Here is a 142,967-nt window from a genome sequence, read left to right as displayed (position 1 = left end):
AAAAATTTCGTATCTTTTAGTCAAAATCACAAATTGTGTGAATATTAAATAGTAGATTCTTTTTTTATTTACAGTCAAATGTATGTCAGTGGTACCTTATAGATGGTCACAAAGACCAGTGGCACCCAGCATTGCAGTATCAGAGAGTGTCATATATGGACTAAAAACTGCATTTCCTACCCCAAAATATTTGTAGTCTAATTTGAACTGTGCACAATGTGTATGGAGTACTAGGCAGTCATAGGTAATCGAGAAAGGATTACTTATTTCTAAGAACAGATACTTATAGATGAATATTCTAAAATATTAAATAAAGAAGCACAGATAATATTCTAGTGGCCTACAGCTATCCTGACTGCTCCTCACAAGTGCTTCATATTTTCATTTGATCTGGGTTAGCTGATCAGCACCAGACTATCTGACCCCTGCAATTTACCAAATCTTTAAGCTTTCTGGTGTGAAAGAAAACATGTTCACATTTTAAATTCTGCTGCCACCTGTGCAGGCAGATTTGAAATTCTTTGCCTCAGAACATCATGTCACTAAAATTCAACTGCTGGAATGTTTGCATGGCAAACACAAGTGGGGAGTCAAGGTTTTTCTTAGAAAGACTGCATATACACAGAAGTGAACTTTTGGCACTGTTTTTTCCATTCTGCTAAGAGAGCACTGAGACATGAATCTGTATTTTGGATAGCTGAGCATGCATTAAAGGATCCTGTTCTTGGGTTTTTCTGCTTGCCTCAAGCCTCAATTTTTGATGGGGCAGACAGTTGCAATGAGAACAACTTGCATGCCACCATGACTTGACTGCAGAACTGAGTGAGAGGAAGAATAAATGGACATGTGAAAGGCAAGAAAACCCCACCCCTTGTTTCAGAGGTGCTGAAATGCACTTGCAAAGTGTGGGGAAGTCATCGTTGTGATGAGCTGTAAGGTCTTTCCTCATCACACCAGCAGGTACTGCTGATAGGAAAATGATGACAGCAGCAAACCTACTCATTTTGCCATAGCCAGAATTCAAGGTCCCACCACATTCAAAAACACGAGACGAAAATCCCAAGTGAAATATCTGTATTTTCCTTAGATGAATTGAGCTGGAGGTAAGACAGCCTCCTGCAGCTAGCTTTGTTAAAAATAAAACTGAGTAAAGCTCTTCTGAGAAATAAGCAGAAAGCTAAAGCTGGCAAAGTCAAGAGGAGAAATAGTTATTTCTATGCTGCAATGCCATTGTAAATTGCACAAGCGATGATAGCAGTTGGAAGGTCATGGACACATAGGCAGATTGACCCATACTGAGTAAACTCAGCCCAAGTTTAAACAGCTGTAAAAGGACACTGAGACTTTTCTCAGTTTGTATGTGCAAACATATGCAACACAGCTCCAGCACAAGAGTAGCAAGGGATACCTGGCTGGCTTATCACTTGTAACTACAGTACATTTTAAAATGGATGCAGTTCAGTACACATCTGAAAGATTTACATTTTTAATGGGTGCACTTCACTGCACACATAAAAATTTTCCTGTGTGTAGCCTTCTTTTCTATGTAGCTATGATTGATGCCTTGGTTCATTCACTCCAAGTTACAGCTCAAGTTTGACTCTCCTTTTGTGCATAGTCTAGGATATCAATGATACACAAAATTACAGTGATACAACCCATTCAGCTGCATAAAAATACATTTTTTTTGTAGAATCAATAATTATAATGATAAGTCTCAACATCTTCCTACCTGTTGCATGGCACTAATATAAAAAAGAGTGCCTTAGAAATAATTCTAGAAAATTCTGGTAAGTGAATGAATTTGTAAAACAAAGGGAAAACACTGTCTACTTGGATTTGTTTTAAAATTGAACCTAATTTCAGGAAGGAGTTTTAAAGTTTTGTTGTGATATTTCTGAAGGTATCTGAAGATTAAAACATTAATAATGGCAAATTTGTTTTCAAAAACTTAATCTCAGAACTGCTGATCCTACAGATAGTGGAAGTTCTTCCTGACTTTGGTGAGAACAGGATCAAATTATAAATCCCATCTCCTGCACTGCCTAAAAGTAAAAGGAACATTTATTTTTCTCACCAGAAGAAGCCTTATTTGGGCTGATTTTCAGGAATGAAAATGAACACCTTCTGCTCTTACTGGTGTCAGACAGAACAGTGAGAGCTATGCAGATCTGAAAAGCAGTTTCACAGCAAGAGAGGTAAAGCATCTCTTGTCCATCTCTCTGTAAGAAGTGCTTCCCATGAGGAAGGACTGCAGGTCTCACTCAGTGCTGGCTCCCAGAGGGTTTGAGAAAATTCAGAACTGGGCTCTACACTCTTCATGCAATGGAAGTTTGAATGCAGACTTGCCTGCCTGGTCACAGCACATGTACAGTATCACCAGGCCCTCAAAGGTTACTTTGGCATAGGACAAAAGTAACCTGAGCCCTTCTCCCACACCCAGCTGCAGGAAAAGTCTTCCACTGGGCAGCTTGCTCCTTACCCTGGGACAGAGAGGCTAAAACCTGAGCATTGACGACATACATACAGTGAAAGGCAACCTCATAAGACCACCAAAATAATACAACACAAACCTGAGGCCCTCCAATAACAAAACGTCCGCTGGGCTGAAGGTGATAGACAGTTTTGTCATCCAAGTATTTGGCAGGGACGACGACCTGGATGACGCGTTCCTTGAGGGTCCTGCGCATGTTCTCCAGGGAAATGCCCTCGTCGTGCTGCACCGAGATCACGATGGTGTGAACGCGCACAGGGATCACTGCCCCGTTCTTCTGGATGTACTGGACTGTCACCTGGGGGACACAGGCACAGAGGGAACCAACAGCAGAGCTGCTGTAAATGTGATAGTGGCACCCGTCAAATGTCACCCAGGCTATCCCAAAGACTGTAGCAAAATGTCAGTGCTGATGTTAGAGTGATCACTGCTCACAGTGATGCCAAGGTATAAAAAATGAAGATTACATCCTATTTCCTCACTGAATTTTTGCTATGCTAAAGAAAAAAAAAAATAAAAGGAAAAAAAATAGAAAAAAATCCAACTCAATAAGAACCCATTGATTCTCTATGAAATCATCCAAAATATGTCTTTCAGGTGTGGTTTCCTTCAAAACTCTCAAGCCTCAGAAATTTATGTTCTTAGTGCATCTTCATGTCAGCCTGAACCCCTAAATTCAAATAAATCCTTTGTATGTCCCTTTTCCAACAAGCAAAAACCACTTTAGTTCTGAAGGGTTAAATGTCCCTTCAGTGGCAGGACATTGGTGGAGTGCTCTGAGACAAGTTAACCATTTTCCAACCGCCAAGAGTCAATGTCACAAGCAGTGGAAAAGCTTTATCTGCTCTTTGTACTAATCCTGATAGGCTGAAACACATCACCTGCTGTTTTCAAAGAACCTTCAGTATTTCTGGAAAGAAAGGGTGCTGGTTTCCAACGTTGTGGACAATCCTCTGCAGTGTTTACCTGTGTCTTAGAGTCGGGCCTCAGCCAAGGGAGCTCCCCACTGCGCCTCAGCTCTGCTAACCTGGCGTTCAGCTTGTGAGCAAGAATAATTGTCAGGGGCATGCATTCCTCTGTCTCATCTGTTGCATAGCCAAACATCAAACCCTGCAGGAGGAGAGAACATAATTCAATCACTGCTAAAGGCACCACAATCAAAGGCAATGAGATTTCATCTGAAGCAAAGAGTCAGCAGCATCCTCCAGGTTTACTTTCTGCTGTTTTACATCACGGCGCAAGAAGCCAAAACTCAGATCAGGCTCCAACATGTTACAGTGTAATGAGAAGCTCCCATGTTCCTAGAATTTTTCACTAGCCTGAAGGCTTACATGTTGAGCTAGAAGCCTCAACAAAAATGAAGACATATCTGCAAAAAAACCAATAGGTTCTTTCACAGAAAAAAAAAATCCACTGTAGAAAATATTTTAGGACTATTCTGTCATGGGGAAGATGTTTTCAGTACCCTGGAAATGTTCCAGAGACTTTTATGTATGAATACAGACACACTTATACTTACTACAGCTCACATCTGAAATTTCAGTGGAATGGGGTGTGAGCGCTCCATGAAGGACATACCCTTCAAACAGTTTAAGGCACCTGCCTCAGATTTTTCAATGCCACATGCTTAGAGTCACAGCTTCTACTGTTATATATTATATTCATACTGTTATATATTAATTTTATTATTCTGTCATGTTCCCTGCATCAGATTATTGTTTGCTAAATAGAATTAGCAGCATTTTCTTTTTCCTCATGCAGTGTATGTTGTGGGGGGGAAAAAGGGGAAAAAAAGACAGGAAGGCACTTGGATGAAATGGAAAGTGAGGCCATCAAAGTGTCAAAGAAAGTCAAATCTCTTCATATTATGTAGTATTATGTTCCCATGACCGCAGAAAATAATTTTAATTTAGTCCTCAAGGGACTTTTTAACAATATTACCTTGGCTCCTGAACTCTGATACTTGCACTTACAGATCTCAACAGCACTCATATAAACTAGATATTACTTCTAATGATAACTAGTAAATGTTGAATTAACTCATATGGCATCAGTCACATTGTGCAGTTTTTATGCTAGTATCTCTGTCTTGAGAACACACCATAAATGCCTACATGCATTCTTTAGCTCAGAGAAACTCAGTTTGGACAGCCTTAATTACATGGAGCACCTATTACAAGAGCTGCCTCTGGGAATAAGTGAGAATTAAATGTACTCTGGTTTTTATTGTACTAATGCCAAGGGCAGGTGAAACATCACCTAATGTTTTGCTGCTCAACAGCTCCTTGAATGTGAAAAGATCCTTTGTTTATTCCATATTATATGGCGAGTCTGACTGCAAGATGAATGGTCTGATGAGCCTAAAACTATACAATAAAAACATTAAATACAGCAAAAAACCTTTGCTGAGTTCTAAAGAGAACCTCCTTAGCTACTACAAACTGCCAGGGCTCTACTGATTTGCCTGGAGTGCTAAAATAACACCAGACAAAAGTCTGCCCTCAAGGAACCTCCAACTGTTTTAGTAAAATTATGGGTTTATTCTGGGGTAAAGGAAAGTGTGGCAATACTTTGACATGGCTTTTGGCATAAAAAAGAGGGCATTAATATGGAGTACACTTTTTCCATTGAAACAGCTTTGATGTTTTAGATGTGATGCTATGTGTACCTGATCTCCAGCACCAACATCCTCTTCATTCCTGTGTAGATGAACACCTTGGGCAATATCAGGTGACTGCTGTTCCAGTGCCACTAAAACATTACAAGTCTTGTAGTCAAAGCCTATTAGGAAAAAATAATAGCAGTGAATTAACTTTTTCTGTCACAATTAAGGAAAGCAATCTGGACCCAGAGGACAAAATTTTTATTCTGAAGGATACCATATTCAGAACTCAAAACCAAACTGCTATTCTTTTGTAAAATTTTTGTCAATACCACACTTGAAACATTTTCTGGATGGGGTGGATCATACAGGGCTGCCTTTCTTGCTTGTTACTTGTGATTTTTTCTTGCACTGACTCCCTGTGCCAAGCCAATTCAGATTATGAGCCTCTCCCAAATGAATACTAATGAAGTCCTGTACATGAATTCCCTGAAGCTGAATTTTTCAGTGAGTGAAGACTCTGCTCTCTCCACATTATTTGTAATACATACAAAGCAGTGTCCATACTTAAATCTCTCATGGGACTTTGCATGAACCACAAACAGAAAAACACCAGATTCAGGTCTCACAACAAATCTGGAAATGGGAACTTATATGGCTTTCGAACCCCAAAAGTAAGGTTTTAAAAAGAAATTGAAAGACTTACAGAAGATTGTGACAAAATTTCCCACCTGTTCCTAGGTATATTAATAGTAACTTGCTTCTCTCCAAATCCAACATTTTCTAGTACAGTAGCTACTGACAGCTGCTGACCAAACTCATGTTCAGCCAGTACAACATATATACATGTCCATATGCATATGATCCACTTGAATGCTCCTCACCCTCTTTTCAGGAGGCTATGTAGAGAAGAAAATTATATTTCTGTACATAATTGCTTGGTTTAGGGCTCTTTTTTAGTTCTAGAAATTGTTTTTTACTGGGTTGCCAAATCTGCCCTCATCACTGTTGGCAGTTTGGGTTAAAAGGAGATTTATGATTTCCTAGATTTGCCTCTGTGTTGTGGAAGCATTGCTATTGTTTGACAGTGCAGGCAACCTGCAGCTGAGCTGCTGTAATATTCTCCCATCACAACCTCCTGCAAATTTGATTGCAATCAAAGGAGTGCAGTAAACAACTTGTAAACCAAAAGCTCTTAAAAGATACACTTCACTGTAACAGAATACTTGGAATATTTCTACTGTATAAACAGATACATGCAAATCAGAAAGTGAAATGTGTCTGGTGCACAGAACATTTTGTCTTTTGTATCATTTTAATATCTCACTATCTAGGTATGGACCACACACTGCTCAGTGTAAAAGGAGATATTCAGAGCAGACAAAACACCCTGCAGTGACAACCACCTTTACATCTGGAAATTCTAAATGCTCCTGCAGTACAAAACTACAAAAGTTCAATGAAATGAACTAAGTTTCTTCTCTCTCTTTCGCACCAAGGTGCAACAACCAGCTTGCCAAATGAAAACCAAGAGTCAAGTTCTTGCAAGTTTGGAGGAGTGCTATGTTCTATGGTTCAAGTTGCAGTTAACTATTGTGGCCAAATACCACAGTTCAAAGTATAGTCTGCCTACTCCAAATTCAGTTTTAACTAACAGAAGGTTTTTATTTACTGAGGTAAAGCCAGAAAATGTATCATGTAGCACCATGTAAGCAGCTTTCCCACAGCATACTCATTTTGTGTCAGGTTTGTTAAAGCCCCTGTATGGAAGTGGTGACAGACCTGCTCTGCAGCTGCCTATTGCTTGCTCTTCCACAATTTCATGAGTTTTTCCACCAACCTTTAGCTGAATCATCATAGCCAATATGTCTAATTGCATCTCGGACAACTCGCTGGTAATCCACAATAGCACGAGAAGTGATCTCCCCACAGAGCAGCACCATTCCTGTCTTGCATACTGTCTCTGAAAAGAGAGATGAGAGCAGAGTAGCAGAACAAGCCAGCCACTAAGACAAAGAACTGTGTTTGTGATGATGTTGATTTTGAGAGATCTATTGGATGTATACAGTATAAATCCTTTCTGTCCATATTTTTAGCATTGTGACTCCATCTATAAAAAATTCTTTTCATATTCACCATCTGTCCAAAAGCAAGGAAAAAACTAATATGTCCAATTTACAAATGGGAAAATCGTAACACTGGGCATGATTCAGTGATATGCAAACTTGTTCCTTCCAGGACAATTCAGTCCACACACAAAATCAATGGCGCTCCTCTTCTACAGCCTGCTTGCTCTTCAATCTTTACAATAACTTTTACTGTTTCTTCTCATCTCTCCTTTTGAAAACTGAAATTCTTATGTCATTTTTTGAGGGTGAAACGAGCTAGGTCTTTGCAAACATCCTAAAAAAAGAACGTGATTGTGTGACGACTTAAAGCAAAGCAGCAAACAACTCACCACAAGCAACCTTGGCATTCGGGTCCTGTTTGAGGTGGGCGTCTAGCACAGCATCGCTGATCTGATCACAGATTTTATCTGCAAGACATCAAAGCTGTGATTCAAAACCACAGCACTCCATACAGAACACGGACTGTTTGCATCACTTTCAGAAAGGAATTCTTTTATTGCTTATTACTGGCATATGTAAGGTAGCTAAAAAGAAAGACACGTTAAACATCCTTTCAGCAAACTCAGTAGACACAGTGGGGCATTTACCTACCGGTGTAAACTAACTAGAACTTCATCTGTAGTTTTCTGCACTTAGATGTGAAACAAGTGTTTAATGCACAGAATAACCTGAGAGGTTAAGAGGTTTTACTTGCAGCTTTCACCTTCTCCAGGACCACCAGCTCTGCAAAGCAGTGGTGCTCTAATGGAATGGGGATGTTCCACCACAACTTCCATCATCTCAACAGAAAGGTGCAATGTACCTGACCTACTCTGGTGGTAAAGCCTGAGAAAGTGTCTAGAGTAATAGAGATAATGCACAGCTCAGTGGAGGGCTGGGTTTTGGGCTGCTTTTTATCATTGCTTCCTACCATCTGGCAATGTCACCTCCTAAGAATCCCTGCAACCCACCTAAGGCAGCACAGGGAATACACACACAGCAGCAAAGAAGGGGTTACCAGATGGAGTTTGTCTGAGGTAAACTTTTAGTCACATACCAAGTACAGAGGTTTCAGCTGAAGCTTTTCATAATAATATTTTATCTTTTTCTTTGTTTCTTTTCTAATCTTTAAAACCAATATTGAATCTTAATCAAATAATCTAGCTAATCTAATGGACACAGAAGGGCAGCACCCATAGCAAGGTTTTCCATGTGAAAATGGTAAATATTCTTATATAATTTAATTTTATTGTTCTTTAAAAAAAGGTCTAGTATTGCTTTTAGATTTTCACTTAACAAGCTGTGTGGCAAAATAAATTAATCTCCTGCCTTGCGGTGTGCAACACAATCTGTTGGAAAGCAATGTTTTGTGGAGAATCTGTCATTAGAGGCTTTTAATACACTTAAGCTCAAGTCAAAATAAATTCTCACTTATTTTCGTGAAGAAGGTGTACATTTAGCTAAGAGGGACAAATCAAGGACTGGAGAACTAATGTGATTCTGACACTCTTATCTCCCATATTCACTCCCATCTCACCACTTCAACACAAAAAGAATGAACACAAAAGACAATTAGCAAATGTAGACTGCGTTAGAACTTTCAGCCTGGCAAGAATTGTACATGGATTACTAAATTTGGGACAATTATTACCAAACAGGAATCAGACTTGCAATTTAATTAGATGTCCAACTGAACCTTGTTTAGCAAACCTGGGTACAAAGGTGGCAGGAGTGATTAAAATGTATCTTTGCTTGCTCTCTTCAAAGTTTTAATCTTATAAGGAAATATATCCACATTTTCAAGCATAAAAGCAAGAAATATTGACAACAATATGCAATTTATTGCATATTGCAATATGTAATTATGTAATCATTATGGGTGAGACAACAGAGCAATTGGGGTTAGAATGGTCCAATACCCAGTAGCAAACTGTAGTGACTGGGACTGCTTTGTAGTCATTTTTTCAGCTCCCAGAGTTTCAGTGAAGAACCTTTATTGCTGCCCTTGCTCCACATGAAGCATGTCTCACCTGCATTAGATGCTTCTGTCCCACATGCCTAAGTTCCCTGCATGGCACTCATTGTGATGTTATATACATTCTTGCCAAAACACTCAAAAGAAGCTGTGGGAAGGTTTAGGACAGAATGAGAAAAATGCCCTAAATCAGAAAAGTCTGTCTTACAGGATGAAATCAATCAAGAGACAGATAAAGATTCAAAAAGGAGAATCTGAAAAGACTGAGAACCAGCGAAACCATCTAGAGGCATGTAGGATTCCCTATCCTTCAAATGTCTACATGAAAATAGAATTATCTTTTTAAAAGGTATGAATGAATTTCAACTACCATTTACTAGCTTGTTTGAAGAGCTCTTGCATGAAATATTATTATCTGTGTATGAAGGTCAGATCAGATTACATTTTAGAGATCTCTTCTGATCTTTGACATCTATGTGAGACACTAATAAATTAAAATAACAGACTAGAATAATTTAGAGCATACCTTTACATTAAAATAGTCTGAGACAAATCAGTTTGATAATACATGTCATATCTGATTGTTGGTGCAACAACCAGCAGTTCTAGTGCAACTAGATCCAAATCCAGACACAGATATGTCTGTCAAGACAGGAAAGAGAACTCCAGCTGGATGATTGGCTGATTAATGCATTAAAGTAAAGGCATGTCTATTAGTAAAGGTCTCTGGTGTAAAATAAAACCAGGCATTCTATTTTTAGCAAAGCTTAGCAGGCTTTGTGCACCCTCCATTATGTTATTTAAATTTCTCATCTCAGCTGGCCCATTTCTCTTATTATCTGCTAAGTGTGAGAGGTTTGTCTATTAATTTTTTTTCTTTTTATTTTCCCTTCTTTTTTAGAAACAGAGAAAGCATAAGGAAACACCTCTGGTGAGACACTATAATCTTTAAAAAACCCTTTAATAGGTCAGAATTCAGTCCATGCTTACTTTCCTGTAATGAATTACCATCCAGTAAAATTAATATTCAAAAGAGGTATCAAAAATGACTGAGCAGGAAAATATTAGACAGCCATGACTCTTTTCGTGAAATCCAGTCATCCCACAGGCCCAGCCTTATGGCAGAAATGCCAACAAGCCATGGAACAGCTCTTGCTAACAATAAAACGAGTCTGGGGAGGCTGATGATAAAGCCTACTCAAAATCCCAGTTGTAATACCAGGAAGTAAAGGAGGTGTTCAACAACAAAGGTGATCTCTGAAAATCAGAAGAAAATTCACAGTTTTCCAGATAGTTAGACATAAGTTTGTTACATTTCTGGTAAAAAAAAAAAAAAAATGGAAAAAATGCAGATACTTATAATAAGCATTTCATCAAAAAATCAGTTTTCCTACAAAAGACTTTCACTAGAAAGACTTCAAATGCAGGCATTGTGCTGTACATTTTTCCTATCTAAAAGAACCCTTGAGGAGTGCTAGTTGATAAGTACTGCAATATTAGCAGTGTCCAAATATCATGTACAGCTGCTCTCCTTATTCAGTGCAGTTTACTGAAGGATCATGCATATCATTAAGTATATATAATCTTAGATATAAGACATGTTAGACAGATCTGCATTTTCTGGGGGTTTTTTCCTTCATGATTTTTTTTTCCCTGTGAACATCAACAAGATAAACACATGCTTTTAACATGATTGAAAACCTGAGGGTACTTTTAGAAGATGTTTGGTCTTATATTTTTAAAGAGATTCCTTAGTACTTTCTGGAAAACTGAATGGCAGCCAGTTTGCAGGCAGTTCCACCTGAAGCCACTCCAGCTGGGGGAGGGAATTACTCCTTGGTGGTTTGTCATCTGTTGGACATTATGGGGCACAGAAACACACAATGCTTTTCAAAGCACCACGAAACCTGTGCAGCATGACAGACACTACAGGACGCAGGAAAATGGAGCAGTGACAAAATAGAGACAAAAAAACCAAAAAGTTATTTTTTTCATGCCTCTGTGTGCTTTTATTATTATATTGAAAGGAGGAAGTCGTGTAAGTCTTCAGAAAGTTTGGAATTTACACCACTAAATGATTAAAGATCTGAAAGGAATTCCCAAATGTTATGCCCAGGGGATTTTGAAGGATCTGGAGGGAGAAGATGGCATAAACAGTCTTCTGTGATGTCTTTGGGGAGCACAGGTGATACCTGTAGGTTAATTATTGACAGCTATTACTTGCTTCTGTGGAATCTGGACTTCTCAGTGACACCCAGCTCTAGGCATTGCACAGATACAAGGCAGCTCTCTGTACACTCAAATAAATAAGCATGTTATTTCTCCTGCTTTGTGCATTAAGAAGGTCTCCATTAAAGCAGTCAATACTCAGCTAATACAATCAGAACAATTCAAATTTCCACCAGACAAAGATCTGATTCAGGATCTTTTTTGCACATAATGCCCTCTAGCAAAATTATACTATCACATACGGAAGCGAAATAATCAAGAACACGCAAATTATCCATTTTGTATAAACAGAGGAAATCAAAACTCACAATAAAATTCTATTGCCACAGATAACATCAGAAGCCCAACTGCAGCCTCAGGCACTGGGCCTCATTTTAAGAAATAGCCAAGATTTTCCTGGGTGATAAAATCCTAATGGCATGTCTACACTTCTTGTGCAAAACCACAGAGGGGAAAGGGGGCCTTCGCCAGATGCAAGGGTGATCAGTTTGCTGTCAGGAGCCAGAGCTGTCACTGAGATGATTAAGATCCAATGCTGATGCTCAGGAAAAAGAATTTGCAAGACAACCCAGAGTTACTGCCAGCCTGTCCTCCTTTGATCTGGAAAATCTCTACCTTCCCTTTGCCATAGGCACGGGGGTTTTCAGTACTCTAAGTGAAGAAGTAGGCTGTTAAGGAAAGCATCACAGCCTTGAAAACGCCCAGGTAAATTTCAGTTTCCACTCACTCTAAAATAAACATCCCAGGTTGGTACTTTGTATCTCCTAGCACCCAGAGACCCAGCAAGTTCTGCAAGGCGAGGGAAGCTGCCGGGATATCCAAGTGGTAACTGTGTTTCTCAAGGGCCTGCCTTGTACTTCAGCACAGGAGAAAAATTATATTCATGGGGCTTAAACCCAATAGAGGGTTTGGAAATAAAGGAGGGAATGTGAATAAGAACTAAAAAGTTGGCCAAATGCTAAAACAAGAAACGAGATAAAGAGAGGACTGGTAAAGGAAAGAAGCTAAGGGACTCAGTTGAATCTGGGGACTCAGTTGAACTCTCTCTGCTCTGAGACTTGCCTATTTATGCCCCAAGATGATTAAAAAGTAATGATTAGAGTAGCATAAATCGTGACCAGTTGTCTTTGGAAATAATATCATCCATGTAAAATGACCACACTGTATTATGTGATTTTTCCCATGAAACTCCATAGCACTTCAGACGCTGGATGAAAGTATACATAAATTTGACATGGGACATAGGTTCCAAGGACAAATGTGGCTGTTATTTTCTGACTGTGTTACATCAGAAAGAACTCCAACTGGTTTAACCTGATGTAGTTGCCTTCACATTGATGGAGAGGTACTCAATTGCATCAGCCATGGACTTGATCTGCAGTAATAAGTTAATCTAGAAGAGTATCAAAATATAGACATAAAGTTCTCATTGCTGACCTTTTTATCCTGTGCTATAAAATCATCCTACCCATCTATGATTCACTCACATACATTAATACAGACCTGAAAAGCCTTATTACAGCAAAAAGCACAGGCCACCAAATCAGCTTCTAAAACAAATACACTTTTCAGGACCTCAAATAGCCCATTGTCCCCTGGCCTCACTTGAGGGAACAGTTGTTGTTGACATAAGGTGTATGTTTATGGTGGATGAATATTTGTTTTCAATAAAATTGAACTAATCTCTGCTGACCATACATAAAGTTTAGCAAATAACTGTCCACTATTTGCTTAAGCAATTCCATATATTGCATCAGATGATGGAAAGGGGTGAGAGGCGGGGGGCAAATTGGTGGCTTTGCCATGTACAGCTGCTGGGACCACTAAAAAAAGGCTCCAATATAGGCTGCTTAGGGATATTCCTGTCATGGGTGAGAGTCTTAGACCACTCCATACGTGCAGGACAGTTTCACAGGGCCCATAAAGATATGGAACTCGAGAAGCAAGCTATGCATTCTTACCCATATGTGAAACTTGAGCCTGTCAGAGATACAGTAGTGTCTCCACAGGAATACTGAAAGAAAGTTAGATGAAAAGGAAGGAACAGCACCCATAAACCTTACTGCCTGCCTCAGCTGAACACACACCCTGCAAAAAGCACATGAACTCCTCTTGGAAGCACTCTAGTTATAGCAGTTCTACAGTCTGTATGGACAAAGTCCAGTAGAAATAAAGTAGAAAAAGCACACTGTTACAAATAACTTCTCTAGTAAGACTAACACCAGGTGAATTCTTCTTTAGGCTTTTAAAACACCTCAAATGAAAATATTACACTTTTCAGACTTTTAGCAGAGCTGGCTTCTTACCTGGATGTCCTTCTCCCACGGACTCCGATGTGAACATGAAAGCCCCCTCATCATCAAGCGTGTAATCACATAAACCATCCACCGGCCCATTCATGGCTCTGATGCTGCTCCTGATGGGCTGCTGCAAACGGGGCTTGGAGAGCTCAACCTTCAGTGCCTTCTGTTCAAGAAGGCTCTAACAGCAGGACTATTGCTGTCTTCACTTATTACCTCTTGGGCTAACCTGAATTTCAGTGTGTGAAAGCAGCATGTGCTTGCATCCGTGCCTGCATGCAAGGAGTATGCATGTGCCTGAAGTCTGTATCCCTACCTAGCCTGATCTGTCAGTCCCTGGGCTGCTCCTATATACGGAAAAGTGAAAGTGCCCAGATAATCATGTGAGGAAAATGGAAGAGCCCATTTCTTGGCAGGGGAGTTAGTTAACTTTAGGATACTTCACTAATTAACTCAGTTCTTGGAAACACTCTGGATTCAACCTGTGCAAGATTGGTTATCTTAGCAGCTCCACTGAGCATGAAGCAAGGCAGGAGTGCTAGTGACAGTTCAGGTCAGCTGCTTTTCTCTTTGGCTCTCCCCTGATTCTGGGATCTATGGTGTACTTCCAGCTCTGTGTTGTGGTTCTGCAGGGATATATACAAAATGTGTAAACTCATATCTTTCCTAATGAAGGACTAGAAGAAGATTGCTTTGCATCATATAATCATACTTTCCTTTTACTTTTTCATCTCTAGAAAACTAGAATTCTCTCATGAACTGTTTTTTTAATTTTCATTCATTTTTCGTGCACATTTGAGACAAAACATCTGATAAGATCTAGCACCACGCTGCTTCACAGTCTGCTACACAGAGCTTACCCTTCAGCCTTTGCTTTTCTTTTCCCCTGCCCTTTCTTCTATTGATACGGGTCAATTTTAATTATATTTTTGTATCATATTCCCATACTATATCCATAACCCTTATAATTACAATAACTGCTGAATCTCAGAGCTCAGTGATGGGTTCTGCTGCAGAGAATTTCTTCTAGTCAAATGGCTCATGTCTGGAATATGCTGAAGGTATGTCGGGTATGAAGGCAGAGGGCATTTTGTGGGTATTCGTGTCTTTAAGTAAGTATATAAAAAACAAGTAAACATATCCATGGGACATATTCACAAAATGCCCACCACTACTGCACCATTATAAGTAAGTGTACTTTTCCTTATTTCCTTTACAGAAACCACTATATTCTCAATCTCTGACCAAAGCACTGGTCTATTAAAAAAATTAATTCCTTACCACTCTTCAGTTTAAAAACTTAGTTTACTTCAAACCCTCAGCCATTATTATTACTATTATTATTAATATCATTATTAGAAAATCCCCAAGATGATTCCTTAGATTCAGATTTCTCACTGCTACATATTTATGTAAGAACTCACTAGAATTTTCACTTTCTGCCTACATTCCTGAAAACAATAACCAATGCCTGTGAATGTTCATCAGGAATCTGCTGCAGCATTGGCCCCTCTCCAATAATCATCGACATGGAATCGTTCGTTTCAAACACTCTTCCTTGGTTTTCTATTGTACAGAATTCATTTCATGGAATGATGAGCACTGGTTGCACTTAAATCCCACAAATTGACACATCAGATACACATTATGAGGCACAGATTTCTCTGGAGTAAACTGTGGTCACCCCACTGATGTGAAGATACTATCCCAGCCTGAATAAATTATACATTAACACCATGCAGAAAAATAGAATTCGTAAAAAAAACCCAACAAATAAGACCAAAGAGTAACTAACCATATTAAACCTAGTTAATCTGTAACATTCAAAAATTATATTAACTTTTAAAGTAAAATAGCATCATTGGTAAGCAATCATTCTTAAATGCAAATATTTTCTTCTTCCTTATGGAGGCACCAAAAGACAAAATGGGAATGGATGAAACAGAAAATGATTTTGTGGGTATTAAAGAGTTTTCTTTCTGATTCTACAATCATCCAACAAAAGCAGACAGGACTGATTATCATTAGCCTGTGAATTCTACTATCTCTTGCTTCTGGTTTTGCTTTTCCTTGGTTTTCAATGCCGCTTAAGGAGAGAAAGTGTAGTTTGGGAATCAGCATTCATGGGTTTAAGGCAACACTTCAGGAGAACGCAGGACTCACACAATTCTCTTACCACATGTAAAAATAAAAAACCCACAAGCTCTAAAAATGCTGAAGAGCACAAGTATTGACATACATGAGGAATGAGTTTGCAGGACCATTGTATACTTTGCTTTCTTATATATATACTTTATACAGTTCTTTATATATATACTTTATACAGTTCTTTTTGCACTTGCTGCTGTGTAGTTAAATGCATTGGTCCTTGTGACCTTTGGAGGGTCACCCTTCATTTAAAAGTCTCTCTGGTACTAGTACTCCAGAAATGTTGCCAACCTGCATTTCACATTAACTTGTGTAACACCTCCAATGTGAGTTTCTTCCAGCTGTACTTTTACTATCAAGAGCAGGACATTTGCTTTATGGTCATGAGGCACCTCAGCATGTTCTCTTCTAGGACATCTATGACCAATGCTAATGCATTGTAGGATTATGTAATGTTTAATTTGGCTTCTCCTCCCAGACAATTTGACTTTTTAAATATTTGAAAAAAGGTAAGATAGTGTTTTATCATCATGTCTTTTTGGCATAGCACTCCTGTCTATGAAAATAAAGAAAAAGGATGACACTAAGAGAATGATTGACATCAGCATTTTTCCTTATTCCATTTTATTGATAATGACTCAGCACTCAACGTAACAGGATTCCAAATTTTCTATTAACTTTATTGCCATACTCACCTGCACTGAACCCTAATAAAGTTTCTCTGGAAATCTCTTTATAATTCATGTATTGCCCATCATTGTATTACTAGTATCAGTTATAGGGAAATCATTTCTTAAGCTGTGAAATTTCTTTCTCTTATCACAGCTTTCGAATGTTTAAGGTAATGACTTGATATGTAGAGATCACACACTTTTACTACAGTAACTTAAAATTACAATTCCACTACATTAAAGAACCAAAACATGTTCAAGTGTAGCAATATACAGGAATACTTCATGGATACAAATAACATGTAGGAAAGTGTTTTCCTAAATACTTCTGTTTTGTTCTCTCACTTTATCTTCAGATTTGATTTTTACCAAGTTAACTGTTTAACAGGCTTAAATTTCTTACTTGGCCATTTTATTCTCACTTCATGCAAGGAATTTACTCCTAATTAATGCCCGTGGAAACAATTTTTCAGGTGTTTACAAAAACTACTTTAATACTAGATTCATTTTTGCTGTTTACTATTACTAGTTTCTATTATACAAATAATGTGCTTTCAAGGAGTTACTGCAGTCCATCTTTTTTTTTTTCCAATTGGAAACGAGCAATAAATTTTGCAAGCCTCATGGGAATATCTTCTAGGGCTTCTTGGTTGGTTGGTGAAAAGCCTTGACTTAGCCATTTTGGTTAGGGGAAGGTAACTGTTTTGGTTTATTTTTAGAGTTAACATAAGGAAGATTGGTTAAAATGTGTTTATTTCCTTTGCATGAAGAATGACAAACCTGATCAAAGCAATAGAGTTTGAACATGGGGAATTCAAAATTTGCTTCCCACCTGCTTCAAAACTCTTGCCTCTATCTAGTATTATCTGAAAATGAGAGTGGCTCAAGGCCTCCCAAACATGCAGGTGTAGATTTCACTGGCCCATAAACATTCAGGGTAAAATAAATACTGCAGAGCAGAAAAAAAAAAGGTTGTGGTTGTAGCAGGAAAGAAAGTAGTGTGCCCTGAGATGGGTGTCTATCACCCAGCATTCATTCTTCCATCTCACCTTTCACCTTCTTCAGACTGGACAATGGGACCTCCTGCACATGACCATGAGCGATTCACCCCTTTCATTCTGGAGGGCTTTTATGACTTTTTGAGTAAACACCAATTACAGTCAGAGCAATTTCTTGGTGTGCACTCTATCTAACTCCACAGTAACTTCAGCTTCAGAGGGGTCCTCTGTTGCATCTCCCAGCTCCCATCCCTGCCATTTCCTAATAAGTGTTTCCAGGTTTTTCTAGCGCCAATACCAGAGAAAATAATTAATTTTGCTTCTCTCCCCTGTGCTTGTCCTTTTTGCATCTATTTGACCTCAAACTCTCTATTCCAATGCCTCACTGAATCACAATGTTTAAAGCTGGACAGTCTCTACTCCAACCTTCTGCACAAAGCAGGACCAACTTGAACAGGTAGTTCATGGCCATTTTATAAAGTAATATGTGCCAGGCCTTTATACATGAAGTGGCAACTTTAAGTTTCTTAGGAAATAATTAAATCTACATTGGGGTTAAATTGGGCTTTTGTTAAAATATATCTTGGTGTTAATTACACTGGGAGCATTATTTCTTTAAAATTAGCAGAAATTAATACAAATTATTTTTTTATTTATTCACCTAATAAAAGTACTAGCAATTCATGTCTCAACCCCAAGATGACAATAAATTAAAGTCTTTTTTTGTAATCATTTTTCATAAATAACCCTTGTCATACAAAAATGGTGCAAAAATAGCTAGATTAGTTAAAGTTTAAAGTTTTCCATTTGCTGATTGGTTACTATTGCTTCATTTAAACAGCATTAAACCACACTGGCATATAATCAGTTCTGCCTTTAGTCTTCAGCAGTTTTTCTGTTTAAGTTATAAGCTCTGTAGAGCAATGCACAAGCTTTTGTTTGTGTTACATACTTATGTGAAGGCCTATTACAACAGAATCACAAGTTCTTTGTATCCTTCACAAATTATGAGAGGGTAGAAAGGAAAAAATAGAGCCATGTTCCACACTCACCTCACACAATTAAAAGTTTCAGTTTGCAAATGTAGCAGTGTACAACATACATATTTAGCATTTTAATCATAAGCCACCATAGTAAATGTAGTAAATTTACCCATTCATAATTAAAATGATGCCTTAGAAGGTATGGAAGAGTCTTCAATTAGAAATCATCTCCCTTAAACCTTACAAAAAACCATCTATATATTTTACTGGATGTTTTTTCCAACTGCTATGGTCAGTTTTTTGGCTAGGGAAAGACTGTCATCTGACATGTAACAAAGCACAAGCCCTAATTTCAATTGCACGGGGTGTGATCACACATGAGATCCACAGCAGCCACAGTTTCTTTCTGTGGGAGTAGTTAGGGCTCTTAGCTGTGAATGACAGCTCTGCTCACCTGCCCAGACTAAACCCCATTACAGCCATAGATCTTTATCTCAGCTTGGTTGGGGAACTCAGCTGGCTTCCAGCAGCTTGGGCTCCGGATGATCTTCTGCTTTCCTGTGTCTTGTGACATTATCAGTGCAAACCATTAGGATTTCCTCAGTACCTTAGGAAAGAGGCTGATGCATTTATCTATTACCCAAGAGTTTCTGCTGCAGTGTTTCATAGATGTTTACAGTACAGGTGGTCTTTGGACTTTGAAACAAATATTGACTTTAGTGCATGAAGTCAGATTTCAGAAACCTATCTGCAAGAACAGTTGTGGAATTCATTAATTCTGGCTTCCTGACAAGGAACATTAGGTTAAATTCAGACACATTTGACTTTTTCTTGAAACAATGCTGGAACATACTTTTCCTTCATCCGGTATAAAACTGTGGCTACTTCTCTGGACCAAAACCCTTTATAAGTATTCTGTTTCACATACACTACACATAGGGAAGTAGTGTATGTTTCCTACCCTACTAGTGTATGTTTTCCTACTCTTCTATGCTTGCAATGAAAATATTTACATACTTGAACTGCTTGATACAGGCAAAGACCTATTCAAACACTCAATACTAATCTAGTAAATAATGCATAGCATAATTTTACATGCATTTTGCATTATTGAAAATAACTACACAATGTTGTGATCTCAAGAATTAGACTTTTATGGCTATCAGGAGAAAAAGATACTGCACACATCCAACATCCATTTTAGCCATGGTTCCTCTCTGTGGTTATTCAGAGTCTTTTCAGAAATTCTCTCACTGTCACTGCTACAGAGCTCAAATGCTCTACTGGTGCTATGAGGTCTGCAGGACACTCTAAACTAAATCAACTGACTGGTGACATCTTTCAGAAATCCTCCAACCTGACCTTGCTACTACAGCTGATCCAGACTGGGAAGGTTGCCACTTAGGTAGCAATTTCACATATTTCACCTGGGCAAATATAATACAACCAGCAAAGATTATTATCTTTTATCTATGTCTGACAGATTTCACTGCAGTTAGTCATTTAGCAGTTTCAGATAAGCAGGTCTGAACTAAAACAAAGCCAAAACTACTCTTTGATATCTGTCTAAACATCCATTAAGTAATGGAAGAAGGGTATGCAGGATCACCTAACACAAGTATATAAACAGTACTATACAAAAATCCACACAGCAATCACAACACATCAATGTTTCTAGATTCCAGTTAATAGAATACGGAATGGGAAATGGATCTCACCAAAAGATCTTTATGCTTATAGACATAGTTGCCTTCTCAGAGTGTCATTACGACACTTTTCTTCAAGTCCTTTACCCTGAAACAAACTAAAAAGCTCAAGAATTATAATGTGTTACAATCTTGCTTTGATCCTTAGCAACAAGAACACTTGTAGCAATGAGAAATATCAGTACCTGGAATGTTATGTCTTACTTGTTGTACTAAAACATGAAAAATTATTCAAATGAACAAAAAAAGCCCCCCAAAAACCTCCTGAATATGATTAGTGTTTGCAATGTGAATTAAGACTATAAACTTCAAAATTTTATTCTTAAGGTTTAAGATCAACAGCTTTTTCATTTTTGCAATGGAGAGTATTCAAGTTATGCACAAATCTCAGAACTCCAGAAAATAATCCAGCCACACTAGATCATCTCAAGGAAGAAGACAGTTTTAGTGCTTTAAGTGGAAACTGAAGCCTGCAGCTCTACTAGGCAGGGAAAGAGAAGGACAAACCTAATCCCTTTACCATCTTAAACCCTACCCTACATAGGTGTATAGACTCCCCACAGGTAGCAGCTCATAGCTAAACACGTGAAAGAGTTGATCTTAGGGTATATCTCTATCTTTCTTCTCCAATATTTTCTTACCCATCGATTCTTCTTTTTTCCCTCTTCCAGGTTTTCCTATTAATAAATTTAAGGAGCACCTAAATTTCCTACATTCACATCAATTACTTGATTTCTATGCAGAGGATTCTTTCCTGTTTCCTCACAGGAGGTTGACAGCTTATAGGTTTCCTGCTGCTGCTTCTTTTTTACGTCCATAATCTGTGTTGCTTGTAATTAAACACCAGTGTTGCCTTTGGCCTCTCAACAGTTTGGTAAATCAGCCAGAAAACAGAGATCAGAGCAGACCTGCTACAATCAAAACCTATCAACTACTCCTATTGACCCTGAGAAGAAAAAACATTTGACTCATACATATTAGAAGGTTTAGCCAGTGAAGTGAAGCATCTCATTTTCTGCTTTTGAAAATTGGTATTGAAATCAGCACCTGGCATAAGCCAACTCCTCCAAGGTATCTTTTCGGTGTTTTCAGAAATCTTGGCTAAAAAGAAAACTAATGGCAAGTTTATACTCCAGCTTAATTGTTAAATTCTTCCCAATTGCTACCAATGGCTTAGAATCCCAAGAGCACCAGTCAGAGGTTGTGGGTAATCAGCTCTTGTTTGTTCCCTCTCCCCCTGTGCAGTACCATAAAACACATCACTGGGATTCTGCAAGTCTTTAGAGGCAAGGTCAGCCAGGTCATTTCAATGTGTAATTATTTTTAAGACACATACAGATATTCCCACGCAGTTGGCATGAGTGTTTTACTAGGACTCAGGTTGGATTCCTGCCAGCAAATTCAGTAAGCACAGACCTGATCTCCTTAGAAACTAAAATATGAAATTAATTTACAGATTTTTGAGTGCACAAATATGCAAACCTATTCAAATCTGTGGGTTTCATTTTTATGGTGTTTATAACAACGAAATACTGTAAGCAATTTTTTTTAAACTTAAATTAGGAATTTACTTGTCCTACCAAACAAAGAAAAGTTGAGAGAATTCAGTGGACCTTTCTCTAAAGCTTAGATGGTCCTTTGATTTAAAGAATATGGAAAAGAATATTGGTATATGGGTGCCAGCTGCATGAGCTCACCACACACAAAAGTGGTGACTTTCTTGTAGTCACAAAATAATGAAAGAGTTGTAGCTGCTGGAGAGACTTTTGAAGAAACTGCACCAAAATAAAGAAGCCTGACTTTACTCTGTCAAGACACAAGCCAAATGTATAGAAATAGAAATACATAGGTCTGACTGTATTTACTGACTTTTTGTGCCATGCAAAGCCTGAGCAAATTCATAGACAGATTCACACACTGTAACTATGCTGAGAATTTAAATGATAGCTAAAAAAAAAAACAACCTAGAGAAGTCACATAAGGAGGGTAAGGGGAAAACATGCTACACTTAACAGCAACCTACATGTGAGCAGTGGCAAAACCATTTATCCTAAAGATACTAAGAGGCAGGTGCCTATAAACACAAACTTTTGAGATAAGAGAATAGTCAGTGTTTCAGTATAGTCCTTTAGTATATCATCAGTGGTAGTTTTTATAGGGTTCATGATTCTTACCAATAAATCTGACTCTATAGTTTTAAAATACAAGCAAATACAAAAACATTTAACCCAAGTTCAAGTGAAAAACAAAATACTGGTGCATTTTTGCTATAGGCTCCACTTAGACACATATGCCCACAGAAAAAATGTTGAGGAACAGCTGCCTCAGAACTGCACCCCAGTCCCAGCCCTAGAAATCTTCAGCTGTCAGGGCCTAAGGGTAACTTTTCAGTGCAGCCTGGCTTACAATCAAACAAACAGATCCTGTTTCCCAGGTTACAATTATCAGCTAAATAAACAGAATTTTTTTCACTTATCTACTAAACACATCAGTGGCAAAACCGCAATTGCTTACGATAATGAAGCAAATACAGGTGGGTCTGTGTGCAGCCAGTCATTTCTGCAAGAAAGGACATCCAAGAGGTGGAGCAGAAATTGGGCAGTGTGATTGGAGAAGCCTAACACACTCCCAGGAATGTGACTAGAAACACAGCAAAAGAGAGCTGCAGTGCCCCTCTGCTGAAATGGAAATGATTTATTATCTGAATGTTTCCTCTTTCCAACCCTCCCCACAATTAAGCTCTTTTTATTTCTGTGCTGCCTTGCAGATACAGTTTGAGGCAATCATTTCTCTCTTGTTTTAATATTAAGTGCATTAAAAATTTAATAACTAGGAGATGGTTTCTCAGGAGTAGAAGTCTGTGTTAGTTGAGAGTTCAATCCTCTTATGTTTCAACCACAACTTTTTCAGCAACTTCAATGAGACCAAGACTGAGATCCCTGGAATGCATCTTCAGTACACCAAAAAAGGGTTTGCCTCAATTTTTTTGAAACCAAATAACGACAATCAGCTCTATAATGGAGCTGAAAATATGACTCAGTTCATTAAGAAAAACAGACTAACCAAAATACTGATCAAGTTCAAACATACATCCACCTCCTCCACAAGGAAAAGCCAATTTCTTTATCTGGCATCTACTAGACAACATCTAAACTATGAAGGAACCGCTGAACAAACTAATTCGCTGAACTTAAACACCAATTGGTTCTTGCATCAAACTAAAGTCACATTTTCCACAAGTACTTTCCCAAGATTTTTGGAAGAAAACCCCAAAATTTTTATTACATCAACTTCTATTGAGATCCATGAGTGACTACATGGAGAAAATGGCAGAATTCCCTTGGGGAGTTAATTAAAAAATTCTTAAATCTTTTACATACCCTTAGAGAAGCTAAAATTATTCAGATAGCTTTGGTGCAATATGCCTAAATATCAATTTTTATTTTTAAGTCAAATCCAATCTTCACATCATCATTTAAAGTACACTGAATTTTTAAATTGTGATGGATGAAAGTAATGGGGGAAAATCTGGAATTTTTAGTGAAGCATATATTTCTGTAGCAGTACAGAAATGTCAATACAGCCTTTGAAATATATAACTCAAGAAAGATTAATCAACAAGGACCAAATGGCAAACTTCTCTGCTCATTCCATTACCTGACAGTATGAATGTGCATTTACTTTCAGGTGCTAAAACAAACATGCCCAGTATAAATGTATTAATAGGGTTTGAATTTTTGGGCATTGATTTTGGATGACCTATCTCAGACAGGATCTCATAAATGTAATTTTTCATGATATGGTATCTTCTAATGTATTTAAATAAAAAACAGTGTAGATTACAAAAATTCTGATCTAAATTAAACACTAATTTTGGTTAATGATAATGATTCTATGATGTAACTGGGAAGACCCACAGTACTGAAGTTGCATACATGTCTGAGAACTCTCCAATTCTGAGAATGAGTCTTCTGCTTAACTTGTTAAAAATCTCCTACACTGTGCCAGCTCAAAAAAAAGGCACCTTCCTCTACCTGGCCTTTCTTCCATTACTATTAGCCCAATGCCTGTACAAATGCTTGCAATAGTATAACTTCTTGCACTGTATGAATTGTAACAAATACTCAAGTGTAAAACACAATGACTGCATGAAGGTCTATAATGGCAGCACCAGAAAACAAACAAAAGTAATAAAACCAAACTCCCCCACAAGGAAACCCAAACAGAAACTCCAAAAAAGCAACAACTCAAAAACAAAACGGTAAAAGCAAACAAATACACTGGCAAGATGTTTTAAAAAGTACATCAGTCCTTATCAGCAAATAACAGGCTTAGACTCTCATTTCTAGCTGTAGTCAATAGACAACACTGCTCTTTTTCTATCCTAAGTACAGGAAATTCTTCAAAGAAGTAAAGCAATTAATAGCTGACTTCAAATATGAGTAAGCTGTATTAGCAAAGTTCAGAGAAATTCAATTTAACATTTAATCCACACTAATTCCCATTATCATTAGCAAATTACTGTATAAAACTTTAGCTTACAAAAAGATAAGTTAGTTCCTTTAGACTATGAAGGAAAATCATTCATCATAAAAGGGACTGCAAACTGAATAAAACCTATTCCATTAAAAGATAACTTTAAAATAAATGTGTTTTCTGCAACATGCATTTCTCCATGCAGGAGAAGGTTCTCACACTGCAGAGCTGTTTTCACCTCTGTGAGCAGAGTGACAGTTAATCTGGATCATTTTGTCCTATTCTGGGCTTCATATCTGTTTTCATCCTTGTGCTTCAGTATTGCAGGAATGAGAACAGCTGTGAATGGGCATGTTACTATCAGCATGTTCTCTGAAGGATCTGCACATGGCCTGCTCACCCTAAACAAGACTGCTCTTACTCTGAAGAAAGGAAAAATGACAATTTCATACATTTTCTGTCAGTATTTAGAACCTTATTTTCAGTGACAGTTTGCATCATCTGTCTATGAATTTTATCCTTCTTTCCTAAATTTCACAAAAATTTATTCAAAGGGAGTGTAAGCTGCAGATGAAGCTACCTTATGTAATTGCTTATTTTTTTTTCTTTCCAATGTACAATTTTACATTTTATGCAGTGGTTAAATTGTGCTAACACTTCTGAAATCACATCATGTGCAGTAATTGAAAGAGTAATCCATCCTCCTCCAGGCTCTAGCTTGCTAAATTCCAAAGAAGGTGAAAGTTCAGAAAGAGAAGGCAAAAATTATTTTAAGCTTCCTTAATTTCCCTCCAGGTTTAGACACCCAAGGAGAAGTCATCTTTGTTGTGAACTACATTTTCAAGTGACCTACAGGCAGGTTTGCACCTCAAGAAAGCATGGAGCCAAGAACTGTTTACCTCTTGTCACATATCCAAGATAAGAATTCCTATAAAGCTGTAATGCACCAGGTCTGTGCACATCAGATCCTGAAAAAAGTGGGAATTCCTATAAATAACATTTTAACAAGAAAAGTTTTCTGTACCTAACAATAAAGAAACGGGTAAATTGGAATCTACCATTTTGTTTTGACCCTTGCTTAGTAATTTTCTGATAAAAGTTTCCATCCAAAACTTCCTTCCTTGAAATAAAGTGAGGAATATGAACTGCAGCATCACAAAGAAAAAGTCACAGTTAAAAATAAGCTGAAACAGAATGACAAACAGAAGTTGCAGTTTTCATAGGCTGTAATTGACAGAGCTTCCAGTGTGCTTATTTAGGATGCACTCTAGTGGACACACATATAACAAAATCAAACAAAGATACAAACAGATTAAAGGATAAAAAAATGAAAGCAACATGTCATCAGAATTAATTTCTAGCATGTTTTAAAATAGTATCTTACTTTCTGAAGGCTGTATGAAGGTTGAAATTTTCATGGTCAACATGGCTGGACATTAAGTGTTGAAAACGAACATCAGTTACCAATTTTTGGAAGTGTTAATCTAAATATTATGAATCAGTTATAGATGTTGTTTAAAAAACAAATTCCATCTGTTTATCTATTTACTCCATCCCTTTGAGATTGGCACAAGAGGCTGCTGTGTATTCAGTGTTAACAGGTGTAATTAAAACTGTGGTATCACAGTGTGTCCTTGAATGATTCTATTGTAACTGTTTGTAACAAATATAATTGTAAACTGTGTCAAAATCTGGAACATCAACCACAAGGGTGTATTCATGTCACTGGAAAAGTTTTGACTATCACAGAAACTGCAAACCAATCAGAATTATTGTAGATAGCAAAGCCTGACCACTTAGACACAAGAAATAGTTCTACTTTTCATGACTCCAAAAGTTTCAGAAACATTTCTAAGTATTTATACCCAGTAAATGACTTTAAGGATGCTCATATAAGACATGGTTGTTAGCAGCATTCAAAAAGCAGTGTAGCAATAGGATGGGCACAGGATTTTTTTTAATAGAGATACTTTAAGGGAAAAAATAATATATTAATATATAGAAATATCAATAGTGCTCATGTTTTTAAAATTTTGTAGGATTATTCTTAGTCTGATCTACATGATCAAGCCAAGTTTTTCAGAGCAGGAAAACATTTATTATGTGATTGACCCTTGTCTCTTGGGTGTACAGATATTTTTAACAGTTTGCCAAAGACAGCAAACCACTTAGACTCAGCAATACTATTAAAAAAATTGAAGTGAAATTATCAGAAAAATCTCTTTCATCCCAAGACTGAAGAATGCAGTGAATGCATTAACTATGCGCTGATTTTCTAATGAAAGCTATTTTCATTACACAATATTGGCCACGACCATCTAAGCTGTAGTAGAAGGCATAGATGCAAAGGCACATTTTATAGAAGAACAGCAGGATTTCTTGATGCTGAAGTTTTTCCATTTATAACAAAGAGACATAGAACATTCTTGACAACCTATACCAAGATTACAAACATCTGTTCTTTTAAAAATGCAATCTTTAAGTATTATTTAACTTATTTTTATAGATAACCATGGATCAAATGAAATATTCTTCAAAATTTTTAGAAGTAAAGTTTAGAAATAATGATGGTATTTGGTAGAGAACATATTTAATTTCTTGATTTACAAATTCAAGAAAAATGCAGTAAAGTCTTAAAAACTTGATTAATCAAGACTAACATGCAGACACTTGCAGCTTACCTAGTACCACACAATACCCAAAAAAGGTTCTAATAATAAATATAATAATAAATATATCTTCCAATGATAAAGACCTAGATGCCCTCATGACTTCTAGGAGACAAGATCTTCTAGTATCTACTGAGTCAGAGTTAAATTTACCTCTTTCAAACACATTTGGGAATTCTGATTGGATTTTTGCACCAAGTTTGAAGTCCAGAATACTCTCTCCATCTTTTAATCTGCAGAGCATTCCCTTTTTCTGTCAGAAACCATTCAAATTCTTGAAAATAATTTTCAGTAATATTTTATTCTTTTAACATTGATTCAAATTATCATATTGTAGCATCCATCCTCAAATCATATTGACACTTTAGCTATATTGTTATTTATTATGGTTACTTCAATATGCAACAAGTAGAAAATATATTTGTTGCTTTCACTTCAGCTGCAATTTTCTTCCTATAAGTCAGCCATGCTAGTTAGAATGCTTTAAGAACAAAAAGGAAGAATAGGTATCAGAAATAACAGACTTTATACAAAGACCTTGAAAACACACACCAGAGAAACAGTTACATAAATCAGTTATATTTATAAAATACATAAATCAAGATACTACACTTCAGGATAGCAAGTAATGAGTAGAAAATATATTTACTGCTCTCAGGTCAGTTCTAATTTTCTTCTTCTTCTTCTCCTTCTTCTTCCTCTTCTTCTTCTTCTTCTATTACTGTTGGGAGGTCTGTTTGACCCTGGAAAACAACAACAAAAATATTCTACCACTTACCAGCATTCACTGAGCTTTGTAAAAAGGAAAATAGAAAAACCTGCCCATGGCAGACAAGTTGGTATTTATCAGTATAATCATGTATTCTTCCATTCAATAGAATGAATACAATTAATATCATAATTTTATTATAAAATCCAGCAAATTTGGATGATGCATTGTGATTTTGAGGGCAGAATCAATAGTACAAGCATATATGCCTTATTTTATCAATCTGTTTGTAATTTGTAGCAAACATGTCACTGTAAAACCTGAAATAACATCCCCAAAACCCAATGGAATCTAACACCTTTAGGCATGAAAACTTGGCACATGTAGAAAGTAGCAGGCACTTAAGACTCATTTTCTCTTCTGGTTTTACAATTTTCTTATTAAAGAACCCATAAAATATGCCCAAAGCCTCAAGAATATTTTAAAATATGTAATTATCAGAAAATGATAAAAACTGGGACTATATGGGATCTTGCATACACACCTGATTTACCTCAGTGGAAAAAACACCTGTGAAAAGCTGACCCTAAGAACAGTTATGTTAAACTTTCATAAATCTATTGTCAGCACAGAAAAGCAAATTTTTAAGAATCAATAATTTATAATCTGTTTCTAAACACTTACAGGTTCACTCTCATCTGGCTCCTCAGGTTCATCTGTAACTTCAGCTATTGCCTGTTCATTTTCATGTGGTAAAGAAAACCAGTTTTCAGCTCATGTCAAATGTCCCATGTCATGAAATCACATTTCAGGTGTGTTAAAATGACATTATGTATCAATGTAAAGAGAACACTTTAGATAAGTGCTATACAAGTTTAGTAGTATGGGAATATGTCTTGGTATGCTTAGCCCTATTTTTAAATTGATTTTTTAAATTAACAGCGATTTAAAGTTTTTATAGATTATTTTTTGTCACTTTCATATGTTCATCTTCTTACAATTATGTTTTGTCAGTATTTTAGCAGAGTTTTCTAAAAACTTAGTTATTTCTAAAATACTCTGTGCCCCACAGAGTTTTAAAAGCTTTAGGGAGATAAGCATGCCAATGATCCCTGTATGTTTTTACTGAAGCAGCATTAAAAGACCATAAACATGGATATCTGTATAGACACTGTTCTGTTAGTGTAAATTCCCATGCACCACTAAGATAGCAGAATCCAGATGCACTGCAATTCCAAACCACAGCTCTTTTTCCAGGTACAGTAAATGGATTTTGTGCTAACCCCCTGTAAAATATTACTATATTGGTACTTCAATTAGACATGCTTATTTTATAAAACTTTCTAATAAATACCATCAAGAAATGTGGAAGCATCAGGTAAGCTGACCTTATGCTGGATTTTTGGAGTAAATTTATGTTCTGCTCTGACCAAAATTCAAATATAAAACCCAGACTGCAGAAGCCATGTGTTAAACATTCCCCCCTATCTCCACTCCTGTTTCTTTAATTATGTGTTAGTTCAACACTTCTGCTTTGTGTTTTGTAATTGATGCCTGCATCTGGAAAAAATGGCTGATAAATGGTATTTTCAAACCACCAACTAAGCATTGGCTTAAACCTCTTGATCTACCTGCTGCAACTGCCTTTCAGCTTCCTTTTTCTGTGCTTCCAACTCTGCAAGTTCTTTCTCCAACTCAGCCTGAAATCAGTACAAGAAAGGACAAATTAGAAAGAAAAAAACCCCCACATGTATCTTTTCCACCACATTGTTTACAATGTATTTTATATTGAAATAATAAATAAAAAGTAAGCATAAAACATAATTTCTATGTTATGCTCATAACAAGATCCTTTCATTATCATCATTTTCAAAGGTTTGAGAAAGGTATTTGATAAAGAAGCTTTACTACCAAGAGGAAGAAAAAACAGTTAACTGAAGTTAGTACACACTTCAGATACTGTCTCATTACACAAGCTCTTTCCCAGTTTGTATTAGTTATCTCCTGGATTAAGTTCTTTGATGCTTTGTGTAGTACCTAGAATACAATCAAACCTATAGAAAAATTTGGCAGGCAATGTCATTAACATTAATCATGTCCATCAGCAACCTTCAGCATTTACAACTGGAAATATCTAACAGGAAGTGTTTATTAATTGGGAACACAAGTCTTATTATATCAAAACTTCAGAAACTGCATAATCTATTTATATTCAACAACCTTAGAGAATACTGTTTGCTCTTGCATTTTGTGAGCAGTTACAAACATGGTCATAATTTTCTATTTCTTTTTGGTAGATAAATGCAAAACTTACCTCAGTATTTGACTACAAAACTGAGGTTAAAAAAATGCATCTAATGTGAGTATTGTTCAACATTTTCCTGTAGCTCAGGTAAAATGATTTATTTAATTCTCAGTGAATTATCTCTAGACACAATCTCTTTATTTTCATTTACTATTTTACATCACTCATGAAACCCTTAAGCACATTACTTTTGGTTTGCAAATTACTAAACTCCAAATTTTAAAACTGCAAGTGAAATAAAATGAATGCATCTTACACTAGAGCTGGGCTTAATGTGATCAGCATAAATTTAAAATTAAGCTTCTTAAAATAAGCTTAAATTAAAATTTAACTTATTAAAATAAGTTAAAATTTGATTTTAACATCATGGAAGTCATCCATACAAAAAAAATCCAGTCAGGTCACATCAACATCACCATGGCAACCCTGGGTTCACATGAATCCTTTACAAAAAATGGCTAGAAACACAGATGTTATATTAATTTCATATTATAAGCCCAAACAGTACTTTCAGTTACTTCTCACATAACTCCTAAACTGGCTGACTTTTAACTTAACAGCCATCACTTTTTAATAACATTTTACTGCATAATATGTAACTTTTCCTACCCATGTACTGACTAATAACTTCAGTTAATCAGAAAAGGGAAATTAAAATGCGTGCTTTATGTCACTTTTATCAAAATCATTATACAGCTATTAGAAGTATACATAGAGCTCCAAGATGCCACAGCACACTATGCTGCTTGGAATGATCTATTATTAAGTATTAATAACCTGCCGTTGCTCTTCCAGTTTCCGCTGCTCTTCCTCGATTTTTAACCTTTCAAGTTCTGCTTGGGCTGCCACCCGTTCTTCTTCCAGCTCAGCTCTCTCCAGTATTCTCTATTTCAGAGGTAACACAGAATCAATTAAATATAAAAATGGAGGATATATTAAATAGCATCAATTATATTATAGTAATCTTTTTCTTTTTTTTTTTTGCCTAAGTTGGATCCACCTTTTCTTCTTCATCTAAGTTTCTTCTGTATTTGTAAATCCAGTGTGCAAGATACTCTATTGGATCTGCTGGCCGATGCTCTACAACCTCTGCCAGTCCTTTCTTCAAGCAATCTCCCAGGCATTGCTTCAGATACTGAGACTCCATCCAAATCTACTGACAATGAACAGACAGATATTAGACATCAATGTCAGAATTGAGTTAGGGGCTTTAAGAATTTGTACTTAAAGTGCAGTGACACATAGTCAGTGTCACTGACTATGACATTACCTTTTACTAAGCTTGCAATTCATACAAGTTGCTTGGCAGTGGTTTAGTGCTTAAAAGCTCCAGTGGACAGGTCAGTTATAACAATCACTGCAGGAAAAAAAAGTGTTTAAACTCCACCTTACTGTTTGGACATGTATAATTCATAAACCACTTAAAACATGCTGCCAATTCTAGGTCTGTATGATAACAATAAAAAAAAAACAAACCCTGAAAACCACAACACGACGTAGAAAACTTCTACACAGATACTCAAAGAACAGGCAAGTAGTTCTGAGGACAATTTAGGGGTGATTTTTGTTTGATCTATCAGAGCTATCTTTTACACGTGTATGCGAGGCAAGGGGCTGAAGCAGTCACTCCACAGTTAGGAAAGGCACAGAAAATCTCTGGGTACACGCTTTACCAGCCCAGTAAACACAAGCTTTTAAGTAAACACGAGCCTTTCTTTGCTGTCAAGGGGGCTGAATCCATGCCGGGGCAGAGAGCCCGGACACTTAGCACAACAGCAAATCCATTCCCATTATCCGCTGTCATAGCGGCCCCAGGTGACCCTAATGAGGCCGCCCACGTCCCCTGCTCCGGGCTCCCTTTAAGCCCAGGCTGGCCCCTCCCTTTCCCCTAGGCTGCAGGCAGGGCGGGCCCGCTCCCCATCCCTACGCCGGCTGTTGCGGCTCCTGGGAGGGCCTGGCCCGCTACCCCGCCTCGCCTCACGCTCCGAGAGAGTCCTCGGCAGCCCGTAGTGTCTGCCCTGCTTCTGGTGCCGCGGGATGCGCTGTGGCCGCTCGCCTTCCCTCGGAGAGCAGCCCCGCTCCGGCTCCTTGCCGGCAGCAGCTCCCAGAGCCCCGGGACGGCAGCCCCGGGCCCGCCCCGCTCCTGCCGCCCGGCCCGGCCCGGCCCCGAAGGCGCGGGGTTGCTCCGCAACAGCGCCGGCCGCCGGAGCTGACGGAGGCGTGAAGGGCCTGCTCGGAGAGGTGACCGATGGCACAAAACGGGCAGGAGCGGCCGAGACCTCAGAGGGTTTTGTCGCCCTTGAGAGAGACCTCGACAGGCTGGAGGAATGGCAGAGAAAAGCCTGAAATTCAGGGTCCTGCAGCTGGGGAGGAATAGCCCCACCACCGGGGCGAGCTGGGTAGATCTGCCGGAGAGCAGCTCTGTGGAGAAGGACCTGGGGGGCTGAAGGACAGCAAGGTTTTGCAGCAGTGCGCTTGTGGCCGAGAAGGCCAATGGTATCCCGGGGTGCCTTAGGAAGAGCATTGCCAGCAGGAAGTGATCCTGCCCCTCTGCTCAGCCCCGCTGAGGCTCTGCTTGGAGCGCTGTGCCCAGGTCTGGGCTCCCCAGTGACAGAGACAGGGAGATCCTGGAGCGGGTACAGCATGGGGATATGAAGATGATTAAGGGATCAGGCATCTCTCTTACAAGGAAAAGCTGAGACAGGTGAGCCTGTTCAGCCTTGAGAAGAGATGATTGATAGGGAGCCTCATTAATATGTATAAATACCTAAAGGGGAGGTGCCAGGCTCTGCTATGTGGTGCCAACCACTAGGATACCACTGAATGGGCAGAAACTGATGCATAGGAAGCTCCATTTAAATAGGAGGCAGAACTTTGTGCGGGTGACCCCATACTGGAACAGATTGCCCAGGGAGGTTGTGGAATCCCTTCATCTAGAGATATTGGAAGCTGTCTGGATGCAGTTCTGTGCAATGTGCTCTAGGACAGGGAGGATGGACCAGCTGACCCACTGTGATGCTTTCCGACTGTTTTAATGCTATCTCTCTGTGAGCAGTTTCCCTTCACAACAGATGCGATTTTTTCTGCTCCCTGCAAAACTCATCGGCTGTCTTTCACCTCAGATTTGACCAGCTCTGTGTTTTACTGTCAGCTTCTAATCGGGTATTAAAAAAAACCTTACAAACAACTGCAGCTGGAAGAATTGCCTCTGTATGTTGTTAATTCCAACGCCTAAGTGCACTCACATTCTCTTGGCCGCTCCCCGGCAGAAATGGAAGGCGGGCTGCCTCCCTGACGGACCGGCCGCTGCCGGAGGTGCCGCGAGGGGCGAGGAGCCGCTGCAGCAGCTCGGGGATCGAGCGGGCCCGGCTGTGGCGGTCCGGGCCGTTCCGGCCGGGAGGTGTCGCTGGCGCCCCGCGAACGCCGCGCGCAGGCCGCAGGCGCAGCCGCCCGCCCCGGCCTGAGGGGCCGTGCACCATGGCGGCCACGGCGGCGGAGCGCGGCACGGCGGCCGAGGCCCTCGTGGGGCAGGTGGTGCTGCCCGGGGACCTGCTGCTGCTCCCCGCGCACTACGACGAGGACGCGGAGGGCGAGCGGCTGCGGCTGAGCGCGGGCACCGCGCCGCAGGGGCGGCTGCTGTGCGGGCCGGGGCTGCGGCGCAGCGGGGCCGGGCTGCTGGTGACCAAGTGCGGGCTGCTGCGGCACCGGCCCGGGGGCGGCGGCGCCTACTGGGTGGACTCGCAGCAGAAGCGGGTAGGGGCGCGGCGGTGTCCGTATGTGTGTGTGTGTGTGTTTGTGTGTTAGCACCCGTCTGCCCGCGCTCCCCTGACCTTCTCTCCGCCTCTCCCGCTGCAGTACGTGCCGGTGAAGGGTGACCACGTCATAGGGATCGTGACGGCCAAGGCGGGGGACGTGTTCAGGCTGGACGTGGGCGGCAGCGAGCCGGCCTCCCTGTCCTACCTGGCCTTCGAAGGCGCCACGAAGAGGAACAGGCCGAACGTGCAGGTGGGTGCCCTGTTAGCCGGCGGTGGCGCTTCAGCTGCGTCCTTTGGTGGCGCCTGTGTTGCATTTCAGTAGCTTTTCTTAGGGGAAGTGTTTTCATAACCCTGTGTTAGAGGAGATGGGCAGCTCTGGTTGTGATGGTTTCGCCTTGGTCCTCCTCGGATTTTGCACCTTTAGGCCGCCGCCTTTCTGGGGTTTCTTAGGAGGACTGTAACTGGCGTGCTCTGCGCTCTCTCAGCTGGCTGGGTGCTTCACTCTTCGTTTGCTCATAGTGCTGCCAGGAGCAGATGCAGCTCATGAGTAAGGTGCATCTGAAAGGGCACTCTGATGTTAAAGTTTTAAAATCTGTGATGCTGGTAGAAACTGTTAGTTGTGTCTTCTTTTAACAACACTGTTATGAATGGTTGGGTAGCACATGCATGCTGCAGTTTCTGCACACAGATGAAGTGCCATTATCAGAATGTAAAAGGAGCTGTAAAGAAAAAACAAACAGGCCTGTGTGATGTTTTTTATTGTTGTCCTACTGAATGATTATAAGAGATTATACTTTTGTTCTTTGATGCTGTTTTGTTTAGGTGGGAGATCTCATTTATGGTCAGTTCGTTGTAGCAAATAAAGACATGGAACCAGAGATGGTCTGTATAGACAGCAGTGGAAAGTCAAGTGGCATGGGAATAATTGGACAAGATGGCTTCCTCTTTAAAGTTTCCTTAGGTCTAATAAGAAAGTAAGTACTAAAAAATGTAAGTAGCCACTCTCACGTGTAAGATTCCCACAGCTGTTTCTTCTGAGTGGTGTGGGCAGTTTGGTAAATCAGCCTGTGTGATTCTTGTAGTGCATTGAAACCAGATTTACTGAATAGAGTATGGCTTGATCTAGAAGGAAAGTTTATTTTTCCTCTTAAGAGACTTAGAAGCTCTTTTGTATGCAACAGGTGTTGCATCACCTGTTTAAAATAAGCGATGTGGTTGCCGAGGCAGTATGGAAAATAAAAGTAGTGACCTGGGGAAGTCAAACATTCAGGGTAGTGTTTCAAGTATGTACATATTGCCTTGGAGTTTAAAACTTGGCAATGCGTGTTGTCCTTTTTGTGTGTCATGGGGTAGTAGAGGTGTATGTTTGCTGACTGCTTTCCCTGACAAAAGGGATCTTTGCACATCAGTACACATTATTTTCCAACTTCCAAAGAAAAATAAATAACACTGAAATAAATATACAGGTTTAAAAAATGTAGGATCTTTAGTTTAAAACTGACATATTAGTCCAGGAACTGTTTCATAAGCTTTTAAATGTATCATGAACTTTGGAGTTGCTTATGCTGATGTAGATACAGAATTTTTTTGTGACTGTCAAAGAATACCAGGTTATGTGGACGAACAATAGTCAAACTTTGTTGTTGCTTTTTGGGTGGAGCTCTTTGTTTGTTTTATCATTCTTTGGATAAGCAATCTGGCATTGCAGAGCAGCTTTTTCATTCCTGTCATTGTCTGATTTATAGATCCAATCAGAAGTCAGTGTGAACTGATGCAAAAGCTTTTTGCAGCCATTCTGTTTTCCAAATTTTCAATGTATGCAAGTAAAAAAATAACAGCATATTACAAGTAAACTGCTAAATCCTGATATGATTTTAGCTTTTGTGAATACTTGTTCAGTCTTGATTTAATCCTAGACACGTTACAGTATTTAGTATGCTGTCATCTAATAAAAATGAAGTAGTCTGTTTATTGCTCTTAATACTGTTTCCTGAAGTAGAAGTCCTGTTTTGAAAGACACTTCTGGGGTGTCAAATAAATAGCATTTCAAAAATGTCATTTGGTCAAACAGTGTACTTTTAGAATTTATTAACTCAGAATGGTTGTAAAAGTATCAATTCACTTTAAATTAATCAGGGGCTGCTTCTGAATCTAATGAGAAAAAAACTAAAATTACAATGGCTTAATTTTTTTAGGTGCATGTATTTTATATGACAGGATCCTTGAAAATCTGATCCTGTATTGCTGTTTTGGATGTATATGCAACTTTATAATCTTTCACTGTTTCTTAAATAGCTCCCACAATAGCAGGATTGGTGGAGTTACTGGTCAATAGTAATGTGGTGTCTGTAAGTGTGGGCACTCCTTCCTCTGACCTTTCTGTTTTTGCTCTTGTTTACAGGCTCTTGGCTCCCAAATGTGAAATAATTCAAGAGTTGTCACAATTGTACCCATTTGAGATGGTGCTGGGAATGAATGGAAGAATATGGGTAAAAGCAAAAACAGTTCAACAGACTTTAATTGTAGTAAATATTTTGGAAGCCTGTGAGCATATGACTGCACAACAGAGAAAACAAGCCCTTGCCAAACTGTCAGGGAACTAAAAGGAGAAAACCTTGAAGATTTGTTTGTGATGATTGTAGGGTGTTTTGGTTATTTTTGTATTCAGATTTATATTAAAAGCCTTTTTTTTAATTAAATACTAGACTTTGGTCATTCTTCATTTCCCTTCTTTATCCACTCAGCTTGATTTAGTGTTGTTTAAGGAGTTTGACTCACCTTTGTGGTTATGAAGCCCTATTTATGTTCATGAATTTTCTGACTAATGGGAAGATGGTCCCTATAAGCTTTCATTAGCTCTGAATTTTGAAGCATAACTACCTAGATCTTCTTTAAAAAATTGGTCATTTTTTGAGCTGCATATATTTGTTTTTATAGTTATTAAAATTGCAAACCATCCATGTTTACTTGGGATAGCAAAAAGTATTCCATAGGTCATTAATTTTGGTTGGGTGCTCTGTTTATACAGTGACATGAAGTAATTAAAATATTATGAAATTTGGGAATACAAAAGCAGATAGAGAATACCAGATAATAATTGCAGGGCATAGCATGAAGCAGTCACAGGGTGGTTAAGGCAAATTATCAGATAAGGCAAAAAATATGTTCACAGGGACATTGTCACTTTCCCTAAGTGATGACCTGCCTGGTAGTATTAAGGACATAGTGATTAGGATTTCACAATAACAGCCATGTGTTTCTTGGTTCAAGACACTGTTTTCTTTAGTAATAGCATAAAGATGCCATAGAGCTTTGCTAATATTTAACAAAATCAGCATTTCTGAAAAAGATTTTGGCTTCTTTGTGTAGCAGTCCCTTGATGCATGTACAGGAGATGCTGTCCTGGGAAGGGTAAGCTCTCAGTGGATTTTAGCATGTGAGTCATTTGCTGCTGCTTTGAGAGAGGAAGAGAACCCTGGATTAATGGAAGGGTAGTTACTGATGCCTTCTTCCTTTGGGAGAAAAGCTTGATTGTAGACACCTAATGAACTGCTTGCAGCTCTTAGGCAGTCATTTACATCTGTGATGTTCTGTGGCTCTTAATGAGCTGAATAGTTTAATAGCAAGAGTTAAAGGAAATTACTAAAAATTAACTAATTAGAGTGAGCGTGAATACCATCTTAATTAAAGTGGAAATATAATTTTTCCTGTTTATTCTGTATTTCATCCAAAGCTTAACCTATGGCATTTGATGATAGAGTTGTCTTTGGCATCTCTGCCTTTTAGAAATTGCCTCAGTCTAGAGCCAGCTCCTCTGAGTCATCTGTAATGTGCTTACCTAGGGCTTCCCCTGGTTCAGCAAGAACACGACACTGATGGTTTCCATGTGAGTCAAATGGCTACAATTCAGAATTCTTGAGAATTTCACTGTCTCCCTATTTAGCATCTAGGGCATTGCTCATCGGGCTTGGTAGGTCTTTAGTCATCTTTCTTCACCTGTCATCTCCCAGGTGAAGTGACTTTCATGCATATCCCATAAACCTTTTGGGTCTGTAGTCTCTCTTACTACACATGAGAAGCTGTAAATTAATCACATTTTCATAACTCTTCTTCTCTAGAGCTTTTTCCACTTCAGCTAAGCAGGGCCTCTGCAGGTTGTCTGTTACTGGAACAATAGCTGGCATAGGCAGAAGAGCATTTGCCAAATTATCTCAGGGTGCTAACTTTTTTTTGTTGAATTGTTCTTGGATCATAGTAGTAAAACTACAGGAATGGGCAATGACATGGATCATTTCCTGGGTAGCTGTGGCTTGAAATGCCATTAGCCTTACCACTGCCCTTTATTCCTTTCCTTCCCAAAAGCCTGTGTTCCAGGCTTAACCTGCAAGATACAAATGGACAACCCCTGTTAAAATGCTGGCTTGGTAGTGCAGCACACAAATGGCAACCTTGACAGTTCTCAATCTACACACTATTTCATATCACACAGCATGCTGTCCATTCTCACCCACTTGTCACCCAAATACAAATTTAGTTAAATCAAGAATAGGATACAAAATGCATTAAAATTATGCTTGCTATTAATTTAGCAAAATTAACAGAATAGTTCCTGGCTTTTACCCCCTACACAACCATTTTAATTATGTGCTATACTTAAATTTGCTTGACAGTTTATAGAGTGGAAAAAAATTTCAGTGGATGTGAACAAAATGGGTGTGGGGAGAAATGCTTGAAAGAAAGTACACTTAAACATATTACTAACAGAAGACTATATTTGTGTTTTGTGTTTTTTAACTTAAGCAAAAAAAACCTTATCAACATTCCTCAAACCAATTACAATTTGACAGGCTTTATCTAACAAAGCAGCCATTCAGGCAAAGTCTAAACAATATCTTTGCAAACTTTTCATTCTATGTTGGTGACTGAACCAGTCACGAGGAAAGGTTATGGAGTGTAATTTGGTGCTAGGAAGAAAGGCTGATGGTGATTTAATTGTGTTCTGCTGGGAGTCTCCCACATTCCCACTAAAGGCACATGAACCCATATGTTTTCAGAAATAGGACTTGCAGAAGGGATGCTGTGGGCTTGAAATGTACCTTGCTAGGTAAGTAGAACATCTTTCTGTTGCATTTCTTCATGATGTTCACCCTTACCAGGTTAAGTCATTGTTTAGAGTTGTTAATTTCAGATACCCTATGATTGTGCATTGGATACTTTGTTATATTGCTTTTCTTTCAAGCTGTTGTGATCAAGTTATGTAAAAATGGTAGATGTCAATATGGAAATTGTTTATATGCCTGTGAGAGATGAGCATAACCTCTCAAAAAGAAAGTTAACCAAGAGTTAAAGAGAAACTATGCATTGAAAATGAAATACATAGTTTGTAGTCCTTCCTAGGTTGATGTATAAAAAACAAATACTATCACAAAATACAGAAATGCAGTGTTGAAATTCAGTTTGAAAGTGACACATTTGTGTTTTCCTCTAGCAGAAGAAAGCTACACAGACAAATAGCTCAGTGTAATAAGAGGATTAAGAGCTCAGCTCTAAGGCTATGGTTAGAGTGTGGCTGTAGTTCTGCTAGATTAGAAGTTTACTGTGCCTAGCTATTCATTACAACCTTGCCACCAGGAGCTGGAACCGAGCTTGCTGGCATGTGTATTTGATTCCCAGCCAAGTTCTGTCAAAATGACCCACATTGGCACCAGCACTTCTAACACCAGGGTTATTTTGGGTTTATCACGTGGATGTTCTTTAGCAAAAGAGGTCGTGGAATTTTTCTCCCAGATTTCAAACATTAAGAACAGCTCATCTTCTACTCTAGAAGGTCAAATTTGTTATGGGAAGCCCAGTTTTCTGCCTTAGATCTTAGACAAATGCTTCTAGTAACAGCTAAATCAACAGGTTGTTTTAAACCTTAAAAACTGATCACCTCCAATGCTTACATGGGAAGTGTTTACATCAGTTTTTCTAGCTACATGCAACCACCTTGGTGAGATACATTATTTGACTGAAAGTTGTTGTCCAAAAGACAGTGTAGGGTGCTTCAGTTGCATCAATAACACAAGCACTCTTGGCCTTACTCATGACTTCTGTAGATTGTAAGATGCTTAGCTACTCTTGAAGTCCATAGCAAAAAATAAACATGCCAGTTTTATCACAGTAACTTGTAAGACAAATAGCCTGGAAACATGCTGAGTGCCTGGATTTTAATAGAAGCTACACAGTAGTTGCAGGTGATGAACTAGGATCACTGCAAAATTACTTGTTTTGCTCTGATGTCCTGATCTTGCAGAAGTGCAGTTTCTGACTTTTTAGTGCTATCTTTGTGGGTAATTTGAGATGTTGAAGAGCCTGGTTTTGCTTGTAGAGCCTGAGGCTTGATCACTATTCTAATGGCTTGAACAGTGATTAAATTTAACTTTGTTTAACTGGTCTTCAGTGTCCTACCTACTATGAGAATACTAAAAAATCAGAGTAACTTTATTTGTAGCACTGCAGTAAACAGGAGACAGACAAATTACAGATTCCATTTTGCTTATACTTAGTAATTACACTTACCTGACACAAGGATATTTAAAGACTGAAGGACAGTGGGAGGACCAGTGACCTCATCTGCACTTTCCAGATGCCTTGGTTATCTTTTGTCTTGTAAATGGTAGGCTTTTCTGTGATTCAGTGTTTATTAGGCTATTGCAAAAGAGATTTGTTGCAAGAGTCTGTGTACCCACTGAAAAGACTTATTAATTCTTTCTTCCTGTTCTTGACCAGATGGAGGGTATTGCACCAATCCCTTCTTGGTGTCCCACTGTGAACTGCTTATGTGAATGAACTAATTTCAAAAGACCTGTATTTCCTTTGGTTTCTTCTGACTTCAACACCCTGATCTGAGCTAAGCTGAGATTCTGTGTCTAGGCTGACTGTGTGTTTATTTCCTGACAATCAGGATGTGGTTGAGAACACCCCTACACAGGTACATGTCACTGGACAGCCTTCAAACGAGAGAGAGCTTCTGCCTGGCCTTCTGGAGATCTACATCAGTCTGAATCTGTGTGGCTTTGCCTTTAGTAGCACATAGGTGAAAAGTTCAAGCTGTATTTTTTTTTTTTTTTTATATCTACATCTAATCTTACTGGCTTGGTATTGAAAGTCTGGAAGTCCTTTTACAGACCTGGGGCCTAGATCCCACCACTGGCTTTCCTTGTTGCTTTGGAGATCTCCTGTTTCTTCATAGAAAAGACTGTTTGTTTAATATAAGCCATTTGTCTAACAATACCCTTGGTCTAAGGCTGATCTATAGAAGCATGATCCAACAAGAAAAAAACTCCTGAAATAACGCACAGCTTTGTCATTCTGTACATGAATTGAAAGTTTCGTAATACTAGATCATGTTTTAGCACAGCTACTGATACACTGTATTCTGACTTACCGGCATGCCAGGGAAATTTAATTAACTGATGTACAAGCAGTTTACAGACTGATTCTCCTCATTCACTGTTATAAAACTGAATTATGAAGGCAGGAAGTAAAAGGCTGAATGTGTTTTTTAAGAACACTGTTCAAAACCTTTGGAACTTGAAGATTAAATATTGGTGTCTCTTGCTTTGTGAAGTGTGTGTGTGTATGTGTTAAAGAGTTTATTAGTCTCTTTTTTAAAGAGGAAAAATATATGAATAACATGTGAATAGGTGCATGGAAAAACTTAACTTATAATAGATCAATCTTAATATGATTTTATTAAGAGGGAAAACCAGAAAACAAAAGGAGTTAAATTCCTGTTTTCCTGCCAGAATTTCACTGCTTTTTTTAAGCAATGAAGGCAAAGATATTTTAATCAAGACAAAGTAATTTTTGCTGCAACTCCATTAATGCAATACAGTAGCTTTTCAAGGAAAGCAAGCTTTTCTGGAGTGTGGGTAAGGAAGGTTAGATTCCAGTAGATTTTCATGACACCATATTTCTTTGGATTCTGCGTCTATTAGATGTGTGCATGCATTCAAAGGATTTTGCTGCTTTGTGAGGTAGGGGGCTATTCCTGGATGGAATCCAGATGTGTGGGCTCAGATTTTGCTGCATTTTTTGCAACATTTTTACAATAGAAACAAATGAAATCGGAGTCCCTTCAGAGAGGAACTGCCTGTTGCTCTCGCCTGGTGCCTTGTCATGGACTCCTGCCCAGAGAAAGAATAGATAGATATTTTCATTTTGTGATAGGTGGGTTTTTTTGCTCCTCAGCAACATTGGCTACCATAGAATTGTGACAGGCCAGCTACCAGGCTGTTAGAGGTGTAATGTGCAGAAGTATCATTAAGAAAAAAGTTCATTTTGTGTACTTACCATGGAAACAAAAATAATGGAGCTGCCATTCTGCCATTGCCAAATGTTGTCAGCTTGGTCCACAATCATAGTCAAATTCAGAAGAAAGGAATCTTGACAGCCTGTAGAAATTAGGGTTTCAATTATGCAATGATGGCTGACAAAATTTGCCAATCATTTTTTTTGCTCATAATATTTTTCTAAAGATTGCAGTGTCAGCATGGCAGATACATATATTCTGATATTCTGATTCAATGCTGATTAAATTTTTAAAAAATGACAAAGTCACTTCAGCATATTATGTTTGGTGTTGACAGAAAACCAACCCACACTGATTAAGGAGACAAAGCAGAGATATTGTTTCATGTACTTCCCAGGAAAAAAGCAGCCACAAATTAATCCTTAATCCTTCCAAATTCCCCATCTCTTTCAGGCAATCTGGTAATGCTCTTTCTGTCATGAGGTTTGCTTAGGTTATTTTTTTACTGCTGCTAAGCTTTAGTGCTTTTTACAATTCATTTATTTCTAAAATAATGTGTGTAGACAAAAGCATAACTACCACAATTTTGGGCAAAAAGACTCAAAATCTTTTCCTTCAACTGCCTGAGCCCATGCCATTCTGACGCGTGCACTGCAACATGGTGCAATAGGCTGTTTGGCAGAACGTGCTATTCCATGTGGCTTACTGGCAGCACATGGCTCTGCTGTGCTCTGCTGTAGGAGCAGAGTGATAAGGAAAGGCCATTTTGTCTAGTTAAGTTTGGAACGTGGTGAAAAACAGTGAGACAGTGGTTGATGGAATGCAGATGTGCCAGTAGCATCAAACGGGTTATGTTCATTCTCCTGAGGTACTGTTGTGTTACCAGACAGACCAGACTGTTCTGTCATTGCTACTACCTTTTTGTTGTTGTTTTTTGGGATTTTAGCTACTGGGTTAAGAGGAGATCTCAGGAAATAGTCCCAATGTAGTGAAGACAAGTCCTCTGAGTTTGTGGTTGGAGCGGTGCCCAATGACCACAAGCATCTGAAGAGCATGTTTGTTAAACGATGTTGTGACATGTTATTGGCTGGCTTATCTGAGCAAGTATATTCTTGAATGCAATATATATGCAAACATTTTAAGTGCCCCATTAATCAGATTAGTTGAATGATAAGCTCACTACATTCTTGGACTCAGGTCGTTGTGGGTTGGGTGCTTTTTTTGCCTTGCCTATTTAAGCACCGTATCCCATAATGTATTTCATTTCTTCCCTTAGCCAGAAGCTGCAGTAGCCCCCGAGAGGGGACAATGGGTTCGGAGAGGGAGCAGAAGGCTTTCATCCTCTGCAGCCGCTAACGCAGGGCTCATCCCGCTGGCCGCACCGGCCACAGCCGCGGGCCGAAGGGCACCGAGCGCGCCTGGCAGCGGGGCGTGCGCGGAGGGCGCCGGGGGCGGTGCCGGGAGCGGCGGCCCGGGAGCGGCGGCGCTGTGAGTGCGGGGCCCGGGGACCGCAGGGTGAGTGTGAGTGTGAGTGCGGGGCCCGGGGACCGCGGGGTGAGTGTGAGTGTGAGTGCGGGGCCCGGGGACCGCAGGGTGAGTGTGAGTGTGAGTGCGGGGCCCGGGGACCGCAGGGTACCGGTGTGAGTGCGGGGCCCGGGGGCCGGAGTGAGTGTGAGTGCGGGGCCCAGGGGCCGCGGGGCCGGGATGCGGATGCGGGGTGAGTGCGGGGCCGCGTGTGCGTGCGGCGCACCGGGTTTGGGCGGGACAGTGAGTGCGGGGCCGCAGAGTGCGCGTCCGGCGGGTGGCGGGGTTACGGGTCCCGTTGTGCCGGGCTGTCCCTGCCCTGGGCTGTCCCCCATGGGCTGCTCTCTCCTCCCCGCTGGCCCCGGGTCGCGGCCGCAGCGCTCTGGCGGGGGAGGCGAGCGCTGAGCACCGAGGGGCGGCCGGGCACCCCCGCGGCTCTCGCCATCCCGAGGTTTGAAATCCTGCCCTCGTGGTTTGACGTTTTGAGAGATCCCTGCTTGCTAGGCAGTCTTATCCTGTGTGTGAGTAGGCACAGCAGGATCCGTGAAGGAGAGACTCCGTGCTTCGTTTCTCATTTCATTCGCGATGCGCTGGTTGGGTTCTGGGTGCAATCGCTCTGCTCGGGAAATCCACCTTGGCTTGACCAGCTTGGAGATCTCTCGGCCTTTTCTTTTATAACCAGAGGGGCACTGTTCCCATGAAAGCTGGTTCATAGCAGACAAGGGGAAACGAGGTTGTGTGGGAATTATTCTGCACTGGATGGGTATAGTGTTACAGCCTCTTTCATATATAGAGCCCCTCTGCCTTATGGGGTGCAGTTGAAACGTGTCTGTTTTCTTGTGTCTTTGCTTTTATTAGCAATTTTGCTGTTATGAATTGTATAGTATGAGAAATGTGAGAGTTAAAATATAGAAAGTGAAAATATAAGCAAGGCCTAAGAACCCAAAAGGGTGGGAAAATCTTTATTTAACCTTGAATCTGCAGGTCTTAGAATTCATGGATCCACTGTGTGGGAACAGGAGGGGTCACTTGCTGCCTAGCACGGCTGTGCTTTCAGTACATGCTGACTTGTATTAGTGGGTCTGTTGGTTTTCCTTTTCCTCCACCACCTGTTCAGACTCACCCAGAGCGCAGCTTTCCTGTTCTGCATCACCAGCAGACCAACCTGTGAGTTCATCCTGTATTATCTTCAGACAGGTACTTTTTGCAGTTCTGTGCTCCATGAAATATCTCACATCTTCATGGCATCCATTCACTGACTCATTAGAGATCTGAAGTTTTCCATTCAGTGTCTAGCTGCCTGTTCCCTCTCAATACAAGAGAGCTGGAAGGTTTCCAAAGCCATGTGCCAGAGCTCTTTTCTCTTCCTTGCTCTAAAGAAGAGGCTTGTTGACATGTTGGGTTTCTTTAAAACAGCCCAAGAATGGGAGTAACAAAGGAAGGAGTTATGGCTTGTTTCAAAGGAAGGAGTATGGTTTGTTTGCTTGACACAGCAACTTTCTCTACAGCTACGGCCACAAAATTCAGTAGTGAACCATGCCCAAACTGGGAAAAACCTAAAAAAGATTATTGTTATTCTTGACACAATATGCTGTTTGTTAGGGCTTTGCAATGCTAAAAAGAAAGAAAAATAATCCCTTGTGTTGTGAAAATCACATTTATGCCACAAGAAATGCCAGGCGGCTTCTCTGTGCATTGATTTTGGTGTTTACAGACCAATTTAAGTTGGAAGAGTATTTCTAGGTTTCTCCAGTCAGATCCCTGCTTCAAGCAGGGCTAAGTTTGAAGGTCTGTCAGGATGCTGTATTTTGCAATCCCTAATGGTATTTAAAAGCTCGTGAAATCTTGATGAGCATGTTACCAGGTTATTGAGAATTGTAAATTTTCTTTATAGGAGGTAACTTACAAAGGTATTTGTAATCATGACTCATTTTTGGGGGGTGGGGGGGAGGTGGGAAATGTCTCATAAAAAAATCAGCTCAACTTGTTTGGGATACGCAAGTTCTGACAAAGCTTTGAAGCATTTTTAGGCTTGATATGAAACGTCTTGGGGAAGCTGGAGTGGGGGTGGAAGGAAGAACATGCAATGGTCAAAACCACTTGAGGCTAGAGAGTATTTGCTAGTGCTGTCCAACTTGCAAGACAGTTTTCTTTTTAGGAAAAGTATGTGGGGAAATCTGTTTGCTACTCTGAGTCTTACTGGCATCTTGAAAACAGAGGGACACAGCTGCAATGGGTCCTGTTTATACCTAAAATAAATGTTTAAGGATAGCTGTCCTTTGAATGACAATTTTTTCTTTGGTTGTGGGTGGGAGGGAAATGAGGCATCTAGAAAACAACGTTTTAAGTGGTCTTGACAAAAGTGAAGACCCTCCACTAGCACTTAAAACAGGATTAATAAGGTTAAGCTTGTTCAAATTCTGGTTAACTGACAGGCCATAAAATAACTCACTGTTATTTTGTAGATCTCTTGTGGTCACCACGAAAACACACACACAAAAAGATGTTTTTCCTTTTTTCTTTGGCCTGTACTGTTTAAAGAGGAGTGTTCATTTTTTTTCTGGAAGTTTTAACAGAGTTGAGAAGTTGAAGATCCGATAGTCTCAGAGAAAATGATGTGTTTTAGCAAAGAGATGTTGTCACTAAAGGTAACTGACTATAGAAACACTGGGGTAATTCTCTATAGAGGTACAGCCGCTATGCTAATGATTTTTTTCCTAATATTGTGATGACTTGTGATGACTTTTTAATTTTTTCCAGAGTTGTTTGTATTGTTTTGGCATTCTGCGTGCATTTTTTAAAGGATTAGATGTAGAATAGGCTGAAACGCAGGGGAAAAGTTACTTGTAAAAACGCCCAGCTCTACACAACAGCGTGGCTTAGCATGCAGATCTGAAAGTTTTGTGCCGCGTTCCCAGCTTCAGAAAGGCTTTTTTGTAATCCCTGTGCCTTGGAAAGGCTGACCATGTGTTCAGATAAAAAGCAAACCAGGAGGATGAACGGTGGGGATCCCTTTAACTGAGCCTTGCCCTGGGTTGGGCAGCGGTGCTGGGGCCGGGAGAGTGACCGGTCCCGGAGAGTGACCGGGCGGGGAGTGACCAGACCGGGAGTGACCGGGCAGGGAGTGTGACCGGGCGGGGAGTGACCAGACCAGGAGTGACCGGGCCGGTCCCGGAGAGCTGCGGGCTCCTCCCCAGCCCAGCCCTGCCCTGCCCTGCCCTGCAGCACAGCCGGGCTGCGCTCCTGGGGCTGCGCTCCCGCGGGGCGCTCCGCAGCCTGCATGGGTTCTGGTGAGTGCTGCACCCCTTGCGGGATGCTCTCCTGCCTCCTCTCATGGCTTGTGAGATGCTTTCTTGTGTCTTCTTTCTTGTGTTTAGGATCCTGATCTGTTTGTATTTTAGTGCGGGAGGGGAGGGTTGTGAAGTCCTTTGGAGCTTCAGATGGCCTTCATAAACAGCAGCCTGCCAGAAATGGAGCTGCTAGTTGCAAGTGCTGAGCTGTTTTCCAGTCAGTCCCGGCACTTGGGGTTCAATGACATGATGCGGCAGGGCTCAGCCTGTCTCGTTAGCAAATGGTTTAATAATCCTGCCTGCTGCTTCCCATGCATATCTTTCAAAGTGGCTCATTATGGTATTTGCTTAGCAGGGGAGAAATTGAAGTATCACCCTGCAGAGCTGCATTTTCTTTTTTCCTATTTATATAAATAGCAAAAATTTCCCATATATGTAAGGTTGGGTTTTTTGTCACTGTGTGGAGAGTGACAAAGAGTCCAACTACACTTAATGATCTCCTGGATCAATGACTACTGATTGGAAGCTGACTTTTAGAGATGCTCTTTATGCTAATAAAAATGAAAAGCTATGTGAGAACTACTCATTAATCACTTGCCACAAATTTTGTAACATTTTTGTACACAAATGATGTGCACAAGGCCTTAATAGTTGGGTTCCCCCTCCACTGCCTGTAACTATAAATTAAAAAAAAAAACAAAACAACACACTTCTTGACCTGATGAGATTGAAATCCAAATAATTGGGTAATCCAACTCTGGGAGGGAGCAGGGCTTTATCCAATTGAGCATGCTACAGAGATTTTAAGTCTTGACATATGGATATTGCTGCATTACGTATATTTGGAGTTACATTTGCATAATTCCAAAGGCTGGGGTCAGGATGGTCTCTGATAGGTGTCAGAGGCAGATATAAAAAAATGTCTTTACAACATGACTTCATGTTTGAAAGATGTATATAAAGAAAGCAGATGGAGTCAAGGAAGTTTTGCCTTGGTTAGGAACAAGTGGTGAGATAGGGTGGGATCTGTTCTCTTATCTGCATGATGTTTGTGTAAACTGGCCTTGTTTCTTGCTCAGGATCATGGGTCACTTACATTTTTAGATACCATGATACTGCCTCCCTTGAAACCAAGTATGCTGTTAAAAGAACAATGTGTTCTTTTTATACTTTTTGTTTCCCAATGTTGCATTTGTTTATCAGTAGTATTCTGATTCTGGAGCTGGATTTAAGGATAGAAAGGGGGTTTCTCACAGAGAATTCTGAGCACAAAATTGAGGAGCTACTCCTAATTGTTTTTGAATTCTGGCAGCAGCTAGCTATGGGCATAAAGGTGGTGTGTATGTCTGGTTTATTAGCAGTCACAATTCAAAAGAGTAATATTTTCTTACATTTATTGAGGTGGGTACCTCATCCATACAAAAGGATATATAGACAGCAGTATTTACCAAAATATTCTATCAGGAAATAGGGGTTTTGTGAAAAAAATTGATTCTCCATAATATGTAATGCTACAGTTGTGTGAGTGCAAATACACAGCCCTTGAGATGTAAGTGCACAGTGACTTCTTGTGCTGCCAAAACTCCAGTGACTCTTGCACCAGTTATTACAGAGCTGAATCTTGAACTTTGTCCGTGAGGCAGGGCTGTTGTGATTTCCAGCATCCTCATTAACTGATACTGCCCCAGTGGGTGCCCTTTCCAGGCTTGTGAAACACTTGCAAGGGTCAGCACTGGGCTGTGGGGGCTTGTGGAAGGTGGTTAAACAGAATTACCTTCTAACTTGAGCCACCACCATCAGGGTTTGTACTTTAACACTGGAATATTTGTATGTGATGGTTCCCCCTGCAATGCTGTTGGTTCCCAGTGGTGTGTGTGAGTGCAGGCTGTTTGTTCCCACTGTCCTTTCTGCTTCAGCAAGAGTGGCAGTGAGCTAGCACAGAGGAATAAGGTGCTGTCCCAGGCATGTTTGCAGTGTCACTGGGTAATAAAATGGTTGCAAGTCTACATTTTTCTGTCTGCAGGCATGAGCTCCAAGTTTGGCTTTGTGCCTGCTTTGGTTCTCAGTGGGGAACTGTAAGGAATGTGAAAGGTTACCAGTTGTGATGAACCAGATAGAGCAGGTTTAGATTTTTTTTCCCAAGTCTTCTATAGTATATTTGTAAACTTCACTGTTTAATATAGATTAGTGTGTGTAAAACATTTAATTTACAAATCCTTCCCTTTTATTTGAAAGAAACTGCTGTCTTACTGAAATAATTTAGGTTACTAGCTAATGTACAGGTCATATTGTTAGAGGCTCTTTATTACACCTTGATCATCTTTCTCCTCATTGTGTCTGAGCACTTAATTATTGATATTTTTGTCTGGTGGCAGGGAAGGATAAGAACATCTTGTCAATATCTGGTTTTGATGTGAGTCAGGCACAGAACTGGAATGTAATCTCTGTCTTTTAAAACCCTTTTCAGTACATTAATAAATATACAGATCATCTCCGTTAAACCAAAAATACCTGCATGAGTTTTAGTTCCTCATCCTCTAGCATCATTGATGTTCAGTTTTAGAGCTGTTCTTCCTTTCTCTTTCCAGAAATGTCCTTCCTGCCTGACCTGGGGGCCTTCACCATGGGCATGTGGTCTGTTGGCCTGGGAGCCATTGGTGCAGCTGTGACAGGGATTGTCCTTGCTAACACTGACTTATTTTTGTCCAAGCCAGAAAAGGCTACATTGGAGTTTTTGGAGGAGATAGAGCTAAAGACTTTGGGATCAGGTAAGATTCTGGCTATTTCAGATCACATTCTTCAACAATTGGGCTTTTATAAGAACCTTTCTAAGGCCAGGGTTGGAAGCAGTTTTTCAAGTCTTTCCTAATTGTGACTTGTAGTTGAGTGTCCTTGATATCCAATACTTGTGGTGAAGGAAAACCAACCAAAACCGTTATTTCTGGATGAAACAAGACACACTTCTAAAAATCAATAATGCAATAATCTCCTCTTATACATATAGAATTTTTTTCTGTTAGAACTGTGTTTGAATGTGGAATTCTCTGCAGTGCTTTGTGTTGGTCCATAGAGTATTAATTATTATAAACAAGACCGACTGATATTATTGTTGGTGTTGTTTCTCCTGTGCTAACAGAACAAAGGACATTCAAAGCACGTGAACTATGGAAGGAGAATGGTGCAGTGATCATGGCTGTACGAAGACCTGGATGATTTTTGTGCAGAGAGGTACTTGCTGGGCTTGGGAGTTCATTAAGAGTTGAGGTCTGCTTGCATGGATAGTCTGTAAATAAGGGGAGGGGATGAATAGCACAGTCATCAAATACATCTAAAGTATCTGAAAGGTTTTGTTTCATGGTTAAAACTGGTCACCAGCTACCAGCATACTTAGTTTCCTTTGAAGCTGGTTTGTATGGTCCAGGCCCTGAGCTTTTTCCTTCTGCAGGTGATGGTTATGTGACTTTACATCTGCCAGGGACCTAGCCCATGGTAATTAGAAGGGGAGATTGCACAAGATTCAGTTGGTAATGAGTCTTATGAGCTATTTTTATATATGTAGTCCAAAATAAGTCTCTGTGGGCCAGGTAGTGTCTGGTCAAATACAGCCCAAGACTGGATTGGCAGAAAGCCATCAGATAAAGCTCATCTGCAAAAAAAGAGGTGTGCATAGAGGGAGTACCTCTTGGTTCTGGGTGCTAAATGTGAGGCAGGAAGGTACAGACTCTGAAGATAAGGAGTTTCTGTTCCATAACAAGGTGGGTTGGAAAGCAAATTTTGATCCTTAAGTTGACATTAGGCTCCTTGGGTGGAGCTCCTTGGAAGCAGACACCTAAAACACGATTTGAATGTACCCAGTGCCTGGGAACAGCCATTGCACCTTGGACATTATGTTTCTCATAGCTATAGGGAAAAATAGTTATTATGTTGTTACTCAGTGCTCTATAACATGGAGTAATTAATATTGCAACCTCTTCATTAAGGCATCTGCTCCCATCAGTAGTAAGTGTTTAAATGCGTGTAGAATTCGTGGAAGGTCCAAGTGCTCTGCTCTCTGAACAGGTGTAGCGTAGGCAGGAGGAGAATGCACTCTGGTGCCTGTCTCTGTAACTTTCACACACTCAGTCAGGAATCCCAGAGTGATTGTTTATTATTAGCAGCAGTAATATTACTGAAAGTTTCAAATTTTCCTGTCTGTTCACCCCTACCTGTTTGCTCCTTGGTACTCAGTGAATTCTAGATATCCTGCTAGCCTTTCAGTTAAGGTATTTCAGTGAGGTGACTGAGAGTGATCATGCAAACTGTGACCATGTTTTTAAAGTGTGGAGTTGATTTTTTATGTGGGAGTTCTGTTCAGTAAAAATGACCTTTCTCCATGGGAGGTAGCAAACATTTTCAGTGCTCAGTGATCCCTGTTCAAAATCTCAGGGATCTTTATATAAACTGTGTGAATTTAGATTCCTTTAGGAGACCAAAAACCCCAGCAGATGAGTGGTAACACCTTACACTCTTACACACCAGAAAAAGCAGGTTTGCTTCTGAGATCCTGAAAGTCTATGAAGAAATTCCCTGATTTTTTTTTTTTACTGGGGGAATTAGGAAGAAGAGTGTATCTTCATTACTTACTCCAAACTTGTATAGCCTGCTTTTGCACAGAACCCCTCAAAATACTTTGCAGAAGGACTGAAAATGATGGATGTCAGCTTGGAAAAAAGGATTGAAAATTCTGAAAAAGTGATGTGCAGGCATTATATTTCTATCATTCTCAAATACTTCAGAAGATAATCAAAGCCGTATTATAGGCAAAGTATCTCTGCAGCTTTAAATTAAAAATATGTTTTATCCAGTGAATACTCAGAAGAATCTGCTTCCTCCATGTTTAACAAAGAAAAATTGTAGTAAATCTGATGAAGAGCTGCCTAGGAGTACAACTAGTTTAAATGTTACAGGTCTGTTTCTGGCTTGTGCCTCAGGCTAGAAGTTGTGTGTTTCTGATGGTCTTGAAATTCGAGGTGAATCTTTCCAGCCTCTATTTATTGACTGAAATGTTTGGGGTTTTTTCCTTTGCTTAGGAGGCTTCTGAGCTCTCCTCTCTGAAACCCCAGCTGTCCAAGCTGGGTGTCCCTCTCTATGCTGTTGTCAAAGAGAAGATAGGGACTGAAGTGGAGGATTTTCAGCATTACTTCAAAGGAGAAATCTTTCTGGATGAAAAGGTATAGTGAAGCTGGTGTTCTTTTGTTTAAAAACAACTCTATGAATGCCCTCTTGGAGGAGCTTGTATAAATAAGTAGAATGTAGTCTGATTGAAGAAGGATTTAGTAGCACTGTAGTTTAAGAAGTTAATTGGCTTTGTTTTTCTATATTTATATATCCTGCTGAGCTTACAAACTGCAGTGTAGCAATGCACTGATAAGGTGCTGTGGCAGGATTATTCCTCCCCTTCAGCAGGTAAACATATGGCCTGTTAATATTTATTCCTTTTTTTCACTGGCTCTGTGGCCTGCTGATGTTTATGATGTGTGAATCAAAGTTTGAAGGTGACACATATAATTAATTCATGATGTACGAGCCAGATTGCAGTGATATGGCTTGTTCCAGTACACCAGCACGTGCTGGATTGCCAATCTCATGTCCTACAGAGCCACCACCCTGCTTTCTCCCTAAATCAGGAGACACATTTAAAAATCATTTGGGTTCTGAAGAATAAAGACTATGTAATACTCAAAATCTACTAGAGGATCCTTTTATTTTCTCTCTCTCCTCTGCCTATGTGAGAGAATCAGACTGAATTAAAAAAACCCCAACCACCAACCAACCAAAAAAATATGTTTATCACAAAGCACTGCTGTTGTCAGCAGTAGGGATGTAGGTGTACATGCGGCCTAAATACTTTTGGATGAGCTTAAAATCCACATGAATGAGAAGTCCTTTTCCCTTTGTTTGCTGACATATTTTTCTGTTCCCCTGCAGAAAGGCTTTTATGGTCCACGCAGACGAAAAATGATGTTGTCCGGCTTCTTCCGCTTGGGAGTTTGGCAAAATTTCATCCGTGCTTGGAGAAGTGGATATAGTGGAAATCTGGAAGGAGAAGGATTCACCCTGGGAGGTGTATATGTGATTGGGGCAGGAACACAGGTACTGCAGGCTGTCTAGGAGGTTTTTTATAAAAATAATTATAAAAATAATAATAATAAATATATAAAAGCAGAGATTTGTTTCCTGGAATTGTTCGGTTGGGCAGTGGATCTTTTGCACGGAGACACGTCTGAATTTCTCTCTTGTGTCTTTGATTAGGGTGTTTTACTGGAGCATCGTGAGAAAGAATTTGGAGACAAAGTCAGCCTTCCATCTGTCCTTGAAGCTGCTGAGAAGATAAAACCACAAGCTTCATAAGTGGAAAAACAGTTGCACATGTTTCTGATTAGAGCTTGAAATGTAGAATGTATCCATGTCTTGAATGTGTGGTGTAATTGCTTAACTCTTTAGTGATCAAAGCACAGGAAAGGTTCTCTATTCAAACATAGAAAATGATGAAAATCCTCTTGTTGTTTTTGGTTCCCTTGCAGCCTTCCAGGTGGTCAGGATTTCCACTGGTCATTTGTATCTGGCTGTATTAATGAAAGGCTGAGTCTAAAATCTGACCTAGCCTAGATGTTCCCAGTCAGAGACAGTCGCTTGAAAACCTGTCTACCTAGGGAAACAAAACTCTTCTAAGGCTGTAGTAATGGAGCACCAGCTGAGGGGAAAATATAATAAAACTTTACATAAATGAAATGCCTTTGGTTTTTGCTTTTTCATTGACATGTTAATACATCTATATTTCTAGAAGACTACACCCTGTCAGTCTAACTCAGATTTTGCATTCAAGACATACCACTATGTCTCACAGTGAATTTCTTGTTAGTTCACTACTGGTTCTAGATCTTCTAAGTCCACATGATTCCCGGCAAGGAAGATAATTGTGGCTCAAGGGCAGGTTCCTTTTTGTATTTAAGATTCTTTTTAAAAAATTTGCATCCTTATGGATGAAATTCTGACTTTTTTTTCCTTAGTATTTATGTCCAGGTAAAACTGATTTTAGCAAAAAACTTTTCTATGCTCTTCAGAGTCTGTTCTTCACAGTTCCCAGAACCAGCACTAGCAGTGAGAATTTTGAGTGATTCATATGTTTCATTTGGAAACTAAATAGGAAATGGACTCATATATGCTGCTATCAGCTGAAACTTGAAACTAAATAGGAATTGGAATCATGTATGCTACTATCAGCTGAAACTTGGGGATGAAGGAAGGAACAGGATTTGAAGAGTACAGCAGCAAATTGACTCTGTGATATGAACTTTCTCTATAAAGGCTCTCCTTGGAGCCATGGACAGGTGCAGAGAACCATGAAATAAAGAATTGTGCCCTAGGGATTCTTTTCCTGGGTTTTACTGCTGCAAGGCAGTACTGGTATGGTGTGCTGACACAAGCCCTGAGAAGTTCAAAGCATTGTGTAAGTGTCATTTGTCTGCAGCCAGCACATGGATACCTGGGAGTGCAAGGGGCAGGGAACACAAGAGGTGCTAAAAGCAGTGGGTGTGCAAGGGGCTATGAATAACAAAGACTTTTAGCAGGAGTGTTCTGGATCGTGGCTTCTCTAGAGTTCTGAGTTTTCTTTCTCATGGGAAATAGAAAGCTTTGCCATTGGCAGAGAATTGGTCTTGCACAAAGACCAGCAAAGGAGGTACTGATCTTAGACCTGCATTTCAGGCCTCTTCCCAAGGGCTGTTTGTGCATTTCACATAAACATGAAATGTGAAAGGCATAAACAGTCCTTGGAGAATGGGATGGAAGCCAGATAAATTCCTGTAAACTGAAGATAAAGTGAAGTGCCTGTAGAACCTGCTGAATCTGCAAAGCATGTCCTTACAATTTTGTGTACAGGCAACTGAATTCCACGCACTCTGTCAGAGCTGGGACTGCAGGGAGCCTTAGATGATGACAAGGATGCCATGGGGCTGCAGCCCTGCTCTCAGCCTACCCAAAGGGAGAGGAAACACAAGCAGGGAGCTATGCTGTCCAGCATCTGGAAGGATAATGGCTGTCAAACTTATAAATCACTAACACTACAACATACTGAAGTGTTCCTGTAATGTAAAAACAGATTTAGAAAGAGCCATGAAGCCTTTATAAGTTTATTAAAGTACTTATGGAAACTGAAAGTTCTCTGCTTTGGCAGATTCCCCAGAGGGATGAATACAGAAACCACATCAGACTAAAGTATTTTCCTGCTCTAAACAATATTATTTCCCACAAACAGTTAGTGCACTTTTTGATCTGAGAGTTATATAAGCTTATGTGCATTTTAAAGTATTCTTACCCTGTCTTTCAAAAATCAAGTAAAAATCTGGAGCCCTAGAAGGTCAAAATGACATTTGAAATTGTTCTGAAAAATTGGTATCAATAAATCAGATTATTTTTTTTAAGCCAACCTTGGGATTACTTGGAGTCGACTCATCCTTTCTGAACACACACTGACAAAATAAAATAAAATAGGTGGAACATAGGAGCTAGGAACAGATAATTACCATTGTAAATGGGCTAAACCAAATAACTAAAATTAGAGCAAAATAGTAAAGGAGGAAAAAATTACATCAAAGTGAATTTCCAATACTGCAGACTGAATTCAGAATGTCCACTGGAAAAAAAAATATTACAGTTGTTAATTTTATTGTGCTAACAGCTACCTCTGCTGGCCCAGTTCCTTGTATGCATTTAATGTTGTGATTTTTTTTTCTTTTAACCTGGCATGTACCCAAAATCTAAGTCACTTCTCAGCACATCAAACATCACATCATACTTTAACACTGCGCTGGTTGCTGAAAACTAATAATTAAAAGTTTCTTATTCTGAGATGTGCATTTTGCACCCAGGCAGAATGATATTCTATTTGTTTTCACCTTTAAGGTTGAAGATTGGTCAGGTCAGTAGAAAAGCGCACAAAGTGCAAGGGTAGGGCTTGAGAAACACAACTCTGCTGTAGTAATTTTTTTTTCAATTACTTTTCCTTGTTTGTCAGCTCATTTATCTTTTCTTCAGCACATAACTGGGTTTAATGAAAATATTTCATGAACGAAAATGCTGTGAAGTCATTGATATAGGTGTAATATAGGAAAATGCTTTTTAATTGAACTTTAGAGATCCCAAATTGCATTTCCTATTTGCAGTGGTTTTTTAGGGCCATTAGAAAGATTGTCTGCCCCAGAGGATGTTTTTGGCTCTGCATCTTTGTTTCCCCGTGCGCGTTATCTGTCAAACTGCCTGTCCTTGGTGCCATCCGCGAACATCCACAACGAGACGGGAATGCCAAGGGATCCCTGCCATTTTCTGATGCGTTTCCTGCGATGCACCGTGGTAGGGAACAAAAAAAAAAGCAAACCAAAACAAAAAGCCCCGAGCAAGTTTCTGTTTCTCTCCGCGCCGCTGGATGTCACTGCTACCCAGCCGAAGCGCAGGGAGAGAGGAACCCGAGGGGTTTCTGCAGCGGAAGATTTGCTGAACAGGTTCCAGGAGCACACCGCTGCAGGGTCCGATTCGGCTGGAAGGAAGCTGTTGGAACAGACACCTTATTCCTGCCATCTTTTCACTTGTATGGACGTTTTCCTTTCAAAAACTTGGAGGAAGGATATACTGTATTGGCGGACACAGTCTGTGGTGTCTAGATATTTCTAAGTGGAGGGAATAAATTGTTAACAGACTCACTGCGATACTCACAGCATTTAACCCATTGCGGTTTTGTGGTACTAATTTCCTCTGCTTTGTCGCAGGGACTGTCCGGGGCCGATCGGGGTCACCGGAGCAGAGAGAGCTGCGACAGCCGCCGCTGACAGCAGGGGGACGTGGGGAAACGCTCTGGCAATGAGGACAAACTCAAATCACTGATTCAGCCTGATCCCCTCGAATTTCGCTGGGTGTCTGACCAGTTCCATCCTAATTTATTACTCTTCTAATCGATCTCGAACGTGTTACAAAGGCTTTCCCTACAATGTTTCTGCTTTCTCTTTTAGATCCAGCGACTGATTTCTTTGTATTTGAAATTGCTTAAGGTCTCTCAGCAGCTTCTGTGGGCTTTGTTTCCTTGCACAGCCCTCTTTCTTAACCTCAGAATTATCAAAACCACATGACAATTCCAACTGTAACTCTGATTTCTGGATGCCTCCCTCCATGAATAGACTGTTTTTACACTGAAAAATGGTATTTGGTGATAATGTTGAACATACACAGTGGTGAACAGCTCTGGTCAGGCCATTTTCCACCAGCTACTCCTCATGAAGATTTCATTTTTTATAGAAAACGTTTTGTAGTAGTCAGAGGGAAACAAGATTAACAAACCACACATGAACATCGGCCTGCACATATTCACTTAAAAAATCAGATTTCCTATTTTCATTCCTGCAGGATTCTTACACCTCTCACTGCCTAAGTGACTGTCTTTTAAAAGTGTTCCGATTTGCCCTAGCACTTAGTTAATGGTTTCTGTGATGGATGGGATTTTTACTCCAATTTTCCTGGCAACACAGTGAAGCACTGTGCAGAGATAATGTCAAAGGCAAATAAATGGGACACACAGAGGCTGTTGGAACCAGCTCCATGCTAACAGCGAGCACAGTCAATTCAACTATGCTGTGAACTGCTAACACTAACCATTTTACAAATAGTAAATTGCAAGAGAACCTTATTTTATCGACAAATGCCCTTCCTAATTCCACAGTCCTTACATCCTAAAGCTGCTGAATTTCCCTGAAATTTCCCATTTTCCCCACTGAATCTTAGAAGTTACTATTGCACCATCTTCCTGTCTCTTACAGAATCAGCATGCTAGAGCTTTCTGCCTTGGCTCTGGACTTTCTGGTGACATGACTCAGTGCTCTGTGAGATTACTTCAGTACTTCTGAGATGGAGAAAGGATCTCTTCTAGTTCTTCTTACCCTCTGATTATCCAGTGACCTCTCCGAGCTCCCTTCCCCTCTTAGATTCTGCTCAAAATTCAGGTAGTTCTTCTAGCACCTTCTGCCATATTTAACACTCAGTTCAATTTTACTTTGGTTTCTAAGAAGGCTTGAGCAAGCTTGGGGGAGGCTGGTAAATACTCCCCCTACCTTTAAAAAAAACCCCAAACAAACAAAAACTCAAACCAAACCCCCCATTTATTTAAACAACTGTGTGTGGAAAATGAGAAGGAATGTTGATTGTGTGAGCGGTGAGTGGGTGACACACGGGTGTGTATCTGCTTTGTCAGACATCAGAAGGGGTTGGATGAGGAGAACTGTGCATTTACTATGAATTCCAGCCCACTTTTGGTTGTCAGCTTTGATGAGTGGAGAATTAGCACACTAGAGAAGTGCTGGGCTCACACACCATTTGATTGCTCAACAGTTCCTTTCGCTTCTGTGCGATTGCTGCTGTCTTTGTGAGCAGGAGCAGCCTTGCTCCTGACTGGGGGAATAAGGAATTCCTCCAAGTCCAAGGGCTGGAGCAGGTGAAGACAGTGTAGACAACATGAGGCAGCCTGTAAGAACACAGTGGTGCTGCACAACCTCCCTTGGCTTTGCCTCCCTGCCACAAATGTATTTTCATAGCGAAGCACTGAAGATATTAGTTTTGCTTTATGTATGAGGATGGGAATGAGGGTGCCAGAAATGTTTAGCTGTGTCAAGGGAGATCACAAGGTGTGGAAAGGGAACAGAAGGTCAGGAGCCAAGCGAGACTGCAGGGGAGCATTTCCCACCTGCCTCAGGTGGGAGCTATCACCCGCTATCACCCGGCTCTAAACAGCTCAGCCCCTCCCTTCCCCTCCCTCCTCTCGTCTCGGCGTCTCTCTCGGGAGGTGTAAAAACCCTGGGACGCCCGAAGACTCAAAATACTCTTCAGGATCATTTCATTTCATGTATGTTTCCTTCGCCTTCCGGCTCCCCAGGTAGGCTCGGCCGTGCCTGCAGTATCGCTCGGCATGTGCTGTCTCCGACACGCCGGCTCCGGCTCCGGAGCCCCGCGGGCAGAGGCTGGGCCGGGCCGGGCCGAGCCCCGTACGCAGGGCCGGGGCGGGGGCCGCCGTCACCCGGCCACGAGCGAGCCCGAGACAACAAAGCCGCGGGCCCCGCCGAGGGGCCGCGCTTGCAGGGCCGCGGGGGAGGGACCGCCAGGGCCGGGATCCGCCCTCAGCCTCCGCCCGGCCCCGGGGCTGTTCGAGGGGGCGCTGCCGGGCGGTCCCGGCGGGAGCCGCGGGGCCCGGAGGCAGAGCCGGGCTTCCTGCACGCCCCCTTTGTGTGGAGCGCGGAGCGGGCGTGGCCGGGCCGTTCATTTCCGCGCTGCCGGGCCCGGCGGGAGAGCGGCGGGGCGGCTCGGCGCAAGGGCACGCCTGGCGGGCACGGCACGCCTGGCGCTCCGGCCGAGCTGACGCGGGGAGGAGGCTCCGGCAGCGCCGCCGTGCCCATGGACTAGCCGAGGCAGCCGAGGGACCTGCGCCGACCGCCGCCTCGCCCTCCGCCCAGCTCGGCGAAACTTAGCGAGCGGGCGCCTGCCCCGGTGAGTGCCGCCCGGCCCGGGCACCCGCCCGCTCTCTGCCCCGGGGGTCGCGCCGTCCGGAGCGCCCCTTGCTCTCCCCGAGTATTTGGAGCTCCGGCATTTCTGCCCCTCTCCCCGGAGCAGTGCGCTCCCTGCGGCATCCCCGGGGCCGGGCGGGAGCAGCCCCGGCTGCCCGAGCCTCCCGGCGGCGCGGGGCTGGGGCGAGCCCCTGCCATTGTCCTTCCCATTAAAGGAAGCCCGAGAGGCCGGGCGAGGCTTCCCCTGGGAGTTCGCGCTAGCGTGTCTCGTTGAGGTGCCACGAGGGAGAAAAATAGTAATAATAATAATAAAAATTACAATTACAGAAACAGGCCTTTCGGAGTGCTGCAGCCAGAGTTTGCCCTCTCTGTTCTCCGCCGTCGCCCCGGCGGCTTCCAGACCGTGCCCTGAGCCCAGGCTGTGTACAGGGAGCAGCGGCGCAGTGGGTGTAAGGATTGAGGCCCGTAACTTAATTTTAAAAATATTTTAACTTTAATTGGCTGTCGGCTGTGGTAGTGATCGACCTCTCTGCCCCCCTTTCAGCCTCCAGGCTCCTGTAACAGACCCGGCCGTGGAGCGCGGCGTACCAGAGGTGATGCTCCGTGCTCAGTTCTGTTTTGGCTCTTGCTTTATCTTCCATGCACTATGTAGATTTAGCATTTTGAGACATTCTGAATTAAAAAAAAAAAAAATAAACCAACTCACAAAGAAACCTATCCCATGCTGTAAAAGAAGCTACTTGTTTTGGTTGTTTTTCCTTTCTTTAGGGGATCTTCTAGGCAGGTGGTGGTGGAGGTGTGAAGGATATTTTAAAATAACTGGCCAGACAGAATTCTTCCATCACTGCTTTTTAGTTTGGTTGGGTTTTTGTTTGTTACAGTGACATAAGCCTTGTTACCTAGAACTCTGGATGAAGTGGAAGGAGAGCAGTTCCTAGAGAATGGAAGCACAGGGTGTGTCTTGTTCTTAAGTGCTCTCGGGTGAGATGATCCATCTCTTTTCTGGCTGTCTGCAGCAGGGAGTAAGGCATCAGTACTGGGACACTTTGTACTCACAGTAAACGGGGGAAGCTTTTGGTGTGGAAGGTTGAGGTGCTAGCACTATCTGCTTGGCCGAAGAATTGTGTGCAGAGAGAAGGGATCGGGTGGGAATTCAAGTCTAGTCGTTGGTGTGAAGTAGGAACGAGCTGTGGTGCAAACTGCTTTGTAACTTTTGATTTGGATTGTGTGTTTGAGTTTTTTAGAGGAATTCAGGACACTTGTGTTTGTAGAATGGTGTTCTTTATCCTTTGGTTGATGACACTGGAAGAAAGCACTTTTAGGGTGTGATCTGTATCCTTTTAGCTCTTTTCTTGGAGGATGCAATATAGTGTTGTTGCCTGTCCTTAGAAGGTTGTGTTGTTCAAAACTATAATGCCACTGAAACAGGAATTTTTAGAATGGCTTTCCAAAAGTTTGTAAGTGTGTTTATATTGAAAAAGACCTATGTAAGTTACAAGTAAAAACAAGTCAGTTTCACAGTTGGCATTTAGTTTTATGTTTGTTGCTCTTGTTCCTAGGTGAACTTGCTGAAGGTGCAATCTGGGTCTAAATCACAATCATGGAAAGCTGATTTTCTGGGTGGTGTGTGCTCTGTGTGATTATTTTTTTAGTGTAAGTTGATCCAGTTAGCTCCCTTTGTGTTGTAGCATTATCTCCAGTCCCCGAATCAGGAGAAAACTCACTTAAGTCTTGTTCTTGTTTCTGGGCACAGGCTTTGTCTTATATTTAGCACATTGTATACAAACTTTCCTATTTAAAGTCTCTTTCTTGTCCTTCCTGCCACCTTGTGGGGATGGGAGGGTGGCAGAAAAGATGGAAAACGTGTGATGTTGTGCTTGGAGAGTGTCTGTGCAGAGCCTTCCCATGGGTAACACAGCTATCAGCACTGCAAGGGGCTGTGTTCTGGGCTGCCTTTTACTGGCGTTAGGCCTTGTAATACTTAATGAAAGGACCATAAAAAGTCCTTGCTCTCAGCCTTAAGATGCTGTTTAATTGGGATACTTTCCTTGGTATTCAAGGCATAACTTACTGCCCTTGGGTGTAGCAAAAAAATTGTTGGCATGGTGTCTTATGAATTTGGATGATGAATGAGTTTATTGTATGTTTCTAATGAATAACTGAGAAATATTGGATTGTTTTGAGGCTGACCTCTGATTTTCTTAGAGGGTATTTTTATTTAGTTTATAAAGCTTTATTGGGTGGCTACTAATGTGCCATTATCTGTAAATAGGTGTTTGGAAAAAAGAGGAATTTTTCTGCTGATGAACTGTTAAAATTGATTCTCTTAGTCTGTCAGGTTTCTCTTTGTGGATTAGGTGTGGCACAGTTTGAGCACTGATAAGTGTGAATAAATTAAACTCTTGTTTTGATGTCCCTGTGTTAGTTCAGAATTCTCATTGGGATGTGTGTGAGGGGAAGCGGAGTTCACAGGGCAACTGTCAAAACTGTTCCACAGATCCTCCCTTTATTTTTTTGCTTTTACAAAAAATTTGACCTGGGCGGGGTATGGAAAAAATGTGTGGATTTTGGACACACTTGTGAGCTCTCTGTGCCATGTTGCTTTGCATTGTGGCTTCCTGTGTCAAAACTTCCTGTTTTTTGGTAGAACAGACTTTCACACTTTGCCACCTGTGGTACATTTCTAAGGCTAAGAGGGCTGCAATTCACAAAATCCATGAACGTGCAGTGGTTTGCATTTTGCTTCAAGCTGAAGTAGCTCAGATAAAGTAAATTACACCCTCAAACAGCAAATGGTGCAGGCTGTTACTAAAAGGGAATTAAGCAGAAGTTATTTCTAGATGCAGAGGTTATATTCTAGATCCAAAGGATGGTCGTGTGTCTTCCTCTCTGGTATTGCCCAGTCCTAAAGGCTCTTCCAAAGCTCTGCTGTTGGTGGCTTGGGTGCAGCTACTGATGCTGCCCTCAGCACAGTGTGGACAGGAACATGCTCCTTTGCTCCTTCTCTTCCTTTCCTTTGCTCATGTGCAGTCAACAGTAGCTCATGGAGGTTAAGAACAACGTCAGAGATAGTCAGACTAAAGCTTATCAAGGTTAGGTATGTGTGGTTTTAAACAGTAACAGTTTGGATCTTCCCAAGAATACGGGAATCTGAGTTTTGATTCAGCAACCTTGAACGAAGGGGAAGGGCTGAAATGTCTAAGCCCTGATGACTTAATTTTAAATGTACAATTTAACTACTTAACTATAGTTGAATGTCATATTTGAATTTCTTTTTGTGTTGTAAAAAACTTTATTCTGGACAAAATCTGCTTTCAGATGGTCAGTCAGCTGAAAAATCATTGTTGGGCAAATTCTTCTATTTTGGGAAGGTGAAGATAATAGCAAAATGCAGGTGTTGAGGATCACCTGCAAAAGTGGTGACCCTTAAAAATTGACTGCATAAGAGATTGTGATGTTTTAAATGTTAAAACAACTGCCTTGAATGGCCAGGCTTTTGTGAAGCTTTTTGACCAATCTGACATAACCCTTGAAACTGAAGCCCTCAGATAGAACCAGTCTGCTTGGTTATTCACATGTGAACTCTGTTATCACTTGTGCAGAAAATCTTTAACAAATGAAAATAAAACATGCTGGCCACAATAGGAACTATATCCAAACCCAGGGCTCTCAACTGGGTTTAAAAATAGGTATATTTTCTTTTCTGATCCAAAGTGTGCCTCAACCCCCGTTTGGCAGGGGGGAGGGATCAGCACTTGTTTTGCTCCAGTGTTTCTGGCCTTTTTTCAACTCTTTTGGAGCCAATCAACAGTGTTTTGTCCTATTCATTGTACCACCACAGCTTATGTGTGATATGTGTGAGTGGAAGAATTTCTGCTCTTATCTAAGGTGAATGCTTTATCTGTGCTTCCTCTGAGAGCTCTTGCTGTGTCATTGTCTTTAGAAGTTATGCAAAATCTGAAAATCTTAGGCCTGTCTTCATCCTTAATCTGAACCTGAGTGGGAAGGCAAGGGTATAATAAACCCAGGGCTCTGCTTCCCCTTGATCTTTGTAGTGAGCCTTGTTGAATGTTGTCTTGGTGTTGTAAAAGAGCTTCTGGGGTGTTAGAAAAAAGCTTGGCTTTATTTTGTGCTCCTGGGCCAGAGAACAGGCATTTATACCAAACTGATAAAGTCTTCCATGGGAAGAGCTGTCCGGAAACCCCCTGATGTAGCTGGGGCTCTTTGGCACTAATTGGCTCTGGCACTTGATGAGCCTGTGTGTGCATGTGAGCTTTTGGCTTTAGGGGTTGTTTTATTTTGGCATTCTCGTTCTGATTCAGGCAGGTTGTTTGTCTACAACCTCAGATGTGTTCAAGTGTCCCAACAGCCCTTTCCAGAAATCTGTTTTCCTCTCTTAACAGTTTTTGTTTCCTGCTCAAAGACTAAATAATTGATACTTGAGTCTCTCTGGAAAGGAGCTTTGTCTAAATAATTGATGGACTTGAAGGTAACAAAGTCAGGTGTTTGAGTTGCTGCCCTTGCAGCTACAGGATGAAACAGAGTATTTGGAGGCAGATGAATGCTGTGAATTTTAAAATTTTTTAAAACCTCATTTGTTCAGCTTGGCAAGTTGCGTACTCTTGCTTTGGGGCATAGAATGGATGCTGAAATAAGTTTGCTGCCATCCAGAAACTTCTGGAATAGAAAACAAAGGGAATATCCTCAGGTAATTCAGATTTGAAGGGAGACACCTGAGAGCTTGGACTCTGGTTTTTATGGGACAGCAGCCTTCTGGCTGCTGGGGTATGGAGCTGATTCTTTGGATGCATATTGCTTTTCCCTCAACAGTTTGTTAGATGGGGCTCAGGGAGGGACTTCTTGAGGGTGAAATATGCCTGCAGTGGTGGAGGTGCACCTAATAAAGGGTAACAACAGCAAAGCTTTCCACCCTGCCCTGAGTTACTTCGTTTGGCTGCGTGGTGAGCCTGTGGAGCAGGAAGGTTCATCAAAAAAGTTGTCTGACTTGAAACTAATGGAAGGCAATTAGTGAGATGACTCTTGGAAAGCAGTTGGTGAGATGGCTCTTGGAATACAGCAAGGCAGCTTTCTTTGCCAAGTGTCCATCTTGCTGAGCTTGCCAAGGATATTTTGACTGAGTGGTCATAGCAGTGCTCTGCTCCTGCAAAACAGGAGAGGGTTCAGCTGAAAGGGAATGTCATAGACATCTCTTTGTGAAAATCCTTTCTTAGGATTTTTTCCCTTCTGAGAAGCTAAGAAATCTCAGAAACAAAATGTAAGCAATAGTTACCTGCTGCTGTGGAATGCAATAGGTAGATCTGTGATTGGTCTCGTGTAGATGTTTAGAATTGGTGACCACATATGGCAGAGCTGGCTCTCTCTCTGTCTGAGCCACAGACGTTTGTTTTCATTCCATTCTATTCTTACCTTAGCTAGCCTTCTGAGATAAAACTTTTCCTTCTATTCTTTTTAGTATAGTTTTAATGTAATATATATATCATAAAATAATAAATCAAGCCTTATGAAGTATAAAATCAGATCTTCATCTCTTCTCTCATCCTGAAAACCCCTGTGAACATTGTCACAGGGCCTGTCCAGCTGGGGCAAGTGAGAAGGGGAGGTGCAGTTCAGCTCTGTGGTGGTGTTTTATCTGAGCTGTGCTGCTGGTGTAGCCAGTCACACTCAGTGTGCTGTCAGCCCATTCAGGTGGCAGCTTCCTGTGTTGTCACGTTTTTTCCATCAGGAGCTATGTTTCTCATTTTACTGGAGGCACAGGTTAGGAAATGTTTGTGTCCAAGCTCTGCACCTACTAATTCTGCTGGTGTTTGTGATTAGCTGTTGCAGACTGAGGTCTGTGTTGGAAGGAGCACTGGCTGTGTCCCTTCACAGCCTTTGTTGCCCTGATCTCTAAATGGCACGTGTTGTTCTTGGCATCATCCTGAGAGGTGGAAAGCCTGTTTTTCCTCCTTCCCTGGGGCGGATGCAGAGACTTTGGGCGAGACAGTCGAGCCTTTCTCACGACCTGCCAGAGCACTGGCTTTGGGGGAAGGGCTGGAGCTGTTCAAGCATGGGCTTGTCCTGAAGCAGCATTGGTTTTTGTCTTTTTAATCTTTTCCCTGTGGTGTGGTAGCATGTGCAGGGTGCTCCGCAAGCCTCCTTGCTGGAGCTCCTGGGGCGTTAATGGCTGCTGTGTGTTTGGGCTGAGACTGACTCTGCTGAAGTGGCTAGGATTGTGAGACACTGGTGAAGGCTGTTTTGTCACATCTTTTAAGATTTTCCAGTGCAGCCTTATGGGTTCATCTTCTAGTTGGGTTTTGCAAGTTTCACGAGTGTGTTTCTTTACCAGAAAGGAGGTAAAGAGATGAATTTCACAGTGGTTGAGCTGCCTACGTGGCCACAAAGAGCCATTTTCTCTTGTGGCTTGGAAGCTGGTGATTGTCATCCTTGGCAAGTGAAATGAGGCTGTTCTGGCTGTTATGAATGCAGCTGCAGCAAAAGGAAGCTTTGGGGGCATTGTCCCCAAACCCCCCATGCCTTTCCCCAAAAAGAAGCGTTCCCTGGTGCCTCGTGTGAAATGAGTGTTGCTCTGATGCTGAAAGCATAGGCTGTCCTAATTGAGGTGGGAGGGGAGGAAAAAAAAGGAGGTTTTGTGGATTAAACCCCACTTCTTGTTTCTGTGACATGGAGTCAGCATTGTTTAAACAGAATGAGTGATGAATGTAGCTAGCATTATCCAGATATTGCAGTCCTTACTTAGCGTGCTCTTTTCTGGAGATTAGATTTCAACCCTGGAATTTTAAATTTTTTTAAACTAAGAAATACCTTGATCTGGTTTAAACTGTTAAAATAAATATCTGTTTTATTATATGTAATATATATATTTTATATATATAAATTTATATATAGGAATATTCAGTGTGAAGGCTAAGAAATATGGTGTGGATGTAGACAGACTGCACATTATATCCAAAGCAAGGAACATTTTTAAGGAAACAAACCACAAAACCCAAAGCAAATTATATGCTCATCACTTCTTTGTTGTATATTGCTATAATCAGTCTCTTGGGGTTTTTTTCTTATGAAAAGAGAAAATAAAGATATATTCTTTCAGACTGAAATATAACTGGAGACTGAACAAGTGGCATTCCTGGAAGTGGTGAAAAGTCACAATATGTATAAAAGTATAGGATGTTCTCTGAAGAAAGTGTATTTGTCAGCAAAGAAAGGTGGTGGCTTCCTGTCTTTTTTATGATATGAAATGGTATAGCAAATGGAGGGACCCATTCTGTTCTTGAAACATTTTGGTCTGTGTGGAGGTATGGGAAGGAGCTGCCAGAGTGTATGAAATAGGTTCTGTTATTCTTGGATTACTAAACAGAAGTAAAAATATTCACCAGAGTGGAAGTTCTGGCTCCTCAGATAAGATATTTGCTTTGTAAAGCTTCCAAAACCTTCTGTTAGAAGGAGGGGGAAAAAAATCAACTTACATGCTTCTTTTAAATTAAGACTTTTGAGTTTTGCCTTGCAATTGTTGATGTTACAGAGAGTTGGTGTGTATCTGCTCTCATGAGAGGCAGTGGAAAGCAGCTGAGAAGTTTGGGTCAGCTAAGATTATTCTGGTTAACTTGTCCTGACAGGTTTTGCAGCCTGGGGTGGATAAATTCTTGCTCAGAATGACTAACTGGCTCCTATGTGTTGTCCAATACTAGAACTTGCTGTGAAGTAAAAGGAAAGCATGACTTGTGGCTTGTTGTGTATAGTGAATAAATTCAGCACAGGCCAGGTCCTATTCAGATGAAACTGGCCAATAACTTTATTAAAGAAAGCTTTCATAGGCACAGAATATTTCTCTAAACTTTTCTTAGATGTTAATGAGGCATCTATTGAACTGTCGTGATAGTATCTAGTGCTGTTTTCACTTATTTTGGGGTAATCCAACTGAATTTTAACTCCAGAGCTTTAACCAAAAGGATTAGGTCAGTCAAGGCCCTACATCCTGTGCTCCTGCTCTTCTCTGCATTTCTTAAATATTAGTGAAGAGATGGATATCTTGCAAAAGGATCTGTCTCTCTTCTACTGCCTTCTCCTTATGTTTGCAAAATTGCTGTCTTTTGGATGAAATTTATGTGCAACATTTCCTTTTCTCTCTGTTTCCTGTGCTCTCTCTTGCTTTAAGTCAGAATGTGGAGTAGATGCTTTGTTTGCACTCAGCTACTTTGAGCAGATTTTCATTGAGCTAGGTAAGAGATCCTTGCCTTTCAGTTGATACCTCTGTCGAGCACCTCTGCATGTGAAGCAGAAACCACCTCAGCTGTTCAGTTACTTCCTCAGTGAGGTCAGTGGGGCAGAGCTAGCATAAATGTACTGAAATTCTCTGGATAATTGAGTTGTGTCTCTCCTCAGTGTCAGTAACTAAAAATATTTGTAGTTTGAATTTACAATGTTAAGACTTCCATTGTACAGTGTCATTGACTGGCGTTCTGATTGGTTTGTATAAATGAAAATATAGACTCTTTGGAGCGTCTTCTGTTTTGCTGATTTCTTTTTAAATGGTATTAGCAGCTTTTTTTGCTGAGTAGGAATAAATACTTCACATGTAAGCAGGGCCAGCCAACTGTATCTTTTGTAGCTTCTGTATGAAGAACAGCGAAAAGTGAAATAGGTAGAACTGCTGTTGTCCTCTGTTGCAGCTTTTGAATTGCTGTGGGAGCAGTACTGAATTCTGCTTGTCTTTTGCAAGTCTTTAGTGTAGTATTGTTGGTTTAAGAAATCAAATGAAGCTGAAAATATTCCATGAATCATAACATGAATAACTCCTTGAATTACAGCAGTGTAGAGCCTTTGTGCCAAAGGATTGGTGATGTTAGTCATGTGGGGAGTTCAGAAGAGGCTCTTGATGACCATGTAGCTTATTCCCAAAATTGTGCAGTGTCCACTTTTTCTGAGTTCTGAGCACTTAGATGGTGTTTTGGATGCAACTCAACCACACAGAAGTAGTGGCTTGGCCAAAAGGGCAGCATGATGAGTGTGAGGTAGAGAGACCTGGAGTGGAGCTCATTTGAATTACTGCTTCCTTGTTTGGGGTTTGGAAACACTGGTGTGTGTTTCTGACAAGTTTTCCTCAGTTGTAGTTTGTGATGCAGTAATAGACTAAACCCTGGTCACTGAAACCTGAAACCCTTCCCAATAGGTTGGGGATTTGCTATTCCCTGAGGGATTGGTTTTTAGTGCTTACAGTGGAGCAACTTCTGCTTGAAATATTCTTTGAGGTCTTTGAGTCTTCAGCAGAGTACAAAATAAGGGTCCCAAAAGATGATGTCTTAAGAATTCTTTCTGGCTTTGGCCATGTATTCCATTGAGTTCTGAGATTTGTTGTTTCCATTATTTTTCTGGTGGAACAGGGATAGCCTATTAATTTGCCTTTCATGATAAGTCTTTCAGGTTAAAAAAATACTCTTTTTGTTGACTAATCCTCAGGTTTCTTTTGAGAATGAGCAAATATTCCTCTGCTCATTTGAACTGCGGCAGAACTAAATAAACTATACTTGTGTTCCTTAAGAGAAGCTTGTCTGTTCTTTTTGAGGCCCTAGTCTGAGTTTCTTGGAGACAAAATTTCAAAATGACACATGCTTGCTTGGAGCTCCTGAGTCATCAGCAGGACTGTCTGTTTCCAGGAGCAGATTAACCTGTAAGAGCATCACATCCTGTGAGTTTATTTTGCTTTTTGGCAGTACCAGCTCAGCCCCCTCAGGTGAATATTTGATGGCTGGCATCCAGATACTGCTCTGAACATTAGCACCCCTTTGGGGGTCAGCTTCTCTCTAGGATGTGGAAAGAGCAATCTATAGGTGCCTCTTAGTTGTTCCATTTTTAGAAGGCCCTAAGAATATCTCTGAATTTTTCCTGTCAGGGATTAGGCTGCTTTTTACCTTCACAAAAAACCCCTAATGATTGAGCACCCTTCAAAGAATGGCAGTTGTTTTTAATGGCACCATATCTTGAATGAACTGATGCTTTTTGATATATATTTGATCTTGATAGAGTGAAATTGAGTCATATCAAAACAAATCATAGACCAAAGTACATCTCTTGATGTTTTTAAAAATTCTTGAAATTCTTGCTCCTCAGCAAATGATTCTACATCCATTTGCTTCACCAGCTTCGTACAGATGCTTTTCATTGATGAACAGTGGTGGAGAAGCCAACAGCTTGGCAAATGACATTTTTTTTTTTTCCTCTGGCCTCAGTTGTGCCCGGTTCCCCTCATCTTTCAGTGTGTTGGATTCAGGTGTGCTGCTGGTACAGGCTGGCGCTGGAGGGGTGCTGTGTTTCCATGGGCACACTCATGGGAAAGCTTTTGCTTTCTCTCCCTTGTTCTGCCCCCTCCTGCCTGCCCCCACGCTGGCATTTGTGCATGCTCTGGCGAGGTGGATTGAAGGCTTAAACCTGTTTACTTCTTGGTGTGTGGTACAAGATTACAGGATTGAGCTGAAGATTTGCTGGTGGTTTGCTGTGTGGATGTTTGCTCCACTGAATAGGTTGATTAATGGTTGTGGGTTTTAGGAGGGGCAGGGAAGGGGATCAGGACTCTATATGGTGGAAGTATTGGCTGAACTTGGAATTTTAGTGTGACTTAGGTTTGTCTTGTAAAGTAAACATCTCTGGAGGATTAAAATAATTTTTGGATCTAAATCTAGAAAATTACTTTGTTGCAGTTGTTCTAGACTTATCTTATCCATGAGGATTTCTCTCTATTTCTACATTAGATTAGTTAACAGATCACATCCTTTTTTATGAGAGTTAGGAGCCTAGATTAGGAGTATCACTACTGTAGCATTTAAGAAGGTAAGAGTGGAATTGTGGGTGTTGAAAAGCTTTGGGAATGGCAGTGTCCTCTTGATGAATGACTACATTTTTCCCCCTCTCACTGAAGCTGTAAACACCAAGACAAAATTATATTCTACCAAAGCAGCAGGGCTCTGCATTTGATTTTTAGAAATTCCTGTTGCTGTGAGTGGGTGATAACTGTCAGCTGACTCAATGTGACTTGCTTTGTCTGAAACACAGTAGAGAACGTTATTAGTGTGTGCTGCCCACATACTGCTTTAATCTTCCAAGTGTTTTTAGTATTGCCTAACCATAGCTATGCAGCCTGTGCTGTGAACAAAGTGAATTACTGACAAGCAGATTTCTGGACTGGTTACAGATGCCTTCTGTGTTAGGAAACATGATTGCTTTTAGTATAAACATGGGGAGGGTGGCTGTGTAGTCTTGAGTGGACTGCTTCATTTGTTTGTAGTGTTAGTGAAAAAAAAAAAAATCACATACCTGCACTTCAGATTTGTTATGCTACTCCCATAGCACCCATACTGTGTCCAGTGGTCTGTCAAGAACCACCAAAAGAGTTCTGATGGAAGTAAGCACAGAGCAGGCCAAATCAGCTCTTAAGATAGTGGTTTGGAAGCTAATATCTGTCTGAGGAGCTGTGTGCTGTTACAGGACAGCTTCTTGCTGCTGCTGCTAATACACTCCCCATCATTTCTGAGCATTTAGAAATGTGTATGTTGAACAAGTGTTTTGCTCCTTCATTCTGCTAAAATACTGTGCTTGGTATTGACTGGGGCATTTTAGCAGTTGTTTGAAGTATGGAGAAATGTCTTGCAAGGTGGTGGTGGAAACATTGAGGTGGGTGGGAGTAGTGCTGCTTGTCAATAAGGATACTTTTAATCCTCTTATTGCTGTGAATAGTTTCAGTGAAGCTGGGGCTGAACAGTTGCATATAAGTCCAGTGCCAGGGAGGGTAACCTAACAAAAAGTAAGTCTTCAGATATTTGTACTTAAGGTTGTGAAGTGATGTGCTTGCCTTTTTGCCTCAGGTTATATTTTAACCCTCTTTGTCTAGCAGAACCTTATTTTTGTGGAATTTAATGATGTGCTAGCTAAATGCAACCTGCTGCTTTCTCTTTTGTAGATGTAGCAGCATCAAAAGCAATGCCCCTTATGTGCGTTTTGCAGTTGCTGCTCCTGTCTCTTACGAGGTTCCGGATTTTCAGAGGGAGGTGGCACAGCAGTGATGGAGGCCTCAGTGTGTCAGCCTCTGGGGAATGTATCTGCACTGGCAGCCAGTGTACTGCTGCAAAATGGGATTGCACTCATGCAAATGAGCCTTGCACCCTGCTCAGATTAGTGGGAATCTGTTCTTGTACCCTCCCTTTCCTCTCTTGCCCAGGCACATCAGACTGACTGCCTTGGACAAGTCTGTGCATATTGATTGTTGACATACAAATTGCCATTTGGAGCTAGAAACTGAAATTAAGTTGGGAAAACCAGTCTTTGTTCCTTTTCTTATAATCACAGTTGTGGACTTAGATAAGCAAGAGGAGGGTGCTTAAGCAAGAGTTCTTTGCTATGAGTCATAACAGTTGTAAAGGTTCCTAAATTTTGTCTGTAACACTGGATGGGTTGCAAAGGTCAGTAACTAAATTACAAAACTCATTTTATGTGGTACAGCTGGCCAAATGGAGGAAGGTCCTTTCCAGTCACTGCCCGTACTGCCAAAAAGGGCAATTTCCTTTGCTTTAATGAAAATTAAATGTTTTTTGCTATAAATGGACTGTGCACATTAGAAGTTATAAGGTGAAGGAAGAAAACCTGTTTTCAGTGTTTGGTTAAAGTTATATGGAAATCAACATCTGAACTCTAGAAATAGCAAGCTGAAATATGAATTGACACTCTAGTCTGTACTGGATGGGATTCTCAAAGCCAACTTCTGTTTCTTTTGTAAGTGGGAGTGTTTTATACTGAGGTGCAGATTCCTTTCTAGGAAAAGAAACTCCAAAACCAAACAACCCCAAAAAACCTAGTTTACCTTCTTATAACTGTGGATGTGGTGCAGTTCACTTGTCCATTCCGTGGTCTGGATTTCAGACTTTACTGGATAGGCTTGATTTTTGCACACTGCCTGTGAATGACCAGTGTGGCGCAGGATGTTTTTTAGTTAGGAGGTGTTTGAAAATTCTGCATTCTTGTTTCCTTGCCTTTGCAAACCTTTTACTGACATTTACCTCAAGGAAGTGGAGGATTGAAATGCTGCTCATCTGTCTTAGGCAGCACTCAGCTGTCCAGAATGTGAGGGCAGTGCAAGTGCTTACTCCTGCTCTGAATTCACAGCTTGTTCTGTTTTTCTTATGCGTGGCATTTCTGCAGAGGTGGTTTAGTTATGATTCTCTGAACAGCTGTAGTTGTCTGAAATACTTGAGCAAGAGTTGTGGTTGAACCTTGTCTCTCTAGTGTGTGTAAGGAAGCAAACCAAACTCCACAGAGCAGAGGGTTTTAAATGGTGGGACTTTGGTTCTTGACAATAAAACCTCTTACAGGAGATGGTGTGGTAAAGAAACATGCACATATGGAAGAGCTGGGTACAATTACCTTTTGTATTTAGCAGTCCAGAGAGTCTGAGAGATTCCAGGTAACCACTTTGGATATCCTGCTAGCTAGATTGCTGGATGTACAATGCTCAGGGTTTGTGGATGAGTCCAAGCAGCCTTTTGCAGAAGTAAAATGGTTTTGAAGGAGTGAGAAGGCAGATGAGTGTCACCTTGCTTATGTTGATCTCCCTAGGCTAACTGTATAGTGAGTTTCCTTTGTGGGTGTGCCTGCCCTGTTAAAACATTAGAGTGCTTAAAGATAAGATTATTAAGCAAAAGATACTGAAAGGAAATGTAGGGTCAGTGGAAGTGTGAGCTGACTTTGAAAATGCCTTTTGATGGCATATGGTACAGATTACTGTACTCTCTTTCTCAACAGAGCAAGAGAGACTGGGGAAGAAACATTTATTCATGAAATCTTTTCCTAATCCTGTCATTCTTTCTCTTCTGTGCAGAGGCTGTGCCATAGAAGATGCACTATTACCGATATTCTAATGCAGAAGTCAGCTGTTGGTACAAATACTTGCTCTTCAGCTACAACATTGTCTTTTGGGTGAGTACAGAATGTAGAGGCTGAAATAGCTGAGGCATAGCTAAGTTTTATTAACTTCATTACTCTGGTCAAGAGAACAAGCTGAAATAGTTGTGTTAAAGCAGGAAACTGATGTATAGTATGCCCCAGGTGTTGTAATTGAAGAAGCTTATCCCTTATGAGAAATAAATTGTTATTGAAAGTGTGAGGACTCGGTATCCATATTATCCACGTTAAGTTGTTTCCCTATTAAAAGAATCCTCTTGTAATGTTTCCTTTCAGATCATCTTTGATCATTGTTGGGTGGTGTAGCTGTAAATACACTATGCAGAAGAGAAGAAAGGAGCTTCCTCAGGGATGTGTCAACAGCTGGCAGCACATGTCATGCTCTGTGGACTGCTGAATTGTCTGATACAGTCTTGAAATACTGAGCTATGGACTAATCTGCCTATAATGTTTAGAATTGTGAGTGTGAGAAGGTACAACAATACATAAGTGGATTTAGATGTTAATGAAGCACCTGCCTTGGAAAAGAAAGGCCTTTAAAAGTTAGAGCATAATGTTGCACCAGAAAGAGTTAAGATGCCTGTGAGGGGAAGATGAGGAAGCAATTCAGACAAACTCAGTAGTTCCTTTTGGAGAACTTTCAGGTCAAATTCAGGTTAACACAAGTTTGCACCTGAAGTCCTAGAACTGCAGTCATGGAAAGGCATGAGTAGTCCTGGAAAAGTGCAGATACAGTGACATGTCCAGTGCTAGCAGTAAAGTTGCTGATAACCTCAGAACTTGTTGCTACTGTCGCCACCTTTTGTTTACTAGTGCAATGCTCCAGCGTGATACTGCAGCATTAAACCACGGGGAGTTACCCTCCTGTGGATACCTGGGCAGAAAAGATTTGCAGAAACTTTTGTTCCATTAGGGGTTGATGTGCTACAATATTGCATAGTACAAGTGTTCATTAGGCACGATATTTTCGGTTTTTCAATTGAGGATGCTTTCAACAGGTCAGAAATTGTGTTTACAAGCCACCAGCTCTGCAGTTCCTTTTCTTCTGTGTTGTGCAATTCCCATGTACCCGTGGTGGAGTGTGGCACAGTGAGAAGTGATGCTTCTCAAACTGTTCTGGTTTTCAGAGAAATCACTTCATAACTGTGTGGATGCTCTTCAGAAGTTCGTGGTGGGATATGTGAGAATCAACACTCTTGTTCATTAACATATTAGGATTCCTCTAGACCTCTACTTTTTTCTAGTGAGTGTCTCATGAAGTGGGGTCTATGAGTGACTGTTTCTGACAATCTTTTAAACTGAAATTTTTTTGTCTTCTCTGTAAGAAAAATTCTTGACAGTCTTCCTCCCCTGTTTTTCTGCCTCTGTTTTTTCACAAGAATAAATTTTGTATCTTTTTCTCTTCCACAGTCACTACATTTTTTCACTATTTAAAAACTATGTTCTCTTGAGATGAATGATGAAGATCTAAAGATTTTTCTGTTCTTTAAAGAAAAACTTCTACAGAGATGCCAAAACCTTGAGGAGAATTGATACTACTACCTGTGTGTTCCAGCTGATCTGTTGGCTGGAGGAATTAGCTTTCTGAGCAGGTACTTGTAGTCCTGGTAGCTTCCTCAACAAAAGGATCTGATGCTTCTGTTGACGTTATCAGGCTGACCTAGTAAATGATGTGCAGCTACAGCTCTTTGGATAAGATTTTTGGCACCTTTAGTTGTAGAACAAGCTATGTAAATGTTGAAGGTAGACACCCCTATAGGCAATCCATGAATCATTTAGCTGACACAAAGATTCAGGAGCCTGTGAAATCTTGCTGTCTGGAATGACTGCAAATTCACCATTTGTGAAACAGAGTGAATTTTCTTAAAAAAACCGAAGGGCTACCAGAAGGGGAAATGTAACCGTAATCCACAAGTGGCATTTAAAGAGGGAATGTTAGTTTTGATTCACTTTCCTTGGGTTGCAGGACAAATGCTTCTGGGAACTTTTTTGTGAGCATTTGTTAGTGAGCCTGGCTGCTCTAGAGGTGGATGAGGGATGGATTTAGCTGGATGTCAGAGGGCCTTTTGGCCATATAAGCTGTTAGAGCTCTCCTGTGTTGATGCACCAGGTAATAGTAAATAATTGCAGGAAAATAATTGCATTTGTTCTTCTGTCATCCTTATAAAAGGTAAATGTTGACTTTCCCATTGTAGCTCTAAAGATATCATTGACTATATAAACTTTAAAGCATGTGCTGATGTAGTAATTCCCAGAAGTTTTGGACTTTTCACTGAGTGTGGTTACTGCAATTTGTGTCATGCTTCAGGTGCAGTTCACATAGATTGGGATTAAACAAAATATTGAACACCAGGAGGGCAAATATGACTAACAAAGGCAAGCTCAGTGTAATCACCCTTTAGAAATCTGTAAATCTTCATTCTTTGGAAGTCTCTTTTTTTCAGGCGAGTGACTTGGGAATAGAAAGTTCTGGCTTTTAGTTGTGCACTGCTGGCTTGAAATACCACTTCTCTATTATTTTAAGAAAGGGAATGGAGGCCAGAGGAAGGCTCTGCCTAGGCCTGATTTTCATGTGTGATTACTTTGTTTCCATCCTGCTTTTTAGGCATGCTCACAAGACTTGGCCTGTCCAAATACACTCTTGTTAATGAGTGGTGATAAGGCAGTGCTGCAGCCATTAAGATGTCCCTGCAGAGAGCGAGATAAGAAGCCTGGACCTTTTTATGCTTGCAAGCTTTTTGTTTTTTGGGGGTTTTTGTCAAATCACTTCATTGGTCATGGTGCAATTTAAAGATTGCAACAATGCCAAATGAGGAGCTTGGTTTTGGCACCTTTCTGTTCTGAGTCGTTCTGCAATTGAGTGAGCTCTTCTGTGAGAGCTCTGGTGCTTGCTGCTTTGCCTCCAGTTGAAAGGGTGTTTTTTGGGGTAGATTTGCACCTCACTGGGCCATGGCTGGTTCAGTGAAGTGAAGGATTGCATGTGTGCTCTGCCAAAGCCTTTTATGTTGTATATGAGCTCACTGTCTCTCACATGAATTGAGAGAGAAGGGTAAAATAGCTTTTAGCTCCCATCACCTGGGTTTATCTTCTAAAGGTCAGTAGCTGTTTGTGACTCTTAAGTGTTATTGGAGGCAAAACCAGAACTTGTCACTCATCCTATAGGAGATTTGGCATTTTGCCCTGCACGTGGTGAGGAAGGTCAAAAATTCTCTTCAGGTCTGGAAAAGAATTCTGAGTTTGTCTCTTTGAAAAATAAGAGAAGACCCAGGTTAGCATAAGATTTTCTTGGCTTTTCCAACGTATGTTGTTTTCCAGGAACTTCTGTAACAGCAATGCTGTGCCAGGAAGAGGAGAGAATGCACCAGCAGGTGGTTTCCTGGCCCTGAGAGGAAGAGTCTCTGAAGAGTAAAGGATAGGAAGGAAGGGCTGCAGGCTGCTGATTGCTCTAGCATGGGTGGAGATGCAGTGTAAAATAGGATTATCCAGGGGGTGGGAAATGGATTCTCTGTGAGAATACACAAAAACTGCACGCAATTCCTATTGCTGCTCATCAGACCTAGGGACAGACTGACCCACAATCACTTTGTGTTGCAAGAGCTGCCTACATCTGAGAAACATTAGCCTTCTTTGCTCAGTTGGTAGTGTGATTCTGGCAGCATAGTCTTAGGAATCATAGGAATTCAAAGTGTGATTGGGAATGGGTAAATGGGTGATGCTTAAAAGTGATGATTTGGGCACAGTGTCGCTGAGTTGACATCAGTATTGTACATCTGAGCAGTGCCTACAGTTTGATGCAATATGTTTAAAAAGTGGATTTATCAGTTCTAAAGCAGGAAATAAGCGAATGCTGGTAAATAGTGTTTCAGTTTCTGGGCACAATTGAGCTGCTTTGTGTATGTTTCCATCAAATCTTTCATGGAGTAAATGTCTTGAAGGGCTCTGCAGCGCAGCAGTGAATTGGGAAATCCAGTTCGTTCTTGTTTACATGTTGTTCAGATTCTGGTGAAAGGCAGATTGCAAAATGCTGTGCTTTTTGAAATAGCTGACTAGCCTACTCTCACCCTGGGAACAGTTTTGGTTTTCCTTGCTTCTTCTCAGCTGCCTCTTGTCCCATTCACTCAGCCATTTATCTCAGTGAGCTGGAGGAGGTTAAAACCTGGCCTTCAGTTTAGGCAGGATCAGTTCCCCGCCTGCCTTGCAGCCATCCCTTGGGTGCCTCTGTGCAGGTGTGTTAGAGAGGGGATTTTCCTGTACAACTCTGGGCATGCTCAATCACACCAGCTCCTTAGCTAGTTTGATCAGCATGGTCTGCTTTTACAGTGGTTTTCAGTGAGATACTTTAAAGTATCTTAGGCATAGTCTTTGAAACAAAAGGATTTATTTTCATTTTTCATTTCACTACTATTTTACATTGTTGCAGATTGCTTGTTTTGGTCATTGCACCTGTCAATGCTGATGGCTTTGTTTCTTCTGCAAGTACCTCATACTTTACTAGATTTCTGCAAAAGTATTTTTTAATGTATCTGGTTTGGTTGCTTCTAGTGAAATTTTTGAGTTGTTTGTCTTAGCTGAATTAAGTTTAGATTTATCCACATTGTTTTAATGAGACTAAGTTTATTTTTCTTCTGATAAACTCTATTTTACTTGTAGCTAGTTCACACATATGCTTATGGAAATAAATTTGTAAAAGTAGTATATTTTCTTGAAACTGAATGTTTTATAACAACATGAGAGCAAAGTTCATGTTCAAAGGTGAAAATAATGCATGCTAGTGAAAAATCTACTTAATCAAAAATTCGTTAAAATTTAATTAAGAAGGTAATTATAAGAAGGCAGACAGTCTGAAGAGGTCACCCTATTTATAATTCAATAGCACAATATTAGTATTCTAGTACCCTTAATTTGTATACAGAGAGTGGAATATGTTCTTCCCAGTAATTTTTTTCCACCTTGTTTTCTGTAGAAAAAATTTCCAAAGATCCAGCTGTCTGTATAATTTACCTTGATTACTGCAAATTATACCAGCTGTCTTCATCTGTCTCCCTGCATTCCTGGAGCATTTGGAGTGAAAAGGATGAAGGATGCATCAATTACATGCACGGTGCAACTTAATGACATACAAGTTTGATTACTGACTATTTCCCCTGCTTTTTTTTGATCTGAACATCACTGGGTTAAGATCTAGGGTTGATCTGGGTCAATATTCTGTTTATATTGATGTGGTTTTTGATAGTATTTTTCAAGTTATGTTTTGATCCAAATGATCACTTTAGATGTTCTTAGCTGATTCAGAGTCCAAGGTGAGTACTCATTGTGCTATTGCTTCTGGCAATTAGTTTAGTACTGCTTTGTTCAGTTCTAGCTCCATGTGTCAGTGGTGGTTTTGGTTGCTTAATCCAGATTATGGCATATAATAATTCCTGCATAGACGGGAAAATTATAAGAGGTCATTTTAGTTTGATTGTTGAGGTTGGATATTAAAAACAAGTTGCCTGAGCATTGAAGAAAGGGAATAAAATATTAGAACAAGTAACTCTTGCTTCTTTTGAGTGACTGTAATTCAGCAGTATTTATTATACAAGCATATGAATTAGTGGTGGGTTTATTGTTAGATTTGGTGTTTATGGAAGGTAATAAAATGGGCCATGAATCCAGCTTGATTGACATGGGCTTCAACAAAGTAAGGGTTCAGAAGACAACCTGTGTCCAATCAGAGGAGAGGCTAATATAGAGAGCCTTGGCACTGAAGTCACAAGGAGCAGGCATGGCTACTGTCATGGCCATAATATTGGTGACTATTAAGTGACTAAATAGGGAACGACCTCAAAATGCATTAAATATTCTGACGTCTTCATTAGTGGGCAGGCAGACACTTTATAGCAGGTCCTTGGGATAAGGGTTACTCCCATTTGCATGCTGCTCTGTGGGGCTGTCTGTTAAGTGTCTCTTCTTCTTGAGTAATGTGCTTCTCCAGTAATCATGAAGAATCAAATTAAAATACTTTTAAAAAAGTAATTTATAAAATGTATAAATGTTGTGGAATAAATGCCCTTCAAATATTTTTATAAGAGATGGACTCATAGGGAGTGAGATCCCATTACTGTTGTCTCAAATTAGAGGCAGTATTTGTTTTATTTGAGCAGTAGTGCTACTAGCTAAGTTTTTTGATAATGTCATTGATTATTACATCTAATTTTTGTTTTTAATTTTAGCTAGCTGGAGTGGCCTTCCTTGCAGCTGGTCTGTGGGCATGGAGTGAAAAGGTAAGCATAAGAGATGACTGGTCTTATTTCAGTGGCTGCCTCCTCCTGCTCCAGTAAAACTACTTCCTCAGGAAGCAGCAGAAGTTAAATGTAGCATCTGAACTCAGGAGCATGTTCAAATAATCTAAACTGAGTTTAGTTGGAATTTACTTCTTGTCCTTGATCAGGATTTAAGCTGTGACCCTTGTCATTCAGAGCTTTCTTATGAACTTGTAAGAGCAGGATGCTGGGGAGAATTTAGCCTTTATGAACAGGTTCTCTTTCAAAAGCATGTTTTCTAAAATCTGTATTTCTCCACTCACCTCCTTTCATTGCAAACAAATATTTGTGAGGGGTATGAGCTGTCCTTATATGTTAAAAAGCACCACTAAATCTAAATGTGTGTCTTTGAAATACTTGAGAAAGATGGTCCCTATCTGTTGGCCATCTTTTGTCCACTTTATTCCCCAAGGAGTGCTTAAGTGATTGTTTCCCTGTAGAGGAACAACACTGGGGAACATGATGTAGCTGAATAACTCTTATTTTTAGTAAAGGTTTCTTGTAGCTAAGAGACTTCCTCAGCTGAAGGAAGTTAAACACATGTGTAACGCATGTTACACACATTAGTTCTCCTGTTGCAAGAGAACAGAATGATACAGGTATGGCAATGAATGGTTCCCCCACTGAATGGCTGTAAAAGTATGAGTTTAATGAATCCAAGCACTAAGAGAAAGTGACCATTACCAGATTCACTGATCTGCATCTCAGGCAGGAGTGGAAGGCAGGTGCCCTCCCTGTTCAGTTGTGCCACAAACTAGTAAGACTTCAATTACCATCATATGTTCACTTTTCTTTGATTGAAGTGGTTCCAAACAGCAGCTGTCTGCATGCAGAGGGGTTCTGAGTCCTCTGCTTTTTGGAAGTGAGTTTTACGGTACTTTTAATTCTGAGGTATTTATTCTCCTCCTCCCTGCTCCCCATGTGCTTGCACACATTCTCATAACTAGATTACTGCTGTCATTGCTATGTGAAAACCTATCTTGACACACAAATGCATTTGCCTCCTATTTTGTTGTTACAAAAGGATTTTGTTTCCAACCCTTTAAGGAGGATGTTAAACTTGCCTTGAATTTATGTTCTGTAATGTTCATTCTTTTGTTTTTTTTTTTTTATACAAGCACATGGGATCTGTGTGGCTGGAGACTAATGTCTCCATTTGCCAAATTGACTTTATGGTACACTGAAGGGACTAAAAGGCAAAGGCAGACTCTTTCTGTCTTTCTTTTTTGAACTTTTCCTGAGTTCTTTCTGTTCTTTGTGCTATCTTGCAAATAAATGCTTCAAAGCCTTTCCTGTGCTTTTGAACTTCTGAATGGTTCATGAAATCTGTTGGTTATTTTTATGTCAGTTCTGTGCTGTTTTCAGTCTTTCAGAGCAGTGCCATTCTTCAGCCAGTTGTGCCTGTATTTCACAGATAAGCATCTTGGTGAACAATAGATGGGAAGTAAGAGAAAAACTTTGCAGAAACTGAGCTGCAGTGGTAAACCCAAAGATAAACTACAGGTGGTGGAAGAGTTCTGAACATCCTGTCTCTTACCACAATATGAAGTACATTAGGTCCATTTCATTTCTCTGACTTTGTCTCTCTTCTTTGTGCATTAGGAGTACAGATTAATTCCTCAGCAGTCTTTTTCTCTGGGTATAAATCCTGTGCTTCTCTTTTGGCTGGTAATATGCTGAAATGAGACTGCTGGTTTGTGGGAAGTGTTGAAAATACTACATGGGAGAGTGTTACCATTGTGACTCCTGTTGTTTGATTAAGATCCAGTCTCTCTAACTGGTGTATCTAATTGGCCTATCCTTATGATTTTGTAACTGACTTTGGTTATTCTGAACAGGCAGATAAAAGTTAACTTCCATAAAATTTTAAGAGTCAGTATCTGTCAAACAACAGATACTGCAAAAGTCACAAAGAGTGAATTATTGTAAAGTGTTGGTAGAAACAAGATGAATAACACTGAGCCCTCTTATCAGGAAAACCGTTTTTGTTAGAATTTCCAAGACCAAGTTTGGAAGCTGTTAAGTGTAACAGTTTTTAAAAATGAAAGTGTGTGACTGGTAAAACATTATCAACAAACTAGGACCATTTTGTAATAGTCTGTTTCAGCTGTTAGTCACCAGCTGTTGCAAGGCAATTCTGAGTCCTTCAGTTTAATTATTTTTTTTCCTTTTCATCCCATCAGCCAGTTTTGTTATAAACAACTCTGTCTTGCTGTTGCCAAATTAACAGCTCTGACAGAATCTGTTAAGGAACATGCTATGAAAGAAGATGGAGTCCTGTGGAACACTGCAGTACTGTTAATCAATGTCCTCAGCTGATGGAGTTCCTCCAAGGGCACATTTTCTTCTAATGCTGTAGATTTTATTTTGTTAAGTAAGCAGTTGAATAAGAAGTGATAGAGATTTTTCCAAGGTCTTATCTTGGGATGTATATCCTTTGCACTTTATTTCTTGAATGTATACCTGGTAGAAAGATGTTAATTTGCATTTTATTGAAAGAATTCGGCAGCCTATTCCAAGTGTCTCTGGTATTTTTCTCTTACACTAAACATGGTTAGCTTGAGAATATACTCTATAAAGAAAAAAAAATAGTGAGCATGTGATGATTTTTTATTTCTTTGTTTCAAAAGTGAAAATATTTCCTTACTAAAATGTTCTGTGTATTGTTGATGGTTGTATGATGAACACTCAGACTACTGTAGGGCTGCCTGGGTGTCCCTACAAATCATTCTCATGAAGAGTTTGTCCCTTCTGTCTTCTGCAGGTTCCATCTTGTTCTTCCACATACCCTGAGAATCCTGCTATTTCTAATCCTGTGTATTTGATGGAATTTTAATGGTAGCTGGTGTAATAACTTCTTTGAACCTAATCTAGAAAGTAAAAGGAAGGTTTTCACTGTGTTAGCATTGCGTTCACATAGATTTAGCAATCTAAGCACACAGACTTCATAGCAAAGATTAAAGTCAAGATAGGTGGTTTCTGGATAGTTAACAAAAAAGAAAATGTTGCTTCTATGTTAGGCAAATTGCAAATATAGAGAACAGATAACTGCTTTTTGTGTAAGAATATCAGGGGTCAAAGGGGAGCGTTTAGGCTATACTGTTATATTTCTGAAAGAGTTTGGAGTAGCACTAGTAAGACACTCTGGCACTAGAAGGATTGTAACCAAAAGAGAGGAAAAATATGCTTCCCTTGAAAACAAAAAAAAAGATTTCCCTCTTTCAAATGTTATCCATAAGGTGCTTTGTCCTTAGAATGTCTTTCCCTTTCTCCCACTTAAACATTAGGATTGGAAAAGTTTTCTTCATATATTTTTTAGGCCATGATATTGGAGTGCCCTTGTGATTGATGCATTTCAAGTTGATATAAAACATTAATTCTTTTACCTTGAAACTAAATGAACAGTCAGTGGTAGAATTGAGCTTTTGGCACCATCTTGTGGAATTTTGTTTGGCAAGTAGATGTAGGAGGATGTAGCCCAAGAAACTGACTTACTAAAAGTATTGCTAGCTATAACTTTAATACTTCCTCCACTGGGGTGAAGAGAACTGGTAATGTCAATGGCTATTTCACAACAAGACCTTTTTGTTGGTGTCACTGTTGGAAAGTTCAAGGGTTTGCAACCAGTTCATTGGGAATCATGTGGAAATCATCCAGAAGGAATGCTGAGTGAATGAGATGCTTACAGTGGTCACATTCTGTTCTGGCTTTTTCTTGCAGGGTGTATTGTCTGATCTGACAAAGGTGACTGGTCTTCACGGTCTGGACCCAGTGGTGCTTGTCTTGGTGGTGGGCATAGTGATGTTTACTTTGGGATTTGCTGGTTGTGTGGGAGCACTGAGAGAAAACATCTGCCTGCTGAAGTTTGTAAGTAACATCATTACATGAGGGAATTGTTGTGTGTGTGAAAGCTGCAAATAATGAATAACTGGGAGTAAACACAGATAATTAATGATAGAATTTGGTTTGTGGCAAAATATATGGTAAACTTCCTGCCTTGATAAACCTCTGAGTAATGGCATTGAAAGCAGGGTGGTTCCAGCTTATCTATTCTCCTCTTTGTGGAACATGTTCCTCCCTGCCTTTATTAATTTGTTCTGCTCTGCAGTGATGTTATAGTAAGTATATCAATCTGACATTGTGTTGTTATGGAATATGCTTAGTCAGTTAGGAATCACTGAGAGAGTATAATATAATGCAACAAAATCCCTTAAAAACTTTAAAGTTTCTTGTACATGTTGGCAAAACTTTGGGACTTCAGAGAGTGATGTAAAATTTCTTAAATGGTTCTTTTTATACTGAGGCTTCTTCTTTGCTTTAGAGCTGAAAACAGCTAAGCTAGACAAAAAATTGAAAAAAAATTATAAAATTAGAAACAATCCAAGAGGTAATCAAGACTTATTTAGCCCTGTGTTTTACCAATTCTCATTTATTATTGTTTTGGTTGCTCTGAATAATGACTGTCTGATGGTCTTTTTACTGTCAAGTTCAGGTGACAAAAAGAAAAGGATAACTCCGCCTCTTGGGGTTTCTTTACCTTGTATACTCACTGTGCTCAGTGTCTGTACTGGATCAAAATTCGAACCCAATTCTGTGTCTGTTTCTGGTGGTATAGGGATGCATTCAAAATGAATTAATTTTCTAATTTAGGACTATTGTTTTTTACAGTTTTGTGGAACAATTGTGTTTATATTCCTGTTGGAGCTGGCAGTAGCAGTTATGGCCTTCCTGTTCCAGGACTGGGTGAGGGACAGGGTAAAAGAATTCTTTGAGAATAACATTAAATCCTACCGAGACGACATTGACCTCCAGAACATCATTGATTCACTACAGAGAATCGTAAGTTCATGTCCTGTCACTTCTTTGATGCCTTCTAGGAGAATATAGATTTTAAAGTTTTTCTTTTTTTTAAATAGAATTATAATAATTTGTAGCTAATAGTACTGTGTTACAGATGTGCTGGTTTCCTTCCTTCTATATTGAAAGCAGCAGGGAGGGAAGGTACCCTGAGATCCAGGCTTGTTCTGATGTCTGCTGTGGAAGCTCTCTCAGGGATGCATCTGACTTTCACCTTTGTCACTTGCTCCCCTCCCCTTTCCCTTGCTCCCTAAGAAAAAGCTTTCTCTTAAAAAATTTTGCTATGGAACTGATAGTATGACAATTACATCTAAAGTGATAATTTTTATGATTTTTTCTTGACATGTTGACACCTGTTTCCAGGAGCAATATTCCAGATGTATTGCTTTGATTTCACAGAGCTTTGATTTCACGTCTATTCATTTTGCTGTTGTCATTGATTTTGCACTGACTTAGGGATAGTGAAGATTTGTAAGCAAACACTGTTTGGAGGTATTTTAGAGATAATTTATCCACTGAACAAGCTTCTGGAATGTGTTTATCTGCTGCAGAACCATTGCTGTGGTGCCCAAGGTCCAGAAGACTGGGATTTCAACATCTACTTTGACTGCAAGAGTGAAAGCAAAAGTCGTGAGAAGTGCGGAGTTCCTTTTTCCTGTTGTATACCTGATCCTGCTGTAAGTTGTTTCCTGGCTTTGTTGTTGCCCTGAGATTGTCAAGTTATCACAGGAAGTACTTCCTGAATAAGGTGTTGAAGGGCTTTGAGGTGTCCTAAATGACCAAAAATTACTTTTGTGCAGACAGACTTTTTTTGTGTTTCTGTTGCATTCTTTTTAGAGTCCAAATGTGGTGACCTGTTAACTGAAAATGTGTTGTCACCAGGAATTCAAGCCGTTTTGGTATGGTTTGGATTTGAAGCACTGGTGGCTGGCTTTTTTTAATTTATTTATATTATTTGTTGTTTCCTTGGATCCTGGACCTTTTTCAGGCTTGTAAAGAGCTGAGACCTCTAAGAGTGTGTTTACCCCAAATGGAATTAATGTTTCACCACCCCTTTGCCAGACAGGCAGGAATAACTCCATTTGCTGCTTTGTCAGTAATTAGTGGAGTACTCATGTATGAAGTTTAAAGCTTCTGAGTCAGTCCTTGGTTTTGGCAAGGCTTAGGTGCTTCTTGGTTAACTTGTTTTACTAAACTTTGTGAAACTTTTAAGCCTTGCAGTAGATGCCAAAATGTGGAGGTAGGGGCTAACTTATAGTGCTCTATGGTATCACTGGGAATACTTAGAGCTTAAAATCCATCCAGCAATCCTTGTGCTGAGAGAGCCATTGCTAAGTTGTATTTAATACCAGATAAGCTTCTGATTGTATTGGAAATCGGCTGAGGAGAGCCTTTGTCAGGGCCATATTCAGATTCCCCAGTAATTATTGTCTAGCTTAGTTTGGAGCAGTACTGTTCAACTGCACATTTCTCTGTTGCTGGTGCTATATTTAAGGAGGCAGAAGGATGCTTAAGTCTGTTTAATGTGAGATTCTATTATTATTTCAATAAAACTAACTATCAGTTTTGTAAATGCACGTCTCATCTGTGTGCTGGCAGTGCAGTTTTCATGTTAAAACCTTGGTAGTTGAATGCTAAGTGATAGAAGCAGCTGAGATTTCTGGTGCAGGATATCATCTGATATCATCATCTGTGATACTCACCTTTGCTTTGTCATTAGTTTTTTTCTGTTCTGCTTGGGCTTTGCTTGTTCTTGCTAAAAATGCTTTTAAAAATGTTTGGCTCTGACAATTGATTTTTTTATGTTTATAAAAGATAGAAAAACTTACTGTGAACAGGAGTGAGCACAAGTAAATTGATTTGTTTATTTGAAATCTCTTTTGCTTTGCAGCAAAAAGTTGTGAATACACAGTGTGGCTATGATATCAGAAAGAAGGTAAGGGATGTGTGTCATGTTCTGTGCCTGCATAGACAAGACTAAAACCGGTGGGATTGCAGATAAATGTGTCAGCTCAAAATTCTAGGAGCTAATAACTGTGTTGCATCATACTACAGCTAGAGCAGGGTAGACATTGTCCTTTGTTTAAAGTAACCTTCTACTGTGGAAGGGGAGAGAAAACAAATTGGGAACAGGTGAGGGGAAGGGGTTTCAAGAAGGGATAGGAATTGGATTTCGAGTGTGCATTTCAATTACCAGTTGTAACAGTCTGAATCTGCTTATCTGTTTTTTGCTAATTTGACCATCTATCGTCTGCTAATTCTCCTGTGTTTCTAATAAGGAAGATGCAAATATCAATGTCTGACATTCCCTGATTCACATGTGTATTTTTGAAGTGTGGTTAAAAACTTTACAGCAAAAGTGACAAAACATTAGCCTAGCTAGATCATGTGATTGATCTTATAGTAATCTTGAGCAGAAAAGTAATGTTCTTATTCTTCCTTTCTACCATTAGAGCAAAAGTCAATGGGATGATCAGATTTTTGTCAAAGGATGTATCCATGCACTTGAAGCTTGGTTACCCCGAAATATCTACATTGTTGCAGGTGTCTTCATAGCTATCTCACTGCTCCAGGTTAGTTGTTATTGTTATGATTCTTTGGAAAATCATCATGTTTGCAGATAAAGACCTGCAGGATTCAGTTACCTTTATTATCTTTTAGTAATAGCTATGCTTTGATGGATGATCTCGGCTATGAAATATCTGAACCTGCCAACAAACATCTTGCAGAGGTGCATTACAAGTGTTTTATCTCACAAAATGGTGTATTTTTTATCTTTTTAGATTTTTGGGATTTTCCTAGCCAGGACATTGATTTCTGATATTGAAGCTGTAAAAGCAAGTAATGCCTTCTGAATATGAAAGCAGACCCACATTGCAAGACAGTGTATGTTAAGATGATTGATTGGACACCAAGGCAGAAGAAATGCACAGACCATGAAATACTCCTGTTATTAAAAGCCTTATGTGGATTTTTTTTTTCCCTGCTCATGGTTTTTGTTAGAAGCTGTTACAAAAACAATCACTAAACACCTGCTGTCTACCTTTTTTCTGGCAAGACAACTTGGCGCACCAGCGTTGGTCTCTGAGGAAGAAATGGAATTTCCCAAGACATTGGCAGAGCAGATTTTTAAGACTGTAGGAAGGAGCCATGAAACTGCTGTAAACCCTCTCCTTGAAGGATTGCTAAGGAGATTGTTCTGTCTTCACTCCTGTCTTCTGTCTTAGAATGTAATCTTGTCAAATGTCACATGCTGATTTCTTCAGAACCTTGCAATCATGTTAATCTCTCCAGTAGACTTATCCAGATGTTTTTGGCAACATATCCAGCAACCATAATTGGAAATTGGGAAAAACAGTCACAAAATGTCTAGATCTTTAGTTGATTTTAGGTTGTGCAAATCCCACGCTATTCTGAAAAATGCAAGCCAGCTCCCAGGATGGGAAAAATCTGACTATCTGTAGCATTAAGTCTTAGAAATCTCCATTTCTGGCAAGAGGGTGTAAACCCTGATGCTGTTTCCTGTCTGAGAAAAATGTAAATATTCTTTATTTATAGAAGAAAAACCTCTTTAAAAATGCTTATCCTTTCAATGATCAGTAATAGCTTTAAAAAGTGCTGCCTGCATACACTTCAGAATGCAGCTTGTTTCAGTAGGTAGCAAGCATGCTGTGCTAGCTGTTGATGGCTTTTATTCCTCTAGTTTCTGTCACAACTGCTATGTTGATCTTCACAAGTCTTAAGTGCCACTACCAGGACTGATGAAAGACTTACAAATTCAGTGTTAATCCTTACTGGAATAGGTTTTTAAATAGGGAAGTACAGATTTAGCAAAATATTATAAAGTTGTTGAATTTTAAAGTCTTGTATAAAGCTATTGAGCCATCAGTTCTGCCTGGTTCATGGTTCAAGTGTGAATCAAAATGCAGTGAAGCAGAATAATTTCTTCAGTAATTTTCTACATGAAGCTGAACTAGTCCTTCTTATGTCAGGGTTTTCATTTTAATCAAGAGAAAAGTAAACTCTTCTTCTAGTCCTCCCTTTGTGGGGGTTGTGGATGGATCTGTAGGTCAGTAGGAGTTCCAGTCTCTTCTGTAAGACTTTGGTGTTGTATCCTTAGCTGTAAGGTGAAAGTCTGTGGCCGAAGTGTTTTTGGAAGTAGCTGTCAGTCTTACTGTGGGCCATATAACTAACATCATTTACTGCTTCCAGTGACACCAGGGTTTTCAGGGAGAGCAGGTTCACTTACAGTGCCTAACACAGTGTAAATTTTAGAAAAGTATCTATTTTTATAATGATATTTTACTATATGTAGTGTGCCTGAAGGATTTAATACTTGTCTTTCTAAAGTATATGGCTTTCTTTGGAAGCCAAGCTTTTAAATATATTCTTTTTTCTATTATGCATGTATTAACAAATATTTCACTAGCAAAAGTTGATCAACAGTAAGAATCTTTGTCTGGTGGATTGTCCAGACATCCTTCTAGCTTGTAATCTTGAAGCACTTCAGACAGTGCTCATGTGTACTTCAGCTTTCATAGTTCTTTTTCTGGCCAGTGATTGAGACACAACAGGAAAAGGAAGCTTGTCTAAGCATGGCTGATTTCCTTACAGTAGCAGAGAATAGTCTGCTATTAACTCATCTGAAGACCTGAAAGTAAAATGGCTGGAGGTAGACTGTGACTTTTGAAATTTGGTATACAACAAGGAAACAATAGCAGTAGATCACTGAGGGGAGAGCAAGAGGCATTTCTTCTGTAAAGCCGTGAATTTGAGGTCTGTGTTACCTGTTTGTTGAATCTGATCCACGAGGAGCGGCCAAAATTGTGTGATTGTACCACAATTTACAACTTGGTAAGCAGCAGAGCAGTGGCCAGCAAACTGTGCTTTAAATTCTGGTGCTTGAAACTTTGTAACACCTCATCAGCCAATTTACTTGGTTAAGGTTGTGTGTGACAATCTGATGTGTGTAAAACTGGAGGAGGCAGATTCCTATCTGGAAGTTTTTAGTCATTGAAAACACCAGCTAGGGAGTACATTTCCCTTTGCCAGTTTCTGACACAGCCAGCTCCTAATGCTAGGAAGGAATTCCAGCGATTTGGTGAAAATCATTCTGGAGTCAAAGATGGCTGTGGAGCTCATGCACTGAAACTAGCTGCTGACAAGAGCCAGCATTACAGATCAGGATTCCAGGGTCTGCAAATCTTGCCAGGTTACCTGAAGACTAATTAATCCTTGGTTTTTTTTGAAGCACTGTTTGTATGTAAACCAGAATTCAACTGAAGTATTGTATTTCCACAGTTCATTCTTAATGGCTTTGGCCGTATTAACACCAGCCTTTGTATCAATGTTTCAGTTATTTGGAACTGAATTTGAGAGAAGTTCAACTTATTTGAGGACCTTTAAATTCATGGAGTGGGTTGTCTTTTTTGCCACTGTGGATCAACTTCTCTGTGCTTATTCAGTATAATTTTTTAAATCCTGGGGCTCTAGGTTGTTTTGCCCCTCTGTGTGCTGAAGTACACCCATAGGTGGCTGGTGTAATTTCAGACTTGTAATGGGAACACTTTCTGCCTAGTTTTATTTAGCACCTTCTCTGTGGACCTGCAGTGACTTCATGGCTAAAGATTTAGGTTATGGTCTAAAAAACGTCTTGTCAGCAAAAGCAGCTGGGTGTGAGCCTGCCTCTGAAGCCTCAAAGGAAAATTAATTCAGTGATCTCAAGGAGAGGTCTGATTGTTGATGTTGAGATTTCAGCGGGTGCATTTGGAACAAGTTCACCAACACTACAGTGGAACCAAGGTTTTTCATGAAGATGTCAAAAGAGGCCAGACTTGAAGAACTGGACTAAGAGAAGCAAACTTCAATGTGTTTTATTTCTCAGAAATGAGCACAATGTATTTCCGTTAAGCAATGTATGTATGTGTCAGTGTGTTTGACAGTGCAGCTGCCTCTGGTGTTATTGATATAACTGCATTTGGACCCAGTTTCCCTGTACATGAAGAGGAGGATGAATATAAGCACTGAAAAAAGTGCAGTGACCAAAGGACCTTGGGTTGCCTTGTGAAAGCCTGAATGTTTCTTCCCAAGAGATCTTTAGCTTTGGTGAGCTCATGCAGTGCCATGTGGACAGACTTGTGCTCCCAGTCCATGGAGCTCGATGTGGCCATTGATTTAGGTGTAGAATTGCCTTGAGTTTTGCATCCCCATCCCATCCTTCCCTCTTTCTCCCCCTTACTGCCTGTGCATTGTCATGCAGCTTGAACATTGTTCAGCCACTGGGAGGGGAGCTCTTGTCTCCTCTTCTGAGATGGCTTTTTTGAGTGACTTTCAATATATTTTTTTCTCAAGCCTTAAATTTGATTAAATAAAATTCAATATTTTCTACTCCCGGAGTTTGATTCCTGAGATTTGTTGCTTACAGTCACTAATATTTCACTCTTGAAGGTTTAGACTGGCTGCTGAGGCTGCAGTTTGTGGGTAATCCAGAAATGGTGGAAGTCCAGGGGTGCTTATTTTTGTATTTTGCTGAAACTAATTATTTATATTTTTTCTTTTCAGTTCAAGTTGTTGAATAATAGATGAGACTGATGTTTTTCTCTGCATTTTTAATGGAAAGCCATGAACAAGTGAAGAGCTGCAGAATGGTGTAGAGTTAACTATTCAATCTCTGGACATCAAAAAAAGTTAACAGTGCTGTTTTTCTTTTCTCCTATTGTGTGATCAAAACTTGCTTATGTGTTACTCAACAAGTGTCACTTCTCTTGTGTGGTTTTATGAAATTCCCTTTCTCAAGGCCACTCCTGAGAGTGATATTTGGTGATGAGTGTCATGGGCTAAGTAGTGCTACTGGGTTTTGCAAGTGGAAAAGCTTTTGTAGGAACAAAGTTGTCGTGTTTGTTTGCAGACACAAGCCAGTTGTTCTCAAACTGAGAACATGAAGCCTTGTTGACTTCTAAATACAGTCTGCTTTATAATAGGTTTCTGGAGATCAGTGCTTGTTTATTTTTTCCCAATAGCTTTTCTGCTGGCTAAAAAAAAAAGTAATTGCTCCCAAGCTTTTCAGTCTCTACCACTTCATTGTTTTGAATTTGATCTTTTAGGTCTGGGCAGCATGACTGCAATGTACCTTCAACTGCTTCAAAAATTTCCCATAAGAACAAGTTGTGGAATAAATCTGTTACCTTCTCATCTAGTGACCTTTTTAAACACAAAAGGATTCCACAGAAATGTTCAGAGACATTTGTTTTACTACATTTCTTTTTTTTCCATTATCTAAAGTTAAACCCAGGTTCTCTTATGGGTGGTAGTGGAATGCTGGCTGCCTCTACGTCCTCACCCCTGCCCACTTGTAATTTCTGACTGGCTTGTCCAAGCACTGTGTGTTCACTGACTGTGGTTTCTTGTAAACTTTGCTTCTGCAGAGTCTCATTCCAGTAGGTGCAACTCTGAAGTCAGGACAGGACTGTAGCCTGAAGTATTTAGGAATATAGCTTGTGACAGCAGCAGGTACAGTTTCAGAGATGGGCTTTACAATTGGAGATTGGAGGGAGAGGTAACTTAAAGACAGTTTTGGTTTTGACATGTCCACCTAACAGTTGGGCTCACAGTGTCATTCACAATGTGCAGATGTTGAATTTGTGCCAGTTATCCCTTTGCATTGTTTAAGCTACAGCTTTAATCTAATTCATGTTTCAGGTTGCATGATAAAAGCTTAAGGCTTTTATATAATTATTTTATAGTCCCATTGATACAAGAAAAATTGCAAGTGTGTATCCTAATCTCACAAGACCAAGCCACTGAAAAATGTATAACAAGTGGTAATTGCCTGATGTTTGTCCTGTGATGTTTCTTCACCCCATTTGCTTGACAGGACTTTTTCCTGCTGCTGTGTGTAGTGGCTCAGTGAGGAGCAGCAGTGGTGCAAGTATCAGGCCAAAGAGATGTGCTAATGAGGTTTTTATACACAGCTTTCAAAGCAGGAGCTGCACCTGGGCTTCAGCAGTGCTGGTTCTGCAGCAGCATGACAAATGCAAGGGTTGCAGAGCTGGTGGTGTGTGCCTCAGCAGCAGAGCTGCCTTGCCTTGTGGGAGAAGGGACATTAGTGGGGTGTATCTCCTCTCAGAACCTGTAAGGTAGTGATGGCTCCCTTGACCACATCTGCATTGCTGTGACTGCAGAGCTGCTCGAGGGTGTCTTTGATCTTGTCCTCTTCTATTTCTTGTCTCAGATCACCTGAATGGGAGATGGAATTATGACTTTTAGTTACCTGCCATGGTGTAGTGGCTCCCAACAATCGTAAGATAAAAGTTTGGAGTACTTGCTGTTTGTAATAAGCTGCTTCAATTAAAACATTTGTTTCAGTAGATACCCTTTCAGCCATTAGAAGTATTGGCCAGATTAAGGTTTTTTCCTTTTACTTGAAATCTAAGAACTAATTAGAATATAAAAGGAGATTTTGAAATTCTAATACAGGACAATTTCTGGCACTTTTTTGCCTGTCTGCTTTTTGCTACCATTCCATATTAGTTAGACTCAGCTCTTAGCCTTACAGTTAGTCTATAAAATGCTAAGTATATACATCTCTAGGAAAAAGCCCTATAGATTGTATCTGTTATGTCAATACTTCAAAGTAGCACTGAAAGCTGCAAGTTCTTTATCCTTATTCCAATATCTGTATGGCTACAGGGATAAAATAGCTGCAAAATCCAGCTTGTCTATCAATACAGGATTTAAAAGGCAGTTCACCTTGTGATCCATCCTTGCCCAAGTAAAATTGTTATTTTGCATTTGTGTAATTTTTGTGTTAAGATGTGAGAAACTGCTACAAGATTTTTGGATTCTTGGTTTCAAGGTGATTTGTTTTTGTTTAGTGCTACACATCTGGGATAGTCCCATCCTGCTGGAAGCATTTGAAGTTTTCCCTGACCATGGAGTGAAACTGAAATGGTGCCCCCATGCTTTACTCAAAGTCTCTGTGTGAAGGCAGCTTTGCTAAAATGGCTGCTTTATCTCAGCTTCTGGTTTGCTCACAGAGCAAATGTCTGCCTGCCTATGAGCATGGTACAGACTCTTTAGACACAGAAATGCTCTGGGTCTGCCAGGTATTTGTGCATGGTGAAGTTGGACAAAGATGCTTTTACTCCAGGAGTAGTTTTGCTATTTTGAGACTTGGTTATGCCACTGAGAGGAATGAAGCCTTCCTCTCTGTTTTATTTTATTCAACTAATGGTTTAATCAACTTTTCACAGAGAAGGAGACTACTTGACTCTGATTTTTGGTGATCAATACAGAATGAACCTCTAATATCCTTTTCTCATTCACTAGAGCATTGCAGGCAGCATATTTTGGTAACAAAACCCACTTGTCTTCTTCACAAATATTCACCCTTCTGTCACAGACAACGTAAAATGAGGTTACCTGAATTAAGAAGTCTGCACAAAAGGCCCATTGAATTGTATTTCACCTCAGGACTTGTGTTGTCATCTCGTAGAAGTTTGTGTAAGCTCTGAACTAGCTGTGATTCTTTAAAAGATTCTTCAAGAGTATCTGAAAAATAAGCAAAGAAATGGTAACCCTGAGCTGTTATCTGAAAAGAAACTATAAAGTGAATATGTTTCCTTTTTTTAAAGAAAGTTCTGCACTGGCTTCATTTCAAACTGGCTATACAGGAATGTCTTGAGCATCTCTCTTCTGCACTGAAGAATTTCTGTGCTCCTTTCTGTACAGAATTTCTTTACTGGCCTTATTCTTGAAGACAGGAACAGTCTACTATTGACTGTATATAATTAACCTTGCAGTAAATTAAAATCTGCAATTTTCAGTGCTAGAAAGGTTGCCTAAATGAGTTTGAGAGTTTTAATGATAGACAAGCGCTAAAATGGGCTCTTCAGTCTTATGTGTTGGTAAAGAAAATTGCAAATTTTAAGTTTATTTTTCTTTTCAGTTTACCTTTTTAGGTCCGTAGGTTTCTGTGGTGTCTCTTTATTGTAATAAATTCAGACCTATTTTCAAGTTATACAGGAAAAGCCTGAAAACATTTGTACCTAACTCTGAAAATTAGCTCAGGAAAAGTAGTTTGAATCTTTACCATTTTTTCACTTGTTTTATTTGCAGCTTCTACAATGCCTTTTTATTTATGCATCTGCTTTGTTCTTTCCTCATGTCTGTTTGAAGATTATTTCTGCTACTTAGTCTTCGTTGTCCATTTGAGTATATTATTTGTCCTTCATTTGGCCTTTATCATCTTTTTTAATCTCCATCACCTTCACTTTCCCCTTTTTTTATAGGTTTCTAGCATCATATTATGCTACTCAAATAGTGCCTGTCCACACAGCATGATAATTTGACTCTATCCTTAATGTAAAAAATCCTTCAGGCCATTCCCAAAGCCTATTGATTTTATGATCCGAATGGTGACAACCTTTATTTCATGCTGAAGAGCTAAATCTAGACAAGAAATGTGCTTTTTCGTACATGTTACCTAGAATTAACAGCATGACAGTATTTCTTAATAATTAAGGATCTTGCACAGATTTTAGGGGAAAAATACCTAAATCAATGGCAGATGCTATTGCCAAGGCTTTCAGAGCCTCATTCTGCATGGCAGCTTGTTCACTTGTTGTCATGGAAACCAGATGCTTCACTCCTTGTGCTGCCTGGATGGCTTTGACCACTTCCTGTGAAAGCAAAGGTAAAGCAGATGGAAATCTAATATAGGAATGGAGTAGAATGAAGAGGGAAATGAGATTGCACCTTTCAGCTTCTGAATAGAGGGAAATTCTGTTTGCTGCAGTGCAAACTGACAATATTCAAAGACTAGGGACAACATTGCTTTTGGCACTGATCATACATGTCTGCTTAGAGCTGGTCTAATATACCTGGAATATCAATACTTAGAATTAACTATAGATGTATATCTGTAAGATAAATATATATTCTGTCTCATTTCAATTTGTCCTTATTCCACTCTTCCATTTCAAGCCATCAAACTAGCAAGGATTAGTTTTGCTTTATCAAAGCCTGTGCAGAGAGTATCTACTTTTTTAGTCACTAAATCATAGTAAAGCATGGCTGGGATGCTTGTGTGTAATAGCACAATTTACAAAAAAGAAGCCTGTTTGAAAATGCCAGCATGTGAAGATCATGCCAGATTCATCCATCATGGATAAATGGGCTCTTTGGATTTTCCTGAGGACTGACATTTAGGACAGCTCTGGGTTACTTTTACCATTTTAATTTGAAATATTGCCATGTATTTATGACCATAGAAAACTTTACCTGCTCATTACCATTTGTCAGGCCTTACTGGAGCAGGGTCAGTGTTGACAAGTGACAGTCAGTGACCATGGTGCTCATTCTGTGAGGTGTCTGTGCTTATGGAGTGCTTGGGTCTCCCCCTTACCGGTATTGAGGCAGAACGGAGAGGTTCTCACTGTGAACCTTCCTGGCTTTCATTACAGGGCTGCGTGTGCTGTTTAATCCCTAGCTCTGCCTACAAGCTTGAAGAACACTTGAGAAGGGTGAGGTGGAAACGTGTCAGAGCAGGGTTCTGGTACCTGGGATCTGTTGTGGTGCAGGATGGATGCCAGCAGCCGGTTGGCCTCCCCGCAGATGCCGCTGTGGTCGCTGCCGCTGCACCACTGCACCAGCCGGTCGAGCAGCAGCGGGTCCTGCCCCAGGAGCTCAGCTGCATCCGCTGCGGAGAAGAGCATCACCAAGAGGCATTCAAAATCAGAGCCCTCAGTCTGTCTGCCACAGGAATGCCAATGTAGAGTAAGTGGGGCGGTGGACCTGTGCTCAGCAGCCTTCAAGAACTCTAATTGAAGCACTGAGCTGCTTTTAAAAGATCCTGGAAATATTTTCCAAAGGAATCATGCAGGGGAAGGACAAAATAAGCTGCGTCAATAGATCTGTCATTTTAAAGGGGCTGCTGAAGTTGGACTTAGAATAAGCGGCTTTCTGTCTTTGAAAACAAATATTCTGTTTTGATACTTCAGGAGGCCCATTCCTTTCCCACTTGGCTTTTGGCACTTGTGCTTTGAGCCCTGCACAAATGTAAGTGTGGGCTCTGAGGAGCCTGTTCATGCTGTTTCAGTGATAATTCATTACTGTTGGTAGTGTGGGAAGCCAAGGCTTAGTACAGAATGGCAGCATGTCAGTAATTGGATGACCTGAGTCTTAAGAATGTGTGTTGAACCATGTATAAGGCATTATCAGAACTTCCCCTTACTGTGGAAGAGCCTTTTAATTTGCATTTCCCTGCGTTTCAGGAACCCTATCTCAAGACTTGCTAGAAATACTAGTGTCTGTGGTTGACATTTGAAAAAACCTCACTAGATAACTTGTCCTAGGAAGTGGAACTCTAATTATCTGAACATCTGTAACCGAAGGGATAGGTTTGGTAGAGGCATCACCCTGCTCCTATTCCTTTACCTGTCCCTTTCTCCGTGCACTGCATTTCTTTTGAGACAGGCTGGAAGAATCAGATGGAGCATGCACCAGAAGGTCAGTGTCAGTAAACCCATGATGGCTCTGGATATTTTCCAGAAGCTGTAAGTCAGCCCATGCTCTGTCTGTTTTGGGAGGAGGGAGATGGAGAAGTACACACACTTGCTTTTTAATTTGTCCAGTATGCTAAGAAACAATCCACATTTCAAAATCCCACAAGGAATGTGGGAGCTGGTAGCCTAGCTGGCATACTTGGTCTTGAGACAAGAGTTACTGGGCATTGCAGAGCCACCTGCATGTTGTCTCCTGTAACACAAGACTCTTGTTTCTAGTCAGATGTTCCTTGTTAGTCTGCAGAGATCACAGTAATCCAGCTTAGTACAGGAAGGTGAAGTAAGAGGCTGGAGGATGGAACCAGTTTAAGACATTTGTGGCAGAGGCAGGTTCTTTACTCAGTTTGACAGGCAGTAGAGCTCTTTGAGATAAACTCCAGTTAGTTACTCTTAACAGGAAGACCTTTTAACTTACAATTTATTCAAATTTGTCATTTTATAAGGTTGAACTTTCAGTTGTGCTGAAAGTCCTTTGGCTACTGAAGTGCACAAATTATTCTGCTCCTCTGAAGCCGAATGGTGGAAGAAGCAGGAGTTAACATCTCTTTAGAGTAATGAAGCTGACAGATCTGCCTGCAGTTTTCTGTGGTTAGGAAGAAACCTGCCTCTTCTAGTCTGTAAGCCTCAGCATGCCTGCTGATAGTCAGAGTAATGAATTTATCCTAGATAAGGCAATTAACTAATTTAGTGTGGACTTCTTAGTAGATATGTGTTCATAAGAGTTTCAGGCTGAGTTAATTAAAGGCAATGTTAGCTCATGGGTAAACAGAATAGAAGGTAATTAAAAGTGGGAGAATTGTGTGTTCATAGGTGGGAATGGATAAACATTGAATCTCCTACATATTTTATTCTACTTTGCATTTTGATAATTAATTTGTTTCAGATTCAGAAGTTGTACCTTGTGCCAAATTCTGACTTTGTATTAGGGCTGGTAAATAAAATTTAAAAAGATAATTTAGTGTTTGATAATTTAGATCTATGTTACTGTGATGTCTCAATTTTAAATGTTAAATGCCTTGTCACAATTGAGATATAACTTTGGAGAAATGACCTTACAATGACTTCTTCAAAGCCTCAGAACAAGAAGATGCTAGGTTTCTATGTGTCTTGCAATGTTCATTTCCTGCCACAGTGAAATGTAAGTGAGAGCAGCTTTTCACTGGACTGGAAGTAGTGCAAATTAATAGAAGGACTAAATCGAAATTTTCTATCATTCATGTTAATTTGAGAAATGATGCAAATAATTCTCGTATTAAGTGGTGTCTGCAGTAGTGCAATGGAGTGCAGCATGGAATCTAGCAGTGTGAGGCTTTATCCTCTTCCTTATAACTAATGAAGTATGTCTGTAATTGTCCTATGTCAGTTATGACTTCCCATCACAAAATGGTCTATTCTAACTATTCTAGTTTTAACTTATGTTATTCCTGCATATCAAGGAATCAGTACTGATTAGTGCTCTAGAGCAGCTGCTCTGGCAATGGGAAAGACCATACCAAACTGCACACTTGTTTTGTGTCACTGTCTGGTAAGAGCTAAGTAAGCCTAAGGATTAATTAAGATATTGAAGTATATCTTAATGTAATTCCAACATTGCATTTTGAGAAATATGCACAATGATGTGCACAGAAAGATTATTACTTTTGCATACCCCCCTCTGTGTTAAACTGAGTGAAGTACAAGTAGATAATCTAATACATTAACATGAAAATAAATTCAACATTTGAGCCACATGAGCAAGATAAAACTGGCAACATATATAGAAAGACTGGTAGAAATTAATTTCTTCTGCCTTATTCCACTCCAGCTCCCTTTATTCCTTTTGTGTTCTCTAGTTCTTTATTGATTTGCTGTCCTGTGATTTGACATTAAAACCTGTCTCTTTTTCATCAGACTCATGCCTTGCTGCTCTATTTCTGGTGAAAAATATCTTCTTTTTAGGCCTTTGCCTGTTCTCACTGACTACTGTAGATTTGTTCCATGTGGTTTATTTCTCAACCACTCTGAGGCTGACTGGGGCAGTCTGGAAAGCGTGCAGCCTCTGGCAATAATCTCTGCTGGAAGCTCTCCAGATGGAGTGGAACTGGGTTAGCAGGACACTCAGCCTGCAGTCTGGCACAGCCTGTTTGGCAGGGCAGGGAGGAGGGAGCTGAGGGCTGATGTCAGTGAGCACTGGCAGGTGCCTACCTTGGCCATCTGCTAGTGTGCGTAGTGTCCCCAGGAGTTTGAACTGCACAGGAGGGCTCTCTGACCTCAGCAGCGCCTCGATCCGCTCGGCAACGCCTTCCTCCAGCATCTGAACCTTGCTGACAACTACAAAATGGGAGAGAGGGGTTGAGCGAGGCTCAGTAATGGCACAAACATCTGAAAATGTAGAGATGACAACTGTTCTGAATTGTGTGCTGTGCTAGGATTCTGGTGAAAAGTCCAACTTGTTAGTGAGCTCAGAAATTAGGTCAGGGCTACCTGATTACTTGGATTTCTCTTTTGGGCTAAAGAGCTTTCATAGGAACTGCTCTTGGGTAGTTTTGGTCACTTTTGGTCTTAGCCCTGCCTAGAACAAAGTACATAAAGCACAGCACTGTTGTTTCTCTTCCTTTTTCTAGTTGTAATAGATTATCCATCCACTTGTGCAGTCACTGGAGGAAGCCTCTTTTGCTAGCTCACTTTAAGTGAGCTGGGGGGCAGAAGTGATTTACTCAGCCACAATTCTTGGAAAATGATTTTCTTTTAGTATTTGAGCTCACTGATGCCCTGTTGATCATGCCTTTGTTTCTGTGCTTTCCTCTCATTTTTGCGTCTTTGCTCGAGTGCTTGGTGCAGTAAATCCCTTGTAATAATCAGAAGCTTGTCTGCAAGGAGTCTTAATACTGCTTAACTGTGCCACCAAAAGCTGCTTCCTTCAGAGCAATTTTTTTTCAATCTTCTGCATATAATTTTGGGGGAGTGGTGAGGAAGATTGGACAGTGAAATGAGGGGATTAACTGTTGTATCCCTCATCCTTTTATTGGGTAAATTGAAAAGCACAGCCTATTAGGTAACTTGCTCTTAATGTTCTTGTTCCTCAGTGGCACAGACTGACTCCTTTTACTAGATCACACTGACTTTTTAATTTTTTATAAGCATCTGCTATCTTTTAAGATCAATGCTTGAATTGAAGAGTTTTCTATGTCTATTTCCAAGTGTTCACCCATATTTAATTCATGTTTATGGATTTGCACTCAGTGTCTTTCGTTTTTCAGGTAGCAGATTATATTGTTGAAAGTGATAGAGTTTGTGTTTCTAGAAGTGTTTTTGTGAAAGAATACCTAGCAGATATTACAGATAAATTACAGATATTTTTATGAATTAATGATGAAAAGTATATTATAGGGAGAGCATTTTATGTGTCCACACACTTGGAAACATCTAAAATGGTTTGTTATAACTTGAACAGAAGAGACAATCAAAATGCTGTATGTTGGTGTAGCCATATTTCTCCTCACAGAGAAAAGCCAGGCAATCTTCCCAAGAATATTTCTGAGATTCACATTCTCTGAACCTCAGGGAAAGGAGAAACAATGCTTATCTCATTTGCTGTGCCTGTGCTTGTGCAAAAGTAGAATGCAATATGGGGATTGTTTACCCAAAGTGATGTTGTTTTGTTTCCTTGGCCTATCAGGGCCAAGTATGTGTGTGTGTATGTCAGGACTGTTGGCTGACAGTCAATGGATGCTGTGCAGTGGAGTGCAGTTTATTGCTTGGCAGATTCAGTTCAGATATAATATAATATAGAATAATATAGTATAATAAAGTAATTAATTAGCCTTCTGATAAGATGGAGTCAGATGCATCATTCTCTCCCCTTCATTGGGGGGTGAAAAAATCCACTATATACTGGTATTTTACAATTGAGTTGAGCCTTTTAAAATCCAACTTCAAAGAACATTAAGATTTACTGGTTCTGTATAATATGAATATTAACTTTATAGAAGAGAAACTTAGACATCCCTGCCAGGTGTCTCCACCCCATTCTCTGTACTTTAGGCTGTGAATCCTGTTCTGATTTTATTTTTTTTTCTTGAGCTGCTATGTGCTATTAATATGAAACTAATGAAACTACTTCAGCAGCAGGTAATGAGATTACACTTTATAATATTTAAACTCTTTATGTAGATGAGGAATTGTGGTGGTGTTCACAGGGGTCCCAGGAAGAGCAAAGAGGTGAGGATCTGACTTCATGTTTGAGAAGTCTGGTTTAGTATTTTATGATATATATATTATGTTAAAACTATACTAAAAGAATAGAAGAAAGGATTTAATCAGAAGACTTGCAAAGAATAGAAGTGGAATGGAATGATAACAAAAGCTTGTGACTCTCACAAAGTCTGAGCCAGCTGAACTGTGATTGGCCATTAATTAGAAACAACCCCATGAGACCAATCACAGATGCACCTGTTGCATTCCACAGCAGCAGATAATCATTTGTTTACATTTTGTTCCTGTGGCCTCTCAGCTTGTCAGGATAAAAAATCCTAAGGAAAGGATTTTTCATAAAATGTTTTTATGGCAAGGAATTCCTGGTGAATTATTCCAATATGTGTTTCTGCAGGGGAGGGGGGAAGGTCAGTTGTCCCTCAAACCACAAGGGACTGGCCCTGGTGATGGGCCAGGGCTGCAGGGATGCCCTTTGTGTACGAAGGGTGGCAGGGGGGAGTCAGGGGTGTCAGCTGTGCACCAGGGATGCCCTGTGTGTGCAGAGGATGGCAGTGGGGGAGTCAGGGGTGTCAGCTGGGCACCAGGGATGCCCTGTGTGTGCAGAGGGTGGCAGTGGGGGAGTCAGGGCTGTCAGCTGGGCACCAGGGATGCTCCATGTGTGCAGAGGGTGGCAGTGGGGGAGTCAGGGCTGTCAGCTGGGCACCAGGGATGCTCCATGTGTACAAAGGATGGCAGTGGGGGAGTCAAGGGTGTCAGCTGTGCACCAGGGATGCTCCATGTGTGCAGAGGGTGGCAGTGGGGGAGTCGGGGTGCCAGCTGGGCACCAGGGATGATCCATGTGTGCAGAGGATGGCAGTGAGGGAGTCAGGGGTGTCAGCTGGGCACCAGGGATGCTCCATGTGTGCAGAGGATGGCAGTGAGGGAGTCAGGGGTGTCAGCTGGGCACCAGGGATGCCCTGTGTGTGCAGAGGGTGGCAGTGGGGGAGTCGGGGTGCCAGCTGGGCACCAGGGATGATCCATGTGTGCAGAGGATGGCAGTGGGGGAGTCAGGGCTGTCAGCTGGGCCCCAGGGATGCCCTGTGTGTGCAGAGGGTGGCAGTGGGGGAGTCAGGGGTGCCAGCTGTGCACCAGGGATGCTCCATGTGTGCAGAGGGTGGCAGTGGGGGAGTCAGGGGTGCCAGCTGTGCACCTGGAACAGCGAGGCTCTGCAGGGCGCTGAGCGCAGCCTGTTGGACAGAGGCGTCCCCGCTCCGCACGTGTTTCTCCAGCAGGTCCAGCAGCTGGTGGATCACCCCCAGCTGGAACAGCCGCAGGCAGTTCCCATCTGGAGAGAGGCAGAACCAAGCAGGTGAGAGAGGTAAGAAACACAGTGGTGCAAATTCAGAGTTCAGGGAATCTGACTATTGTCATGTCTTGCTATGATCAAGACTATGGCTTTTGCATTGTTTTTTGCAACCTTCAGCTCTCTATAGAGAAGTGAACATCAGCTACCTGTAAACTGATGCTGAGACACACTCCAGTGGAGAGCTTTTAAGGGACAATCACTGTCAAATTCAAAACCATAGGTTCCCCAGTCCCTTTCTTTCCCTCAGTGCTGCTGCATTTCCCATTATACATGTAGTAGAATACCAGTGGCATTTTCCATTTCTCACCAGGACAGTTTTAATGCTCTTTTAATTTTGCTATTCTACTGATTTAAGACACTATTGTGAAACCAGGGATCTTACCCACCAATGGTAAATCTGATTACTAGTTCTGTACTGCTGTTATTTTGTTTTCCATGAAATAAATTGTCATTAATGACTCCTTGAAAGAATTAGAGCTAGATTTTTCTTGCCTCTTTTGAGAAACCCATTTTCTGAAATGAGAAATCTATTTGTGTTGCACTCACACGAAGCTCGGAAAATGAGTTGACCTGGAGAGATCTGGTTTATTAAATCCCAGTGAAAGAGCAGATTTGTACATTCCAAAAAAACTACCACTTTTGCCCAGCAATGCTCTGCAGTATTTTGTCAGTGCATTTCTGGATCTCTCCTCCTGTCTGAGAACTTGCTCTGTACAGGTGGCAGCTTTGTTTTCAGAAGCTGCTTAACTCACCTTGTTGGGAAATGAGAAGGTTCTGCCAAAGAGCAAAAGGAAGCCCTCTGTGCTACAGATGACATCCTTTCTGAAGGGAGTTTTTTGAACATGCCATTTGGAAAATAACATTTTGTATTTTGCTTTATGCAGTTTATGTCTCAAGAGAAGTACATACCTGACATATGTGAACATCTCCTTATTGTGTGCTTTTACCTTGTGAAAGCTGTTTGTTAAAAATGGCAGAACAGTGTGAACACTAAATAGAAAGACATTCACCTGGAATAAAGTGTTATCCATGGAACTGTACATGCCTCATGCAAGTACATGGTCTGGCCAAAAGTAGCTCTAGTACTTTGCAAGAATAAGCAGATGGGACTCAGTTTCTTCATGCAGAAAAGCCAAATGTTACAGCTCGTTTTGGTACAGTTTTCAAGAGCTCATGTGTAACTCTAATTAGTTCATGACTTTCTTTCCCCTCAATTAATTAGTTAGAAAATGCCTCTGTGTGTATGTAAAGACTCTCTCTTTACCCAGGTGTTTACATATTTTCTTTGTGGATTCTCATGGGACAGACTCTTTGTTTTTTGCAGGTGCAAGCGGTTCTCTTACCAGAACAGTTAGTTTTGCTAACAGCTTCTCATTCCTCTGATTCTTTCTTATGGGAACTTAGAGGCTTAGCTGATAATTCAGCAGAGCAAGGCCTGATTTTATAAGGCCTTTCTTTTGTAATTATCTCTTCTTGTATGCAACAGTACTTCTCATGGTTCTAACTGAATTTACAGACTGAGGTGTACAAACTTTTAATTTTTGTATGTATAGCATGTGAAAAGGGCCTTAGTAATTTTAACATTTCTGCTGGTTTGGATGTTATTTCCACCTCAAAGTCATAGACACTTCTGTTGTCTTTTGAATTAGTGCCTATGATTCTTTTAATCTCAATATTTCACTTAGTAGCCTGTTTTTCCTCTGTATTCTTGCATATGTTAGATCAGAATTTATCAAATGCTTGTAAAATGGAGTTGGATATTTTCATGAGGGAACTGTCAGTCGGTGAAATAGTTAGGATTCTACTCACACAGAAATCTTTTGATACCTTTTTATGCAGACATTCTGATGGTTTTGCTTGTCATTCAAGTCTTCTCTTGTCTAGTCCTAATCTTTGGAGATCAGAGTATATGAGGAAAATTGCCCATTCCTCTTTAAAGACAGGTTCCATAGAAATAGGTCACCTCATTTGGTCTGATAAAATTCTACAGGGAAAATATTTTGATCTTCATATACACTAACCTTAATTGAACTTAATTTCTCTCCTCCCCCCCACCTCTCAAACTGAAGAAGGTCAGAACATTTTATTTTTTTCCTCTCATGTAGTAAAGTGCAAATAGGCAGAGCCCATTAGTGGTTGCCTTGCTTTGATTGTCACAGAGCTCCAAATTGCTTTTCTCTCCTATGGAGTTTTTGCTTGGATAGCAGCAGAACATTCAATTTAATGGCTCATAGTTAAAGTCTGATAGGAGCAGTCACTTTCATAGCTGCAAAAGCTGTCTGTCATCTTTTCACTGCCTGGAAGTCATTTGATGCTGAGAACAGATTTCCATAGGATTTTTTTTCTCTCAGATTAAAAGCTGTGCATACATCAGTGGCACACACTGAGGCATGAGAGGGATTATTCACTTCTTCCATATGAAACATCTCATGCTGTTGTTGGGAAGATGGGGGGAGAAGAGTGAGTGACAAAGCAAGCCATTGAGCTGAGTAAATTGAAATAGCCAGTTCAAGGCACTGGGGGCACTTCTGTGGCCTTTGGAGAGCCCTGATGCACAATGGCTGATTCAGAGCAAGGGATGAGGCAAGGAAGAAAGGGGCTCTACAGAGGTTGTGAGGTGGAGGTGAAGAGATGTGTGGATGATAGTTTGCTTAAAAAAAAAAAAAACAAACCAAACCAAACCCCAACATTCAGATGTGAGGGAGTTTTTTCTAATAATTAAGCACCTATTAGTGCAGAAAGTTGAGCAATTTTGTTAATTGAGTTTGAAGCCAGTACAGTAGCTATCAGTGAGATAGGACAGGAAGTGTGGGAGGGGCAACTTTTGCTGACTGATAGAGCACAGCATGCTTTCCAGGGGTCTGCTCAGAAGAATCTCTTTCTCTCTGCAGAGTAGAAAGGCTCATTGCTTTCTATAATAGGAATTGAAAGATAAAAGGGCTTATCTTGAGATTTCTTCCCATCTCAATGTCTGAGTAACCCTCCCTTCCTTAAAGTGATTTAAAACATAAAACAGCAGTAACTCTGTGGATTTTTTTGTTTGGGCTTTTTGTTTGGAGGTTTTTCTTGTGTTTTTGTGGATTTTTGGTAGGTTTTTTTTGGAGTGGTGTTGGGGTTTTTTGTATTTTTTTATTTCTATCAAATATATTTGCCATTAAGTATTTTCAGAGTCTTCTCTCTAATAAAGTGTGGTTCAGAAAAAAAAATAAAATTGCAAAGGCTTGCATACTTGATCACCCCTTTCTTTACAATTATGCCCCCCCCACATTTATTATAGTATCAGTAGCATCTGTAACTTAAAAGTATGCAAGTCTCTAGTCTGCAGAACAGAAAGTAATTATTTCAGTACCAGGGAGTAGTGAAATCTGATAGTGTTGGGTTTCTCTGCACTCACAAACAGTAGCTTTCCATCTTTCAAGGATAGAGAATAACCAATCTTAGAATTTCTTTTGTAAAATTAGCAATAAGGCTTGCCTGTGTCTTGGTACCTGCAAGTGTCTCGATGTGGTGCAAGTATCTGTGTTCTAAGAGATGATGCCACAGCCCTCAGCAAAAACCTGCTGTATATACTTATTTGTGTTATAAGAAATAGAGAATATCTCATATCTGATTATAATTAGCTCCCAAACTGAGCTGTTCTGTCAGACTTAGTTTGTCGTTTGCCTTGGTGTTGAGAGTGGCATGCAGTCAAGTGGCCAGTTCTTGATATTTTATTTTTTAATCCATATTGCCCAAAATACAGCATAGCAGTAATATAACCTAAGTTGCTGCTAGGCACAAGCACTGGGCTATGGGCTATAGAAATGGAAAGTGTCATGCCTCAGAAGAATTCCCGCAAGGATGATAAAAGGGATTGTGAGTAGGTCCCTGTTTAAGTAAAAGAAACCAACAGAAACAGAAACTCTTCTACTAAAGGGACTTTTGGATGTTGATTCTTTATGTTCCCGGCCTGTAATATTCCTCCCCTTTTTACCTCCAAGGAGCAGAGAGACAATGAGATCTGATGCAGCCTTCACAATGCATGTGTCTTCAGCTTGGGAACTGCCTTGGAGCCTCAGCAGGATGTCAGACAGCGCCTCTGGCACACCTGCATCCACCAACTGCACTTTCAGAGCATCTGTGGAGATCACAGTAAAAGCACATTAACAGGTTTTTGGCGCTTTGTGCAGGCATTTCAAACTAGGAAGCTGAAGCTTTGAACTTTAGCCAGTTGTTTTTCAGGTGCAGTCACTGGTTTGGTTTTGTTTGTAACAGCTTTCTGGAGTTAGGATAACACCAAGGCAGAATGAGCAAAGCTTTCTGCATTGGTCTTTGACATGTCTTGTGTTGCCAGTCATGAATTCTCATGCCTTTAAAATCTGTGCCAGATATCTAGGTATTTTTAGTGGAGCAGTGTCAGTGCTGGTTGTGCTGCTGCTTAGATTATCCATCTTCACAGAGTCACAGAATATTCTGAGCTGGAAGGGATCTGTAAGGAGCAGTGAGTCCAACATTAAGTGGCCCAAACAGGGATTGAACTGGTACTTGTACTGATCGTTCTGATCTTTAAAATGAAAAAAATCTTCTGTGTTGCTGCTTTCCTCTTGGCCACCATGGAGAGTAAGTGTGAATCAGCTGTCTTTTGGATGTACTGAAATGCAGTGGAATGGTTCTCTCTCCCTTTCTTTGTTTTCTCACCTGTTCATGTGTTGTTTGGGCCTGGTTCTCGTGTGTTCTTGGGACTTATTTCTCCTGAAAGGGTTGCTGGTTGTGTTAGCAGGATCCCATGGCAAACTTGGGACCCAGAGCTTAAAACAGTACAATACCCAGTCTCCCCTTGTTCCACCCAGACCAAAAGGAGCTTACCATTTTCTGCAAGTGCTTGCAGGACTTCAAAGACAATTTCTAACCTCTCATGGCTCTCTGCTCTCCTCAGCTGCTTCACCAGTTGTTCAGCAACTTTTGTCATGCTTAGCGCTTCCTTGGCTGAATCTGTGTACGTGATAAAGTCAGGATTTTAAATTTTTTTTTATTAAATGTTTAAAGATATCTCCCTATGATCTGAAGTGATTAGACACTGTCTTTGAAGGCTTTTCCTGTTCTTGTAGACTCTTCTGTTTCTTTGGACAGCACTGAGACAGCAGAACTCTACCCCTTCTCCCCCACAAGTTTTTTTAACTCTTTCTCTGTAATTTCTGTAGACCTCACAGGTCTCAAATCTATCCTGGCTAAATTTCACTGACTCGTACAAGTCCATCTGTAGTACGATTATTTAATAGAACAATTGGCACATGTCAGTTTGCTGTAGCAGTATATTTTTTGCCTTGATTAGGTGATTCTAGCCTTGCTGGCATATCTGCAAAATGTATGTTAGCAAAGCTTGCCACTGTTTGACATAGAATACATTTCAATTGAATATGGTATTAAATGATATAACAGGTATAACAAGGACAGACCTCCTTAGAAAATAATGTGGCAGTGTGATATCATGTCCCCTTCCCTGCATATCCCCCCTAAATGCTGGAGGAAGTAGATGAAATTTTAGCCAGACCATATATAGAGAGTGGTAATAACTTTGTACTTGGTCTTTTTCTTCCATTAGTACTCACAACTTGGGTAAAATAGGGCAAATATATTTTAAATTATGGGAGATGCTCTTCCAAAACTGTGTAAATGAAAATGGAAGCTGTTTGAGTAAGGTATAGAAACTTAATTATTAAATAGAAATTAAATTTTAATAAACAAGCTTTTAATGTACCAAATCTAAAGTAATTGAAACTGACAATTTATCATGTGAAGTTATGCCATCTCTTCATTTGGGGTCAAAAGCTGGCTGTTAAACTTGATTGTTTTAATGTAATATAAGTAATTGCGAGGACTCCATGAAAGAGTAGTTATTTCTCCAATCCAGATCCTGTGGCCAGTTTCTTATTAGATATCAGTAATGTTTTTAAAAACAAAGCCCAAACACCAGCCCTACCCCACGCCAAAAACAAAGGAGAAAACAAACAAAGCCCACAAAGCTGTGGGCATGAAAAGGCAGTGACAGTGTGGAGATATTTTGCTCTAACATGCAGAAACTTAAAAAACCTTTAAAGAATACCTTACTTACCAAGGTCTGCCAGATTGTACAAGGCCAACAGAGCAACGTGGACGAGGGGTTCACTCTCTGCATAGTCAGTTAATATTCGGACCAGTGATGGGATCACTCCAACCTTCACCAGCTCTTCCTGAAGGCTGCCTGGTCAGTGAATCAAAGGTGTTAGAGGTGGCTAAATCAGGAACTGATGAAATCAGTGGAAAGGGTCCAACTGAGATGCTTAGCACCAAGGTACTCCGGTTCTTTCTCACACTGTTAGAATTTGTAAAGCTTTTGGTGGTGCCTCCAGGCTGATATGAGTGTGGAGGAAATGCAAGTTTGGGACAGATTTTTGCTAAACCTCCTGGTTTGACTTTGACTAAAGGTATCAAGCCACTATCTCCATCCACGTGTGCTTGCTGAGGAAAACTTTGATAACTGTTTCCTTTCTGTTTGTAGCTTGTTTTGTAATTAATGAAAGGTTAATACCTGAAATGATTTTGAGGGTGCCAAGAAGTGCAAGATGCAAAGTTGGACAGTGATGGTTGCTTAACAGCACAATGGTACTGGTTTTGCAGCAGTGTCTTGCTGAGAGCCGGGCTGCTGCTTGGGTGACAGAGTGCATGGCAGACACCAGGAAGGCTCTGGTGCTATTGCAGCACAGGCAATTTGAATTCAAATAAGGAATTGGTGAAGTTAATTTTTCTTCTCTTTGGTGCATTTATTGCAGTGTTAGTAATAGGATTTATTAAAGCATGTCACAATCATCTTGGCAAATCTGTGCTGGGCCTGTGCTCTGCCAGAAGGGAAGCAGATGTGCAGCATGGCCATATGCTGCAGCAGTGCTGTGCACAGGAGTTACATGAGCTGGGAACGGAATTTTAGGGAACAGCTCTTTTAAACTATTGTGTCATTCCCTGACAAATACACGTAACTTGCAGGGAGCTTAGTGGAATCTATTCCAGGTACCTAATATGTTTGGATTCCATATGAATACTGAAGGAGGCAAACCCACAAATTTCTAAGTGAAGTTGTGCAAGTCCACACCAGAAGGATTAGAGAAGATAGGTTGAAGGGAGAGAGTAATGGGTATGAGATACTGCGTGAGAATTTCCATATTACTTTCAGAATACAGTAAATATTTTGGACAGTCTGGGAGATAAAGATAAAAAAATCTTAAACTGTTTTGGGCAAGTAAATGAAAATTGTTGAACTTTTGACCCCAGCTAGCAAGCTGGTATCCAGGGAATTTGGAGCACAAAGATCTCCTGCATGCAAGCAGTGGTTCTCAGAGAAGACTATTCCTTGCATAGATAAATAACTCAGTATTTTTTTAATCTCTTTTTTACTATCACACTTTTTAAACAAGTGCTTTGCTTTATAGATGTTCTTATTACTTTGGAAGAAGTCCAAGCCATTCAGGATTTGGACCCAAGGCAACTGTGCAAAATTGGTGAAGATATGTGTGAGGCTCTGCTCCCCTTGTGATTTCAAATCAGTTCTAACAGAGATGTGCCACTTGAAGTCAAAATTGTAGGGGGGAATCCCAGAGTTCAGGCAGTGCTTGGGGTGCATTCAGCCAGGTGTCTGTGAGCTCTGTGAATGGCATGCCTAACTGGAGGCTGAGGTGCACGATGTGCTCAGGTCTGATGCCTTGTAAAATGGTGCCTTAGAGGCAGGGAAGAGCAGGTTCCCTTCAGAGGATACCTACGGTTATCGTAACAGATGCGGCCGATGGCCCTCCCAGCGTGCAGCAGCATCTCTTGGTCTGTGCTCTCCAGCAAAGGTATCAGTGCTAGAACCAAATCTGCTTCAATACATGGTATCTTCATTTCCTCTGTGTAGGTAAGAGAGAGGGAATGAAACAATTGCAATAGCAACAGCTGGTAGCTGTGAAACAAAGTTAAAGAGTGAAAAGATGAAGCTAATGTGCTGTAAGATGCCTCACAGTAATATTTGAGCATGACTTACCATTTTTGGCTATCTCTGAGAGCACGTGGGCTGCTTTCACTGCACATCGTGGATTGCCCTTCAGGATTTTTGCCAAAGTTGGGAAGATCCCACTCCCTCTGAGTAGGTGGAAGGACCTCTGCTCTGCAGTGATAAGAGTGTTAGCAGTACCTGCAGTAGGTTTGCAGCTGTTTTATTCACATGTTCCTTTGTTTCCTAGAGTTCTGAGTAGCTATCTGTGGGATCCAAGCTTCCAATTTAACAAGGTCCTTAAAGGCTGTCTGAGTCTGAATGTATGGGCACAGTCATCTGCTTGAATTGCAGCAAGTGTGGTTCCAGCTGATTACTCTGCTTCATGCTGAATTGAAGCAGGGGGTGGCCAGGCAGGGAAGAAAACAGTTTCATCTTCTCTGACTATAAAAGGATGCCTGCATAAGGCATGGGAAGTCAGGGATTAAGATGCTATTCCTGAGGCATGGCCTAGCAATTAATTCTGTAGGTAGGCACAATATCTTTTATTAGACTAGCAATTAGAACAGACAATTCCCTCAGCCTTTTTTCATCAAAAATATGGCCAGCTGGCCTGAAGATAGTAAATCACCATCTGCCAGGAGACTCAAATAAATGCAGGTTTATGTCATTTTAGGACAATGTGCAAAGGCTTAAGGGACTCTTGTATAAGTAGACTAGAAACTACTTTTAAAATGCCTGACCTGATAGGGTCACTCTAAATTAATCCTAGGAGTTTGTAATAAATAGAATATTAAACTTGGAATTTCTCTGGAGCTTTTGGTATTTTAGTGACCAGAAACTTTATCTGGTCACAGGTAATTTTGTGAGTTTTATACAGAGAGAAAAGAAAGCAACACAGCCTGAGGAAAGCTCTAGTTCCAGCAGCAATCACTTCTTGAAATAGAGAATATCACAATAAACAAAACCTGCCATGAGTTCTTTTGAATTGTGCAAATGGTAAATTGGTGATCCAGAGTGATACTTAACTATCTTCAGTAATAGCCAGGAGAATCCCATTCAAACTTTCAAGGGTCTGATCTTCAGCTTCTGTGTCATCTCCACAAAGCCCAAGGTATTCCAGGTGCTTATTCAGGGTTTCTAAACAGAATGGGATAGAAAACTTTGGTGAGCCAGCATGGAAAATACTGGGTTCCTTGTGGTAGTTCTTTTCAGTGCTAATGTCTTAATATAAAAAAATTTCCTGTGGGGTAAAGATCTAAATATGCTCATTTATTCCAAGAGCATGAGGTCAAAGGTGGGGTCACTTCTCAGACAGCTCTTGTGCAGGGATAAACTCTATCTGGAAACAGAAATTAATGTATAATAACTGTGGCAGAGTTTGAGGTGGGGAGGAGAGAGGAATAATTACAGGACCCACATCAAGCCTGTCATTTCTAAATACCTGTTTATCATAAAGACAGCTCAGCTATCTACTGTGGCAGTGGCCAGTAGCAGCCCCTGAAAGGATGCAAGAAACAGATGGGGTAAAATACTTCTCCCTTTGTTTCTGGCAACTCTGGCCTTTAGAAACATACCTAGTATTTACACCAATATATATCTAATAGATGTTGATCAACTTTTATTTGGATTTTTTTACCTATATAAATCATAATTTTTATCTCCACATCCCACAGTTTCACTGTTGTAAGATGAAGATACTTCCCTTTGTTTTAAAATATTTATCAAAAAGGTCAAAGTTCATGGCCTTTGAGTTGCTGTTGTAAGAGAAAGGAATTATCCTTCACTATTAAATCTTCCATGTCTGTCATAATCAGATGGATTTTGATTGTAGTCCTCCTTTGTAATTCCTCTGTCAATATGCATAGTATTTACAGAAAATCTGCTATTTCTAGGTCATTTATGCATATATTGAATTTCACAGGTTCCAGCAAAGGTAACCTCTAATAATTTTGCCTTTCTCTTGTAAAAGCAGCCTTTATTCAGCTCTTCAGACTTCATCAAATAATCATCTCTCATATCCCAAGATAAGTTAGATAAAGGTTATTGAAAGCTTTGTAGAAATTGAAATGCATTAACAATTTCTCCTTGATTGACCTTCTTACTGGCTCCTTAAAAATATGTTCAGAGACAGGTTGAAACAGGTTGTGGAAGTTCACCTCCAAGAAAGTCAGAGAGAATATCCTTTTTCATGATGTCTGTGTTTTGCATCTCTGTGCTTTACTATAATCCTACAATTTACCTGTGCAGAGATCAAACTTCTGCGTTTTAATTTCCCACCTTCCTTGGAAGTTTTTTTGTAAATTCAGCCCACTTTTACTGCTTCCATCTTCATTAATGCTGTTGTTGATCTCAGTGCTGCTCTGCATGTCACAGTTAATGATGTAATGAATCATCTTTTAATCTCTTATAAGCTCTGTAGTATAGCATCCAGTTCTGGCAGTTGGTTACCATTTATTTTATTGTTTTGTTAGGAATTTTCTGTCCTTTTAATATGAAGATTCCTCCATCTGCTTTCTAAAACAAAAAGACCTAAAGTGGCTGCAATTAATGTAAGAAATATTGCTGGAAATCTGATGTTTTAAGCAATTAATATTTAGGATAAAATGTAGAATGTTACCAAAACTGTAGTAAAATAGCATTTCTGCTTTACAAATGCTTTCATTGAAAATGCTGACTCATGAATCATGCCTCAGAAATTATTTTATGAGGATTAATAATTGATCACTTGTTTTTGTTTGATGAACTCACTCTGTCCCTCATCTATCCATTAATTCATGTGAGATTTTTTTAAATGAAAGCACATGAATTCACTGCATACAGGAATTTACCTCTGAGGAACAGAAATGTCCTGAGCTGTTTTGAAAAAAGGATGAGGTAAAGGGAGTTGAAGTAGAACATAATTAAAAGCTGTTACTGCCTATTAGGAGGAGAAATTATTTGGTTTAAAAAATTAAAAGCAGTTACTTAAAAAAATATTTACTTTTGTGCTTTAAAGAAGCTGCCATCTCCAGAAAAATAGCTGAATTCATCAGGTCCAGTTCACTTGCCGAAATTTGCTGAATAAATCATTTTGTGTAAATGAAGTACAGTAGAATGCAGCTTTTTTACGCAAAAAAAACCAGAAAAAAAGCCCAAACCACCTGAGCAACATGACAGTTGAATCAGGTTTGATCTTAAAGATCTAGTGGGAGTGGGCTACAGCTGCTGGTTGAGCAACATGAAATAAATTAGAAGCCTGTGAGATTGAATTATCTACTGAATTCTGCTATCATCTTATCGAGACCCAAAATGTGTTGGCACTTGACCCCTAGTACTGTGTTCTCTGATTAGAGCAATAGTGATGTTTGCAAATACGTTTCTAAAATGTTTCTAATTAGGATCTATAAAGCTATGGAAAGGCAGGATTTCTTAAGATGGAGGAGGTTGTTTTACAAATAACAGGGGACAGTCTATACTGGTGTCTCATTGGGTCAGTACAGTGCTAACTACAAATCTGGATGCTTTGTCATTTCTCCAGGGAATAGGTAGTTGAATAGCACCATATGCATGATGACAGACAAAGTCCTTGTACAACACCCCTCTGGTTTCAGTCTGTAGTACTTTAAAATGAGTATTATGAGCAGTAGCTGACTGAAGAGTTACTTCTGAAAGGCTCACAGAAAGCAGCATTTAACTATAACAGTATTAAAATACTGAACCCTTTTCTCAGGGATTCAGAATTTTATCATGCTTGTTATTCATAAAAACTTGATTAACATAACCAGCTTGGGACTGATTCCTCAATACTCCTTGTGTTTAAATCGATGCTTCTGCAGGGGCAGTGAAGCAGACACTTAACGCAGTTATTTATGTGAAAAAGCAGTACAACATATACAGCTTGTGACTAAAACTGACCAGAAAAGGGTATTTCTACTTTGTGAAAAATTCTGGGGTGCTGACATCTTGTTTCATCCTGTGCTGGAAAAGCTTGTTGGCACAGTGGAGCTAGAGGCAAACCAGAAGTATTTGTTTCAGGTTTTTGCAGCAGTGGTTCTGGAGGGGCAGTGAAGCAGACACTTAACGCAGTTATTTGTGTGAAAAAGTAGTACAACGTATACAGCTTGTGACTAAAACTGACCAGAAAAGGGTATTTCTGCTTTGTGAAAAATTCTGGGGTGCTGACATCTTGTTTCATCCCGTGCTGGAATAGCTTGTTGGCACAGTGGAGCTAGAGGCCAACCAGAAGGATTTGTTTCAGGTTTTTGCAGCAGTGGTTCTTGGCATCCAGGGCTGCGTGGCAGGGAGCCAGGCTGGAAGGGTGCCAGCCAGGCCAGCCAGCTGGTCACACAGCAGGCACTGCCCGCCCCCTGGCCCCTGAGGAGGCTTTCAGCAGAATAAACATCTTCGGAAGGAACATTGAGCGTTCTCTTGAGTCAGCATTTCTGCTAGAATATCTCTCATCAGCTGTAGTGACTCACCGTAGGAGAGAGGGAAATGGGCACTCTTTGCCTGCAGGGCCTGAGTTTAGAAATCTCTTGAGACTGAGGTACAAAAGGCCTTTTTCCTGAGCTGAAGGCACAGATTATTAATTCACACATAAATCTGTACACAAGATACTGAGTAAGAGACATAGGAACCAGGATTTTGCTGTGGGAGTTGGCTTTTTTTCATCCTGATGAGAGCAGAGGCAATAGTGCAGAAAACGTGCTATAGCACAGCAACTTCAGGAGGCTTCTGGAGTGAACCCTTTGAATCCCTTGAACCACTGCTGTGTCAATTCCCAGTGCTAGTTTTGACCTATTAAGTCCTCAGGGAGTGAGAGAATCCCATACATCTCCCTCTTTCAGCATCTGATTTTGCCCCTTCTGAAACAGCAAAGCCTTCTGATTATTTTCCTTTTTATAGCTGCTCACATGTGTAGAAATGATTTTCTCTTTCTTTCTAGAGGAAGTATAGATTCTATACTTCAACATAAATGCTCCTCATGGTATTACTTATTGTTATTTGGGTCTTGAGCAGTGTGAGGTCAGTATGAGCCAATTTGAGGGCTTGAAACAACTTAATCCAGTCAAATGCCTTGTGTTTTGCTGCCTCATCCTTCAGTAATTTCACATACTGAACTTAATCTTCTGTCACTTAGATTTAGTATACTTTAGAGGGTTCTTCCATGGATTATTATCATCAGCATTATTCAAAACAGAAAAACAAGATAATGTGTTTTTCCAGAGTATAAAGATGAGGAAGTTACTCACAATAGAGGTCTATTTAGCTTGTCTAATGTCTCTGGTAATAGATGATTAAAGAACAGTAAAAGCAGACACTATATATCCTTTCCCAGGTATGCTTTCTTGACTTAGAGTCATCAACTCCACAGGGATCTTCTTTGGTAGAAGTTTCATGTTGTCTAATTACACTTAAATTCATTAAAGTATTTATGTTAAATTTGTTTGTAGTTTAACTTGCAGAACATGGACTAGAGATAAGTGCCACAATTTTTTTTTTTCTTGTTTAAATTGTCATCTTCTCTTGAATGTAGTTTTTGGTAAATTTATTGTATCACCAGGGCAGGAAACATAAGTCTCTATTTTGAGGTATCCCGTGTAACAGCTGAGGGATGAGGGTTAGGGTTGAGAAGCTCCTAGAGTTCTGCAGCTCAAGAATAGCTGAAAAGCCTAAGATGTAGCCTGAAGAAACTAAATTTCAACTCATAATACTGCAAAATAGCTGATAGGTCTGTCTAGCAATATAATTAAAGCAAAAATAATAGTTGACCTGCATTCATGTTTGTGTGGCAACCTGCAAAATCATGTAGCTGAAAGTCTCCATTTTCTCACAGTATTTTTTTAATGCTCTTCCCTGAAATAGATAAAATAATTCCTGGTTTGTTGTGGCATGTCCTAAATGAGGCTATGGTAATAAATGTACCTGTGTGCTGAGTAGAAGTATTACTGTATAGTAGTCATAATAAAGCTCCAGGTCTCCTTGCCTGGAAATGCGATATTAAATTTGTTTCATATGAAACATAAAGGTGTAAATTGGGGATGGAGAAGTCCAGGAGGGCTGGTGAGTGTGTGTTAAGAGCAAATAAAGCCTGTAAGGTCAAACACATTTCTGCTGGCTGTGAGTGCTGCAGCTCCATGATTACAGCATTTTGCTGTAACCGAGGGTAGCAGAAGCTGCTGCTTTTGATTTTGTTACCAGGGAAGGGAGGAGAAAGATACAATTCAATCCAAGGCAAGATTTTTTTTAATTTCTCCAGTGGTGAATTATTGTATTTCATCTCTAGAAAGTCATGCAACTGTTTTGGGACTGGGCTGACTTACATTCTTTCCAATAGAGCTATCTTATCTTGGTACATGAAGTAGAGTATTGGAGGAAAAGATCCTCCATCTCTTCAGACTTTCAAACCCATGGCAAGGAAATTGTCCTATAAATTGTCCTATAAAATTGTCAGATAAGCTATTATCTATGTCTCCATGGAAAGCCACTTATGGCCATGTTAAAAGATACATTTTGTGTCTTTGTCACTGCACTCGGGTGATGAGATGTAGGAGAAAAATCACAGGATTAAAAAGGACCTGGGGAGAGAATTTAAAACTAATATCCTGAGGATGAAAGGGATATAATTATGAACAACTCCTGACCTGGCTGGTTTTTAACTCTTGTTCCTCTGTATTCTTCAGCAGCTCTCTTCAAGGAGGAAAGGAGTAGGAATGTATGAGTATAGTTTTTCTTTGAACTGAAGGCTGGAGCCCTGTCATTACCTGGGAATTGAAATATCTCCTTCCACCCACTTTCAGAATCTGAAAAGGCCCATATTTGCCCCAATATATTCTTTTCTTCTGGTCTAGGCTATGGGTAATTATTCTCAATGTTAATGGCCAAATACTTAATTGTGCACTAAAAGTACCTCTTGCATAGAACTGGAAAACAGGGGACAGTGTTGTCTCCAAAATCTAACCTTTGCTTATTGCTTTTGCAGCCTTTCTGGACTGCATTGGCCCATCCTGAGCTCCTTAAAGTATTCAAAGCCTATGATCCCATTGGCTGGACCTTTGAACGTTTTAGTATTCACAGAACATGAGAAAGCAGCAGGTTTTAAAGGAGATTTTCACTGTTTAGCCTGAGTCATAGGTGGAAGGGCTGATGAAGACAGGAATTTAAGCCTGACTGGCTAGTACTTACAGTAATGTTCTCTATTAATCACAATGATTTAAAAAATTTTCTATAATCCATGTCTAAAATTCTCTTAATTGTCACAAATCAGGTAGGACAGCCACAAAAGTTCTCTTTGATGTGGTGTCATGCATGGCTTTTTAAAATTTGAAAATGAGGTAAAGAAATCACATAGCAGTAAAGTAGAAACTGAGATGGACAGAAGTTTTCAGAAAACTAGTAGAGAAATGCAGGCTCAGAGGAGGCCCTGGTAAAAGGAGATACTGATATTCTTGTGGTAACCCAAATTAATAGATTGTGATGGTGAGAAAAAATGGCAATTGATTGTGAAATTGAGATTTTTGGGAGGGGGGAAGCAACTCTATATTTTTATAATTTTTGGCTTTATTCTTGGGTAATTGAATTCCACCAAGGAGGAAGTACAGCAAAAGGTGTGTCTGGGGAAAGCTGTGGGTGGAAAGCAGCAGATCCTCTTGGCTTGTGGCTGATGTTATGCCCTGTGGAGTCAACAAGAAAAATGGCTGCAGAACCCTGACTGAAAGCAGATAAGAGGAAAAATATGATAACCTAAAAAAGGTCAGTGAGATAAGTCAAAATAAAGCCAGCCAAGTGCAGTCAGGGAGAATGTGTGTGTTAAAGAGCATGAAAAGCTGCTTAATTGTATTCCATTAAACCTGTTCCTTTTCTGAGGGATGGACAATAGGGGTAAAATTCACTTTAGTGTAAAGGTATCACAATGTTGTAAACTTGTGTACAAGTATGTGCCTTTTTACATGCCTGATAATTTAACTGACTTGGTGCTTAGGGAATAGGTCTGTTGGACATAGCCCAGCTTCACTGAGTCTGAGCTCCCAGATATTCCAATTTATTATGTAAGATAAGGAAATTCCAGAGCCAAAGGCTGGAAGTCATGCTTGCAGAAATAGCCACAAATGTGCTGTGCTCAAAAGCAATGAGTACAGCACCATCAGCACAATTTGTGTTTGGGTAATATTTTCAAGTAAGTTTTTTTAATAAACAAGGGGTCAGGATACTTGATGGCTTAAATCAAAGTTGAACTTCTTTCACAGTTGTTTGGTTCCAGAAGGTGTTGATTTCATTGTGAAAGCGGAGTAAATTGTCAGAGCTACATGTGAGCAGATAAGCAATCAAATTGTGACAGTTGGGGATAAATTGTCTTCATTTATGGAAATGAATGAAATTTCTGCCTTGCTCACTGGAGTTCTAGTTTTCTGCATTTGTTGAGTGATGTTGGTCTCAAAAGATACCTTTGATAATGCAGTTAATATACACCTTAAGTTTTGCACCATACAGTGAATTAAAGGAACCCTTCCCTATGGTTATCATGTGTGTATGGGAAGTGGGCCATAGTCTCAGCCAAATAACATTCAGTCTAATTTTCCTGGCTCCCTAAATTTAGCTTGAAGAGCTGTCATTGGAGAAAAAACCAATTAGACTCCATGGCAGAGAAAACACTAATTTCCTTTGGCTGACAACTCCTACAAGGGGCTTTTTGGCCAAGCAAAAGAACAGCTGTGAAAAAGCAGAAGCCTTTTTTCTGCTATGAAAGCACCAGCCCAGCCCTCAGCTCTGCCTGCTAAACAATCTGCTGGGAGAGGAGGTGGATGTTGGACATGCTGGCAGAGCAAGGAGGCCCCACCAGGGACCCAGAGCCAGGAGACCTATGGGAAGGATGGGAAATAACAAAGCAAATGCAATTATTGGCCTTTTGTGCCTTGACTCCACCTAAACAGGCATAGCACAAAGGTTCCACTGTCCAGATTAAAATTCCTGAATTTCTAGGGTTTAATTAATGATGGCTTCTCTGCAAGTTAATTCATGGGCCTGAGCATTTGTCTGTTCTTGTGTGTGACAAATGTTGTTTGAAGAGCTGTAGTACAAAGATATATTGTAGGCCTGGAAAGGGCTTTCATTTCTCTTTTTCTTCTATGGTACTATGCCTAAAAAGTGTATTTTGTCTGCAACTTGTGCCTGTCTTGTTCTTGCTAATTGCTTGTATGACTCCAGTCAAGATCTGGAGAAAGCCATTGAGAGAGGAGGATTTTGTTCCTGCACTGTTGAAGATATGGGCATTGCATGACCTATGGAGTGAGGTACCTTATTGATCTCAGACATCTCCAGAATAAAGTGGACATAAGGGGAATTTGCTTAAATTCTGTTAAATGTAAAATTATTTTGTGGCACTATCTGAAATTTTGTAGTGCTGAGTATTATGACTTTGATCCTGACATGGGCATTTGACCTATTTCATAATGAGAGATGTGAAGAGGATCCTTGGAAGACAGGATTGAAGTTGGTTGCATAATGGACCTGTCAGGAATATTTTTTCTTGCTTAGTGGGTGTGTGTGTTTGAATATTTTTATGCAGTATAAGAGACTTTGTACCATAAAAAAAGTTCATTCTCAGTTCTGACACATATTTTAAAAGCTATGGCCTTATAAGCTCTGTTGGTGCTTAATGCAAGTAACACAATTCTGTAAGATGTGACCTACAATTTAGAGCTCTGCTCCAAACCCAAGTTGCTCAGCAGAATCTGCTTACTTGTGCAACACTTTTTCAATACCTATCGTGTTACTTTTATGCTTGTTCCCAGCAGTGCAAAAAGGATCAGATTTTAAGTGTATGCAGGTGGACACAGGAGTCTTAGTAATTTTGAAAATCAGATTTAAATTTTTTTTTTGCTGGCTAATTTCTTGTTTGTTTTAATTTAATTAATTAACTTAATTTAATTACTTAAAACAACATTTTTAATGATGTTGACTGGTTACTTGTGCTATGTGAGTAGATTTGAGCTCTACTGCACAAGTGGGTTGGTGTTGGCTGGGAATTGGAGGTTGCAATAAGATTTTCCTGGACAAATTCATTGTTTACCTAATGCTGTGCAAGCTTTTCTGATATTACCTAGAACTATCTGGTTTAAGATTCTTGGCAGGTTTCTCTCAATTTTGTTTGTCTGGAAGAAATGCTTGCAATCATTAGAAATTATTTAAATAATTGTGTTAATATCAAAATTAGTTAAGTGGGTGGGAGGAGCTTTTCAGAAAAAGAAACATTTAATAAAGGGAGGGAGGGACTGTGTCTGAGTAAGTCCTAAGATTCTCTTGCTGAGCTTGCCTTGGCTGAATTTCTTTGTGGCTAGAGTTCTTCCTATTGGTCTACTCTTTTTTTTTTTTTGCACAAATAAGTTAAATAATGATAAAATTATTTGGATAAAATAGTTTTGGTATGCTAGATTCAACATCTGCATTGAACAGCACTGATTCCAAATACTTCTGCTATTTCTAATAGTCTTAATATATTCTCTAATTTGTAACATGGGGTAATTTCTTTTAAATGGATATTTGTGTTTCTTGTCTGGAATTGGTGTTTTTGAAGGAGTTTCTACAGATCTTTCAGTAAAGCTGAGCTGCTTTTATTCCCATATGTTTTTAGACTTGACAGGATATAGTTTTGTACTCTTAACTACAAAGGACCATAGCAAAGTCCCCATTCCAGTTTATAAACAGCAATATACTGCCACTGTCCTTACCTGGACTGGGCCCTGACTAAAGTGCTTTTTCTGTATAGATTTAAATTAAATTGTAACTCCATAAGAAAACAGCTTCCCCTGAAAATTTGATTTTGATATTAGAGTAGTGAAAAGGTAATAAGGTAATTTAGCTCTTTCCAAGCAGCACTGTATTTTACTTAATTTAGGTTTTTTTAAATGCATGTGGAGAGATCCCAAAGCACAAGAATGATAAGTTCAGGCAAATGGATATTAAGCTACTTGGATTGCAACAGAGCAAGACGATGGGAATTGTTGTTTTTTTTTTTTTTTTTTTTTTCTCCAGATTGTTGGAGACTGTGTGATACAAACAAGTCCTTAGAAACAGAAAAGATGGACATGTACCAGGTATGAGCCTTCAGACACAATCTCACCCTTAAGTGCAAGAGCTTTCTTTCACAAAGCACCTCAGAAATGAGGCTGAGAGCCTTTGAGGAGTTGGTTCAAAACTGCTTTTGGGGCCCTGTCTGCCCTGCTGCAGCCTGGGCAGGTCAGGATGGCTTTATTGCCTTTGGTGCAGTCTGTTTCTAGTTCTAAAGAAGAAGAGTAGCTGCATTTTCATTAGGTTCTAGACAGCAATAAGTTTGCTGACTGATTTATTTAAGTGCATCTGATACAATGCTTTAAAATAGAGAAGGAAAAGCAACTTGTATTAAAAGCAGCAGCTGTGGGTTTTCCCTACGGTATTGATGTATTATGTGTTTATAATGCTGTTGAAGCAAATGGCAAGGTGCTGGGGAATGCTGAAAACTGCACACACAAGGAATTTATAATATTTTCCAGACTGGCTTTAGTATTTTTAGTTGCAAGGAAGGTAGCACAGCCTACACCTAAAAATGATCTAAATTGTTATATGATTTTACAGGAATTAATGGTTTTGTTTTGTTTTGTTTTGTTTTTTTTAAAGATAAGTTTGACAAACCTGTACTTAAAAATGTGTGGGTTTCTGTTTGTCATTTTTTTATTATCCTGCCCAGAGTTTTGTACTTGGGCAGCAGAAACAGTGATGTGTGAGTAAAATCAGGCTGGAAGGAAAGAGCAGGAACAAAAGTGGGCATAAAAACTTTGAGCCACGACCAGCAAATATATCAAAAGGATAAGCCTTCTGAGCAGAACATTCAGAAAGTAGGACAGGTAGACATAAATGATGTAGCAGTAGAAGAAACAATCCACCAGGTTCAGCTGTCTCCACCTGAATTGCAATAGGAAGTCAGTCCTATAGAAATGATCTGTACATTAGATCATTTAGCCAGAAGCAATACTTGTCTAGTACTAGTTTAGTCCACTTATGTTTTGTGCCCATCTCTCTGACATTTAAAGTGCTTTTGCGTTAAATTTTGACCTGCTTTTTTTATCAGTGTCCCAAAACTACTGAAATGTTTAGCTTGACTTGAATAATCATTTAATTGACTAGGAAGGTAACTACTATAAATGGCAGCTCAGTTGTCAGACTGCTCTTAAAGAGAGATTATTTCACCCTTAAACATATTGAGTATTACTAAGATTAGTTCTGCTGATGTCACGAGACCCAGCTGTGACGTGAGTTCATCACATGAATGAAAGTGGAAGGCTGAGCCCTTTGATCCAGTTAGGCAATACCTTGGAATGATCTGGAAATTAAAGTCTCAAAGGTATATTTTAAATCCAGTATGAAAGATATTCCTTTCACATGGAAAGGTCAGAGCTAAGGGCTTGTACTCCAGCTTTCCCTGTGCTGAGGGTTGAGTCATAAAGAAGTGTATTCAAAGGCTGGACCACCTAAATGCAGCTCCAGTGCTGCCAGTAGTGCTTGGCAGAGTGCAGCATGTATGCAGGGGCACATGTGAGCATATTTGCTTTGATGGATGTTGTACTGTCAATACAGAGGAATGAATTTCAGCTAGTTTTCAAATGCTTAACTTTCATAAGAAGTCATCATTTTTCAGTGCTTTAAGTTCCCTTTTCATTCCCATTCTTATAATTTACTAGTTTTCTTTAAACCAGCCTTAATTTTCATGTGACTTCAAGTGTTAAGTATTGTTTGAAATAGAAGACACAAGAATTTTAGGTCACCTGTAGTATTGCATTTATCATAGAACTACACTTGTATATTTAAACTAGCCTAAATTAGTTTTCTATTTCTGTCACATACATCTGCAATTTGTAGATGAGAGAAAATTAAGCACAGACTAGAGATTGTATCTATCTACAGTTAACAAGAGCTTTACTTACCCATAAAAGCTGTAGCTCTCCAGAATGGGGACAACAAAGAGCAGCTGATCTGTACTGTGAGTCTGTGTCCTTTACAGCTACCACGCTGTGAGTAATGGGGAATATTTTATAGCTTTCAAGCTGATGAGCAGCCCACAGCATGCTCACTCTTTCCTCCTCCTGCCTTTTTCTGTGACCCTGCTCTTCAAATGCATCTAATACTCCATAATTACTTAATCCTCCGCCACTACTTTTGTTTCCAGTTCTTAGATGTCATTAACAGAAATGGAAACATAGTAATTATCACACTGGGAAGAGATACTTTAAGATCTCCAAAACAAATTTTAGTGAATTTCCTTTTGCTGTCATTCAGCAGAGTGGTTATTGAATCTAATAAAGGACAGAGTTTCAAAAGAGACTAGATTACTGTTGGCATCTTCTTACAGCCGGTTTTAAGAGTGTTCTCTAGCCAAATTTTATCCATACCTGGACCTCACCCGGGAAGTGGTAAGTGTTTGAGAAATGGTCCAAGCCCTTTACATTCATCTTTCAAGTCTGTGGCTAAAATATAAAAGAGGATTTTTTCTTTTCCTGTAAATGAATCTTTGGAGTCTGAAGGTACCATCTCGGGCTTATTCTTTTTGATCAAGTGAATGCCTTCTGAAATATTCTCAATTATCATTTTGTAATGGTTATTAAAAACATGACTTTAAAAAAATGGTTAGCAAAAAATTGCTGGTTTTGAAGCAATAGTTTGAACATAATGGTTTGAAAAATAATACAGTTGTTTTTTTTCTTCCTGTTGCCTTTCCAATCCCACTTTATGGGAGTTGAATCTCTAATAAATAAGAGCCAGTTATAGGACAGCTTACGAAGCATGTGCTGTGTTCTATTTGGGATGCATTACAACCCCTAGTGTTGCTGCAGTCTGAGCTAGAGGAAATGCTGTCTGCCAGTTAATACTATTTAAAGATTGTTCCAGTAAGCAGATTGAGCTTCCCAGTGTGGTGCTGCTTGGTGGGGGCTGTGTGGTGCAGTCTGTGGTTGTAACACTGGCTCCAAGTCTGTAGCGACCTAAAACTTCACTGCACCATGGAATTATAATCACGGTGGTGATTAGAACACTGGAGGGAGTTTAATTTGCTGACTCTTAAAAAGCAATCTGATAATGAGTTTGGAGCCTGAGGATCCTGTGAAGGAGGTGGAGATGTTTTACTGATGCTCTTGCTCGATAATTAAAAAGCTGGTCCCTTTGGCTGGGCTTAGGGAGAGGAGGATGAGCTGAATCCTTTCTGGCATAATTTGTTTTTTCCAATTGAAATTACATGTCCTGCAAAGTTGTGTATGAATTGGAAAATAAAAGTCCTAAGGTAAAGGTTGCTACCTTACAGCCTGTAACGGGGAAAATTCTTGAGTGTATTGCATTACATTTGCATTGTCACATCCAGGAAAAAACGCTTTTTACAGATAATAGAGAAGTAGAGCATGTATGCTTCACTGCTTAAAAGGGACCAAGATCAGTCATGGATTAAGCTGCATGTCACAAAATGATGAGACCCTCCTGCTGGTTCTGAGATAGACAAGATGAGCTGGTTCTTGTTGGCTTTTGGGTATCAAAGGTACCACTGTTTATTGAGGTCACAGTGCAGGCTGAGGCTTAGGCAGGATTGCCACATGCTGCCAGCATGGCCAGAGGTTGGGGTATTTCTGAAATGCAAGCAAGGGGGTAAATGTTACCATTTTATTGACAGAGCTGATAAAGTGTGAAGCCCCAAGAGACAAGAACCAGAGAGAAAGAGTAGGTGGTGGTACTGCAGCATTAGGCATGCCAGACACATTCGTTCTCCATAGAGGCCAGTTCCAGGGTGTTCTGAAGTCAACAGGAATTTTTTCAAAGAAGCTGGATCAGGCTCATGGATATGCAGAAAATGGTAATCATGAAAAAAAAAATTAGCAGTTTTCCTTGGTAAAAGACTGAAGACAACAAAGGAAACAAAATGAGGTATATAGTAAATGGGTGAAGACAAGTAAGAAATCACATCAGATAAACACATCTTCAGTGTTGTTCATCATCTTGCTGCAGTGAATACTAATGGGGGAACAGAGGTTCATAACACTGCACAAAGCACTGACAAGCAGCCAGGTATGGAAATGCTGTGCCAAATGAAGTGTGATTTTATATGCAAACTAATCTGTTTCAAAGATTGACAAAATAAGATGGTTTGGGAATCCAAATTTATAGAACAGCCCTGTCAAGCTAAAATGCTTTTTTTGTTTGCACATAATCCTGGAAATCTCTGTAAGAGATACTGCACAAGGTTCTTACCAACATCAGGTACTGATTGAGCTGGGTGCTGTACAAATGCACAGGGACCACTTTTTGCACTGGAAAGGTTTACATCAAACTGAAAAATCAAAAGCTATCTCATCAGTAACCTGGTAGAGGGTCAGTGGCAGAGGCAGTGAGAGGAACCAGCAGTGTCCCTGCTCCTCAGGTGAGGAACAAGCTCAGCTCTGGTGAAGCGTTAACTGGTCAGCACTGCTGAGAGGGACAATGTGCTTGGGTCTCAGGCAGGCCCTGTGCCTCCACAGCTTCTGAGGTAAAGCTGAGCCTCCACTTGGGGTCCTGAGCTGGATTTATGCCTCTTCTTGGAGACACATCCCAGGACTGATAGGCGGGCAGGAACTATTTTCTCTGCAGATATCCATGAAAAACCTTCCTTTCAGCAAAACAAATTATCTAGAATAAATGGATGAGTTGTTCTTCCTTTCTTAGTTGATGGATTGCTTCAAGTTAAGTTAATCTAATATTCTACAGTGTGATGTATCTCTCATCTGCAGCTTAATTTGCTGCTTTAAATTTTTACAAGGTGGAAATGTGATTCATTTGATTGCGGCTTCAAGTAAACTGTCCTCTTCCCTGGAGAAAAAAAGTGGTCAGTGTGTATCTGTGTTGATCTGAGCAGTAAAATACCAGGAAAAGACTTATTGGAAAGGAATTTCTGCACTGGGGAATATGATCTGATTTATATAGCACTGTTTATCTTCTCTGCCTTTGAATACGAGTGGAAGGGTATTTTGGTCTGGTTCACAGGTCTGGTGGATGAAGTTATTTTGGGAAACATCAAAAGATTTTTAGAACAGGAACTATCATTTTACTTGCTCAGCACGAAACTTCTGTAACTGTGATGAAAATAAACCTAACAGAACAGAAGGGAGAGTGGAGGAGTTAGAGCAGAGGGTGAGCATATCTGAGAGGAGAAGCAAGATGGAGCCCGTGGTCGTGCTTCAGTGAACTGCTTTGGGGAATGAATTGGGAATAGGCTGATCTACAGCAGCACATTAAGATGCACAGCAAGTGCCATCCTTTTCATGGGGACACAGGGAGCAGTGCCCAACATCACAGCACTCCAAAAGGTGTGGCTGTACCTCCCTGCATGCTGCTGCAGCTGTGTGCAGGGCATCAGAGATTTATTGCTCTCTGCAATTCAGGTTTCTCTGAAGTACTTTGATGGGGAATCCATGTTAGCAAATGCCATTATTGAGTTTACATGTCTGATTTATTATGAAAATCTATATATATTTTTATAGGTAAAAACATGTAATTACAGCTACCAGAGTTCTGTCCAAGATTTCCTGAAAAGAAGCACACACCTCTATTGTGCACTGGATTTACTCTGCATGTTCTTGTGCATGTTGGATTTGATCTGAGCATGCTGTTTCTCCTGTATTTTTTGGTGTTTTAAAATTCTCCAGTAACTCCAGGCTAGAGTAGGCTACAGATATCACCAAATCCAGGGCAAATTGCCCCTATGAACATGTAGCACTCTGGTCCCTATATACTCACTGGAGACAGAATTTATGCATATCCAGGGACCATGTTTGGAGTTCTGGCAGTTTGGTCAGGGTTTTTTAAATGGGGTATACCTAATGGTCATATTCCCAAATTGAACATTTCCTGATGGTCAAAAAAGGCTTGTTCAATAAGTGCATGAATTGCTACTGTCACTCTTCTTTCACCTTCAGACTGGCTTAGCTTGGTATTCCTAATTAATTAAAAGCAGCAGCATTTATAGTGACACTCACTTCAGGTGTCCTTTTCTGTACATCCATAAAGTGTCCTGCAAATCTATTTATTTTTCAATAGTTCTGTCTGTCTCTGCTCTCCCCTACTGCACCAGTTCTTGCTTTCTGTTTTGTTTGGTGCTGGTGCACTAAAAATATGCATACACCCACAGATTTTTATGTTTTTTAATACAGAATAAAAATACTAAATGGAAAGCATCAAAAGCCTGTCAGCCTGAGTATCTTCAGCTGTGGGAAAAACTACCACCATATCCTGCCTTTCCCTTGACTCACATTTCAAAGCTTATCTGGAGATCCTTGTAATGGTCAGAGACTTGATGAAATTGAAGTCTGTGATTTTAGGAACCAGAAAGAAGCTACCCTTTCTAAGGAAAGGGGGAAGGTAGAAAAGATGTCATTTCAGTCCTCATTATGAAGAGATGCTTCTGGAAAGCAGAGAAAGGACTAACAGGAATAGATGTGATCCTGGCAGAATTTAGCTTTAGTCTGGAAGCTTGCATGTGATGATTCAAGTTGTTGGTAAGGCTGCAATGCTCTGGTTTCTACTCTGTGAGAGTCACTTTTATGAGTCCCACATGCTAATGTTTCTCAGAGTTTTCAAAACACTATTCTTAATCTTGTTTGGTGCTGGACCAGTGTCATGGAAGAAAGTCAGGTTAGCTCCAAGGCATGAGCACCATTACTCTCAGGAGGATGGCCAAATCACTCTGTGCTGCGGAAGAGGAGTTCTGTGTGCAATGGATTTGGGCTGACTATCCTTCAGTTCTTCAACATTTTAAGGAGTGCTGTTGGGACAAGTGGTTTCTGTGAGCTCAGTCCAGGAGGTCATTCACCCTCTTGAGTTTCACTTCTACTTTGCCAGTCTTGCACTTCAGTCCTAGTGGACCAACATCCACCTCTGCTGTGATGCAGCTGCTGCTGTGTGTTTGTGGCAGTGGGGTGGGTTTGTGCAGAAGCTGCTGTGTGTTTGTGGCAGTGGGGTGGGTTTGTGCAGAGACTGCTGTGTGTTTGTGGCAGTGGGGTGGGTTTGTGCAGACACTGCTGTGTGTTTGTGGCAGTGGGGTGGGTTTGTGCAGACACTGCTGTGTGTTTGTGGCAGTGGGGTGGGTTTGTGCAGACACTGCTGTGTGTTTGTGGCAGTGGGGTGGGTTTGTGCAGAAGCTGCTGTGTGTTTGTGCAGACACTGCTGTGTGTTTGTGGCAGTGGGGTGGGTTTGTGCAGACACTGCTGTGTGTTTGTGGCAGTGGGGTGGGTTTGTGCAGAAGCTGCTGTGTGTTTGTGCAGACACTGCTGTGTGTTTGTGGCAGTGGGGTGGGTTTGTGCAGACACTGCTGTGTGTTTGTGGCAGTGGGGTGGGTTTGTGCAGAGGCTGCTGCTGTGTGTTTGTGGCAGTGGGATGGGTTTGTGCAGAGACTGCTGCTGTGTGTTTGTGGCAGTGGGGTGGGTTTGTGCAGATGCTGATGCTGTGGGTTTGTGCAGAGGCTGCTGCCCACAGAAGTCCTCAGGCTGCTTGAGAGGCTGTGGCACAGACTTGCACATGCACAGCTGTGTCTGAATGCTGTGTGTGAAGATTTTGGTCTTTGCAGGTTTTTGTCATAGAGGTTAAAGCAGAGCTAATACTTTTCTTTCTCACTGGAGCACTGAGGCCTTAGTAATTAGGTAGTGAGTCCTTGTGGTGAATTAGAAATCTGTGAATTGCATGAAGGCAGTAAAGCCTAAGCAATCTCAGTGCACATTCCTGAGCTCTGCTCTGTGGGGCAGGAGCTGGGGATCTGTGTGACCAAAGGACAGTATAATTACAGACCATTGCCACCCTCTTTTACCTGGGAAGCCTTTATTATCATGAGTACAGGACAATTTTCCATTCCTTGGTTCTCTCACTGTAATGTTAGAAAACTAGAAATCCTAGCCTGTCAGAGGTTAACTCTCTTGTGAAAAAAGAAAGGGGGAAAAAGAACTTTGCTATGGGTTCCCTCGTTTAGTTGAGGTTCAGAGATGTCATGTCCTTTCATGTAACTTACTTTCAAATCCTGTTTTTTTTTCCTCAGGACCTTGGTAAGAAACATAGTGAAAGAAAATTAATTAACTTTTTTAGACACTAAGCCATGGTTAAGGGAGTATCAATGATGATCTGGAGGGCAAATGAGCAAATCCCTTGTTTAGGAGAACTGTTCTGCCACTATGCATTTGGAAAATATTTTAGATAGTGTGTGGAGCAGGCAGATTTTAAATTAGCTATAGATTTTTCATTCTTCCTGTCTGGTTCAGTAAAAAGATAATTTGCTTCATAACATGTGTCACAATAGAGGCTGGCTACACAACAGAAACTTGGTTTCAGAAAAGTTTTTTGATGTTTTGATATTTCATTTTCTTCTACATTGGAAGATTTTAGCTTCATTTTTATGCTTCCACAACCAGAGCTGTGCTGGGGTATCATCTCTGGAATTGAAACCTTGGTATTTCAATTAGAAGGCTGCAGAGATACCCAGCTAGGCTCATAAAGCTGGTTTGGGAATGGGTTGTGTTGCACACACCTCTGTTCTGTCTGCAGTCTGCTGAGTGTGGGTTTAGAAGAGGATTCATTCAGGTACATCCAGGATTTTAGTATTAGGGCCTGAGCAATAAGAATGTCTCCCTGGCATAGACAGACCTAGCCCCAACCAGCCTTTCTTAATGAAATGTTTATTGATTTGTCTCCAAAATACTTAGGCTTTCACTGACCTTTTTTGAGTGAAAACCCTTCTGATAAATGCTAATTATTTCCATCCATGTGTGACAACATGTTGAGCACAAAAGGAAATCTAGATCCTGCTTTCTGCAACTAGTACATTTATTGCTCAGGGATAAGGCTTAGAAGCAGCTATTAGATTCAGTTATTTGTGCTTTATCTCTGTCAGGCTCACAGAACTCATTTATTTGACTGCAAAATTCAACCAACACTGCAAGAACTAACATTAGTGAAATAGTCACTATCTTCTATGCCACTTTTTAATTACCTATTGTTATATAAATCCTGCTGTTCTTTTTCAGTTTATAATGGAGATCAGAGGAATTTCACTGCTGAGATTAATTTTTGGTGTCAGTTCTTTCTAAGGCCCTCTGAGTATTTGAGGGTTTGCTTCCAATAGTTTTCATTAATAGCTAGAGGTTTTTTTAGGCTGGTTCTCCTTCAGTTGCACACGCTGAGGCTCAAGAGACAGATTCAAAGCCCAGTGAATGAATTCTGACTTGAGCTGCTCTATTTCCAGCTCTCTGTCTCCTGAGGCAGTGAAAATTGTAATACAAAGAGAAAGAAGCAGGTGGGTCCTACAGCTCAGCTGTGTAAAAAATGACCAGAGTCCTCACTTAGGGATATTGGAAGGTCATTCCAGCTGACCTTTGGAGGGACCCCAGAACATACAGAGAACCCAACCAAACCCAGACTTGTTCCTTGTGAGAGATTCCTGAAATGAAATGCTCTTCATCATTTGAGTGGAGAATTCCCTGTTCTGAAGAGCAGCAAAGCAATCCAGCACCCTCGTTGTTCAGAGAAAAGTCTTGTGCATTTTGCTCATGGTATTATAAAATTGCTTGGAAGGTAAAACAATTGCTTCCTTTTTTTGTTCTTTCCTAAGAAAACCAGAAATGATTGAAACTACCTGAAATTCTGACTTTGTAGGGCATAGAAGAGCCTGTAAAATCCACAAAAAAGACTTGTTGCTGATACACATGAACTTAGAGAAATGACAATGGAAGGATATGTGCAACTATTTATGATGCTCAGAACTGAGCGTGTTCTTCTGAAATTGTTGTGAATTTTCTTCATCTCATCCACTTTGGTGATGACAATACATTATTAGATATAAAAAGTTATGAAATTAGGATTGATCTTTAGAATGGAGTTGCATATATTATTTTTTGCAATCCTTGTGTGATAGAGTGTGTAAATATCCTTATATATAATTTTGTTTATTGAATATTTAGAAAAAAAATCATAAAATATCTTTACTCACTAGGAGATCACATTTGGTACATTAAAGGTACAAACTATTTTGTTATATATAAGAGCTGCAAGATACAGTGATATACCAGTTGCAGAGAGGCATCTTTGAGTTCAACCTGCTACTGAATTTAAGAAAAGGATATTTGTTCACAATGGAAAATGTATCATAATAAGTCCAGAACCTAATGAATTTCTGGGAGGCAAACATAATGGAAATCTGTATTTGGTCGCAATTTCACAATTTCCACCTGTCCAGCATAGTTTCTGTTTGAAGATCTAGATTACAATGAAGTATTAGTGGTTAAAATAGAGGCTCTTGCTTTATTGAAACAGTGTAGTCTGTTTATTTTATTTTTACTCTGTAACAGTTTTCGTTTCTCCTTCTTTTTTTAAATTCAGCTCTGACCTTAAATTGAGCTGTGACCTTAAACTGACTTCCTGTATCAACCATCTGCATCCTCCTGCAGCTTGTTCTTTTTTTCTAGGTATTTAGTCCCTGTTCTACATACTGAATGTCTGCAGTATCCCTCCTAAAGAATGCAAGTATTGACCATCTTGCTCTACAAAGGCTTTTATTTCCAGAAAATAAGTTTTAATGTAGAATTTTTGTAATGGAACGACAACAACCAAGGAAATGCAGTCTCTGAGTATTTCTGAAGGATTGTAGGAGGAGAGGCTGATTAGAAAGGGAGAAAATTCAGTAAAATACAATAATCAGGACCAGTTTTGTGTTTAGCTGAGCCAAACTCTTTGCCTAGCTTTGGAGTCTGTGGGAAGGGCCAGGAGTGGAGTTGGGGCAGTTCAAACTCCTGTGCAGCCTAGAGAAGCCTCAAGGTTGTTAGAGTGCTCTACCTACTTTTCCTTGGCCCAAAGGGACCTGCATGTGTCCATCTTTTCTCCAAACAATCCCCCACCTGCCTGTGTGCTTCTTTTCTCCAAACAATCCCCCTGTTCTAGAGGGCCTTTGTAGCTTTTTGGCCTTTCAGCTGAATGTTTTCTTTGTTTTGTGAGCTTCCCTGTGGCTTCCAAAGGGTTATTTCTGGGATAAGAATTTGGCCTGCATTATCCTACTTCCACACATATCACATAATAGTCCCTGGTAGTTACTGTGCTTTTTCAGGGAAAATGCAACATCGGATCCCATTTCTTCAGTGACCTACAAAGCTCTTTAATATTACCTAGCACAGTCTAGGTAGTCCCATTGATTTTACTAAAGTTGACTATACAGCATAAACTTAGATGCTTGCTTCAGTCTATATTTTCTTTGACAGCTGGGCCAACAAAGTAGGATCTCTGCTGGTGAAGAATCTGCAGGCAATTCCAATAAAATTTAGAGAGGGATATAAAAGTCTGCTTTCTCTTCTATAATAATTATGCTTATAGGGATTATTACTTTAAATTAATAAATTAAAGACTAAAAATAAAATTTTCAGTTCAAGTCCAGCATTGCTCAAGTGCATTCTGGCATTTATACTTTTTAAGTGCTGACTTCTTTGATCTGCTCGATGACAGCTCCACTTAGGAGCAGTCTGTGTCACTCTTGGGTGAGTTTATAGATTCATAGTAAATAAACCTGCAGGGACTATTGGATCATTTTGATCATCACAAGCCATTATACCTTCACCCAGTTATCCCTGTAGCATTTGTTCTTAAGGCTGAATGTAGCAGATCTGTGACCTTTCTGAATTTCGCAGGAGAAAATGGGGTGGCTTCATGTGGCTCACTGGAGGACTCTGGTGCTCAGAATTGATGGTTAATTTAGTTTACAAAGAATTATTTGTGGTGCCAGTAGTGAAAAATTAAAAGTTCTCACTAAACTGTTTCATGTCAGTGAACGACTCATCTCACTGAGAGACTGATGATTATCAGTGTAATTTAATCAAAGGAACTGCTTGTATCCATAAGATATGACCTACTGGATGAGTGAGTTGAAACTCCTGAGAATGTAAAAACTCCCACCTCTACTAAATGAATCACATTTTACCTGTCAAATCAGAAGGACCAGGTCTTCCTCCATTGTTCACCCTTGGAGCCACAGTGCAGTTTATGGTGACTGTGAGATGAATTCCCTGAGCTCACCTTTACTTTCAGAAGCTGACCCGCTTGCTGGCTCTCATGAGGAGTAAGTGATGTTTTCTTCCTGCAGGGGTAGCAGGGAGGTAGCAGCACCCTCCAGGGCACCATCAGCCCAGCTTCTCTGGGAGGTTTGTGAGGAGCACGGAGAGCTGGGGCTCGGGCTCAGTTCTGTGTTCCCCTTGGGGTGCCTTTTGCAGCTGCAGTGTGCCTGGAGCTCTGGGCCTTTGGGTTTTCACAACCCTAACCCTAGGCCTAACCCTAACCCTGGGCAGAGCACTAAAACCAGAGCCTAGGGCTAAGGCTGCTTCAAAGGAGAAACCTATGGAGGAAGCCACGTTGTGGCAGGTTTTGTTTCCCCTTGGCATGCTTGTTGTCGCTGCAGTGTGCCTGGAGCTCTGGGCTTTGTGGTTTTTGGACAGCGGCCATGGCATGGAGAGCTTCAGGCCTCACTGACCGTGGCGATGGCACAGAGAGCTGGGCCTTGGGCTGCACTGAGCGGCCATGGCACGGTGAGCCTCAGGCTACATCAACAGCAGCCGTGGCACAGAGAGCTGGGCCTTGGGTTGCATTGACAGTGGCCATGGCAGGGAGAGCTGGCTCTCAGGCCACGCTGACAGCAGCCATGGCATGGTATGCCAGCCTGGCCTGGCTTTGGGTGTGTGAGGAGAGCACTGAGAAGAGGCTGAGGATGAAGAACAGTGAGCTGCTCTGGAGTTTGGAGCAGAGCAGTGCTCAAGGCTTCTGCAGGGTGTGCTGGTGTGAGAGGAGCAGGACTCAGAGCTCTCGGGTTGTGCAGTTGGGCTGAGGGCTCTGTGGAAGAGATGACAGGGCCTGTCCGGAAGGCAGATGCTGGTGTGGAGTGTGGTGATTAAAGCTTGGTATGAGATAGCAGAACTCTAAAATATGACAGGAGCTGAATCAGTGCTGTGCTAACAAACTTCAAGTTTATTCCAGCTGTGATAGAAGTGGATCTATGGGCAGCTGCAGCCACTTGGGAGTGGCTTTCACCTGGAAACTCTAACCATTACAGCTCTGTGACCAGAGCGTACTTTGGTGGCTGGATCTGAACCCTACTGCAGATTTCTGAGGGCAGCTGACAGCAGGTTCTGTCTTCTAATGCTTTGCAGGCAATTGGAGAGATCCCCACTGCTGATGATCCATGTGGATAGCAATAAGAGAGTAGAAAAATACAAAACAGTAGTAGGGGTACATCATCTGCCCCCTGGGCAGCTTGCTCATTGCACCGTGGTAAAATAAGGAGGTACTTAAGATGAGCACATGAATGTGATGCTTGTTTGTCAATTAGAAATCATACTTTTTTTTTTTTTAGCTGAGGGCATGAAGGTGGCTTGAGATGACTTACTAAAAGGATAGAAAGACCTGAAGCAGTAGACATAACATGCTTGAATTTGTTGTTACTGAGGAGTGGCTAGAATATTTACCCAATTCATGTAATGTCTTTGCATGAGCTAGCTTGTATGGTACAGTGTCAGTTAAAGCAAGAGTTTCTGTAGGAAGAAATTCCTCAATTAACTCTGAGTATTTAGTCATAAATATTTATATTTAGTAATTTTCTGGTCATACTATATAATACATTTAATATAATGGCATTTATTGCCTCTGCATATTTGGGTCACAGGGATTGTAGAGGGGCTCATCTTCGTGTTAGGAGAGGAAAAAGTTGGGATGCCATGAAAACACTGCAGTCCTCTCTGGCAATGAGAGGAGCAGGGATGAAATTTCTTGAGCTGGTCATCCTCATGCAGGAACTACTGACTGTGGGCAGAGGCTTAGTGCAGGAAGCAACATAAAAATATAAACAAGAAGAAACTTAGAAAATAAAAGCCTGGAGAAGTGTAGTGCATGGTACTGTTGGAAAAGAATGAGGAGGTGACTCTCATGACTGAGGATATGACAAGGGCAGAGAGAATGAAATAGAGCTGCTCTTACTTCATAAGTCTGCCATAAGGGATTGATAGGGACACATCCCTATTGTGAAACTTGGATCTGTCATAATTTTGCAAATAGCTTTGAAAATGGTATTTTCTGTCAGGTGAATGGAGCACAGACATGAATGCCAAAGCTATGCATGCTTGTATTGTGAAAATGAGCCTGTAGGCTTAATCCAGGTTTTGTGGTTTGAAACTGTGAAGATGATTAAAGTTCAAAAAAAAATAAAAATCAAGTAAGTTTCAGGAATGTCCTGAGCTACTCTTTGTTCTATGGTATGTGACAGCAGTGGAGAAGGTCTTAATAAGACTTCAAGTAAAAGGGAAGGATTTTCAAAATCCTTTAGGTGCTGCTTTTTAAACTTTTGAACAGCACCTCAGTGTCAGGACGTGGAAAGTGCTGAATGTGATCTGCAGCAGCAAGTTAGGCACTTTTTTGCAGCAGAGGTTTTGCTACCTTAGAAGGTGGACAGCAAGTGAAGCTGAAAATAAAAGAACAATATAACAGTACAATATATAGAACAATAATATAATAGAACAATATAAGTGTTTGTGGATTTTTCCATCTCGCCCTTGAAAACAAAGAAAAGGCTGGCTTCTTACGGTGAAATGTTACAATTAAAAAGAGAACAACAGAACAAAACCTGACCCACAAAAACTCCCATCAGAATCAAAACTACTTTTGTCTAGCTGGATTTTTACTAGGTCTTGCAAACAGGAGTCTGATAGTCAAAAGAAATCCTTTACAGTCAGCATTCAGTTTATGCTCTGCCTTTTGTAAACTTGTAGGATTGTACTGCAAACAAAAATGACAAGAATAAGAAGTGGCTTAAAATGCTATGGTCTGAGAATAAGTCACTTGCATGGTGCCACTAAAGCAAGATATTTTGTATATAAAGCTGATGAGTCACCTAATGATTAAAATTTTTCCTATTGGTGCCCTTCAATTACACAAGTAATCAATTCAGCTGCCATAATGCAGTGTCTGATATGATGTGAAGTTGATATGCTACAACTGTTGCATTATGTAAAATGCAGCTGAATGGTACCAGGGAGTATATTAAAGAAAATTAGCTCTTATATGATATGTTCTGATGCACTTATGGTGAGATGGAAAAAAGTGAACTTACTGAGCATTATCATAAGTTAATATATATCTGAGAGGAGAAACTCGCATAATGTAGAGCACGATATCTCTTGGGTAGCTCATTGTAATGAACTTGACTGAAAACATACCAAATGCTGGAATAATTCCATGTAGCAATTAGGTCATGGAATTCAAAGGTCTCTTTGGGCTTTGTGGATGTACAAAGCAAGTAATTCATATGGAGGAGAATGCTGAATTCCTGCTTGAAGATAAGTGTGCTGTTGCTATGCAGACAGCTGGGTCTGGGAAGGTGTATGCTGAGGGGCAGGGAAAGAAGAGCAGACCACAGCAATATTCTTCAGGCAGCTGTCTGCACTTAGAGTTTCCTCCTTGGTTAACAGATCATTATAAAGATCAGATAAAGGTAAATCAATAAAAAGAAAAGGTGTATAGACCCTTAAGAAAAGCCTATCACTCCAGAGTTGAAAGGCAACCATTTGCTTTGAAGGGTCATGGAGGGCCTCCTTCAGTCTCCATTGGAGACTTCTGCTGAGAAACAGATGGGCTGATGTGTTTTGTACTTAGCCAGCACAAAGCTGGCCTGCAGTGTGCAGTGTAAGCACAGGCTGTGTTCCATACAGTGCAATATAATGTCCTGATGTGAGCAAGGAAGTGTAAATAGCAGAGCAGGAGGCAGTGCATTCTGCATATCTTTTTGAACAAAGGAAGTTCTTGGAGGCTGCTAGCAGTGTGCCTTTTAATCTGATAAGGTTAGATCCCTGCAGACACTCAGTGAGCTATAATTGCTTCCCAGGTTGAGCCTGCTGCCTGCCAACCAAGTATACCCTGTTTGTAGCTGAAAGCCCAACCTGAAGAGCTTGATTACTGTTTTGTCAATGAGATATACTCCAATTGAATTAGACAGCACAATCCCAGGGAGAGGATGGTGAAGTACCAAGAACTCTGTTCTAGTTAACTGCAGTGTGTGGGAGTGCTCTGTCATCATCTTCTGCCCTTCCTCTGCATAGTGTCTCTCTTCAGTGGCTGGCTTAGGGAACACTGGTTGTAGTCTTTTTAGCATGTTTTCTCAGATCAACTCTGTCAAGGAACCTTGGCTTTTTTTTCCTGTTTGATTTACTTTACTCACTATCATTCTGAATTATTTTAATAGTGGATGCTTTATTCTTCATTTGAAAAATTATGATGGGACTTGCCAGCTCTTTGTTGTTGTCTTGCTATTGTTAGTGTATTAGTAGCAATAAACATCAAGTACATATTGTTCTACATACTTGTCAGACCTTTGTAATGCAGGTCAGAATTTGGACTATCTATTATAAAATTGCAGAAAAATCAAAAGGACTGTCCTTTCCACTCAGGTTCCCAAATCTCTAATAAATTGTGCTGAACCTTGAAGGCATCACAGGCTCCAGTGAAATTGTGTGTGTGACAGCTGTGGCACGGAACACAAAGGCATAGCCCTAAAGTAATCTTGCTGGGTAGGATTGCCACAGTGCCAGGCAAAAATAATCACTGATGGGACTTCTTCTGAAGGGCAGGTGGTGTTGTAGAGTACAAAACTAACCTTGGGAGACTGGAGTAATGACAGATGGCTCTGCTCTCTGCAGCCCTGGACTGCAAATACTGCTTTCCCTGAGTTAGTGCCCATCCCTTTTCTTTCCTTACTGTCAGTGCTCTCTATAACTGTGATTGTCTGATTTCTGTGTGGAACTGAGGAATAACAGATTTGAATTAAAATAAAACCAAGCAAAACCCATCTATCTGATGAGACTCCTGCCACTGTAAATCTTCATTGCACTATTCAAATCCCCTGTTAGCATCGTTTCACTTGCAGCTGTAAGACTGACAGTACAAGATGTATTTTCTCGTGGATTGGTTTGTAGCACTCTTGCTGCATTTAATTTTGTTAAGATGAGGTTTTAATCTATCTATTTAATTCTTATTTTGCTATGCATATCTGAATTTTTTAAATTTTCCTTTTCTTTGTCGTTAACATAGTGCCTTGCAGAAACAGCAATCTTAAATGAGTTCAGAGAAGATGATGAGCATGCAAAGCCTGCCCATGTTCCAAAACATACTGCAGTCTGATTTACTGATGCTGGAGCTCTATTGAAGAGGAAGGTCTGGAAAAACATACCCTCATCTTTGCTTTATGTGGTGCTTTGTAATGGAATAACAGCTTCAGGAAAGCAATCATTCTGACCCAGCTGCAGATTGTGCTGCTGAGAAACTCATTTCAGCCCTTAGAGGGAGCCACAGACTTGACTATGGAAACGGAGGAAAACCAGGCAGGTTTTCTTGTGCCCATCTGTGATAGAGGAGGTGGGGAAGGGATTGCTCTCAATTGGTTTTTGGTTTTTTCTAGCTTTTAATTAACAGCAACTTCAAATCAGACATAAGGCTAGTTCGTGGGGAATGCCAAAGCACATTTGCTTTTGTAGTGACAGATTTGTAGGGTTTTGGAGATCTCAACCAAATGTTAATTTTACCTTTCCTCTTTGCATGGTCAGCTCCCTCCTGCACCATTCTGTTCCAGGTTCTACTTTTCTTCTTCTGATGCTGACACAGCAGGACTTGAAAAATTAGGATACTGCATGCTCCTTCCTCCTAAAAAATGAAAAATTTTAAGACACAAACAACAAGAAATTGATTAAGACCATGAAGTTCAGAGTCTGGAAAACATGACTGCCACATCTTTTTCTTTACTGGGTTTTTTTCTTAATCATATTAAGAAAATATTTTTTTAAATTCATATTTTCTTAATGACATAAATCTTTAAGGAGAGAGATGCATTACTGCCCTCTCTTCCTCTGCAATGTGTAGGTTATAGCACAATATTTTTATGTAAATTACATGACTAGATTATATGGCTGTGTCATAAAACACAAATGCTGCTCTCCTGGCTCAGCAATAATCAGCATTGCCAGTGAGCTGTTCAGTTCAGGGAATGGAAGGTGCACATGCTCAGAGGAAAATGGATGAAGAGATTTGCAGCCCTTAGTCAATAAAGGACTTCCCCTTAAAAAATGAAATGAAAATGTTTTTCTGTACCTTTTCCTCTCCCTCCCTCCCCTTCCCCCAACAGATGATTCTAGTGGCAATGTTGAGAAGTGCTTAGCCAGAAAGATGCCACACCAGAGGTGGGGCAGAATGTGTCTAGTCCCAGAAGATGCCATTTTAGATGAAAGGAAACTCCAAGCTTAAATTTTAAACACCTCTGGGCTCCTTGCAGAGACTGCTACTAATTAGAGCATCAAGTTTTGTGGCAATTATTGTAAGGTAATAACTGCCAACAAAGAATTCCATTAATAGCCACTTTTATTTTGTGCTTAGGCTGTTGAGTTGTGATGTTTCTGTAATGATTTTAGCTTAGCTTGGGCCATGGAACTAGGGGTAACCAAGGTGGAAAAGCAATGGAGAGTTCATTGTCCTCCTAAACTATTCAAAATACTTCTCAGAAGGGTGGAAACATGAGGGAAGGCCAAAATCAGGAAACAGGCATCCTTAATATAAATTTCCCTGCTCTCCTCAGTCATTAATTTATCTATATATTAATTTGGCCTGGGAAAGGAATGGGAGAGAGAATAATTATTTTGCAATAAAATGTTTATATTTTGTTTTGCCTGAGTTATTTCCTATCCCCGAGTTTTTTGACTCTACATGGGTTGGAGATGCAGAGCTCATCACTTTGCAAAATACGAGCTAATCCTAGAAATAGAAAGAGCTACAGTAGATTTGGTGTTTCCTCAAGGTTATTTTGGATTTCATAGATTTGCTTAATTTTCTGAGCAGCCAGGAGAGATCATGATAAGTTCTTTGTGATAATTCCATCTATGTATTTGGAATATTTGTGGAAACATGAACTACAATGAGAATCAGTGTCTAATAGGTTAAAAATTAATGGCAAAAGTTATGATGTTTGTTTCTACTTCTGTTGGATGTTGGCTTACATCAGGTAGCAAGTTTTTTTATCTTTCTTCTCCTTTATATTTCCAGTTTTTTATTTTGGGATTGCTGCAACCCAAAGAGAATCTACGAGAAGGAAGTTGATCAGGTTTGCTGCTGTGATTAGATGATAACTCTTCCACATGTGACTTTTTACTTTGTTAAAAAAAAAAAATTCTCACACAGATGATTTCTACTTGATCATTTGGTTACCATCTTCAAATATTTTAGTTGAATAATCTTCAGGCAATGGGTTATTCGTGAAGTGTCATTTCATCTACTTGCTCTTGCTGTTTTTCTTGTGTGGTTGCTCATTGAACATTACAATGTTCAACATTGAACATTGCCTATTTGTTTGCATTCTGTCTTGTATCTCCATCCCGAGCTGCTTCTGCAGCTGGATGCTGTTCAGAGAGGGTGCTACTTGTCATGCTCAGATACACATAATCCGTGATGAAGAGTTTGTTTTCTGCACCATGATAGCTTCTGATCAGGATTTAATTTCTGGTCTGTGAAGTCAAGCAAAATAAAATAAAGAATGATGACAAATGAGTAAAACAGTGAAAGTGCTTGCCCTGAAGGCTTTGCAAAAGCGAGTCTTTTTCAATTAGTGCCAAAATGTGGAGGCACAGCTCTAATATAATTGAATAGAAGCAAAGAAAAAAAAGCCAACCCCCTCAGGGTCTCCCCTTTCTATACCTAAGTAAAATAGAGAAGCACAACAAAATCTTTCTTACTCTAGGTTTTTTCTTTCCAAGCTGAATTTCTTAAAAAATAATAGTAATAATAAAAGCATTTTGTTTTAGGAGACAAAATCTGTCCATAGGACCAATCCTGAATTTCAGAGCAGCATGTGGACTACACTCCTTACAGCCCATACATGACAGGTTCTGAAATCCAGTTTCAGCTGAAGGCCTCATTCCAGCATATTTGGCATTGTGGTTCCAGGTGATAAAATGTCTTCATCAGAATTTTGGTTTCTATCAGTTTGATTTTCCATTTAAATTAGGGCAATAGTATTTTACATTCCTCAAATGAAGGGCATGGGTGCATTAGCAAGATGCAAGATTTTCGAATATGAGGTCTTGGAAGTCATACAGGGCTTTGATAGCTCCTTATCTGTAAAGCAGGTTTCTCGTGAGAAAACATAGACCTGCTCTTTCTCTTCCTTCTTGTATAAAAATCAAGCAGTGGGATGAGGCTCAGCCTGTGTTTTGTTGTGCCTTTTAGTGGCCACACTTTGGTTTGTCTCACAAAGGAGCCCCCTCCCACAGTGTGCCCTCCCTCCCCAGAGGAGCTGAGCCCCTGCCCAGTGGAAACAGGCTCCTGAATCCAGAGGGTTTGCTTTCTAGTGTATTTGCTTTGGTTTGGTTTGGGTTTTTTACATAATCAAGTGGCTGTTGGGCCTAGTGCTGAAATATTATTTTTGCTGTTTTTGATAAAACTGCGACATGGTGAAGAGCTATAATCTCCTGGAAGAGCAGCATTGTAACTTTCTCCAGTCACCAAGTGGAAAATGAATTAACATCAGGGCTTGCATAGCCTGCGTGAATTGCTGGGAACTTGGTCTTGTTTTAATTCATATTGATTTATTTATAAAGTGATAAAAAGATTCTTGTGGCTTCTGTAACATCTGCTTTAATTTTAGAAGCATTTTAGTCAATTTACTGCATGACAGTATTTGTCAACACCAGGTAACTATGACCTCTAACATGCTTTACTCTGTTGAGACTAGTTAACAGGCTAGACTGAGAAATAATATGCAAACTCCTCTCTTATCAGGGGAGATCAGTTCCCAAAGTGACATGGATATTGTTGGTGTAGGTGATACCTTTAACCATGACATCACTTTAAACCCCTGGGCAACGCTCATGCCCTTGGGAGTGT

The 142,967-nt window shown here is 40.3% G+C and overlaps 6 protein-coding genes across 12 annotated transcripts in view; 3 read left to right on the top strand and 3 right to left on the bottom strand.

The window, feature by feature from the left end:
- MAT1A (methionine adenosyltransferase 1A) overlaps positions 1–13,979 on the bottom strand; it is a 16,268-nt gene extending 2,289 nt beyond the window's left edge. Inside the window, exons 1-6 of the mRNA XM_058029643.1 lie at positions 13,715–13,979; positions 7,555–7,632; positions 6,937–7,059; positions 5,163–5,275; positions 3,461–3,604; positions 2,574–2,792 (exon numbers count right to left, since the gene is read on the bottom strand). Of these exons, the coding sequence (XP_057885626.1) occupies positions 2,574–2,792; positions 3,461–3,604; positions 5,163–5,275; positions 6,937–7,059; positions 7,555–7,632; positions 13,715–13,808 (771 nt within the window). The 5' untranslated portion in view covers positions 13,809–13,979. The remainder of the gene's footprint in view (positions 1–2,573; positions 2,793–3,460; positions 3,605–5,162; positions 5,276–6,936; positions 7,060–7,554; positions 7,633–13,714) is intronic.
- Positions 13,980–27,641: 13,662 nt separating this feature from the next.
- Positions 27,642–32,498, bottom strand: DYDC1 (DPY30 domain containing 1). The gene is made up of 6 exons (XM_058028819.1): positions 32,301–32,498; positions 31,374–31,526; positions 31,151–31,258; positions 29,700–29,768; positions 28,753–28,803; positions 27,642–28,102 (listed from the first exon to the last, which is right to left on the bottom strand). The coding sequence occupies exons 2-6, from the start codon at positions 31,518–31,520 to the stop codon at positions 28,025–28,027; spliced, it is 453 nt and encodes a 150-aa protein (XP_057884802.1). The 5' UTR covers positions 31,521–31,526; positions 32,301–32,498; the 3' UTR covers positions 27,642–28,024.
- A 1,352-nt stretch (positions 32,499–33,850) lies between these two features.
- Positions 33,851–36,827, top strand: EXOSC3 (exosome component 3). Its single transcript, XM_058029329.1, has 4 exons — positions 33,851–34,126; positions 34,229–34,378; positions 34,951–35,102; positions 36,530–36,827. Exons 1-4 carry the CDS (start codon positions 33,851–33,853, stop codon positions 36,729–36,731), a joined length of 780 nt encoding a protein of 259 aa, XP_057885312.1. The 3' UTR covers positions 36,732–36,827.
- Positions 36,828–43,849: 7,022 nt separating this feature from the next.
- PRXL2A (peroxiredoxin like 2A) lies at positions 43,850–54,009 on the top strand. 6 transcript variants are annotated; one of them, XM_058028816.1, is made up of 6 exons: positions 43,850–43,912; positions 49,827–50,006; positions 50,375–50,466; positions 52,308–52,448; positions 53,206–53,370; positions 53,530–54,009. In XM_058028816.1, exons 2-6 carry the CDS (start codon positions 49,829–49,831, stop codon positions 53,626–53,628), a joined length of 675 nt encoding a protein of 224 aa, XP_057884799.1. In that variant the 5' UTR covers positions 43,850–43,912; positions 49,827–49,828; the 3' UTR covers positions 53,629–54,009. The 6 variants fall into 6 exon arrangements, with proteins under 6 accessions (XP_057884799.1, XP_057884796.1, XP_057884797.1 ...); XM_058028813.1 differs by having other exon boundaries at positions 43,866–43,939; XM_058028814.1 differs by lacking the exon at positions 43,850–43,912 and adding an exon at positions 43,935–43,978.
- Positions 54,010–59,105: 5,096 nt separating this feature from the next.
- TSPAN14 (tetraspanin 14) lies at positions 59,106–91,327 on the top strand. 2 transcript variants are annotated; one of them, XM_058029381.1, is made up of 9 exons: positions 59,106–59,191; positions 73,699–73,796; positions 79,994–80,044; positions 83,804–83,950; positions 84,752–84,922; positions 85,492–85,617; positions 86,832–86,876; positions 87,394–87,513; positions 87,724–91,327. In XM_058029381.1, the coding sequence occupies exons 2-9, from the start codon at positions 73,716–73,718 to the stop codon at positions 87,793–87,795; spliced, it is 813 nt and encodes a 270-aa protein (XP_057885364.1). In that variant the 5' UTR covers positions 59,106–59,191; positions 73,699–73,715; the 3' UTR covers positions 87,796–91,327. The 2 variants fall into 2 exon arrangements, with proteins under 2 accessions (XP_057885364.1, XP_057885363.1); XM_058029380.1 differs by lacking the exon at positions 59,106–59,191 and adding an exon at positions 59,650–59,799.
- A 1,714-nt stretch (positions 91,328–93,041) lies between these two features.
- LOC131086370 (rap1 GTPase-GDP dissociation stimulator 1-like) lies at positions 93,042–124,099 on the bottom strand. The gene is given in 14 exon segments (XM_058029358.1): positions 93,042–93,175; positions 94,361–94,489; positions 95,493–95,619; positions 96,499–96,638; positions 99,688–99,813; positions 102,887–103,021; positions 107,016–107,159; positions 107,888–108,013; positions 109,134–109,262; positions 110,812–110,937; positions 111,072–111,194; positions 112,050–112,160; positions 123,959–124,013; positions 124,016–124,099. Coding segments are annotated over 14 exon segments (1,689 nt in total).
- Between the last annotated feature and the right edge of the window lie 18,868 nt (positions 124,100–142,967).

Source organism: Melospiza georgiana, chromosome 8, assembly GCF_028018845.1.
Source record: "Melospiza georgiana isolate bMelGeo1 chromosome 8, bMelGeo1.pri, whole genome shotgun sequence".
Taxonomy (NCBI): Eukaryota; Metazoa; Chordata; class Aves; order Passeriformes; family Passerellidae; genus Melospiza; species Melospiza georgiana.
The sequence above is the reverse complement of the archived record's forward strand: the minus strand, read 5'-3'. Positions and strand labels throughout refer to the sequence as shown.

Coding starts and splice junctions, on each gene's coding strand:
- DYDC1 (XM_058028819.1), bottom strand. CDS start 31,520: ATGGAGTCTCAGTATCTGAAGCAATGCCTGGGAGATTGCTTGAAGAAA. Junction 29,769..31,150: donor AACTGGAAGAGCAACGGCAG/GTTATTAATACT, acceptor TACTGATTTCAG/GCTGAGTTGGAGAAAGAACT. Junction 28,804..29,699: donor CTGAAAGGCAGTTGCAGCAG/GTAGATCAAGAG, acceptor GAAAATGAACAG/GCAATAGCTGAAGTTACAGA.
- EXOSC3 (XM_058029329.1), top strand. CDS start 33,851: ATGGCGGCCACGGCGGCGGAGCGCGGCACGGCGGCCGAGGCCCTCGTG. Junction 34,127..34,228: donor TGGACTCGCAGCAGAAGCGG/GTAGGGGCGCGG, acceptor CTCCCGCTGCAG/TACGTGCCGGTGAAGGGTGA. Junction 34,379..34,950: donor GGAACAGGCCGAACGTGCAG/GTGGGTGCCCTG, acceptor TGTTTTGTTTAG/GTGGGAGATCTCATTTATGG.
- TSPAN14 (XM_058029381.1), top strand. CDS start 73,716: ATGCACTATTACCGATATTCTAATGCAGAAGTCAGCTGTTGGTACAAA. Junction 85,618..86,831: donor GTTGTATACCTGATCCTGCT/GTAAGTTGTTTC, acceptor TTTGCTTTGCAG/CAAAAAGTTGTGAATACACA. Junction 86,877..87,393: donor GCTATGATATCAGAAAGAAG/GTAAGGGATGTG, acceptor TTCTACCATTAG/AGCAAAAGTCAATGGGATGA.